This window comes from Pipistrellus kuhlii, unplaced genomic scaffold (genome assembly GCF_014108245.1).
Source record: "Pipistrellus kuhlii isolate mPipKuh1 unplaced genomic scaffold, mPipKuh1.p scaffold_m20_p_6, whole genome shotgun sequence".
Lineage (NCBI taxonomy): Eukaryota > Metazoa > Chordata > Mammalia > Chiroptera > Vespertilionidae > Pipistrellus > Pipistrellus kuhlii.
In genome coordinates, this window is record NW_023425562.1 from 23,037,876 (window position 1) to 23,181,632 (window position 143,757).

General features: G+C 49.7%; 1 protein-coding gene across 32 annotated transcripts; it reads right to left on the reverse strand.

Annotated features, from left to right (window-relative positions):
• Positions 1 to 1,505: 1,505 nt before the first annotated feature.
• ZMYND8 (zinc finger MYND-type containing 8) lies at positions 1,506 to 103,078 on the reverse strand. 32 transcript variants are annotated; one of them, XM_045574763.1, is made up of 25 exons: positions 103,023 to 103,073; positions 102,112 to 102,345; positions 100,858 to 100,926; positions 92,839 to 92,909; positions 71,168 to 71,254; positions 69,718 to 69,866; positions 59,155 to 59,373; positions 55,913 to 56,026; positions 52,551 to 52,643; positions 51,344 to 51,431; positions 47,773 to 47,828; positions 45,238 to 45,315; positions 44,271 to 44,386; positions 40,053 to 40,534; positions 34,128 to 34,268; positions 24,859 to 25,011; positions 23,670 to 24,179; positions 20,165 to 20,584; positions 17,944 to 18,134; positions 12,986 to 13,066; positions 11,788 to 11,866; positions 11,274 to 11,513; positions 9,625 to 9,785; positions 8,588 to 8,654; positions 1,506 to 1,948 (listed from the first exon to the last, which is right to left on the reverse strand). In XM_045574763.1, exons 2-25 carry the CDS (start codon positions 102,123 to 102,125, stop codon positions 1,806 to 1,808), a joined length of 3,822 nt encoding a protein of 1,273 aa, XP_045430719.1. In that variant the 5' UTR covers positions 102,126 to 102,345; positions 103,023 to 103,073; the 3' UTR covers positions 1,506 to 1,805. The 32 variants fall into 32 exon arrangements, with proteins under 32 accessions (XP_045430719.1, XP_045430739.1, XP_045430735.1 ...); XM_045574783.1 differs by having other exon boundaries at positions 20,306 to 20,584; positions 59,155 to 59,298; positions 103,023 to 103,072; XM_045574779.1 differs by having other exon boundaries at positions 20,306 to 20,584; positions 103,023 to 103,072.
• Positions 103,079 to 143,757: the final 40,679 nt, after the last annotated feature.

Consider the following 143,757-nt stretch of genomic DNA (forward strand, 5'->3'; position numbering starts at 1 on the left):
CCATGGTGCCCTCCCTCCTTTCCTCCTTCATGGAGTCAGAGACACTGGGCACCTGGAAACACTGGGTCCAGACTAAAGTCAGAGGAAAAAGGGCCCACAGTCCTGTCCAGATCACCCAAGTCCTTCCTCCTTATCTGCCCAACCAATCCTGACCCTCCCATGCAGCCACTTGGGATGAGTCCCGGGGTCCCTCACTGTTTCCCTGCCCATCAGCGTACCATCACAGCTGAGGGCTGTGACAGGCATGGTTCTGACAAAAACACTGAAGGAACTGGACGCGGGGCCCTTATTGCAGACCTGGCCTCCTGGGTGCCTCACGCAAACCTGCCGTGGCCATCCAGACCCAGGGGAAGACTGCAAATTCGAGGACGCCCAAGCCGTTTTTCCAAAACAGTTTAATTTTAAAAAAGATGAAGAATCTGGAAAAAAAAAAAGTGGGGAGAAGGGGAGGAACCCAAAAGAGCATACCGTGTCGTGAGTCCACTGGCTCAGTCACAAAGAAACACCACGGTCAAAAAAGATATTTAAGTTTAATACAAATTTTATACAAAGAAAATGTGAAAAAATACTTCCATATGCTAAAAGCAATTATGCTTCACAAATAAGGCCAGCTAGGCTATTTCTTTTCCGATAACTGCAATTCACACATGTTCTTTCTCTCCTGTCTCCTTCTATCACTCCCTTTTTATTTCTCCTCTAATACAGGTAAACTAGCTGGACACTGTACAGCTTGCATCCTCTTACCAACAGTGAAGAGAAAGGAAACGAGACTAAAATGTACAACGAGATGGGCTGGAATGGTATCGTACAATTAATCTTCTCCTATACAGACGCCCCCCCTCTGCTCGCTCGATGCGTTTCGTTCCGCACAGCGTACAGAATGGAGCTACACAGCGTCCGCAGTGTTAACGGCCAGCGCGGCGGGCGTGGGCGCGCGCGCCTGCTGCCTTGGTTTCATGCTTACATAAAAACGTAAAATCTCGTCGGCATAAATACTACAGACATGCTTCATCCCGGGCTCGGGCGGGGTCCTCTGCGTGCACCCGCCTCCGCCCGCGTGTCCCCCGGAGCACAGGGTCTCGCTGCAAGCGCGTGAGCGGGCGGAAGGAGCCGCGGGCCAAGCAAAAACTTCCCTCGGTTCCACGGGCTCGACTGTGTTCTTGTCTCCTGCGCCGGGCGGGTGGGGCCGTCTCTGCCTCCCTTCTGTAAACAAGGACCTGTGTTTCCCTTTTAGGAGCAGAGTCGGCGCCCAGGTCGCGGAGCAGGATCTCGCTCTGGGTCCAGCGAGCGTGATCGGATGGAGCAGGAGCGGGGGGCCGGGGAGGGCCGGGGGCGTGATGGATGTGCCCGCGACGGCAGAGTCTGTGCCAGAACCACGTCCCCGTGGGCCGCCTCCACACGGACGGACAGACGGAGGGGCCACGGGCCACCCTTCTCCAACGCCAGGGCGTCCTCTGTGTTGCTGGGTGTGTTTTCCTAACGGCTTCTCTTTTTCCTTTTTTACCTTTTATAAGTTAAGGTCCATACAAATATAAAAAGGGGGAGGTACTCTAAGTTCAGGGACATCCACAAATTGTACACTATTTACATCGAGAGCCCAAGTCCGTGTGGGTGTGACCGGTCCTCGGAGCGAGCGTGGACGTGTGTAGTGTGGGGCCCTCCGTGGGGGGAGGGGCCGTGCCCGCGCGGAGCCCCGGGTCCGAAGGGCGAGACCTCACATCTGGGCACCGAGTCCCAGCGGCCCGGGGTCCGCGCTCTTCCGCCCCCGTGGGGCCGGGGCGGGCGGCGCGGGGCCCGGGGCGGCCCTAGTCCCAGAAGGCGTCCAGCCGAGACTCTTTCGGGAGGAGGCTCTTCGCGCTGCTGCTGTGCTCGGAGCGCGATGGTCCTCGCTTCTCCTCGCTGCTGCCGCCGCCGCTCCAGCCCCCGGACTTACCGCCCCGGGCGTGGTCTGGGGAGAAAGCAACAGAGAGAAAGGCTCAGCCTCCCACCGCCTCCACAGGAGCGGCGCTCCCCGAAGCCCGCCCTGCACCCCTCCGCCCACACTGCACCCTCTCCTTCCGCCTGCACCCTCTCCTTCCGCCTGCACCCTCTCCGCCCGCCCTGCTCCCCTCTCCGCCCGCCCTGCTCCCCTCTCTGCCCGCCCTGGGCCCCGCCCCCTGCATGGCCACCCCGCGTCCTGGAGCGGGTGGGTCTGCAGAAGACCAAGGCAGACGGTGCATCTCCTTAGGATAAGGTGACCAGATGTCCCGCTTTTGGCGGGAGTGTCTCAATTTTTAACAATGTGTCCCATGGCGTTTCAAAAACAGTTTTGAAACTGGGACAAATTGTCCAAAAGCGGGACATCTGGTCACTTTACCTTAAGATGTCACCGCACTGGCTGGAAAGACGGGAGGGTGTCATGCTCACAGAGAAGGAAGAGGAGAAGGAAATGGCCAAGGAAGGCCTCTCGGGGGCGGTGCCCGTACCCGGGCATCTTCAGGACGTGACACTGAGCACCCGGAGCACCGCGGCCGACCTCAGGCACAGGGAGAGGCCCCACCGAGTGTGAACGTGTGGTCTGCCGACTTAACGCCAAGTTTCTCTGATCAACGTAAAGGCAACTCGAGAAACAGACGGAACCCAAACCACCCAGAGGAGCAGATGACAGAGGAGGAGGAGGAGAGGGGACCAGAACGGCCAAGGCCAGCAGGGAGCACAGACCACTGGCCCCCGGAAGGACGAGCCAGAGGGAGGGTCACCACGGAGTGCGGAGCCGGCGTCAAGGACCACGAGGTGTGTGATGTGAGACTCGAGGAGCCGCAGCGGCAGACAGGTAGGTACCCGTGACACTGTCCCCCAGTCCAGGCGTGCGGGCTCCCTGGACAGGCGCCTACGGGAGCCTGGCAGCGAGCCCCTAGGCCTGCACACTGAGGCCATGAACCGGCTCCGATAGAAAGACCGGAGCACAGCTTTGTGCAGAGCCTCCAGGGGGCGGGGGGTACTAGCTGACTGAAAGACGTCCACTTCAAGTTTAGAGGCAGGGATCCAAATGAGGGGGGAGGGGGCCGTGTCCTCGGTGGGGGGAAAGGGGGTGAGCTGTCAGGAAGGGCAGGAAGAGAATGACGGGATCTCCAAGGTGAGTCCTCACAGAGGAGCTTCCTGATCACTGCATCATGGACCCTCAGAGCGGGGTTGGGGCGGCCTTTTTTTACTTTTAATTTTTTCAATTAGTTTACGTTCAACATTATTTTGTGTTAGTGTAGGGTGTACAGCCTAGGGGTTAGACAATCATAAACTTTACAAAGGGATCCCCCTGACACCATATGGTAGTCATGAACCATGTCACTGACTCTGTGTCCTATGTTGTACATCACGTCCCTCAGACTATTTTGTAACGACCCATCTGGACTTCTCTGGGGCCAGCTCCACCTTAACAGCCCCGACTCTGCCTCTTCGTAGCATTCTGCCCGATCGGATTGCCTACATCAAGCATGTCAAACGTACGGCCTGCGGGCCCGTGCCTCTTTATCTGGCCCGCGTCAGCCTGTGAGTTGGACGTGCGTGGCTGTGGCGCCATCAGTCCTTCTGGAAGGACCCTGGGGAGCGCTGAGGCTGGTCAGCCCCGAACGTGAGAAGTCCCTGCAGCCATGCAGTAAGCCCCAGCGAGTGCCCTGCTTGGGGGAGCGCGGAGGACTGGGTGCGGGGCTGAGAGGACAGTACCTGGGGGGCCTGCGCCCCACACGGACAGAGCGGGGGGAGGATCGGTGTTCACCGGGGGCCTTTTAGGAAAAGAGCGAGGAAGTCCCCATCGAGAAACCAAACCATACGTTCTGGCCGTTTCCATGGCCACCAGAGGGCCCGTTACCAAGACATACAAGCCCACAAAGCGAGACCTATCACTCAGAAGAACGGAAGAGGACACACCCCCACAGAAGCGCACCCCCGGCCTCCGCCTGCCAGGAGGGGGCCGGGCGGCTCCGGGGGGCCGGGCAGGTGGGGTGCGGCTGGAGGTCAGTGGCGGCTGGGGCAGAGGCAGGTGGTTGCTAACTGAGGAGATAGCACAGGCATCCTCAGAGTCTGTCCGCTCAGATCCACACCCCCGAGTGCTCACCATCGCTGGGCCTCGTCAGACCACCGCTCTGAGCACCGCCTCTCCACTCCGGGGCTCACAGGGGACACTAACGCTTTTTGAAAATGACTACCAAACCATCGGCAGGATCGCTGGACACAGCCCGACATGACAGATGGAAATAAGATATGCACGACATCAAAGCAACTCTGGAGCCACAGATCCTCTGCATTGGAAAGCAAACTCCTCGGAACCGTGATCTCTGCCAACCGCCAGACCCCAGCAAGGTGGGAGGCGGCGCCAGGCAATGCCGATTGCAGAGGGCAAGGAGTAGCTAATCCACGGCCACGTGGACACAGAGGAGGGAGGAGGGAGGAGGGAGGCGAAGAAGGGGCACAGGGGGTGCGGGCTGAGGATGGGGCTGCAGACGCGCTGTCAGGTGAGCCACAGTCTCGGCTCCGATGGCAGGACACCCACCCATCATGTCAGAAACTGAAGAGTCAAAAACGAGAGACATGAAAGACGTCTCTATAAAATAGCTGAGAACGGCGAAGAGCTTGTTAGGAAACAGCTGGAGACACGATCCAGGGGGAAACAGGAGCTCCAGGAACTAGCCAGGCCGCCCAGGAGCGGAAATGTGATCCCGCACACGGATGCCGGGACCAAGGGGACAGCCTCCGACACAGAAACACAGGGCCGTGCATTTCAATCCCCAGGCGGGCCCCCAGCCCCCAGCGGGAAGACAACTGCAGCCACAGAACCGCTCCCGTCCTCAGCCTCGACGAAGGCGCGTCGGAGTGGAGAAGACGGGAGTGCGGACGGACCAGGCAGGAGAAGTGAAGGAGGAGACCGGCCACCAGGCGATGGAGCAGGACTGCCTCGAGCTGGCAGAAGAGGAGCCAGAGGGTAAGACTTGCCTCTGACCAGGGAACTCAGAGACATAAAATAGTGGCAAGTAGCTTGGGATGAAATGGAAGAGACGTCGTCTATGACCCTAACTCTCATCTTTTTTCTTTTTTTTAATTTAAATTCTTTATTGTTTAAAGTATTACATGAATCTCCTTTCCCCCCCATTGACCTCTCCCCAGCCACTCGCACCCGCAGCACATGCCCTCACCCCCCCTACTGTCTGTGTCCATTGGTTATGCTCATATGCATGCATACAAGTCCTTTGGTTGATGTCTTACCCCCCACACCTTCCTTAACCCTGCCTTCCCTCATAGGCTGGACAGTCTGTTTGAGGCTTCATCTCTGGTTCTGTTTTTTGTCCATTTTGTGTTCATTATATTCCACAAATGCCTACCTCTCATCTTTTAAAGCTGGAAATCAATGAGCAATTTCTAAAGATAAAGCCCATGGGAGCGGCCAGGCCCGAATCAGCCGGGTCTGGTGCGGCCAGGCCCGGAGAAGCGGCTGTCAGGCTGGGAGCAGCCGGGCCCGGAGCAATTGGGCCCAGAGCAGCCGAGTCGGGTGTGGCCAGGCCTGTAGCAGCAACAGCCAAGTCCAGAGCAACTGGGTCAGGAGCGGCAGTGACCAGACACGGAGCAGCTGGTTGTGGAACAAACCAGAGCAACAGAGGCCAGGCCCGGAGCAGCCAGGCCCAAAACAGCTCGCTCCTCACCTGCCCCTGCCCCACGGCTGCCTCTCAGACATGGCTGGAAACTTTTGCGGGAACTTGAGGGTCTGCTGAATCAAGTGATAAAGGCTTAGATCTGGATGTGTTGAGTTAGTATAGGGCTGGGGTGTTGATCTGTGAGTGCCTTGGGTGGGGCCTGGATGAGGCTGGTTGTCCTATTAGGAAATGTCTTTTGTGTGAAGTGTATCGCCCAGCCAAAACTGGTTTGGCTCAATGGATAGAGCGTCGGCTTGGGGACCAAAAGGTCCCGGGTTCGATTCTGATCAAGGGCATGTACCTTGGTTTCGGGCATATCCCCAGTAGGGGGTGTGCAAGAGGCAGCTGATCGATGACTCTCTCTCATCGATGTTTCTAACTCTCTATCTCTCTCCCTTCCTCTCTGTACAAAATCAATAAAATATATTTTTTTAAAAAGATAAAGCCCAGAACCAGAGTGTAGGGAAGGACCTTATTTACAAGTAAACAGGTGAGTTCCACATGCATCGCACACAGCAGTGAGGCTGGGACTGGGCCTTGATTCTCCCCATGCCTTATTTCCTCGAATTCTATGCACATAATGCCTTAGTCACATTTTTCAATTTAAGAGACAGGCCCGTGCCCACCCAGGGAAGCTCAGACTCCCTACTAAACCTCTCTCCCTTCCAACTAGACTCCTCCCTCCTCTCGCCATCCTGGTACCAGACGCCTAGAAAGAGCTCAGAACCCCAGTGTTCTACTGAGCCCACTGCCCTCCACCAAGATTTCACCTGCATCGTCCCCGACAGCAAGGCTGGCAGAAGCTCAGCCATATGCCTCAACCTTCTGCAAAAAGTCCAGTGCTACACACCCTCCAGGAATCTAAAGTAGAATTGGGGGGGGGGGGCGGGACCTTCCCCTCCTTCTCCTGCTACCCTGCCCAGTCCACAGACTCCTGGGCCAAACCTACCAGAGCTTCCACCAGCATCTACCAGAGCGTCCTGCCTCCTCTCTCCTACAGGTTACTTAATTCATATAAAACAGAAACCGGTTCGGCTCAGTGGATAGAGCATCAACCTATGGACTGAAAGGTCCCAGGTTCAATTTTGGTCAAGGGCATGTACCTTGGTTGCGGGCACATCTTGTGCAGGAGGCAGCTGATCAGTGTTTCTCATCTGATGCTTCTAACTATCTTTCTCCCTTCCTCTCTGTAAAAAATCAATAAAATATATTAAAACAAACAACTTTCTTTCCCACCCCCGTGGGTTGTGTGCTTTAGGTTAGAGTCAGCCAGCGATGGCCCAGATCCAGCCCAAGGACCATTTTTCCAAATAGTTTCACTGGAGCCTGTCCATCCTCCCTGACGGACATGTTATCTGTGTCTGCTTTCACCCGGCAGGGGCCCAGGTGGCCCTAAGTTTCACAGTGTTTGCTGACCGCTGGGCTAGGATACACCTCATTCGCCTCTGAACTGGAATACGATGCAGCTCCCAACCACAGTCCCGTCAACAACCCGGTCTATTCCAGCAGATTCCACACACCACGGCATCGGCCATTTCCCATCAGCCTTGTGGATCCCACCACCTGGCTGCTGCACAACCTCCACAGCGCCCCCTGTCTGAAACAGCGTTTCTCCAGCGTGGGCCTTTCTCACACCACCTGCACAACTGGACACACCCACAACCCGCCTACATACCTCTTAGTTCATGTTTTTAGTTCAAACTCATGTTTAAACTGAAATAAAACGGACGCTTTTATAGCACCACCCCAGGCAGAAAGTCATTGATACTTGCCCATGCGTAGAAGGCAACTCTCACACAAACACAGTGAAAAGCAAATTGTAGTATTAACTTGTTAGGTGGGCACCACGCCACTCAGGTGCACAGCCTGCTCTCTCTGTTAGAAAGGGGACTAGAAAATATCAAAAGCAAAAGCCATTTCCGCGCCAAATGCATCTGTTCTCAGAGATTCTGTAAGGAATCGGGGGAAGGAGGGACAAGTAACTTTTTCAATAGGTGGTTCACTTGCATTCAATGCCAAGTTCATATTCTCCCTATAATCCGCTCATGCCATACTAACAGTGAATATCACTGCATCCTCCAAGCACTTCACATGCAGAAGTGACATAAAAATTCGTCTAGCAGGGAGAAAGGTCTTGGAGCTGAAAAACCTTGGATGAAGCAGAATTGCCCTCAGTGAAGAAGATACCTTCTTGGAACCCTTATGGAATGACCCAAAACAGGACAGAGACTCTGGGCCAGAAAGAAGGACAGCTCAAATCTCACGGAAGAGAAGAACCAAAATTCAGTCTTGGAAAATCTCCCAACACAGCCTGCCGGTTTATTTATTCCTCAGAGGAACAATTTTTACAGCAAGATCATCCGCCTAAAATTTTTCTTCATTTCCCACAAGGCTCGAGTGCCCTCACCCACCGAACACAGGTGCTGGGAACTAAGTCCCCCTCGGTGTCATTTATTGTGGTCACTTCCCCGGGGGCAGAAGGACAGCCCCACCCCCAAAGCACGTCATCGCCTCCCCACCCAGGGCCCCAGCGGAACCCCCTGTCCAGGTGATGTCTCACGTGGCTCCCCAATAAGTAAATACAGCGGGTCCTCAAACTACACTGTTCTGTTCAGCGTCACTTCATGACAACACGGATGAGAGGCCGCAGCTTAACTGCTTGCACCCATTGGCCTACAGGAAAACCAGTCCCGTCATACATGGTTTCCCTTCCAGCTGCCCAACCATCGGCAGCACTGAGCGAGGACTTATTGTTCGGGCAAACGCGGGCCACGTCAGAGGTGTCTGGACTCCCTCACCGCCCCTCACCCACCCAGGGCACCCCCAAGGATCCCTAAGGATCCACGGTCGTCTGAAATCCAATAACCTTCGAGTTCTCTCTAAGGAAATGGCTTCCCCTCTGCCCGACCCACCAGGGGGCAACGTACCAGAGCCTTGGTTGGAGCCTAAGAGAATGGAGGAGGGCGTCTCCCTGGAGCCAGAAAGGTCGAGGGTCTAGAAATACAAAGAGAGAGAGAGAGATGGACTCGCGGCACTGGGGCCAATGCAGCCCCCAGGGGAGTCCAAGGGTCCTGGGGGGCCGGCGCTCCTTTCTGCCCCAAGGCACCTCTGTGCCCTCTGCCCGGTGGCACAGGCAGCAGAGGCAGGTCAGCGGGAGTGGCCCCCTCCCTGTGCGCTGTCCCCAGGCCCCACAGGCTGGACCACAGCCCCGGGGCGGCCCTAACTCAACCCTCAGCCTCAGCTCCCAGGACACTCGCTGCCTCCGCACCTCCACTCGCTGGCCTGCCAGCCCTCCGCGTCATGGCCTCTCCAACGAGGAAGCCTGTTCCTCCAAAACGGTGTGCGTTCACTTTGCTCTCACACTAACCTCTAACCAGGAATATCACTGAAATCAACAGGATCTGACTGACGGGATAATGACCTCTCTCTCCTTACACACACTGAAATACAGGCATGACGACCAAACGTGCAGAAGGTTACCCACAGGCCAGTAACATCCCATTGACAGACAACCCGTCGGACACCCCACTCGCTGCGGGAGCGAGATGCAGCCTTTGCCACCCGCCCGCAGCCACGAGGCACAGGGGACCATGGGGAGCTAAGCCACTCGGCACACCAGCCGCAGGCCCAGTGCCCGGGTGGCTCGTGGCTGCAGACCGGGCAGAGCAGACTCCACAGGCCCAGCCCCTCAGAAGGTTCCACCAGACAAGCTGTTCTAAACTCACATCGCGGGGAGCAGCTGTCACTCACACCCATGTCACCTGGACTCCTTAACCCCTGCCCCTGCCCGGGTGGGTGCCCGCCGGGGAGAGGCGGCCTAAGGCCCATCCCCACCCGCAGCCTGGAAGACAGACAGATCTACGGCCACGGGTGGGCGCGTGTCCGGGGTGGCAGGCCCGGGGTCAAGAACTAGACTCCACCGCCCAGCGGATGGGCGTCGCCAGCGATGGCGTGCGGGACTCACCGAGCCGCTGTCCTTGCTTTTCTCGGCAGCCGTCTCCTTCTCTTTCGAGGCGTTGGCGGTGTCGGAAGGGGCTGCCGGCGTGCTGGCCGAGGAGCCCTGGGAGGACTTGTTGGGTGTTTCTGTGTTCGACTCAGAGTCTCCTTCCTGCTGTGGGGCGGTAGCTGCGGGAGAAGGGGAGAGCAGAGTGAACCGAGTGCCATGGCCTCCGGACCTGCAGGGACCACAGCTCCGCACACGGGGGCGCCACGGCTCAGCACGTTGACCCACCCCTCAACACACTGACCCCCCCCCCCCCCAGGAGGCCAGCCCCACCCCGATTTCCAGAAGCTGAAATCCAGAGGAGGAAATAGGGTCCCGTTTATAGTCATTTGTATTTTCCTAAATGATTCTGGAGACAAAAGCGTGTTCGCAGAATGAAACGAAGGCCCAAAGGAGGAGCCAGCTACTGCTCACCTAGAACCACAAGCTCCCTAAGTTCTAGTTTCAGAACTAGCTCAGCCCCATGCACTGCTTCCTTCTGAGGTGGCGGGGAAACCCCCGAGAAAGACAACATGATGGTGAGAGGCGTGGAGCCTCAGGGGACAGAAGACCCCCGGACACCTGGAAAACTGGGGGTCTGAGAATTTCGGGAGGGTGGACATGATGCCGCCAAGGAAGGAAAGGAAAGCAGAAGGGTGCTGTGGCGTCTCGTAACAACGCAAGGGGATCTTCAAACACATTCCAGAACCTAGGAGATCCGAAGTCACTATCAGAAGACAGTTCCCTGAAGAAGGTTAAAGGGCACAGCAGTGTATGGTTCAAACTCGTCTTTTTAAAAATAACAATTTTTAACGGAAGATACTGAAGGTGCTTCTCAATCCTGGCCTTATGCTGTCACCTTTGAAAATCCTGCCCATCTACACACACACTACCTTGTCATATTATTTATGACTTCTACATTTAAATACTTAAAATGGGCGCTTCTAATTCTAAGCTAATAGGATTTGCCGTAAATAAAAGCTAGCTGTATACGTTGTTTTAAAAACAGAATTAATCCATTCTTGCGGGACAGTGTCTCCTGCCGGAGGCTCCTGGGCCGAGACGCGTGTGCCACGTGCTAGAAAGAGATGACAAGACGACCAGTTCCACACCCAGACCGTCTCCTTCACGCCGGCACTGGGATCCTGATGATGGAAAGCCCCAAGCCCCGGCTTCCCTGGCCAGCAGGCTTCCTCCACTTCGGTGTCACTGACAGACACCGACCAGATCCTTCTGAGTGTGGGCAACCACCCTGTGCCGCATCCCTGGGCCCTGCCTTCTAGATGCCAGTAGCCACCCCTCCACTACACCTGGAGGTCTGCGTCACTGCCCATGCCGTGGGAGACAGGACACGGAAATGGCTCCCACTGGGAAGCACTGCACCTCACGAGAAACCGAACTCCTCTGGGCTGGTATCACAAGCCCCACACTCCAGCAAACGTCAGAGTCTGAGGTTCCAAACACCTGCTCCTGCGGTCTCTGCTGTGTGTGTGTGTGTGTGTGTGTGTGTGTGTGTGTGTGTAGGGGAGACCGTGTGTGTGACGGTCGGACGGACAAGGGGCTGGGCAAGGCCCCCCACCGGGTCAGCCTCCCCTGTGCCCCATGGGAGCTGGGCTGGGCCCTGGCCGCACCTGACTGGGTGCAGGACTTCATGTGCTCGGGCCAGTGGGCCTGCTGGCAGGGGTAGTCGCAGTAGCTGGTGTTCCAGCAGCAGTAGAAAATGGCCTCCTTCTTGCAGTTGGCGCACCACTGCTTCTTCTTGGTCTCGTCCACCGCCTGCTGCTTCTCCTGCTCCAGCTGCTTCTTCACCTCACCGATGAGCCGGTCCCGCTCCTGCTCCAGGCTCTGCCGCATCTCCGCCATGGTCAGCTCTGGCGGAGGAGGGGAGAGGACCTGGCCTCAGTGCCTGTCCCTGGGCTGTTCAGACCAGATCTAATGCAAACCCCGGCTCGGAGATAGCCCTGCTTTTATCCCCGGGTCCTCCCGGGGGGCCTCTCCAGGAGCCAGCCACCACCCCCCACCCCCCCAGGTGTGGGACAACACCTGGTGCACATTTGACTCAGTTCACACCTGGCCCGACTCCAGAGGTTCAGGGTCGTTCCCGTCCCCAGCCCCACTCGGTGCGGACCCCTCCCCAGGCCTCACCCAGGTTGTGTTTCATCTCGGAGAGCTCCTGCTGGTGCAGCCACTGAAGCTTCTCGATCTCAATCCTCAGCCTGCGAATCTGCAATGGCAGAGAGGGGCTTACAGGGCGGGTCTGGGAGCCGCTCACCAGCGGGGCCCAGGAGCCCCTCGCCCTGGCTGTCAGGTCATCACGTGGTGGATGGAGAGCAGGCAGCCTGGATCTCAGCTGCTCTCCTCCCGGCTCCAGCCCACAGAGAGGCCAGTGCTTAACCCAAATGCACAAGAAACTGGTTCAGAAAACTAAACATCCAGGTGAGTCACTCCTCTTTCCCGGGGCCTCTCCTAAGCCCTCCAGTCACACGGTGTCTGCCACCGGCCCCTCACGGCGCCTTCCTGAAGACCCTCCCTCCGCTGCCGGGCGCCAGGCTGAGCCACCCGGCCCTCACCGGTCAGTGATGTGGCCTGGGATTCCCAAGCTTCTCCATGTCCCTCTCGGTGACCTCGAGAAATCCTGCCACTTCTCCTCCCACCCGCTGCCCGTTCTGCGCCTGGCTCGAAGGGAATTGGCCTCAGAGAGAAGTTGTGGAGGCCGCTTTTTGTAAGGGGTCACCTTGTCAGTGGGCGTTTTAGCTTTTCACGACTGGGTTCCCCAGGCTCGGGACACACGCTCTTAGACGACAAGGATCTCTTGTATAAAACGACCAAGGAGCCAAAACCGGTTTGGCTCAGTGGATAGAGCGTTGGTCTGCAGACTGAAGGGTCCCAGGTTCGATTCCGGTCAGGGCATGTACATTGGTTGTGGGCGCATCCCCGGTAGGGGATGTGCAGGAGGCAGCTGGTCGATGTTTCCCTCTCATCAATGTTTCTAGCTCTCTATCCCTCTCCTTTCCTCTTTGTGAAAAATCAATAAAATATATATATATTTTTTAAAAGACCAAGGGGCCAATCCTACATGGAGCACAAGAATCTGGTTCCCAGTTTCACCAGTGGGTTAACTCGGGCTCCGGTTGGGGCGGTTTTATGAAAAATGAACTGATCACACACAGCATCAGCCTTCCGGCTCAATGAGAAATACCCTCCCCAACTACTCCCATCAGCTGAGCACGCCCGGCGACCGGGCCAGCCCCTGAGGGAGTTCCAGAGAAGCTTCTCCATGGCGCTGTCCCACAGCGGCCTACAGACACGCGTAGCCGGGAGGGAGTTCGCCGCTGACTCTGACCTCGGCTATGGTGCTCCCGGTAGTGTTTTTGGAAAGGTCATTGTATATCTCTGTCATCGTTCCTTTGATGGCATCCATCATCTGAAAGACAGAGAGAGGAACCATTCAGACAACCCCTTCCTGAGGCTCTTCTAGATGGCGCACCTCAGAACCCCGCCCGTGTGAAGCAGCGGGTCTCACCTGGGGGCTCAGGATCGGAGGGAGGGGAGGGGTGGGAGGAGTGCCATTGGCATCTCGTGGGTAGAATCCAGAAGCGCCCTAAACACTGACAGTGCACAGAACAGCCCCCACATCAGAGTTAGCCAGTCCAAATGCCACTAGTGCCGAGGTAAGAAACCCTGAGGTGAACCAGGGTAGGGATCTCCTCACGTTCTCTGTCCCACACGCCAGGACAAGCTCACAGCCAAAAAGCCGGTTCCTACAGCCGCGGGCTAACTGCCACGCCATGGCCCCCGGGGGCATTGGAGTAGCCAGCACAGGGGTTCAAGGGAGGGATGTTTGGTTTTGTTGCTGTTGTTATTTAATTCTTTCTCTTTAAAAAACAAAACCGTTTTTATTGAGATACTAGAGTCTCAATGCATTAAAATAAGTGCAAGAGTAAGCCTTCCTTCTCCCGGCTGCCAGCACGGATTCCCTCCCAGCACCGGGGACCCGGGCTGCCTCCCTCCTCTGGCCACCTGCAGGCACCCAAGACCCGGCTGGCTTTCCTTGGGCCGCCTGCAGGCACCCAGGACCCGGGCTGGCTTCCCTCCAGCACTGGCTTCGTCAGGAAGGATGTCCGGAAGGTCATTCGGCTATTTGGTCTAATTACCATATTAGCTCTTTATGATGTAGGATCATTGATAAACCCTATATTTCACCCATTTACGGTGTATAATTCAGTGGCTGTCAGCAATATTCAGAGTTCTACATTTATCACCACAATCAATGTTAGAACCTTTCCATTACCCTAAAAAGAAACTCCACTCCTCTTTAACCTTCAAACTCCCCCCCTCAACACCCAAGACGCCCATCACCCCCCAGCCTCCCGACAACCACTCCTCTGCTCCCTATCTGTTCAGATCAGCTCACTCCAGGGAGTCCTTCGATGTGAAATTACTCAGCATGTGGTCCTCCAGGACCCGCCTCCTGGACAGAGCATACTCTCCTCAAGGTTTATCTGTTCCCAAAGGTGCATCCGCACTCAGTGCCTTTTTACGGCCGATAATATAGTCCATTGTGTAGATCACATGTGTCAAACACAAGGCCCGCGGGCCAAATCCGTCCCGCCAGGCCTTGCAATGTGGCCCGCACCGCGCTGTCATCACTGCACTCCGCTGCGTTTCCATCACAATGACAGTTTATGACTGTTCAGTAAACCATTCGGCCTGCGATTTAGGCTGGATTTTAGATTTTGGCCCCTTCTCTGATTGAGTTCGACACCCCTAGTGTAGATGTAGGTGGTTTTTTGTTTTTTTTTTTCAATATATTTTTGTTGATTTTTTACAGAGAGCAAGGAAGAGGGGTAGAGAGCTAGAAACATTGATGAGAGAGAAACATTAATCAGCTGCCTCCTCCACACCCCTCACTGGGGATGTGCCTAAAACCAAGGTACATGCCCTTAACCGGAGTCGAACCCAGGACCCTTCAGTCTGCAGGCTGACGCTCTATCCACTGAACCAAACCAGTTTTGGCTGGTTTGTTATTTTAACATCTTTGATGAGGGCATTGCCTTTCCAGTTTGTGTAACTGTCGGACCCGTGAGGGCATCGGCCAGTGTGTGACATCAGCTCAGGGCTACACGGCAGGTCCTCAGAAAGCTGAGGACCAAGTGTGTCTGCAGGGTGAATTCCTCACCTCCCTCCCACGCAGGCCCCTCCAGCATTGCCGGGAGAGAGTGGACAGAAGAACAAAGTAGGTCTTGGCCTGGCCTGGCTGCTGCCGAGTCTCCCCTGTGTTTTGCAGCTTCGACGCAGGACAAAGAGCACCCTGGGACCTAATGCCCGGGATCTGAACCCACCTCTACCTCTTACCTCCCAGCCTCAGTTTCCCCATGTAGAACACAAGGATAATAATGGTGTGTGTCGTCGCCGTGTCCTCCCACGCCCCCTCGCAGAGTGAGCACGAGGATTACCGTATTTTCCGGCGTATAAGACAACTTTTGAAATGAAAACAAGTCAACCGAAAATCGGGGGGGAGGGGGGGGGTCGTCTTATACACCGAGTATATCCCGAAAAACGTCTCGATATGCCGCTAAACGAATTTTCCAACTCAATCCCGCGCCAATCACTGCAAGGCTGCTCGGACCGCCTCTCTAACTCAGCCAATCCACACAGGCTTTTTATGCATGCAAATTATACATGTTCTGTACCCGAAGCTACACTGTGTTCTAGTAAAAAGCCTGCTCAGATTGGCCAGAGTCAGAGAGGCGGTCTATGAAAAAAAGAACTGGTGTTGCCTCGGAAGTGGGGGGTAGTCTTATACAGCGAATATAGGCCTACACCTATGTTCTAACTGTAAAATCAGGGGGTCATCTTATACGCCCGGTCGTCTTATATGCCGGGAAATACGGTAAACAAGAAAGCCACGTGCAGGTGGGGGTTCGGCCCCTGCCACACAGGTGTTCATAAAGAAATACCCGTTTGTCTGGTTTCCACAGGAAAATAAATCCCTGTGACCACGTGACTGCAAAAATCCTGCCAACCCCCAGAACAGTAACCCCAACTTGACCCCCAAACGGGGCGCTCCCCGCCGGTTGCAGGCCACGCTGGGACGCTGCCAGCAAAAACACGGCTTTCAGCAGCTCCGGGGGCCGTCGCCGGGCACGGCCCCTACCCCACTGCACGTCCACGCCGGCCTACCGCAGGAAAACGAACTGCCTGGCACGAGAACTTCAGAACACGGGCGGAATCCAATCCCTCCCGAACGCCACGGCCACATTCCATTCTAAAGAAATCACGGTCCGTGGACGGACTTTCACTCTCACTTCCACACACAGCCAAGAACGCCCCGCATCGAGGCGCCCTTCTGCCAAAACACACAGAGCTGGGGCTTCAGCTCGGGGTCACCCCGGAGGCTCCAAAGATATGTCCCCACGTCCATTTTCTTAACAGCAAGGAAAACTGCCGTCAGAAAGCTCACGCCTCACTGTTGCTGAAAGAGTGGAGTGAAAGGGGGAGGCAGAAGGGAACAACAGAACTGGCCATGGGAGCCCTGGCTGGTGTGGCTCAATGGGTGAGCGCCATCCCATGCACCAAAAAGGTTCAACGCCCGGTCAGGGCACATGCCCAGGTTTCAGGCTCAATCCCTAAAAGGGCGAGTGCAGGAAGCAGCCAATGGACTCACTGGTGTTTCCCTCCCTCCCTTTCCCTTCCTCCACTCTCTAAAATCAATCAATTTTTTTTTTATTTTTTTTTTTAATGGTTGCAGGAGCCGTGAACACTGGCTCCGTGAGAACCACTAGCCAAACCCAGGCCTCAGTTTTCTCATCTGTAATCAGACAGCTTGGACCAAATCAACGGAAGGCGATACACGCGTTAATTACAAGAAGGTCATGGGTGTCATGCCCGTGACATGATACGTGAGATGGAAACTTCCATCCAGCTCCCAGACTCTCCCTCCCTGGCTTTGGTGGAGCTCACTGCCATGTTGGGAAGGCCCACACAGCAAGGGTGGCTTCCAGGCCACAGCCAGCTGGGAACTGAGGGGGGAAAGGGGACCCTTCCCTGTAAAACCTTCCGGCGAAACCCTGACCCTCGGAGACACCTTGACTGTAGGCACCCAGCGGCCTGGAGACGGCTGGTGAGCCCGACCCAGACAGACAGGTAAGAAGCCTGTGAGAGCTGCGTCGTCTGTCATAAAGCCACAGGTAACATACAATTCCCTGACAGAGGAATTTCTTTAGACGAACGACAAAAACTCTCTGGTAAAAAGTTCTGTCTATGTTTCATGCCATCAGAAAAAAAAAGATCTCCTACCTTTCACACAATATCACAGCAACTCTTTATCATAAATAAGACTTCAAGAAACAGCCGTTCTTAACTATTTCCACCCATTCTCTCTATCAACGTAATAGCTTACTCATCAGTAACTAACTCACTTACTCTTAAAGAGTAAATTCTTGTATCCGCCTACTTAGCAACCTACTGAGTCGTCAGATGGATACTCACTAACTGCTGTTGACCGTTCCTGAGAGTGCCATACCCACAATGAGGAGTTAGGGAACCACAGGCACCCAGTCGGCACCAACCACCTACTGTGCGCCCGACCCTGTGGGGCTGTCACTCCGATGGTAGTTCTCACCACCGAGTGGTCTATGGGAATGGGCCTGCGAATCACGCCAAGCACACGCACAGGTCGCCGAGACTCCATGTCTTATTTCCTGGTTCAACAAGAGCGTAAGAGCACGTGGCAAATCGAGAGAGAAAAGAACGCACCTCGCGGAGAGAACACCCCCAGTGGGAATCCCGCCCGCCACACCACGCAACGAGGACCACGCCCCGGGGACGGGCCAGTCCCCCGAGAGAGGGCATTCCTCCCCAGGCCTCCGGGATCCTGGAAAGACCTAGGTGCGGGCATCAGACCTTGCATGCCTCCCATTTTGGGTTCCATGTGGCTTCTAAATGCAAAACAAACCAACCCCAAGTCTGCTGTTGACTGAAATTGTTCCTGCACTTAAGGAAAACCTGTCCTTCATGAGCAACTCAATTCTGAGGGTAATTCTGACCTTGGCCATCGTCTTCCTGTGAGGTAGACTTTAGACTCTGAGCCCTCTCGGAGTAAGCTTTAGTCTCTTCTACCTTTCTCTGCGGAGGTCCAACTTCAGACCCACAGGGAAGAATTCGGTCCTGGAGCTCCTCAGTAAAAAATGAGGTCTGCCCCCCTAAACAGCCCCCGAGAGCTGGGAGGTCATGACCCCAACAGCACCCATCAGGAAGCGGGTCCTGGGCGCGCCCGCCACCCGGTGCCCTGGCACTCACTTTGCTAGTGTACTTGGCGATGTCCGCGGCGACGTCGGCGGAGGCGGTGGCGATGGGGAGGTCTGCGCTGATTACGGAGGCCAGGGTGCTCGTGCCCCCCGAGCTGGTGACCAGGGGTGACGACTGAGTGCTGGTCACCAGGGTGATGGTGGAGGTGGACGGGCTCTGGGTGATCTCCTTCTGCTGGACGGCTGGGGAGACAAAGGGTCCCGGTCAGCCCGGCGGCAGGACGGCCCGTCCCCACGTGTAGCCGGGGTGAGGGCGGGAAACTGACCGCCGCCCTGCGTGTGAGCTCCTCCTTCTCAGGGACCGGGCGCTCTCCTGAACCAAACTCCAGCCAGGCCGTCCTGACTGACCCTCCAACGTGGTCTCTAAAGACTCCAACAAACCTCACGTGGCCTCCAAAGCCCCAGGCAGCATCCCCAGGGTGACCCCGCCTCCCGGAGAAATCGCAAGGTCACCCAAATACACAGCTGTTCCAGCCCAAACACTAACCATGAGGCACCTGGCTCCCAGCTCCCTCACTCTGATCGGGATCGGCCAGCAAATGCAGGTGGTTTCACATGGACCGGCCCCACCTCCCCCTTTTTGTAAGATTTCACTTCCCTGACTCTATTATAGAGTCCCCACTTGCCCCCCTTGCTGGTCCCTCATCCTCCTTTTAAATCAAAAGTTGACCTCAGCTCACAATGGACTGCTTTCCCTACTGCAGCAGGACACTGCTGGTTAAATCCTGTCCCTCCCACGTCAACCGGTGTCCAGCTTTGTTGGTCTCTGACACAAGACACCATGGACACTGAGAACCACACCACTGGGCCTTCTTCTTGCCTCAGCTCAGAGTGCTCCTGGGGTCCGAAGGCAGGAGCCTGGGACCAGCCATCCCCATCTCAGAACCCTATCAACTCGTTAAACAGCGAGATCAAACCAGCTGTACCCCAACTTGGCCTGTGCAATCTTCCCGTGTTCCTGCTCCCCAGTCTTTGAAGGGTTTCTATTGGGGGCGCAATGCAAGATCTGGCTGGCTGCCTTTTAACGTCCTGTCCCGATGCTACTCCTAAGAATCCTACTAGCCTGGCCGGTGCGGCTCAGGTGCTTGGAGCGTCATCCTGTACCCCAGAAGATGGCAGGTTCGATCCCTGGTCAGAGCACGAGCAACGTCTCTCTCACAACGATGTTCCTCTCTCTCTCCCTCACTTCCTCTCTAAGGTCAATTTAAGAGAGAGAGAGAGACTCAAAAGAAGAGCCCTAATCACTAGGGTGCACTCACTACACAGGAGTTTCCGTGAGGGAGCCCGACCTTCAAGGGTCTAGATGCAGGTGCCCCACGGAATAGGACCTATGCAGCGCTCATAGAAGCTGAGCCAACGGGCATCCACACGAAAGCGCTCTGCTGCCCCTTTGTCATCTCCAGATGGAGCCCCCTGCGCGGCTGGAGGAGATTTTTGTTCTGCACCTTCAGCAACCGGTTCCTGATGCTGGCTCTGCCTGTGGAGGTGGCTAACTCCTCCCCACTAAGGTAGCCTTGGCTACCACCTCCTCCCTGCACTCTTTCTAAAATAACGCGCAAAGGTTCACAACAGGCGCGCACGGGAAACGCACACGGCGGTAGGCATCGCAGCGCTGCCCCCGGGATCCGCCCGGGAGCACCCGTCACACCCACCGGGGAGCGCTGCGCAGCAGTCTCAAAGGATACGGGGGCGCTGTGTGTACGGACACGGACAGACCTCCAAAACATGCTGATGGTGAGAAACAATGGTACCACTTCACGTTGTAAAAAAAAGGAAAAAAGGAGGAGGAAAAAAAAAAGTCGTGTTGTCATGAAGAGCCATATATATGTATACATATATATGCACACATGCATAAAAATACCCTACGGTTCGCGGTGGCCGCTGAGAACGGGAGAAGCATAAAGCGAGAGGTCAGTGGATCGGGACTGGAGGCCCGGGTAAACATCCTGCCCCTCTTTAAGGAGACTACGCACATGGATCGTTTGCAAAACAAAACCAAACAAAAAAACTTTTTGAAATAAAAGTAAAGAAATCGAGTTGCGAAAGGACTTTTAAAAAAGAATGCCAAGTGGAATGTGTGCGGCCGTGGGGACACGGCGGCCAGGAAACAGAGGGGAACGGAGAAAAAATAAACAATGGTTTCTGTGCGGTGTCTCCTGCGCACGTGGCACAGAGGGCCGGGGTGCCAGGAGAGCAGAAGGGGAGCGCGGTACCTTTCACAGCCTGTCTGGTCTGATATCGCGTCCCCTGGGAAGACTGAGGCTGCTGCTGCTGGCTGTGCTGCTGCTGCTGCTGCTGCTGCTGGCGCTGCATCTTCTGCATGTGCCACTTTTGGGAGGACGTTTGAAACTTACTTGATGAGTTCCACACGACCCGCTGCACGACCGGGGCAGTCTCCTTCGGTAAGAGCGGCCTCTGCTTTTTCACCGGGCTTCCCGTGATGGCGGTGGTGGCGGTGGCGGTGGTGGCGGCGGTGGCAGCCGGGGCCGTGACCGTGGACGTGGTGCTGGTGGTGGCCGTGACCCCAGCGGCGGGCGTTTGGGAGGACGAGCGGGTGAGGACCGGCGTTTCGGGGGGAGACGGGCTGCCTGCCGTGGCGGACAGCAGTGGAGCTTTAGCTACGACGAGAGCCACTGCGTGGGAACAATCGAGAGTGGGTTTGAGTCAGGTGTGCTGGCACGGTCTCCACACCAGCCAGTTCTCAGGGAAACCACCGAAGGCCAAAGACGACCAACACATTCAGTGGGTGCTTAGGAGGCACGTTCTCACCCTATCTACTCAGCGCCTCAGCCTCATGTTGGAGACACATGTATCAGGCCCCTGGGGGACACAGGTGACCCAGGCCCTGCCCTCAAGGTCCCGTCAGCTCCTGGACTGGGGCCTGCATCGGTCTTGTTTTCCAAAGTTAGACCTGAGTAAACACTTGAGAAAGACCCAGCCCAAACTGAATTCAGAGACCCAGATGAACCCTGGGCGAGCCAGGTGGCTGCCCATTGGCCGAAGGCTGCACAACATTAAGTCGTTCTGCAATGAAGGCGTCCTTGTCATCTCTCCCGAGTCCCTCCAGGACAGAGTCTCAGCATGGTGGACCCCAACACCAAACACTAACAGGACGCCCGCCCCAAGACCAGAGCCTTCCCGACAATGGTATTTGGGAGCCTTGCTTGTGTGTTGACTGTATTTTCCCCGAGCTTGTGTGTTAGGTATAGCACACAATACTTCCTCTACGGTGAGGTGGCCAAGTGTCAGGCTAAAATAGGCTTAATTTTTTTAAAAAAGAGTCGCGCTCTTCAAATAAAAATATTAAGTCAGTAATGATTACCAGCAGGATTTGGGAATGGCAAGAAGAAACAACCATGAACGTCTGAAGTTTGAAGAAAGCCTTTCCTTCGGGGAGGAGTTGGGCTCTGGGGCCGGGGAGTGGGCAGAGGGGAGAGGCTGGAGCGGGACAGCCTTCGCCAAGACGTAAGTATTTAGGAACGGGAGCACTGCACTGCGGTAACGGAGGGAGGCAGCGAGGAGTGGCCGCTGGCAGATCAGAGCCAGGAGGGCTGAGCGCTGCAGAAGGGGATGACCGTGGGAGGGCGCCACTGGTCCAGGGCTGTTGGTTTTCACTGCAGAGGTCCCAGCCACCGGTGAGGAGCGCCCGAGAATCCATACAAAACTTGGGTGCACATCAGCACCCCGACCTGACCATGTGCCTGACCCCCAAACCTCTTCTCAGGAGGACTCGGCCTGTCTTTTTAGATTGGTGTCACCTGGAAAGATAGGCGCTTGGCTATTCTTTCTTCAGTGAGCTGGGGGTTTGGGACCTCCCAAGGAAACGAAGAAGACAAGCTGACTTTTCTGACTAAGGGGCTTTCTTGGTGGTTATCCCATCCGGCTGGCCCTCCTGATCCTCTGGAGGAGAGTTTGGCCAAGTTCAAGGGCAAGAGCACAGGGTGGGGCTGGACAGGGAGCTCTTCTCACAGTGAGGAGCCCCAATCCTTTTCCAGGACACCTGACCCTGGATCCCCCCTTCTAGCAAGGTGGCTTGGAACCAGGCCCTACTAAGAGCCCACAGGGGGCAGGGACCAGCAGGATGTCCAACCTGCAGAAGGACCTTCATTGCCTCGCCTTTTCTGCCATGTGACCCAAGAATATGCCGTGATTGCTGATTCGCTAGCCGAATCCTCCCTGGTGAAGAGGGCAGCCACCGGAAGGGCCGTGTTCGCACCCAGGCTCTGCCTGTGGTTACTGTTGTGCAGGGATCACGCCTGGCCCACTTTTCCAAAAAGCCAGGAGCGTGCAGTCTGAAAAGATTCCAGGCTCACAGTGCTCTTCGGGGGTTATTTAGACACAAAGATATTTTCGTTTCTAGGGGTTCTGATGACTTATGGAGAAGAAAGAAAGAAAGCAAGCCGTGGAAAATTCCACCTGTCCTGGAAATCCAGAGCGTCTGATCAATCACTTGTAGCCCAACAAAGGGTCACTCTCTTAAAGGCCAGCACACCAGGAACCGCCCACCAAACTGATCTGCTTATTCCAGAGCCTGGTGACTGTCGTGTGCCTGGAGGAGGACCTTTTAAGAGAAGGATGGCGATTCCTGATGTCACCGGTAAGCACAGCAAAGGTCTCCCGTGAACTCCCTCTGCCGCTGCCTGAGCCCACTGGCTGTCAACGCTGCTTTACTATTTGAGGATTCCTGCCAATCATTCACACGTTCCTTCCGGGGGTTTGCCAACGTGCCTGGGCCCTGCTGCCGGCAGCGGCCACTGCCGGTCCAGTCCACACAGCAGCATGCGAGCACTGCCGAGACAGTGGTTCTCACCTGCGGCAGAGTTTGCCTCCAGAGGGCACCTGGCAATGCCAAGCCGCTTTGAATGGCCTCAACTGGGCAGGTGCTCCAGTGGGGAGAAGCCAGGGATGCTGCCCAGCACCCCGCTGCACAGGACAAAGCGCTGCGCAGCACAACGTGTCAGCAATGCCGCTAGACTCCTAGTGCCCCAAGGAGTGCTCACCATCCTGGCACCACCTACCCACATGGTGCCGTGTTCTGTAAGGAAACGCACTTTGAGATGCCTGGGCCGCATGAGGGGAAGGAAGGGAAGCTAGACTTACCAAGACCTTCAAAGGGAACACTCCTAACAATTTCAATCTTGTCAAATGTCTAAATGTTGACAAATACTTCGGGAAAGTGAAAAAAACATGCCAGGGAAGAAGTGGCTTAGGCCAGTGGTCGGCAAACTCGTTCGTCAACTGAGCCAAATATCAACAGTACAACGACTGAAATTTCTTTTGGCAGCCGAAAGTTTTAAACGTGAACTTCTTCTCACGCCACTTCTTCAAAGTAGACTCGCCCAGGCCGTGGTATTTTGTGGAAGGGCCACACTCAAGGAGCCAAAGAGCCGCATGTGGCTCTCGAGCCGCAGTTTGCCGACCACGGGCTTAGGCTAAAAATAACTTGACTACCAAGAGCAACTTATTTTCTGAGAGATGTTTCTCAACTCAAAACTCAACGCAAAAATCACCCGTGCGGAGTACTGAGCAGGTGAGGGGTGGGCAGGCCCAGCTTGAGTCCTGGTCCTACCGGATAACCAGTGAGGTGACCGGGAGCCAAGCCCAGCTCCGCTCGGTCTCCTGTGCTGGCACCAGAGGGTCACACAGCTTCTGGTCACACAGAGGAAGGACGGCATTCCAAAACAAGCCAAGAAACAGGACACGGGCACCGTCACTTACCGTCCGGCTTGGGAGATGGTTCTTTGGATTCCTTCTTATTTTTGCGACCCTCCCGCCCAGAATGGTCTTCTCCCAAATCTATGACCAGTTCGCTCTCTGAGTCAGAGTCCAGGCCCAAGTGGACCGTGGGGGAGTCCGTCTCATCTTTCCCCTTCATCTTGTCCTTTGTGGGGAGAGGCGAGGGTTTGGCTTTCTCCGCGAAGTCCTTCTCGGGCGGGGGGCTCGCCTTGTCCTTGGCGGAGCCTGGCTCCGCCTTCTCGCCGGGAGGCGACAGGCTCTTCAGCTCCTCTTTGACCTCCACCGGGCTGGCCAGCTTGGGCTTGGCTTTGACGGCAGGCAGCTCTTTGTCCACCTGGGCGGCCTCTTTGTCTTCCACGTCTTCCGGCTCGTTCTTGGACTTCTGCTCGTCATCGCTGATGTACTCACTGTCGCTGCTGTCCGACTTCTCCGAATCCTCCGAGTCGCTGTGCTCGACGGCCGTATAGACGTCTTCCGAGATTTCGTTTATGCCTAAATTTAAAAAACAAAGAAAACAACCCAGCATGTGGCGTGGTCACACATAAAGAGCAGGACCAAAAAAACACGCAAACATGCCCCACGGCAAACGCTGGAAATAAAGGAAGAAAACATTTCAGCCGAAACCGGTTTGGCTCAGTGGATAGAGAGTCGGCCTTCGGAATGAAAGGTCCCAGGTTCGATTCCGGCCAAGGGAATGTACCTTGGTTGCAGGCACATCCCCAGTAGGGGGTGTGCAAGAGGCAGCTGATCGATGATTCTCTCTCATCGATGTTTCTAACTCTCTATCCCTCTCTCTTCCTCTCTGTAAAAAATCAATAAAATATATTTTAAAAAGCAAATAAAAAACAGCCGAAACCGGTTTGGCTCAGTGGATATAGAGCGTCAGCCTGCATGCAGACTGAAGGGTCCCGGGTTCGATTCCGGTCAAGGGCATGTACCTTGGTTGCGGGCACATCCCCAGTAGGGGGTATGCAAGAGGCAGCTGATTGATGTTTCTCTCTCATCGATGTTTCTAACTCTCTATCCTCTCTCTTCCTCTCTATAAAAAAATCAATAAAAAAAACATTGAAGAAAAAAAAAAAAAGCAGCCAGGATCCAACTGTGACTTCTCCTGGGTGGCATCCCCACAAATGATGATGACGATGATGGTGAACAAGAACCACAGACATACCTAGTTGTGCTTTGCAACTCTCTATCGTCTTGTCCAGGTTGAGCTGGAACCGGCTGCGGATCTGCCGCTTGGGAGAGATGAGCGGGACGGGGGCGGCCTGCTGCTGGACGGACTCGCTCAGCTGCTTCAGATCCATCTCGGCCTTGCTCCGATCTGGAAGAGACCGCCACGCCCTCATCAGACCGGGCCTCACAGGGGCGAACACACAACTCCCGGACGCTGCTTCCTTCTCGCAAACAACGCGTTTTAGAACAAGGGAGAGAAAAGACCTGAAACGTTTTTGTCATTTGTCCCAGAAGGATCATCGGCTCCATGACATGGGAGATAACAGCCCAAGAAAACACTTGGCAGGTTTACTCCGTATGTAGGACGCACGGTCCCGGCCAGATGGCTGTCAGTGGGACTCCGCACCGTTAGGGAATCTCGAACGCCAAAGGTTACAGTCAAACGCTCCATCTCAATATTGGCAGATCCAGTGACACGAGTCTGGCCAGACTGTGCTCTGAACGCCAAGCCCACATCAGAGAGACCTCGCATCCAAGAGACGCCGAGCCCCTCCGAGAACACCCCGATAACGGGGAGCTGGGGCTCCTCATTTATCACAGAAGCTTCAGTCTTCACGCTTCCCCAACCTGATCTGGAGCGCACATCAGCAAGGCAGAGAAAACGAGAAAAAGAGGCAGACCTGCCAGCCAGCCTGCCTGCTATAGCTCCCTCTGGCTCACAGCATCGGAGGAAAGGGAAAGATTAGCCCTGGATTAAATGTCTTCTCCCTCAGGTAAGGAGTCCAAGCTCCTCACCCTCGTCCCAGGCAAAGGCCTCTGACTGCTGACAACTCAACTCAGGCTGAGGTCCAGCCCCCACCCCCCTCTGCCATGGGCTCTTTAAGGGAGCAACTGGAGCAGATTCCATGAGTTTGCATTTCTTTCTTTTAATGCAAATGATTTTTGCCGTTAGTATTCTTTGATCAGTTTTTTTTTTTTTTTAAGATTTTTTATTGATTTTGAGAGAGAGGACGGGAGAGGGTGAGAGAGAGAAACACAGATGTGAGAGATGAAACGTCCATCAGCTGCTTCCTCCATACCCCCTACCAGGGATCAAGCCACAATGTGGGAAAGTGCCCTGAACAGGAATCAAACCCACCACCTTTCGGTGCACAGGACGATGCCCAATTAACTGAGCCACACAGGCCAAGGCACGTTTGCATTTCTGGAATTCCTTCCCTGCCTCCTCAGCTGCCTCCTCTAGCGTCCGGGAAACGTAAGAAGGGGACAAAATGAAGGTGACTGCCAAAACCAGTGTGGCTCAGTGGATAGAGCTTCGGCCTGTGGACTGAAAGGTCCCAGGTTCGATTCCGGTCAAGGGCATGTACCTTGGTTGCGGGCACATCCCCAGTAGGGGATGTGCAAGAGGCAGCTGATCGATGATTCTCTCTCATCGATGTTTCTAACTCTCTATCCCTCTCTCTTCCTCTCTGTAAAAACTCAATAAAAATATATATTAAAAAAAAAGAGTTAACAGTCTCAAAAAATAAAAATGAAGGTGACCACAAAGGCCCAGACGGGAGCTTTGCAGCCGGAGCATCATGGCTCACGCTGCCTGCCACCCTCGAACCAACCCCAAGCTGAGAACGTGGGCCTATGCCCTCCCCAGACTGATCCCAGAAGCTGTCAGAAAGCATGTGGCCTCAAGTCAGGGGCACAGAGAAGCTACCACTGAGCCTGTTTGCACCGGCTCACAGCTCACAGCCCGACTTCCCTTCCTCTCCCTGCTACACCCACCCAAAGGCGCCCCCTGCCGCCCCGGCTGGGAAGAGGCCAGGTCACAGTGAGAGCTGGGCCACAGGGCTGTGCAAAGCCTTCCCTCTCTCCCTTCAAGTTTGTTCCGTTTTCCAATCTGAATTACAAACCTTCTCCTTCGCTCAGGAATAGGCCACGTCCCCGCACTGCCCGCTCATACTCCTTCCTTAAAGTGACCACAGGTGGCCTGCCCAGTGCCCCACTCCGCACACGCACAGGTGATCAGAGCAACAGATTGCTCAAGACTTGATTTTATCACCACAACGAGGCCGCCCTGGGATTAGGACGGCCCTTTTCCCAAAAACACACTCGGAGCAGGCTGACAGGGAGATTCCAAGCGTGATAGCATCCTTGTCATTTAAAACAGACACTTGTGTGCATGTGTGTTGTGTGCGCGCTGACCAGGGCCTCTGCAGAGAGCCGGCAGCACAGGGACTGGGGACGCTCACAGGTGTGAATGCACAGCCACTTTGGAGGGAAAGAATTTACTGCAGAAGCACCTTACAAAGACAAGACAGAGGGAAGCAGTGATCAAATAGCAAGAAGGAGAAGGCGGAGGAGGAGGACCAGGGTAAAACGAGAAAAACAGACATAAATAGGATGTAAGGACTCAACATCTAAGCTCCAACCTTGACAGCAAAAGGAAGAATATGAGGTCTGCCTGATCATTTCTGCCTGATCGTTTCTGTTCTCAGACAGGAGGACGCGTATTGGATTCCAGAGGGAAAAGGCGGCCCTTTCAAGCATAAGTAAGAAAAGAAGTATCTTCACAGAAACACTGCGAGGTGGGGTGGAAGGAGGGATGCTACCCAAGCGATACGCTCCTCAATGTCCTCAGTAACATTCTCGTACAGTTCATCGGGTCCATGGAGCAGTTACAGAAAAACACGCTTACTATGTCCAGGGACCAGCAAACCTGTTCTGTAAAGGGCCGGGAATAAACTGTACGGACCACACAATACAGGATTTAGTGCAAAAGCGGAAAGAAACAATAAGTAAACAAATGAGCATGGCTGTGTTCCAATAAAACTTCATTTAAAAAGCAGGTGATGTGCCATCACCTGTATGAGTCCCTAGGACTGCTAACCTGGCTGCACATAGGTATTACCTGTAGAGCTTAAAAAAAAAAAAAAAAAAAAAAAAAAAATCCCAACACCTTGGCCACTGTCCCCAGAGACTGGCCTGGGGTACAGCCTGGGCACTGGCCTTTTAAAAGGGCCCTGGGTGATGCTGATGGCCACTAAGGTTGAGAACCCTGTATAAGACCACTGTGAGTGGAGAAAACGCCTCATGATCAGCCTGAACCCTGGCTTGTCTGGGCTGACACACAGAGCCGCGCTTCCAAACCTTAGGGTTCACAGGAAGAAACCTCCACCAAAGGGCCACATAAGGTAAGGCTGCCGGGTCAGGATGCTACTGGAATGTTCGTTCTGACCACAAACAGCCAGAGCCAGGGGCTGGGATCGGGTCCCTGGGGGTGGGCCTCCGGTTCAGCCAGATGTGGTGATCTTCCCGAAGCCCTCCTCCGCGGGCAGAGGAGACGGGCTGCTCTCTCACTCAGCTCCCAGTCGAGCCTTTCCACCCTGCACTTCCACATTGGGAGAATCTTCCGAGTCTGCCCCGGCTGCCAACATTTTGAACTTCCCAGCTGATATGAAGACAGCTCAGGCTACAAATGGAAACCGTGATTTAAAAACAACGAAACAAAAAAAACCCACGCTAGAGAAAGAGGCACGACCTTACATTTCTGGAGGGAGCACAGATCACAAGAGCCCCTTTAGGGGGCAATTGGCTGTCTGGACAGCCAGACGTCAGCTGCACGTGGCCTCTGACCCGGGTTCCACTTCTGGGGACTCATCCTGTGGATACACACTGCCGTGTGGACAGCTGTTACCATCAGCAGAGAGAGAGAGAGAGAAAGAGGGGGGGGGGGGGAGAGAAACAACCTAGATGCCATGAGTAAGGGCCTGGTTAAGGAAGGCACAGCTCACCTGGAAATGCACTAAACGCAGCTGCTGAAACGGGGGGAGGTCTCTGTGCATTGCTATGGGCGACCCGCCCGCTTACTGAGGAGGGCACAATGGATAGCGCCTCCAGCACTGGTGGGGGAGAAAGGAGGAAACGGAGCAAAGATATGAATAACCTGTGTTTGTGGGGCTTCTCAATGCTGGCGCTCAGACATCCGGGCCGAACAGGTCTCCATTAGGGGCAGCGGCGGGCTGCCCTGTGCATTATAGGATGCTTAGCAGCAACCCCAACCTCCACCCCCAGGTACCAGTCAAGGCACGTGCAGGAGGCAACAAGTTGGTGTCTCTCTCACATCCATGTTCCTCTTTACCCCCCTCCTTCCATCCCTCTTTCCCTTTCTGAAAAGCAATGGAAAAAAATGTCCTCATGTAAGGATTAATCAAACCACAACAAAACCAGTAAGCTTTTTTTTTTTTTTTTCTTTTTTTTTTTTTAAATATATATTTTATTGATTTTGTACAGAGAGGAAGGGAGAGAGATAGAGAGTCAGAAACATCGATGAGAGAGAGTCATCGATCAGCTGCCTCTTGCACACCCCCTACTGGGGATATGCCCGCAGCCAAGGTACATGCCCTTGACCGGAATCGAACCCGGGACCTTTCAGTCCCCAAGCCGACGCTCTATCCATTGAGCCAAACCGGTCCTGACAAAACCAGTAAGCTTTTTAAAAGAGAAATATAACCACTTCTTTTCCAGTTAAAAAAAAACTTCATTCAAAAGCTGCTGGGAAACTATCCCGGATGGACTTCCAGGAGCCACAAGATGGCAGCTCCTTCAGGGACGATGCTCAGACAGAAGCCTTGCAGCCATCTTCCTCCCTGCACTCACTGCCAAACACAAACCAAGCCCACCTCTGGGAAGCCCAGGCCCCAGCTCTCAGCCGGCTCTCCGAAGGCCTGGCTGCCAAGGCCCTGCTTTGTGGGAAAGAGAAAGGACTCCGACAGCCACCGGGAGGGACAGACAGGCAGGAACGCTCCATTGCTCAGTCATCACCCATACCCAGGCACCGGGCACCCTCCATGGGGGAGCAGCAAAGCACTCTGTCACCCCCAGGCCCAGGGTCTGCTGGGTGTGTCCAGCCCCAAGCAGAACCCTCTGTGAGATAAGAGGAGGTGAGAATTCACAGGCCAGGCCAGCCGGAATACAGACAAGGATCGGGGCCTCCTCTCTCCTGGTCTCACCAGTCCCCCTGACTTATGATGACGAGGTAAGCCACGGGAGGGCCCTGACAAGCCTCCAGGGTTCCCACGACTACTGGTTTGGAGCTGAGAGGAGAGGCGGCGTGTCAGCAGCAGCCGAGGGCGCTCTGCATCAAGCTTCCCCTCCTCCATGCACAGAAAGTACCGTATTTTTCGGACCATAAGACGCTCAGGACCATAAGATGCACCAGTTTTTAGAGAAAGGAAATGAAGAAAAAAAGATTCTGAAACAAATAGTGTCCTAAAATATTTTATGTGCATTAAAACCCAACATCACAGTCATAAACACATGTAATCAACCCTGTAAAGTAAACAGCAGCATTTAGAACCATTTTAGAGCAGGGCAAGCACACAGAGACCACACAGAGCCGGGCAAGTAAAAAAACTTTTTTTTAAAGTATATGTGTAGGCTATATTTGGACCATAAGACACAGGGACTTTTCCCCCCCACTTCTGGGGGGGAAAAAGTGCGTCTTATGATCCGAAAAATACGATAACTGTGAGAGCCGAAACCGGTTTGGCTCAGTGGTAGAGCATCGGTCTGCGGACTGAAAGGTCCCAGGTTCGATTCCGTCAAGGGCATGTACATCGGTTGTGAGCACATCCCCGGTAGCGGGTGTGCAAGAGGCAGCTGGTCGATGTTTCTCTCTTATCAACGTTTAGCTCTAGCTCTCTATCTCTCTCCCTTCCTCTCTGTAAAAAAATCAATAAAGTATATTTTTTTTAAAAAGAAAGAAAGTAACTGTGAGAGTCATCAAGCACCCACAGGTGACCCTGGGCTGGTTTCCATATTTTTAATTGTATGTATTTGGCCCAAGTAGAAATCTTTTCATTTTTTTATGAAATTGATCCCACATTTTTAAAACTAAGAGAACTCACAAACAAACAAAACCACAATTTCTGTTTTTCTGAAAATTCAGAATCTGACAACACAGGTTCAGGTGGCGGGAGCTGCTCCCTTTAAAAAGGCCCCCTGTCCTCCGGGCGATGCCCCGGTCTAAATCACCTCTCACATGGAAGTCAGCACAGGGCCCCATCTCCAGGCATTTCAGTTCCGTATCCCGGTGAAACGCTCAGTTACAGCCAAACGGGCCTGAGCCTGCGGGCCCAGCTTCTCCTTGAACCACGTGTGGCCCTGGGTGGGCAACTTCCCTCCCCCGGGCCTTCTGGGAAATGGGGCTATTACCTCCTACCTTGATGGCTGTTGCCATTTCTGAGTAGTTTTCATTTGCAGAGAGTCAAGTTCATGTGTGTGGGAGGGGATACCGTTCCGAGTCCTAACACCGGCAGAGACGTGTGTCACCACCACACACAGAATTCGGGACAATGCCATCTGCCACTGACTCCCTGAGATCAGAAACCGTCCCCAGCCCCCACCCCCGGCAATCACCGATCTGTCTGCCGCCATCACTGTAACCTTGCCTTTCTCGGTCTAATTTAATTAAATATTTTGTTAGATATAAAGACGTCATCAGTACCCCTGGCACTTCTGTCTGCTCATAGTAATCACACGAATGACAGACATAATGAAACACCGTACGGCTTTCATCCCCTCCCAGCGATGCTGGAAAGCATCTAGCATCCCCTTCCACTTCCCCATTTCTCTACCCATCCACGACTTTTCCCGGGTCCCTCTCCGATCCTCTTCCCTAAAACGCCCCCATTCCCAACGCTTCCCTTCGGGGACACATGAGGAACGTGTCCCCGAACGGGAAGGACTGTGGAGCTTCCACACGGGGGGGAAGGAGGGCCTGGTTCGGCTGTGCCCGCCCCCAAACGCCGGCGGGAAGCAGCCGAGCACTCCCACGGTGGTTCAGGCCGCACCGAGAGCCCCACGGGGTCCCGAGGATGCCCACGGCCCGCCTGGGCCACGGAAGGCGCTATTCCTGCCACGCATGGCTGGCAAAGAGGAAGCGTGACCGTGGGAACGCCTCCACAAGGCAATGCTTTTCGGGGTGCGGAGGTGGGCGGAAGGCATGGGAAAGCAAACCACACTGCTGGGCACGGTGACTGTTCCCCAAGGCAGCACACGGGTGGCCTTTTGTTCAAGGGAGCAGTTCCCACCCGTGAATCTGAACGGGAGCCCCCCTGTCCCCCCGACTGGTCAGTCACATCGGGGTGGCGCTGACGGTGACCGGGTGCTCAGGGCCCTGGCCTCCACGGGGCACAGGTCTGACCCGGCCCCGCCACCTTCGGGCTCTGCCATCCCCGGTGCCCAAAGCCACCCCTCCAGACCCGTTTCTCCTTCTGAAAAGGCCACTGCGGGAAGAGATGCCGGGAGGCACTGACCCCGAGGCTCTGTAGTCTCCCTGAGCCTCCTCCGAAAGCCCTGTCCTCAAGGCCCCGGGACCACACACACAGGCGGCTCGCTCCTGTCCACGCTCCTGTCCCCCTCCGGTGACCTGTCTCCACCCGCCCTTTACAACCTAGACCAGGGTCTCCATCTCAGCACTACCGCCGCTGGGACGAGAAAATTCCCTGACGGGGGGGTTAGGGGCAGGCTTCCTGGGCAGCGTAGGATGTAAAACCGCATCCCTGACCTGCAACCACTGAACCACTCAATGCCAGCAGCAGGCACCCCCTGCCCAGCTCTGAGCACCACTGCTCTAGCCTTCTCCTCCCACCCCCCCACCGTGTATAACCAAGATTCCCCGAATCACTCCTCCGGCCTAGACCTGGCCTCCAGGCACCAGAGTACAAAATCTACAACTGAACCTTGGCTCCCATTTCTCCCGCCACATCCGCTTTGTCACACCGTCACTGGCACAGCCCAGTAATCCCTAGCTTTGGCGGGCAGCCTGCTCTACCCACCGCAGGGTGGTCAACAGCATCCTGGCTTCTACACCCCAGATGCCAGCAGCACCCCCTCCCGCCCACCAGGTGTGACAACCAGAAAAGTCTCCAGACACTGCACGTACCCTCAGGGGAGGGGGGAACTGCCGGGTCTGGGAAGAGCGGACGTGGGCTAGTCTCCGAAGCCGCCAAGAATCCTTCTAAACTTCAGTCAGCTCACATCCTGCTCTGCTCAATCCAGGGTCCTCAGACCCCGTGCTCTCTAACCCACCTCCTAACCTCCTGTCAGTCCTGGGACACACCACCTGGGCCTCCTTGCCACTCCTCGCAAACACAGGATCCTTACCCTCAGGCCTGTAACGTTCTTGTTCCTTCTGGAATGTTCCTCCTCCTGGTCCTGCCACGACTGGTTTTTCCTGTCATGCAACTCTCCCCTCTAAATAGGCCTTCCCTGGCCCTTCCACCCACTGAACCACTGCCTCTTCTCCCCACCTACCTCTCTCCTTATCATATGAACATACTTTACCTTACGGAATGAACTGTCCTGTTTATCTACCTTGATGATTCTATGTTCCAATCTAGAACCCAAGCGCCGTAAGATCAGGGCTCCGGCACTCTGCCCCATGCCAACACAATTCACAGCACATAACAGATGCTCAATAAAAACTAGAAAACAGTGGAATGAATCAGGAAAGTAATCCTATCTAATATAGAGGGGATATGCTAATTGACCATCACACCCTCACAAAGATGGCAGCACCCACAGCCAATAAGGAGGGAATATGCTAATTGATCGTCACGCCCTCAAAGATGGCGGCATCCACAGCCACAAGATGGTGGAGCCCAGTCCCCTCAGCCTCCGAACTGCCCAGAGGGTGCCCCCCCTCCCCCGAGGCTCAGGTAACCAGGGCAGTGGGAGCAGCAGGAGTTTGATGGGAGCATCGCCGTCCACTAATCACCAGGTTGCCTCTCGCCCCTGAGGACTCCTGGACCGTGAGAGGGGGCAGGCCGAGCTGAGGGACACTCTCCCTTGTGTGAATTTTCATGCACCAGGCCTCTATAACTTCATAAACTTAGGTAATTAACATTTCCAATGCCAACTGCTGCTGAAGAATTTGATCTAAGAATATACTGCACATAAAAAAGGTAAATAGTGATTCATAATACTTGATATGCATGCACACACATATAACATCAAACATATGTATTTCACGTGAGAACTGGGTGGCCATGGTCAAAGGCAAGTACGGCTATAAACACTGGCCTAAGATGCTTCAACAGCCCCCAGGAGATCTCTCACTTGTCCCTTTTATGGACCCATCTTCCTGTTCCTCTACCTTTTCAACTGTTTACTCATCAAAAGCATTCAAGAACCACACCAAAGAGGCAATCACAACTCGCAACCATTTCCAGGTGCCCCAGCAAGAGACTTCCCAAAACCCCCACTGACCCAGGTTAAGGTTCAGGATGCTCCCGGTGGTGGCCATCTTGTCTGTCTTCGTGATGATTGGCGTGGACGCTTGAGGAGAGAAAGGTTTCGGGCTGCCGGACAAACTCCCTGCTTGGCCCGTCTTCATGGAGGCCGGCGACGCTGGAAAGATAAGGCACGTGTTAAAGGACAGTTACGCAGAAATAAACAAGTCAGACTTGCAGGTAGGTGTGGGGTGGGGAAGCGCAGAGAGAGTGTATCTGACTCCAGCAGGGGGGGAGCGGGCAGGGCTGGCCATTTGTTTCAAAGCAAAGGACTTCCCCCCCATGTTAAACAGCTACCCAGGCAGGAGGCCTCCCAGTTCCTCTATGAGGCACAAAGCTCTCAGGCAAATCGGCTAAGCTGCCACTGAAACTGGTTTGGCCCATAAATGGGTGTCAAAATCTCAAAATCAACAGCCATTTAAAGCAGCCCCCAGCACGGGCCAGACGCAGAGACCAGAGCCAGGCTTAGCAATGGCATGTCACCCATTTGTGGGAGACACAGGGGTCAGCCTCACAGCTGCTGCACCCCTCAGGAGAGCATGGGACACCCACTGCAAAGGTGCGATGCTGATGAAGCTAAATGCAGCCCCGATGTAGTGGAGAGACATTGGTCAACTACCCCCCCTTTACTGTGCTGGGTGCCTGCCTCAATGTCCTCACCTGGCCACGGGGATGCTCAGAATGAACACTCAGTAATGTCTACACCAGTACACCTGAGGTCACCTGCTCTCCAGCACCATCACACCCTCACAAAGATGGCAGCGCCCACAGCCAATAAGGAGGGAATATGCTAACTGACTGTCATGCCTTCAAAGATGGCAGCATGAACAGCCACAAGATGGCGGCGCCCAGTCCCCTCAGCCCCCCAGCCAACGCTGCCTTTAACGGAATGCAGTGGGAAAGACTCTGGATGCAGAGAGAAGTGGGCTCAGGCATGGGCTGGCAGCCAGACTGTGTGCACATCCCAGCTCTGCGGCTGACGTGTGTGACTTTGGGTGTGTTACCTCAAGTCTCTGAATCTCCTTTCCTGGCAGCCACCAGGAGGAACACGAACAATACGCTACAGAGGGAGGGTAACAGCACTACACTCATCCGTGGTGAATAAATGATTGTTATTCATTTATCCATCTCCAGTAGGGCGGTGTGCAGGAGGCAGCTGATTGATGTTTCTCTCTCATCGATGCTTCTAACTCTCTCTTCCTCTCCCTTTCTCTCTGTAAAAAGTCAATAAAATATTTTTTTAATTAAATGGAAATATTAAAGTTTCAAAGATAAATGTGAAGCAATGAGAATTTTGTCGGAAGTGTGGTACATTAAATCAGTAGCTCTCAATGGGGAATGGAGGGGTAACTGTATGCCCAGGGGACACGTGCCAATGTCTGGAGGCATTCTGGGGTCCTCACTGTGAACAGGGTGCGCTGCTGGCATCGCCTGGGTGGGAATCAGGAATGCTGCTAGGCAACCTACAGTGCCCAGGACAGTCCCAGCAGAGTGTCATCCGGCCCAAAGTGTCAGCAGGGCCAAGGCTGAGAAACCCCATTTGGAATCACGCGAGACATTTTCAAAAGCAATAAGACATTTGGAAACGCTCATTCCAATTAAGCTTTGAAACAGAGGCCAGTCCTTTTATAAAGCCGTAAATATGGCCCAAAGGAAAAACCATTGGCCTTTGAAGTCGCCAATAATTTAATAAGATTTTATACTTTGATGTGCAGTTTACGAGTGTGGGCTAAAGCACATCATTTATTATCTGCATTTGCAAAAGCCTCGCCTGTGCTAAGTGCTGCGCTGGCTACATGAAAACGGAGTCTTAGAATTAAGTTAGGAAAAGCGGCCCTTCCCGCCCTAGCACCCAGCCCTCCAGGAGGGTGGGGGTGAAGGAGGGGTGGGTTCATGTTAAATTTCCTCTGCTTATAAAACCTTGTAAACAATCTGTGTTCACAAGTCCTAGTGGTGTGCACGGATGAGCCACACAGAACATCACTGGACGGTCCTAGGACAGGACAGCAATGCTGTGTTGAAGGGTTACTTACTAGCATGAAAAGGCATTCAGAACACAAGGTTAAATTAAAAAAAAAAAAAAAACACACTCCCGTCTACACCAGACATTGCAAACAGGTGATACATGCACCAAGCAGTGCCCGGATGCGTCTGACCTAGCATATTACTGTTGTTGTTTTTAAATGAGCCAATAAATAAAAGTCTGGGTAGTTTGCATTTTAAAAAATATTCGAAACTTCTCTTGAACAACCAAAAATCTGGCAACACTCAGCCCCCACTCCCACGTGGCTATAGCCCGGAGGAGAAAAAGGCCCCAGTGGCCTTTAGGAAAAGGGATAGCTCAGCATAGCGTGCATCCGATTGTAAACACGGCGCCGCTCTGAGGAGTGCTGCACACACAAGCACACGTGTGTACATGTAATGCATCACGGTAAGGTGTATTTCTGCTTTAGCTCACTCCAGTCCCTACCACCACCACCACCACCACCCCCCGCCCTCTCATTTCCACACCCGCCTGGTCTCTGGACGTATTTGAGTTTTCAAATAAGAGAATGACGTAAACCAGCCTGGAGGAAGGACTGGGAACCAGGGAAGGGCTGGCGGTGGTAGGTGGTATCGTCTGTGGCTTCAGTCTTTGTAAAAAGAATTGTGGTATAAATACATATTGATTTCACACTACAAAGGAGTTTATGGACGTGTTTTTCCTTCTTCTTAACCAGTAACCCATACAGAGCTGTAAGACCGACGGACCTTTAGCTCACGGGCCCTAGGATTCTCATCCTAAAGCATATCAATGACTTAAATTGGGATCCCACAAGCAAATATTGACAACGGCATCAATTCTGGCCATGAGGTCTAAATAAAGGGGGAAGCAAAAAAAAAAAAAAAAAAAAAATCACTGAGAATATAGTAAACCACTTTGACCATTAAGACAATGGGATCCCAGTACAAGGGTTTGGGCCTCGCAAAATGCTTCTCCAAAAGCTAAGTCCACTTCTAAGGTCACAGACCCACAATTCTGAGCTCCTCAATCCACACACCCTCTCCCCTCACAAAAAAAGGTTTACAGTTTTATTTATTTCCATTTTATGTTGCTGGTTAAAAATTTTTCATTGCTGCCGAAGCCGGTTTGGCTCAGTGGTAGAGCGTCGGTCTGCGGACTGAAAGGTCCCGGGTTCGATTCCGGTCAAGGGCATGTACCTTGGTTGAGGGCACATCCCCGATGGGGGGTGTGCAAGAGGCAGCTGGACAATGTTTCTCTCTCATCGACATTTCTCTGTAAAAAATCAATAAAATATGTTTAAAAAAAATTTTTTTTCATTGCTGTAACTCTATGGTTTTTCTATTCTTATGGCAATCTTTTTTTTTTTTTTAACACAATTTTGGATAAATCACGGTCTTGTCTGACTATGGGAACATTTCAATAACTAGTCCACTTCTTCCAGTAAATGCTTTTATCACTGCAAACAGCAGAGGGCAGTAGAGGGCAATAGAAAGAAAACCAGACTAGCCATTTCTTTTTCTTTTTTTTCTTTTTTTTTCTTTTTTTTAATATATTTTATTGATTTTATGAAGAGAGGAAGGGAGAGAGATAGAGAGTTAGAAACATCGATGAGAGAGAGTCATCAATCAGCTGCCTCTTGCACACCCCCTACTGGGGATATGCCCGCAAACAAGGTACATGCCCTTGACCGAAATCGAACCCGGGACCCTTCAGTCCCCAAGCCGATGCTCTATCCATTGAGCCAAACCGGTCCCGGCCAGACTAGCCATTTCTACAGTAAGGTCCCGGCCAGACTAGCCATTTCTACAGTAAGGATGGGGCACTGGGAACCCTGGCACCTCCCCCACACTCTCCGAAGGGACCTCAACTTGCCTTCTGTAAAATGGGGAGACTGAACCAGTTTCTCTTCATCTATATAATAGAGGTTGGCGGACCAAGCTACGGGCCAGATCCAGCATACCACCTGTTCCTGTATGGCCTGCAAGCTAAGAAATTACTTATTTTGCCATTTTTATATGGTTGGGGAGGGGGGGGAAAGAGGGATCAAAAGGATTAATAATTCACTAAACATACAAATTATATGAAATTTACACGTTAGTGTCACAGCCACCTACTGCCTGTGGCTGTGTTAGTAACGATGACCATGTTGAATAGTTGCATGGTTGCGACAGAGGCCCACCAAGCCTAACACATTTACTATCGAGACCCTTACAGAAAAGGGGGCAATTTGTAAGATTAAAAACAACTTTGAGTATCACCTTCTCTTCCTGAACTACTCACTGGCTGTACAACTCAGGATTAGCCAAATGACCCAAGCACATCCCAGCAAGGGGATTGTATTTTGGGAGAAGGACTTGAAAGTCTACTAACTTAGGACCTAAAACGCTACTCAAATGATCAGGAACTGTGCCAGGACTTCTGATGTCCTTTCAAACTCTGTACCACCCAAGGGAAGAAAGAAGGAACTGGAAGTACTAGAACGTGGCAAAAATCGTGGCAATGCAGGTTCCGGCAACAGCGGTTCAGTTACAGCACCTTCTCAAAGCACGCTCTCCCCGGAGCCAGCAGGTTGGGAGTCTGTGCGATCGATTAGACACCGTGTTCTGTTAGCTGGGCGTGAGTGGCATCGGGCCGTGGAACAAAAGGAAGCATTTAAGGATGCTGGCCAGAAACTAAAGGGCGAGAGGGAAGCTCTGTCCTGAAACTATGTCCACACAAGTTACTGCGTACTGACCTAGAACAAAGGCGTCTATCTTACTATTCCCGGCACCATCCTAAGCCTCTGTGTACTCTGATTCGCTTAATCCTTCTCAGAACCTATGATGCAGATCCTTTCCCCATCATCCCGTTACAGATGCAGAAACGAAGGCAGAAGAGCTTAGGGACCCTGACTCCTGCCACGCAGGTGAAAGTGGCAGAACTGGGATCGGAGACCAGCGTCCTCATGCTTAACCACTCCGCTACCGCAAGTCTCACAATGCCAGGCAGCTGTTACACTGGGGACTTCTGAGGAGCGGGGCAGTTCCTGGGGCAAGAGGAGTACTGTTTACCCCGCCTGTTTCTCTGATGAGTAAGCATGAAATGATGTCAGTGCACAGGTTGGATAGAACCATGTTTCCATCAAAATAAAATTCTTGAGAAAGGAAAACTGGTGCGGGAAGTTGCTGGGATGCATCTAAGGGGCATTTGAGCTGAACCCGAAGGATTTCTAACCATCTCTGCCCACTTCTAGGAGTGACCTACAAGCTGGCCTGCTGGGAATGCTTCTATTTTTTGGTCCCCAACAGCAAGGATCCAGCTTCGTCCCTCTTTCCCCTGGAAGGAAACCCCAAGGATTCTCCCTGGGATTCTACGAAGCGGTCAGCACTGGCCACTGGTGTGGAAGCAGTAGAAATCCCGGAGGCAGCCGAAACCGGTTTGGCTCAGTAGATAGAGCATCGGCCTGTGGACTGAAGGGTCCCAGGTTTGATTCCGGTCAAGGGCAGGTTCCTTGGTGGCAGGCACATCCCCAGTGGGGGGTGTGCAGGAGGCAGCTGGTCGATCTTTCTCATCGATGTTTCTAACTCTCTATCCCTCTCCCTTCCTCTCTGTAAAACATCAATAAGATATTTAAAAAAGAAAGAGCCGAAACTGGTTTGGCTCAATGGATAGAGCATCAGCCTGTGGACTCCAGGATCCTGGGTTCGATTCTGGCCAAGGGCATGTACCTGAGTTGTGGGCACGTCCCCAGTAGGGGATGTGCAAGAGGCAGCTGATCGATGTTTCTCTCTCATCGACGTTTCTAGCTCTAGCTCTCTCTCTCTCTCTCTCTCTCCCTTCCTCTCTGTAAAAAATCAATAAAATATATTTTAAAAAAATAAAATAAAATAAAAAAGAAAAAGAAATCCCGGGGCTGACCTGTGCTCTTGTCCAGGAAGTCCATGGACTCCTCGCTGGCGCTGAAGTGGCTGGACAGGGCCTTCTTCTCGGGGTCCTGCTCCACGTCGGAGCCGGTGTGCACGGAGGAGTTGGTGCTCATGGGGGAGCGCGGCATGTCGGACAGGGAGATCCTGCGGCCGGCGCCCCCGCTCAGCATGGGCTTGCTCATCAGGATCTTGGGGGAGGCCGTCATGTCGAAGTTGAGCTTGACCTTCTCCTGCTTGTCTATCTTGGCGGCGCCGGCAGAGGGGTTGCTGGGGTCGAGCAGCATCTGGTACTGGCTGTTGGGCGTGTAGGGCGTCCTGAACGGGGAGTAGTTAAAAACCCCGAACTTCCTACGAATGTTCTCCACGTACACCTCCATCTCCTGCATTGCACTGTTGAAGATGCTCTTAGTCTTTTTCACAGAAAAAGGAATTTCTTTAGACATGAGGTAGCAATTATTTATGGGAACCCAGGCTCTAGGAGGGCAGGAGAGAAAGAGAGAGATTTTAAGTGGACGTTGGTCATTTCCAAGATTTTTACTTAACTTTTTAAAAACATTTACTTCGGGGCGGGGGAAGAGAACAGTAGTGGGGGGGGGAGGCAGTTATTAAAAAAAAAAACACAAAAAAAAAAAACATTTACTTCGTTGTGGTTAAGAACATTTAACAGTTCTACCGTCTTACCAAACGTGTAAGTGTATGGCACAGAATTGCCGGCTATGGGCACAAGGTTGTAGGTAAGGCAAGAAGATCTCTAGAGCGTATTCATAGTGTAACTGAATAATTATGCCTGTTAACTAATAATTCCCCAGCCCACCCCGAGCCCCTGGCAACCACGATGGCACCTGATTCTATGACTCTGGCATAGATTCTTCATATAAATGGAATCATGCAGTGTTTGTCCTTATATGATTGGCTTATTTCACTTAGCATGCTGTCCTCCCGTTTCAGCCGTGTTGTGGAATAATTTTTAAGGCTGAACAGTACTCCACTATGTATGCACACAACACTTCCCTTATTCACTCATCAGTCAATGGAACATTCGGATTGGTTTCAGAATTGGCTTTTCCCTAACACAAACCCAATCAGCCTCGTATGCTTGCCAAGATTCTTATAAATGCACATTCCTTTCCCTTGGTTTAAATGACCTGGTTTGAGTGGTTAATATACTGTATAATCCACTTAACACACATGATATGTCACCAGGACTGAACGCGACCATGAACTTAGCCAAAACATTAAAAGCCTCAATAGACTTAGTCATTTTAATCCATAAAAAATAACAACGCCCCTTTTGGCTTAGGGTTGGTAGAGAGTAAGAAGACAGTCACTGCATCTGAGACCACACCTGCCAAGAGAAAATTACTCCCCGGACTCACTATTTTGCACTCAAACAATAAAACATTTTCTCTTTTAAAATTGGGGTTCTCTAGATGGAGGGAGTGGGGCGGGGGGGGAGGGCAATCGGGGAAAAGGAGACACATGTATTACTTTAAACAAAAAAAAATTTTAATGAATTTTAAAACTGGGGTTCTCCATGGAACAAGGAGGAAACAGTGGAAAGCCATAACCTACAAGGAGGTGCATGGCTCTGAATGAGATACTCGCATGGAAAACCAGGAGCAAACAGCCCCTCACTCAGCCTTCAGCTGTGCGCCCTCCACTTCCCAGGCCGGTCCCACCTCCCTACTTTCCAACGCGCGCTCCCCCTCCCCATCCCCACCCCCCCTCACACACACACAAACACACCCCCGTGGGCTCTGCAGAGGCTGCATGAGAACATGAGCTGCTTTCCCGGAATCAGTGACCCACGTGACAGGAGATGGGCACACAACTCCCATGCTCTGGGGAAGGCAGAGCTGACACCGAAACATCCACGCTGTGTCTCAGGTCACACCTGGTTTGCAGCTGGGAATCTGGTAGGAGTGAGCTCTCCAAGCGTGGCTCCATTCTGCTATAGAGGCATCTCGGGGGAAGGGAGGGATGCTCATCCTGGAAGGAGTGGCTTCCCCCACTGCTGGCAGGGCTAACGGACACATCCCTATAGGCCAGCATACTGGCCCTGCACCACTGTGCGTGTCCACACACCTTGCCCAATGCAGTCCCTCACCCAAATCGAGCCCAACAGCTCAGCATGTTCCCCGAGGGGGCAGAGGACACCGAGGGAGCTCCAGAAAACCTGACCAGGTTTGTGCTGCTGTCTGAGAGGAAAAAAAAAACAGCCCCCAGAGCTAGCCAAGTTCACGCCCCAAAGCCTCCTTCCAGGGCGTCAGGAGAAAAAGGTCCGTGCACAGTGGCTCAGCTGAAAGTAGATTCTAGGGGTGGGGAACATCGGGTGCACAGGGGCCTGTATCCTAAGGCTACCCCATTGTTATCCTGCAGAACAAGAACAGCCCCAAACCTTCAGAACGGTTAACACCTGCATGTTCTAACGAAGAGGCGGGGGACAGGCACCTGCCACCAAGGCCTTTTGTCTTCAAATACAAGCCAGGCCCCTGACAGCAGCCCATGTGATCCGGGGACTGCCCAACCCCGAACCCCACGTCTGACCATCCTCTCCGCCCTCATCCTGGCTTTTCCCCGGCACCATGGGCCTTGGCCCTTCCGCGCCCGAGTCTCTGCTCTCTCTGGCCCCGCTACCCAGACCTTCACTGGGCCGCACCGTCCGGCCCCTGCTGACCCGAGAGCATCGTTCCTGCCTGTTTATTGTGTGTTATCAGTCTTGCCCGCTGGGATGCCACCCTCTTGATGGGCAGACACAGTGGTGTCTGCCTACCCAATCCTAAGGCCCTGGCATCCAGCACACAGCCTAGCCCACAGCAGGCACCAAATACCGATTTCTTTTTTCTTTTTCTTTTTCTTTTTTAACCCTTTGCACTCCGAACCATCCTGGACATTGGCTACCAGCTACTTGACACTACTTTGCGGCGTTGAATTAACTCAATTCCCCGTAATCACTAATAAACTGCAATGTCCCCCCTGAGAGGGGACATCCGAGTGCAAAGGGTTAATATATTTTATTGATCTTTTTACAGAGAGGAAGGGAGAGAGATAGAGAGCTAGAAACACCGATGAGAGAGAAGTATCGATCAGCTGCCTCTTGCACACCCCCTACTGGGGATGTGTCCGCAACCAATGTACATGCCCTTGACCGGAATCGAACCTGGGACCTTTTGATCCGCAGACCGACGCTCTACCACTCAGCCAAACCGGTTTCAGCCAAATACCTATTTCTTTGAGTGAACAAATAAAAGGAATTTTTAAGAGAGTTCCAACAAAAACAGTCAAAATCATGTAAAGGGTAATACCTCCTATCAAACCCTCCATCATCTCAGCTAACTTCCATTTCGTCTCCTGACATGGTTGGGCCTGGGTTCCTAGTCATTGGTTTTGTAGGTTATGTTGGAATTCACTCTTTTCTTTGACTGGCGAGATGATAAGCAACATTTACCAGCGAGTGGAGTACGGCAGATGCCGGTGCGATAGGAAATCGTGGCTGTGTGTGACCTTCAGCACTGTGTCTTTTACACCATCTCCCGCACACACTCCCACGCTTTTGTCAATTGGCTTCCAGAGGGCTTCTGCCTTATTTAATCATAACTTAACTCGCCAAAAGGGAGCTAAGATATTAGCTGCTGCTCATCTCAGCCTACCTGTGGCTCTCGAGCACGCAGGGGGCTGTGCTCCAACAGGAACTGCTAATCACCGGAGTAACTCCCTTCGCAGTGGAGAGGCTGGGAGGGAGGGCTCACACCTGCCAGAGTAGTCCCCCGTATAATTCCTCATTTAGCTTTAGAGAAGGGGGGGAGGAAGGAGCGGCAATAGGAGATCCATTTACCAGTAACCTGGGAGAAGACTTCTGATCACAGAAAGCATTATTTTTAAAAAGCCAGTTCGATTTACCCCAGGAAAAAAAGGGGGGAAAAAGAACAGCAGCCTTCAAAATAACCATGGAACCTTATTTTGGAGCTGGTTTCCACCAACGAAAGCACGAAAGCAAGATTCTCTCCTCACGTGCCTGAAAAAGCTGAAGCCCACGGCATTGTTTCCGGGCCAACACCCGGCCCAGGACAGGACTTTTAAACCACGGGATCACCGGTGGGTATCGTGACAATGAACACGAGAGCCATACCCTCAGCTCCTCCTCGTACCCACCGCCCGTATCCAAGGCTCAGGGAGAGCTACACGCTGGCAGCCCGTGTGCAACGCCCACCTGTCGTGTTGTCCAAAGAACCGGGCGTCCACCTGCCCATCTTTGTCCCTCAGCGCTTTGGCAGGCCAGAATGGGAAGCCCTTCAGTTTGGCCCAGACCAAAGGATGCGGATTGCTCTAGGAGAAGAAAACAAAATCCAGAGTCTGAATGCGTTTGGCAGAAAGAGGCAAATCGTAGCGCGTGGCACGTGGGGATGAAACGAAGCAGAGGGGACAGAGGCCACAAACTGGACAGCCTCCCAGGCGGTGTCCCCTGGGCGAAGACGGGGATGGGGGTACACGGTGACACCAGGAACTAAGCGCTGAGAAAACGGGGCTTGGACACTGGCTGGTGCCACGGTTACCTGGGTGGCCCTGAGTGAGACCCCACCTTTCTGTGCAAAACTCAGAGCCTCTGTGAAGGTGGAGGATTGCACGTGTGCTGCATTTGCATGTAATAAGGGGCAGGAGTGGCCTCTTTGGTTCTTTATGGAGAGCTCCTCAAACCCTCAACCATTTACGGGCCCATCTCCAGGGGCAGGGGGAGACAGAAACTGCTCCACCGCCACCAGCCCACGCCAAAGCTGCAATTCTCTACCCAGAACCCCAGGCTGGTCCATGCAGAACCACAAGGAAACTAGGGTGATTTTTCTCCCGACTCCCCCAACCACCATATTTAGAGAGACCATGGACGTAATCCAAGGAGGTATTTCCAAGCCTCTTAAAATCGATTTGTGAATGACACACTCAGTTAACACTTGTGTCACTCTCTGCACCGCGCCGGCCAGTCACCGCTCTCTCCATGGGGCCGCCAAAGAGGTTTCTCCCACCTGCGCTGCTCTCCCTCTGCCATAACTTCACCAGTGAAAACATTATTTAAAAACACCATCCAAAGTCTGGCCGCACAAGCCACTGAGAGAACACTGCCATGGGTAGTCAGTCATCCGGGCACAGAGCTCAGATAACGAAGCGAAGGAAATCCAACTTACACAAGGTTCACAAAACCAGTTGTCGCGTTTTTGGCAAGCAGCTAAGTAACACTCCGGACACACTTCGATTTCGTTCATCTGTAAAGCAGAAATAGGTTAGAAGGGGGCACGCCAGGGGGCATGCTAGGCCCTTGGGAAATGCAAGATGACATTGGCAACCAACAGTAACTGAACAAAGTCACACATTAGAAAGGCTCTCTCTCACCCAGCCCAGGCCGCTACCACCTCTCCTGGAACATATACCAGCTCCCTCTCACTCCCCACAGTCACAGCAGCCAGAGCCACCCTCTGCACGCATAATCTGGATCTTCTACCAGTGCTTCTTTACCACGGAGGCTTCACGCCTCCAGGAACTACTGGGGTCAGGGGAGGGAGGGGGGCGTGGTTTGCAGGGGGAACTAAGAGGTACAGAACAGTCCCCCACAACAGAGAAACCTTCCACCTCAAATGTCAGCAGTTCCAAAATTGAGAAACCAACAGTGAAATCTAAACACGTGATCAGTTCCTTCAAGACCAGGTGTGATCTGGCCTCATCCCCCTCCCTCCAACTTGCCAGGCTCAGTTTCTATGCATCTCTACTCACACCATCCAGACCAGCGGTCGGCAAACTGCAGCTCGCGGGCCACATGAGGCTCTCAAGCCTCGGTTTGCAGCTCTGTTGACTAATGAGTTTGCCGACCTCTGTCATATACCACCCTTTACCTCCTTGCACACAATATGCCACGATCGCCTAATCCTCACAGCTTCCGACTACACGGTAACGTTTAGTCTAGCAGTGGTCACCAAACTCATTAGCCAACAGAGCGGCAAGCCTGAGCTGCAGTTTGCTGTCTACTGACCCAGACGATTAGTTAATTCCTTGTTGCCCTATTTTACTGACAAAATACTTCCTATCCCTCTTTTTCTTTGAAATTTTATGTTTTCCATTGATTTTCTAGAGTAGGGGTGTCGAACTCAATCAGAGAAGGGGCCAAAATCTAAAATCCAGCCTAAATCGCGGGCCGAATGGTTTACTGAACAGTCATAAACTGTCATTGTGATGGAAGCGCAGCGGAGTGCAGTGATGACAGCGAGGTGCGGGCCACATTGCAAGGCCTGGCCGGACGGATTTGGCCCGAGGGCCTTGTGTTTGACATTTGACACATGTGTTCTAGAGAGTAGAGAACAAGAAGAGGAGGGTAGGTGGGTGGGAGGGAGAGAAACTGATGTGAGAAAGACTAATGAATTACATCAAGTGGTTGCTTCCCACACACACCCGGAGCCCCGAACATGGCTGGGGATCGAACTTGCAACCCAGGTGCATGCCCTTGACCAGAAATCGAACCCATGACCGTTCAGTTCCCGGGCCAGTGCTCCCAACATTGAGCAACACTGGCCAGGGCTCCTTCTCCCTCTGAAGAAGTGCATTTTCCTAAAATATCATCATGTCTTAGTACCAAGGGCCCTGGAAGCTCACGGAATGGATCTGAATTCAGACTCCACGGTTTCAGAGGGAAAACATGAGGAGCCAAGAAGTCAGGTAGCATGGCCACGGTCTCACCGCAGCCAGTGGCAGGGCCAGGAGCTGAACCCAGGCAGCCGGGCTCCAAAACCCACACACTTCTCCCCTGTCCTGTGAGCTGCTGCATCTTCTGTCACCACGAGACTTAGCTTTCTCTCCATCCCGCAAGGTGCCAAATACATGGCAGGCACTCAGTTAAGAATTAATTATTAGCCGAAACCGGTTTGGCTCAGTGGTAGAGCGTCGGTTTGCGGACTGAGGGGTCCCGGGTTCGATTCCGGTCAGGGGCATGTGCATTGGTTGCGGGCACATCCCCAGTGGGGGGTGTGCAAGAGGCAGCTGGTCGGTCTTTCTCTCTCATCGACGTTTCTGGCTCTCTATCTCTCTCCCTTCCTCTCTGCAAAAAATCAATAAAAATATATTTTTTAAAGAAATTAATTATTAATCTCATAATTATAATTTGTGATTACAGCTGAAAAATGAATGCCGGGATGTGAAACCTTTCTACCCAGCCTACTTCTATTCTAATGGTCCTGGACAGAACAAAGTGATAACACCATGCCCAGGACAGCCCGGTCCTTGGAACCCACTAAGCAACAGTGCACCGCCAACAGGGAGATTAAACAACGCCAGACAGCGCACCTGGGCGGGGTGGCTCAGTTGGTTGAAGCATCATCCCATACACCAAAAGGTTTCAGGTTCGATTCCCAGTCAGGGCATATACCTAGGTTGCAGGTTCAAACCCCAGTCAGGGCCTGTACAGGAGGTAACTGATCAATGTTTCTCTCTCCCCCGCTCCCTTCCTTTCTCTGTAGAATCGATGAAAAATATCCTCAGGTGAAGATTTAAAAATCTGCATAAAAATGTCAAACAGGCCCTAGCTGATTTGGCTCAGTGGATAGAACCTGCAGACTGGAGGAACGGACTCGCCAGGACCACTGTGGCTACCCACTGGGAGAGCATGCACATGGAAACTTCAGCCACCCTCGCCTCACTCTGGACACGTGGAAAACACAACAGCGGGAAACACATACCTCATGCTCACAGATTTTGATGACTATTTTCGCTATTTGCGTCAATTTGTGATTTCCTAGGGGAATAAGAAAACTGGATTAATTCAAATGGAATCATGTTTATGCCCAGCCCTGGGATTTTATTTCCACTAACAACCTTTTAGCTTGCTTTCTCGCACGATGAAACTTTTAAAGGCTAACTAAAAACCAGGAGGTTCTGGCTTTTCGTGCCGGTCAAATTGTGTGTACTCTCCCGTAACTGTCGGCCAGTCTCTGTGCCTTGATGCCAGCTTTTTTGGAAATGAGCCATTTGTGGCATTTCCCCACACGTTTTGAATTCATATTGAAAGATGCTTTTACAGCCAGGCTGGCACGGCTCAGTGGTTGAGTATAGACCCAAGAGGACAGGGTTCAATTCCTGAGCAGGGCATGTGCCTGGGTTGTGGGCTCAATCCCGTGTTGCAGGAGGCAGCCAATCAATGATTCTCTCTCATCACTGATGTTTCTCTCTCTCTCTATCCCTCTCTCCCTTCCGCTCTACAATCAATAAAAATTATTTGTAAAAAGTAGGTGCTTTTTTACATTTTAAAGGCTCAAGTTAGTGGAAAGGAGTCCTCCTCTACCCACTGTCCCAGACTCCCACCTAAGAAGAGTACGGAGGGGGAAAGACACTGAATTACGTAGCTCTGGTGGATCCAGTGCCTGAAAACACATTCTCTTGTTAACCCCTCCAGAAGCCAGAATATAGGGAGCAGATATAAATATTCTCATTTCATTCCTGAGGTAGCCAAGCCTCAGGCTACCTCACTAGCTCCCTTGGCGAGTGAGTCAAAGGTCTGGCCCAGAACTCTAAATCCCTTACCTCTGCACTAGACCAGAGGACAAGATGGTCAGAAACCCAGGTTTTCTTCAAATGTTACTTTATTTTCGAAAATTGTATGTTCTCTGGCAACAAGACTTCACACACACACACACACACACACACACACACACACACCAGCACCTAGATTTCTGGCTTGCCTTGAAAACTCAGGGGATCTGATAACTCTGCCCAACAAGCCATGGAGTGTCCGGGGGCAACCCCGCCAGGCCAGGCAGGAACCCCACCAGAAGAGGCAGGCCAGTGTCCTGCTCTCCCCATAGCAGGTGCCAACCCTGTCTCACCAGTCCTCATTCACTTGTTTATAGGTTTGAGTTTATTATAATCTTTATCTAAATTCTCAATGCCTAGTGACTCTCCTCCCTGCCTGCACCCCAACCTGCTGCTAAGCAAAACATGGGCTGTGAGTAAACATCTACCATCCGTGCGTCTTTTCTTACACATTACCTAAACGTCTGTGCTAGACCCAACGGCATGCAGGGAACAAGACGGGGTACCTGACTTAAAGAGCTTACATCCTGATAAGCAACTCAAACCAATAAAAACAGCACAGTCCAGAAAGGGTAAGAAATGCTGCCGCAGTCGAAACCGGTTTGGCTCAATGGATAGAGCGTTGGCTTGTGGACTGAAAGGTCCCAGGTTCGATTCCGGTCAAGGGCATGTACCTTGGTTGCGGGCACATCCCCAGTAGGGGGTGTGCAAGAGGCAGTTGATCAATGATTCTCTCTCATCGATGTTTCTAACTCTCTATTCCTCTCTCTTCCTCTCGGTAAAAAAAAAAAATCAATAAAATATAAAATAAAATAAAAAGAAAGAAATGCTGCCGCAGGGAAAGGCAGGTGCGGTGGCAGCCCTTAACAATAACATAGGATTGGTCTCGCTCACCAGGGAAAACTCTTCAGAGGACTGAGAGACTGAGGCTGAAGAATAAGAAACAGCCATCAAGAAAAAGAGGAAATGCCTGTTCCAGCAGGGGACAAGAGAAACAGGATCGGGCAGGACACTGAGAGATCTGCTAGCCAGAGGGAAACAGAGAGGATTGTGGGAGAGAAGTTGAGGCAATGAGAAAGATGCCAAGGAGATTTTTCTGTCGAGAAGGCTCAATCCTCTAAATCCCGGACAACACAACTGACAAAACTTTATTCAGAATATAAAGCTCTCCTACAACTCCTACAACAATAGAATACAAAAGGAGCAAAAGATTTTAAAAGGTCGTTTAACAAAAGATATATAAATGACTTATAAGCGCACGAAAAGAACCTCAATACCATTAGTCCTGAGAGGCTGAGGCTGAAGAATAAGAAAATGAATTAAATGAATTCAGGAAAATGAATTAAAAACCGCCATGACATAATATTTCATATCTTGCCGAAGCAGGTTTGGCTCAGTGGTAGAGTGTCGGTCTGCGGACTGAAAGGTCCCAGGTTCGATTCCGGTCAAGGCATGTACATTGGTTGCGGGCACATCCCCAGTAGGGGGTGTGCAGGAGGCAGCTGGTCGATGTTTCTCTCTCATTGACGTTTCTGGCTCTCTATCTCTCTCTCCTCCTCTCTATAAAGAATCAATAAAATATACTTACAGGAAAAAAAATATTTCATATCTTCAAGAATGGCTAAAATTGTCCCAACTGGTTTGGCTCAGTGGATAGAACATCGACCTGCGGACTGAAGGGTCCCAGGTTAGATTTCGGTCAAGGGCATGTACCTTGGTTGCGGTCACATCCCCAGTAGGGGGTGTGCAGGAGGCGAATGATTGATGTTTCTCTCTCCCTTCCTCTCTGTAAAAAAAACATCAATAATTTATATATAAAGAATGGCTATAATTAAAAAGACTAACAATACCAAATGCTGACAAGAATATGAAGCAACTAAGGCTCATATACACTGTTAGAAGGAGTGCAAAATGACACACCACTTTGCAAAAACAGTTTGGCAAAAACGCTTATAAGCTGAAATACAAAACTATTCAGAGTTCTAGCTATACCACGTCTAGGTTTCTACCCAAGAGAAATGAAAACGTCTGTCCACACAAAGACACGTGCAAGAACGCTCACAGCAACTTTGTTCATAGCAACCAAAAGCTGAAAATAACACAATACCCATCAACAGGGTGAGTGAATAAATAAATTCTATGTTGATAAAACTAACAAACACAGCAATAAAAAGAAATGAACCACTGTCACACACACAACATAAATGAATCCCAAAAATATTATGCTGCATTCACAAAGCCAGACACAAAAGAGTCCAATGCAATCTCTGGCTCCATTTACATGAAATCCTACAGTATGCAAAACTAATCCACAGTGACAGAGAACAGAGGAGTAGGCAAGATTTACTGTAAAGAGGAAAGAGAGAATATAATAGGATGAAAAAATTCTAGATCTTATTTGGGGTTGTGGTTACACATATGTCAAATATATAGAATGTACACAATAAAACCTGTACCTTTTATCTTATGTTATTATTTCTCCATGACAATGAAGTTTTTCAAAAAGGGCAGGCAGCAGCATCACACAGCCAGTTTGGATGTCAACTCAGATGTAAAATACTCATAGTCACCGGCCTCTATTCACAAACACAGCAATCCCTACACAAGTACCCGAAGGCATTAGCTCTCATGCGTGAGAAAAGAGTCTGGTTTTCTATGAAGAGTGGCAGAATGGACAACACACACAACATCCTCTCTCTCCTGGGCATCATCTGCACTCACCCCCGTTATAAATGATGCAGTTGTGCAAAATCCACTTGGCGTCAGCCAGGAAGGCTTCCGTGCAGCCATACATTTTCTTCTTCGCGTTCTGGAGAGACAAGCCAGAGGCGTAATCACCACCGAGCCCACGCCAGCCACAGCCAGCAGCATCTGCGACCCCACATAATTTTCTTAGCAGTCATGTGCCAAATTAATTAATGCTTTTACTCATTTCCCAAGATGCTGTTATAGGGGAGTTGTATAACTCCATAAAAATGCACCCCCTGAATGTATCACACTAACCTGAATTTTCCATTTTACAGCAGCTTATTCATATGGGAGAGGACATAACATATACTTATGTATTTATTATTATTTGTAATAGTCTCCCATAAGCCTCGTGATTGAGAACTCAATGAGGCAGTCATTACCATCCCCGTTTTACAGACAGGTGGACTGAGGTATGGGCATGTTAAGGAACGTAGGCAGTGTCCCAAAGCTATTCATGTATGAAGCTGGAATTCCAGCCCTGCCTTTTCTGAATGCCTGCTTTTTGGAATACCATGAGCATGTGTGCAATTTTCCAAAAGCAGGTTGGATGAACTGTTTGGGGAACATCCGTGCACACACGGTTTTCCCCTCACCCATGCTTTCCTCACCCAGATTTTGGTGTCAACAATTTGAAAATCAACACAGGATGTTGTGCACAATCTATCGGTTTACAAGTGTCGTTTTCAGCATGGAGATTTAGCATGAATTTTTAAAAACACCTCCAGGCATTAAAGAAATACGCTTATCGGTAAAATAAGTCAAGTTCTATGAAGCCATAAATGCACTGCTAATGCGAAGGTTTCCCAGACACTTAATTTTCTCTTTTGCCCTCCTGCTGCTCTCATTAGCACCTCCGCAAGGGAGAGAAGAGGCGAGGCTGAAATCCATCAAATCGCCAATTTCTTAGGAGCTATGACTTTTTCAGGTGGAGAATCACAAGCACAAGTAATATTCGGAGCTTATCCTTGGACTGCAACGCTCCATTGCAATCCTTGCAAAAATGTTCCAGAAGAAGTTAGGGAATAAAAATTCTTCCATCCCAATAAAAATTCAGAGAGGACATGCAGAGACCGTCTTGAGATGGGGTACGAAAAATGAGGGCGGATCCTTGGTCATCTCGACAAACTCGGAGTACAACCGCGGGGTACAACGGCGGGGTGCTCTGACGGAGGCCAACCTTTTCCAATGTGCACAGGTCCATGGGGTGGAAGATGTACTCTGCGTAGTCGGGATGCTGCTCCAGCGGAACAGGCTTCTGGAACGCGTCTGTCTACAAAGGAAAAGACGTGCACACACGCAGACACGGGCCCGTTACTGCGGGGGAAGACAGAGCATGAAGACCAACAACGCACTTTACACAGGAAACAACTTTTCAGACAAGAGGCTTCTCAGGTTTTCACAGAGAGCGATCCTGAGGAGAGGTCCAAATCAGTTTTCCTTCTAATTCTGCCTTCTTATCCATAATCATGGACCTGGCCGTGTTCTGGTTTCATGTGCTCCCTTTTCAAGATAATATGCAAATAACAGGTCCTGTTCTTCTTACACATGGAGGAGCAAAAGTAGGTTCACAATTGAAAATAACAGTAAATAACAACACGAGAACGAAGTGTGTGTTTCACGTGCTCACTGCTGTAAACCTAGTTTTGCCCCACCCTGTATTAAGATGGACAAGAACTACCACCAATCAGTTCCTTTAGACCGGAACGTTGAACGAAGTTTATCTATACACGGCAAATACCCATAATCAAAACTGACTGAGGACGAACTATGGCCACACCTAGAAATCGTGACCATAAGTAAAGCTCCCAAAGTGCCAGCAGATATTTTGCACGTGGGAGAAAAATTTAAACAGCGAGATTTTGCATCTCCTTTAAAAAGCCCAGTTACTCCAACACAGGAACTGTGTAAGTTTCTTATCTTGATCCATTTTCTTAAGCCCTACTTAAGTCAGCTAAAAATATAAGCCTGATTTGCTGAGGGGTGGTATTTATAAATTTAAAAAAAAAGATTAGAAGATCTATAATAATTAAAGCATAATATGCTAATTAGACCGGACATCCTTCCAGACAACCTTCCGGGGGGGAAGCCCGGGTGCCAGAGGGAAGCTGGTGCCAGCAGCCAGGGGATGGAAGGCCTACCCTTGCATGAATCTTGTGTATTGGGCCTCTACTTTAGTTATAAATACCAAAATGTACTCAAGCAAGGGATCTGAGTGGGTTACCATTTGCAGTCAGCTGAGCCCTTTTATTCAGAATGAATGGGTGGCCACTGTAAGTTTAAAGGATGCTACTGCAACCCCCACCGGATCGGCTCAGTTGGTAGAGCGGCAGCCTGCGGACTGAGGGTCCAGGTTCATTTCCAGCCAAGGGCACATGGCGGGGGTGCAGGCTCGACCCCCAGCAGGGGGCTTGCAGGAGGCAGCGGATCAATGATTCTCTCTCGTCACTGGTGTTTTCTATCTCTACCTTCCTTTTTGAAAACAATAAAAATATGTCTTTAAAAGATGCTGCCACAAAAATCGGCAACTTTCTGCAACGATTGGTCTTATCCTTTGTGGTTTATAATCCTACAGTGTTGACAAGTCTACATGGTTATTCTTTTTTTGTAAACAGTCCTCAACAGATATACGTCAGCCTATGAAAAACAGGAAGTAATTCCTTGTCATTCAAAATAGGAAACTATTGTAAAAACACCTGACTTTTTAACCAAACGGAGGTGACTCACTTTTGCTCCCATTGATGGACATTTTAATAAGAGAAAAATAGATTACAATTTAGCAATACTTAAATGGCACACTCTCAATCTTTTTCATCATAATATCAAATTTCACTATGTGAAATCTCAAAGTGAAAGCTTCCTTTTTTAAAGGAATTAAACCACAGTGTTACTAAATACCCTGAGATTCTACGTTTCTATAGATTCATTGGACTTAGAAAGCAAACTTCGACTTAGAAAGCAAACTCCGAAGAGTCACAAAGGTTCGCTACTGGTACACGTGAGAAAAAGAGAACTCTATCCTCAAGTTTCTGTAGGGAAAAAAAAAGTCATAATATGTTGATTATAATGGCATAACATGTGGGGTATTTTTAGAAGAAAGGCATTTTACTGCCATCTTCCTGAAAATGGTCACAAGAAAACTAAAACCTCCTTGGCTGTATCAGCCTGGCACTCAGGAGGGAAACCATGTGAAGTGCACAATTTGCCAGCTTAATGGGCAGCCCTGCTCTCATACAGACTGTCTTCGCCCTGGCCGGGTTGCTCAGTTAGTTAGAGCGCCATCCCAATACGCCAAGGTTGCAAGTTCGATCCCCAGTCAGGACCAACCAATTAATGCATGGGGGGAAAATTGATCTCTCAAGTCAATAAATAAATTTTCCTTGCCCAGTTTGGCTCAATGGATAGAGTGTTGGCCTGCGGACTCAAGGATCTCAGGTTCGATTTTGGTCTAGGGCACGTCGTACCTTGATTGCAGGCACATCCCCAGTAAGAGGTGTTCAGGAGGCAGCTGATCAATGTTTCTAACTCTATCCCTCTCCCTTCCTCTCTGTAAAAAAAAAAAAAATTAATAAAATATATTTTTTTAAAATAATAAAAAATTTAAGGGGAAAGAGATGTACACCAAATTCTATTTCAACACTGAAGAAACTAACCCAATTCTCATTCTTTATGGGAAACCGCACTGGTTGAATTTTACTTGGTTTCACCATCAGACCTTGACTGTAAGTAAACTGGTTGTACTTAGGTCTCTCATTACAATGAAAGTTTACTAATTCACATGGGAAGGAGTCATATTCCCCTTACTCGATGGGGTGTGAGGGAGTTTAAACCCCATAACCAATCAGAATTTTAAATCCCCATCAAGTTTCTCTACTATATGTCATTTCCCAAGTTCTTGAGGACACAGAGTTCTCAAATAGAGAACTAAATGCTGTCATAACTTACGTTTCATTTACAGATGTTTGAATTCGGGCACATAAGAAGGCCTAGAGAGCACGCATAGCTAAAGCTATTATGGAATAATAGTTTAACAGAACCTATGAACCAGGAGGTTTGATTGGTTCAATTCCCAGTCAGGGCACATACCTGAGTTGTAGGCTCAATCCCCAGCAGGGGGCATGCAGGAGGCAGCCAATCAATGATTCTCTCTTATCATTGACATTTCTCTCTCCCTCTCCCTTCCTCTCTGAAATCAATAAAAATATATTAGTCCAACCGGTTTGGCTTAGTGGATATAACGTCAGCCTGCAGACTAAAGGGTCCCAGGTTCGATTCCAGTCAAGGGCATGTACCTTGGTTTGCAGGCACATCCCCAGTGTGGGGTGTGCAGGAGGCAGCTGATCGATGTTTCTCTCTCATCCATGTTTCTAACTCTCTATCCTTCTCCCTTCCTCTCTGTTAAAAAAAAAAAAAAAAAAAAAAAATTAATAAAAAATATATATATTAATTTTTTTAAAGATATTAAATAAAAAAAAAACAGGTTAACAGAACAAAGGTCACTGCTTCCATTTACACTTATTCCAAGAGGAACTTTCTTCTTACCCCTGGCTGTTTCATTTTCTGAATGGCAAACTTGAGCAGGTAGGACAACTGTTCGATGGTGAGCATTGTCATAGCTTTGCTCTGGGTCTCGATGCATTCTGCTACTGTAATCTTCTACAAGTCAAACCACACAGAGGGCCAGTTAGGGAAAAGTTACTACCCACAGCCTGATTTCCTTTTCCTCCTAGCTTTCCAGTTAGCTCACACAGAGAAGAAATAATTTCCAAGTGAGAGCACTTGTCTCACTTGACAAGGACTCCAACCCACTTGGAGGTTAGTGGGTCAATGGATAAAGGTCAGAGGCACACAAACCCACTGGCTACCGGATTCGAAGTGCTCTGCGCGCATGAAGACGACAGAACGTGAGGAAGCTGCCGGCAGAGGGGCAGGGACCTGAAAATCGCCATCATGACAATCTTGAGTCCCAAGACAGGGATAAGAGAAAAGGCCACGGATGGCTCTCAGGGTGGTCTCTTCCTATAATGAATCAACCACTTATCTTGATGTTCTCCAGGTTCTGGGCTATCTTCCAGGAAATTGACAAGCCATTCACTCAGTGACATCACTGATAGAAAGAATGAATCCAAGGGATGGTGGCGAATAGTAAATGACTTAGTTCTCTGTCACCACCGATGTGAACTAACTTAGGACATGCTGGCAAACTGCGCAAGAAGCACAGCCCAACATGTCACAGGGCAAAACATGTCACTTAGTAAGGGAAACTCCCATCCAAGGAGAGACCCGGAGAAACGCCTGAAACGGGATTCTGCTATGCCCATCTGGTGGTGCTCCATCTCGGAGCCCCAGAACCCTCATGCAGCAAAGGCGACAAAACCAGCAAGGGCTGGTGACGGCACGGAGCACTCTTGAACCACCTGTGTCGAGAAAGCGGAGAAAGTCTTCCCCAATGAATTTGGACTTCCTCTCCCTTCTTCCTATCTCTGGAGCCTCCAAAAGGAACGTTCTGACGTGCCTGGTTGTCGAGGAAAAAGGGGCAACACCGAGTGGCTCTGAAGCCGAAAAAAGAACATGACGTGAGGATCTAACTGCTTTCAACCAGAGCCTGGAAGGCTGTGTCCCCGGCTGCCAGCCCCACCGCGTCACCTCGCAAGGAAATGGGGGCTTGAAACCTTAGACAGAGCACTCCTGTTTGTTTGCATGCCTGTCCGTGTCCAGGTAACCGATCCATGGCGAACACTTGGGCTGCGTGCTCAACTGTCATTCGCCTCCTCTGCCCCACACCCCTCACTCCTCCCTGCCCTCCCTCCTAGCTGGCAGTGCCCACGACAGAGACTGAAAGTGCCAGACATGCATTTTTCAAGCTTTTTTTTGCGTAAGGACTGGTGACCCAATCCTGACCAATGAACTGCAGAGCAAGTCTGCCTGATAAAAAGGGATGTGAAGAGGGACACTCCTTTTAGGGGATTTTTGTTGGCTGTTGTCACAAAATCCCCAGCAGCTGACGTGGGGCCATGCAGGGACACACGGCCCCAACGATGGAATGGAAAGAGCCTGGGTCTGAGCAAACGCTGGCCTGGCCCTGCCTCTGGGTTTTTCCTACACACGCTAATAAAACCCTCTTGCTTCTTCTCCGTCCGTCCCCTTTCATCAAGATCTATTATTGGCAGCAAAACACATCCTCTCCGAGCCGCTATCTTTTTTGCAAGATGAAGGAAGGGAGGGTTGGTCAAGACAAAAGGAAGTAGGTGAAGGCTCCAGTTCCCACACGAAAGGCAGGAGAATGAGGGAAGGTTCTGACCAACAGGGTGTAGCCAAGCAAAGCGTGCCCCGCACGTCTCTCCTTCTAGAGCAGCGTCGCCAACCTTTCGGACCTCCCGGACCACCAGGGGTCCTCGGACCACCGGATGGCGACCCGACCGCAGCTCCAGAGTAACCCAAAGAGAACCAGAGGCCATCGTTTGCAATTTCAGGGGCATAACACCATTAAAATGTCAGCATCCTATTGGATGAACATCTAATTTCTTATTTTTCTCCTTTTCCTACACAAAGTGGTACCACGGACACTATCCTTATACAGAGCTTGCTTTTTTCCCCCCACAAATGACATCTGGGCAAACTTTCCATTTCACACACGGAAAGCTTCCCTTGTTTGAGATCAAATGCCAACAGGTCCTTTGGATCACATGACACTCCATAGTAAATGATTTTATAGACATTATTTCCAGCATTTGGAAAAGCATCCTAGTTGGAAGTCACCAAGAATCGAAGGCACTTCAGAACAGTGGGAACCACCACAACTATGTTAATGAGTGTTTAGACTTTGCTGCAAAGGAAATAGAATACTCCCTTCACTGTCCAGTGTGCTCTGTCTGCCTGGGGTCCTGCACCTGCTGCCCTTCTGCCTAGAGGGTCTTCACTCCTCCTCTCCAAGTCTTTCTCCAATCTTAGTCAGGCTTCCTGGACCTCTTCATTTAAAACGGGAGCACCCTGCGCCCTCCTCACTCCCTAGTCCTCATCGTCAATTCATTTTCTCCAGAACACGCTTCTCCTAACACACTGTCTCTGTAACTTTATTTAGCCTGGTTTTTGCCCTTTCCTCCTGAAAAGAATGTGATTCTTGCCTCTTTTTCTTTACTGCGGATTCCCTAGCACCTGAGCAACACAGAAGAAGCAGTTGTTGCCAGAACGGAAGCATCAGATGGCAACCGGAAGCATCAGATGGCAACCACACAGAACATGCGACCAAAGTTGGTCTGCTTAGCGTGGCTTCTGACGATGATTCGATGAGGAAGCAGGAGACAACATCCAATAAGGGGAAGAACAGCATGAGATTTTTTCAGAATATGTAGATTTGTAAGTAAACTTCTGAAATGTCATTACAAAAGAGAAGGTTGTGGATCTCAAAGCGATCCGAAGACCCATGAAGAATCTAAATAATGTCTTTCCAAGAGGCCACGCTGCCAATGTTGGTCCAAAAAGGAGATGAGTGACCAGGATAGAGCAGGTGGCAGGCAAGAAATGTCTCTTTTCCCTGTATCTTGATGATCTGAAGAGTTAAAAATACAAGGGAGAAAGAGAAAGAAGAAACAAGAAGACATTTCTCTTTTCCCTGTTTCTTGATGATTGAAGAGCTAAAAATATAAGGGAGAAAGAGAAAGAAGAAACAAGAAGACATTTCTCTTTTCCCTCTATCTTGATGGTTTGAAGAGATAAAAATATGCGGGAGAAAGAGAAAGGAGAAGAAACCAGGCAGAGAATGCATTCATTCATCAGAAACTGACCTCACATTCAGGACAAAACCAGTCCCCCTCTGGTTCCGATGTCAGTCTCAGACACTTAGCGTGATAAACCCGGGGACAGAGCTCACAGCAAAGGACTTGGCCTTCCCGGTGACAAACCCAGCAGTAGAAATCATTCCGTCCATCCTGCGGTACAACATCAACAGGGTCTGTGGTGAGTGGCTGCTTCATATAGTAAAACGGACCATGTCTTAGTTCTGACTGAAATGTAGGCAAGAAAGACAAGTTTGGTTTCAAAACAAATGTGCATTCTCAAAAGGAATTTTAACAAACACAACAATAAACAACAAAAGACAATTACAGCATTTCATACATTCATTAAAAAGCCATCCTGGATTAAGCTACTCAATACATAGTTTACAGATCATTACATATTAAGATTTTTTTTTTCTTGCTTCTATTTTAAGAGGACATAGATTGAAAAACTAATGTATAAGAATTAATAGGCAGCCCTATAGCAGGATGGCAAAATGACTACAACCCAGGCATACCCAAGTTCAAATTTTAGCTCTACCAGCTACATGCCCCTGGACAGGTCTCTTAACCTCTCAGCTTCAGTTTTCTCATCTGTAAAATGGGCACGATAATACTTAACTTCATGGTATTGTGGTTGGGATTAATTGGGATGGTACAATGCATGCATTTAACACAGTGCCACCATTACTAATATCGCTGATATAGTTAAGAACCCAACATAAGAAAGTCTAAATGTGCAAAGCCAACAAAATGACGTCAGTTTGCCCTGGGATTCTTTCAACATCAGGCTTTTGGAAAATAGATCAATTGGATTTGAGTCACCAAAGAATGATCACCCACTTTTTAAGTCTACCCTGAATGCATTTAATACTATGAGCCAACAAGAGGCTTCCTAAAGCCATGATTCTTTTTTTTTCTTTAATACATTTTATTGATTTTTTTACAGAGAGGAAGAGGGAGGGATAGAAAGTTAGAAAGATCAATGAGAGACAATCACCGATTAGTTGTCTCCTGCACACCCCCCACTGGGGATGTGCCCGCAATCAAGGTACATGCCCCTGACTGGAATCGAACCTGGGACCCCTGAGTCTGCAGGCCGACGCTCTATCCACTGAGCCAAACCAATTTCGGCAAAAGCCATGATTCTTAAACATGATAGGTCCCCATCTACCAGGAGCTACATCACCTACTTAGGACCAACAATGGCAGAAAGATGAGATGAGTGGCCAATTCACAGGAGCCAGACCTCATCTTATCCCAAAATACCAAGAGAAACAGTTCCCTAATGATAGAACATAAAATCCAGCAAAGCCACATTCCAAACACATAAAATCCCTAAGATGAAACTCATTAGGAAATTGTCTATCGGAAACCAGTAAGAAATCCCGCTTTGGACGTTGAGATAGTCTGGTGGTAAACATCAAAATGACCTGGGGTAACTGGCTGTGTGACCTTAAGAAGGTACTCAATCCGCTTTCAGCCTTGATTCCATGGACAACAGCTTAGTCACAACCCTAGTACCTAACCTTTGAATAAACCTCCATGTATAAAAAGCTTTTTTCTTGTTCTTCATTAAAACATTACCGCTTCCTCCATAAAGATCTCCTATACTGGTTAGAGATGACATATGTTTGTTGGTACTGTTAATGGCATCTTTTCCTATTCTATTTTTTAAATAGTCATTGGTGGTACACAGACATGCTGCTAGATTTTTTTCATTGTCCTCAGATATAAACAGTTCTAATACTTTATGGATTAAACAAATCTTATCTCTGAAGCACTGGCCAGTGTGTCCATGGTTAAGAGTGTTAACCCACACACCAAAAGGTCACGGGTTCAATTTCCAGTCAAGGGCACGTACCCAAGTTGCAGGTTTGATCTAATGTGCAGGATGCAACCAATTAATGTGTCTCTTTCACATCAATGTTTTTCTCTCTCCTTCTCCCCCCTTTCTCCCTTCAACTCTAACAATCAATTTTCTGGCTAGATCCCCCAGGATAATGGGGGAAAGTGGTCAAGATTGCAGGCACCTAGGCCTTGTTCCTGTATTTATTATGAGGTTTTAATGCTCTCAAAATGCCTGCTCTTCCTTGATAAAGAGCTTCCCAGATGCCTCGCAGATCCTCATTATCCAATCCTTCTAAAGCTCCTACTTTCATTTCTACTAAGAAAACAACTAAGACTTTCAAGAGTGATTGCATTGAGGGATGGGGAGCGTGCAACAAGGAAAGTAGAGGGTTATTACTTCAAGATAATGGCACGAAGCCTAGTGCTCTAAAACCTGGCTCACCGATGGCCCACACGGGGGCAGATTATATACAGGAAAGATTACTAATTGTGGTGATTAAATTTTTTTAAAAGAATAAAAAATTTAGAGAAATAAGAAAAAAGTTAAAGGTCCAACAAGATAGACAATCTATCTTTAACTGCGGATTAAAATGGCTTCCTAAATTCCCGTATGTATTTGAGTCAGTGTCTGAACTTTTTGTATGCGTGCCTATTGACACACCAGTAACATGTTTTCATTACTGGCTTAATAACTCTTATATGGCTACTGTTCATTCAAAAAGGAAAACAAAAACCAGTGACCAGAAAATAAAAATCATGGTGATTAAGGGAGTTGGGGTCCTGGGCTTTACTGACTGGTTGATCTTGACTCAGGTCCTGATGTCAACCATAGCGTTTTTCTGTCTAGTTTCATGATGGTGTGACAGGTAGCGTTGATCCACTTTCAAGGGCCTGAGGCATAAACCATCTTCAATTTCCAAAAGCAGAGCACCTTCTAACTCTAGGCCTTTTCAATTCCTCGCTTCTCATGATGCAAACAAAAGTGCCATAGGCAGGGGGCGCCTGGTCACAGACTGCCATCCAACCTCCATCTCCAAGACAATAGGTCTGGGCAGCTGCTAGGCAGGGGCCTGGTGGCAAGCCCCAAGCCAGGATCGCCAAAGCTACAGGCCAAAGAGCCCCACGTTAGGCACCAAAACTGTTACCTGACGTAAGGGATCCATTTGCCCGAGTGCAGCAAAGCCCAATAAAACTCGAACAGGAGTTTGCAGCCTAGAAAGCAAACTTACAGTATTTGTTTAAGAAAATGGCCCCAAGCCGAGAGACACAGGTAAGCCAGTCCCCTCAACCTGGCTCCAGGGAATATGTGGCTCTTGAGCCCTGTTATGTCCCTGATTCACTTCAACATCTCAGACAGGCCATTTACTTGGTTTCCAGAGAGGAACATGGCTACAATATTCTTCCCATGTTATGTTTTTCAACATAATGTCACACACATCATCTTCACTTTATCCTCACAGCTACCCAGAGGGGTACTCAGGGTCTTACTAGGTGAGAAAACCAGGTTAAAAAGACTTATCTGGGGGAACTGGGTGGAAAGGGTGAAGGGATTCAGAAGTACAAAATGGTAGCTACAGAACAGTCACAGGGCCCCACCCGGCTGGTGTGGCTCAGTTGGTTGAGCGTCGTCCTGTGCACCAAAAGATCACAGATTTGATTCCCAGTCAGGACACATGCCCAGTTTGTGAGTTTGAGTCAGGGTTAGGGTGTATGCAGGAGGGAATTGATCGATGTTTCTCTCCTTCTCCCTTTCTTTCTCTTTAAAATCAATAAAAACTTTTTTTTTTAAATAGTCACAGGGATATAAAGTACAGCATAGGAAATAAATATAGTCAATATATTGCAATGATAATGTATATGGTGCCAGGTGGATACTTGAAATATCGGGGATCACTCTGTAGACACTTTTTCTCACCACTACGCTGGACACCTGAAACTAGCACAAAATTATACTAAATGTAAACTGTAGTTGAAAATTAAATTTAAAAAAAAAAAACTTATCTTAACTTTCTCTTGTCCCTGGGCCCCCTACAAGAGAATGATGGATGCACAAGAGATTCTGATGATAGAGTGACCCCTGAGAGAACATTCTCTATAGGTCAAAAATAATTTCCGCTTAATGCAGAAAGCTGGAGGGGGAAAACCTGGGCATGAGGAAGACGGAGAAATGTAATAGATGGGGGCATGAAAGGCAACCTTATCTTGAGCAAAGGCTCTCAACTCCCGCACCAGTGATATTGGGGCCAGAAAATTCCTGGGGGGGGGGGGGCGCGCGCGCTGTCCTGCTCACTGTATGCAGCTCACTGGCTGGATGGAACGGCACCCCCACACACAGAACTGTGACGGCCCGAAATGTCTCCTGACGTTGCTAAATGTGCTTTGGCAACGTTGGTAAATGTGGTTTGACGTTGTACCCAAACCGCCCCCAGTTGAGAGACACTAACGTAGCAGGCCTGCTATCTGTTTGGGTTCCTTTGGGTACTTAGAAAAGGAGGAGAAAGTCCTATTGAAAGATAAACTGTGGCCCTAGCCGGTTTGACTCAGTGGATGGAACAGTCAGCCCTTGAACAGAAGGGTCCAAGGTTCAATTCCAGTCCAGGGCATGTACCTCAGTTGTAGGTTCAATCCCAGGCAGGGCCAAGTGCAGGAGGCAATCTTTCTCTCTCCGTCTCTTCTCTCCCCCCCCCCCCCCCTCCCGTTCTCTCTAAAAATCAACGGAAAAATGTCCTCTGGTAAGGATTAACAAACAAAAAGAAAGATAACCTGTTATCTCAAGCAAGCAGAACTATCTCTAACCTGAGAATGCTTTTGTGGCTTTTGCAAGACAGCAGAGCACCATAGTTCAGTGCCTGACTTCCTTGCAGTGAGTTAATTCGAATATGGCAGCTTGATCTCCCTAAGTGGGCAATCCAAGTCCTTTCGATAGCACAGAAGCCAAGGGTTTGCCACTTCAGACGTTAGGTTTCCCCAAGTCCTTGCCCCTGCCCCACACCAGGGTGGGGCAAGGGTGTTCCTGGGAGGGTAGCATCAGGAGTTGGGCATCAGGCTGCTCCAATCTTCCAGGAGATTCCATTCTTTCCTAAACCGAGGATGCTGTTACTCAGACCTCGCTCCCTGGTAATCTCCCTGTCCATCAGAAACCTGCCTTATCTGGTGCTTGTAAATGTTTCCTGCTCCATCAAAAATCATCTGATAACCAATATGGAACATTTAAAACAGGAAAAGCAAATCGTTTCAGGTTCACACACACCCCCCCCTCCCCCAAGTATAGGTGTGTTACCAGCCTGCTAGAAGGGAAAAAGGTTGCAACCTGTGTTATTACAGGATAATTGCAGGCTCTATAAGCAAATGTTCTGATTTCCCTGCTTCTCCCACAGGTAGGCTTAACAAGAAAATAGACAGGCTTGTTCCTTCATCTCTGCAGTGCCTTCATCTACCCCAGGAGCCGCAAACTTTTTACAATGTGTAAATGAACGAAGGTGGCTGTGGACCAATAAAACTTTATTTACAAAATCAGGCTCAGAATATTGTAATAACTCTCGCTTGTGACTATAGTTGTATTAAGTATGGTTTGCAACCCCTGGTCTGCCTAAGCCAGAGAATGGATACTCTGGCTGTTGTGTAAGCATAGAGGACATGTAAGGGGGAAGAGGATCCACAAATTCAAATTCCTACAGGGGCCAGAGAAGTAAATAAAAATAGTAGGTAACAGAAGTAAATAAATATAGTCCTCTCTCCAGCTTTTGTTCTCCCACACTGGGTACCGGTCAAAGCATGGGTCTTGCAAAATAAGATGGACGGCCTGGTCTTGGCGTGAGGAACGGCCCTGGCATTCAGCCTGGACGCAAAGGGGCATAGCTCATGCCCGTCCTAGGGGAGCACTCTCCTCGGCTCCAGGGCTGAGGCGGTGAGGCAGGGACGTACTCTGGTGCCACCTGACCTGGCACAACTGCTGATACACTGCCCCTGCCCAGCAAAGGACGTCTGCGGAGCCTCCTAGTTCCTAAGACAATGCATGGGCCCAACAAAGTTAGTCCCAGCCCACCCACTTGTGACATGTACACACCCTGTACGTGAGGAGGGCCCCAGGATTTCTCTGCATATCTCATCAAATAGCCACCCAAGGCCTTTTTGGACAAGTCTGTTAGCAATTATTTTTAAATCCTTTGATGAGGGAGGGAAGGAAGGAGGAAGGGAGGGAGGGAGAGAAGGAAGAACTTCCAAAAGGGCTCTTCAAACTCAAATGACCCAAAAATCAAAGGGAAGATGGTGTTTTGCAATCTAGGCCTCGTGTCATGTGGGGACAGGGTATTTGGCAACCTGACCTGCTCCACGAAGCGCAAGGAGCACCCCTGCAGGCATTGGGACATCCCCTCCAGCAGTCCCAAGAGAAAGCACCTACAAGCTTTCAGGGGTGAAACCACTGGACCAAGAGGCATTAAAATTAATTATAAGCATTAGAATACTTTTCCCGAAAAAAATAAAGTATGTTTTTAAAGCTCTTCTTGAAAAGCCCCAATATATGAAAAATGGGTGAAATGGGCTTCCAAATTAAAAACTCAACCTGCATCTCCTCTTGCTAATAAAAAGTCGCTACAAAAAATGGAAAAAGCTGAGACTGGTTTGGTTCAATGGATAGAGCGTCGGCTTGGGAACTGAAGGGTCCCGAGTTCGATTCCGGTCAAGGGCATGTACCTTAGTTGCGGGCATATCCCCAGTAGGGGGTGTGCAAGAGGCAGCTGATCGATGACTCTCTCATCGACGTTTCTAACTCTATCTCTCTCCCTTCCTTTCTGTACAAAATCAATAAAAATATATTTTTTTAAAAAAAATGGAGCCGAGACCGGTTTGGCTCAATGGATAGAGTGTTGGCTTGGGGACTGAAGAGTCCCAGGTTCGATTCTGGTCAAGGGCATGTACCTTGGTTTCGGGCATATCCCAGGTGGGGGTTGTGCAAGAGGCAGCTGATTGATGATTCTCTCTCATCGATGTTTCTAACTCTCTATCTCTCTCCCTTCCTCTCTGTACAAGATCAATAAAATTTTTTTTTTTTTAAATGGAAAAATACGGCGGGGGGGGTGGGGGGGGGTGTTATAAGGCCAGAATGACTTTCTTTCTACAACACTAGAATACAAAAGAGAAATTAGAGTGAAACCCTAGCAGGTTTGGCTCAGTGGACAGAGTGTCAGCCACGGACTGAAGGGTCATGGGTTCGATCCCAGACCCTGGTTGGGCACATGCAGGAAGCCACCAATCGATGTGTCTGTCTCACATCGATGTTTCTCTCTGTGTGTCTCTCCCCTCCCTTCCACTCTCTCTAAAAATCAATGGAAAAATATTCTCGGGAGAGGATTGACAACAACAAAAGAAGAAATTAGAGTGAAGTGGGGGGAAAGGAAGGAGGTAGAGAACCTTTATACCAACAACACCTGAGAGAACCAGAGGCAGAAGGAGTGAGCGAAGCAGGCAGGGCATGACACGAAGGGAGGGTGGGGAGTGCAGAAAACCAGAGCACACAGGCCCTGCCTTAAGGGGCAGGATCGCACAGCCGGTGTGGCTCTGAGGTTGGATGTCAACCTATGTACCAGGAGATCACAGTTTGATTCCTGGTCAGGGCACATGACCACGTCTCGTTCCCCACTAGAGGGCATGCTGGAAGCAGCTGATCAATGATCTTTTCTCATCATTGATGTTTCTATCTCTCCCTCTACCTTCTTCTCTAAAAATCAATGAAAACATTAAAATCTTTTTTAAATAATAAATAAAGGGGCAGGGTGTGCTCAGCTCCAATTATTGTTAGAATTCTCCAAGTTTTATAAGAACTCAGAAATATAAGTTGTTATAACCAAAATCTCATAATCTTCAAATGTTGGTGACTAACAGGAATTATATTATGTTGGTCAGAACAGCATTTGTGATCTACGATTTGGTTTTAATTCCATAATCTTAAAAGAAAGAAAGAGGCCAGGAAAGGGAATGGGAAAGCAAAGTGTCCAGAAAAAAAAATTTTTTTTTAAAGATTTAAGTTCCTCTTACGAAAGCAGATTCTGCATGAGAGAAGTTGCCCTTACCATGCAAACTTTATGTGCTACCCTGAATTACAGAGTCAAGGTCAGCCGTCTCTTCTCTTGACAGCCAGGCAATTCTCTTTTGCCAACTCCTGGCTGTTCAGCCCCAGGGAGTTTTAGAACTGGAAAACAAACCAACAAGCAACCTTATAATGTCCCTAGTCCAAACCCTGATTTCACAATGCAACTGAGGCTCAGAGACAGGCAGCGACCGCCAAGGTCACACAGCCAGCCCTCCAGGTGCAGGGGGCTAGAAAGAGCCCAGCGTCCAGGTCTGAGACACTTCCCCTGCAGAGTCTCAGGCCTGCAAGCTCTTCGCACCAGGACTGAGGATGACGGATTACTCAGGAGCGTGCTCGCGCCCCGTGGGTAGTCACCCATGCTTTGCTATTTTCCACAGCCTGAGCTCCCACCCTGGGTCAAACTCTGGGGAGACGAGACAGCAACTGTCAAGATACTTTTCTGAGGCCGATGGTCCAGAGGGGGGCACAGACTGGCAAATGTATTAATGTGGTTAGGAGGTTTAAGTGTTAGAGAGATGGTATTAACATGGGGATGGAGAAGGGAGTGAATATGCATGAGCTGTCCAAGTTGGCCAGCTTCCAGAAAGAGATGAGAGCCAATGAAGAGAGAGAGAGAGAGAGAGAGAGAGAGAGAGAGAGAGAGAGAGAGAGAGAGGACATGGACACACAGGGAGGAGGCGCAAGGAAGGGACAATATCTGCTTCGTGATTTCTGGGCAGCTGGTGAGAAAGTGCGGCCCAGGAACTTAATGGCCGGCTAAGTTAAAGTTTGGGGATTATCTGTGGCCTCCATACTTCTCTCTTAGTCTTTAATCTCAACAGCCATGGTAGCTCCTGGGTGACAGGAGACGTAAGCTAGAAGGCAGCTTCTTACTCCCGCTGAGGCCTGGAGGAGGCACCCTGACCTCTCTAAGCCTCTGTGCTTTCAGCTGTGAAAAGGAGATGGCAAAGCCCTTACCCAAAGGGCTAGCATAAGCATTAACCTAGACACCTGGAAACGGGGCTGGAGGGGGAGGGAAATCTGAAACTACAATGTCCTATGACAGCACAGCGTAAGCACTGCTTTTGGTTTTGTTATTACCAACACTAACATCTATGTCTTTCACACTGCGATCCCCCCAGACGTTTACTTCAGACCCACCAGTTTCGTCTCCTAATACAATTTAGCCCTGTACCGTCACACACGGTAGCTGCAAACCAGAGCGCCACTTAAATTTAAACTAGAAATTCAGTTCCTGCCCTAAACGGTTTGGCTCAGTGGATAGAGCGTCGGCCTGCGGCCTCAAGGGTCCCAGGTTCGATTCCGGTCAAGGGTATGTACCAGTAGGGGGTGTGCAGGAGGCAGCTGGTCGATGTTTCTCCCTCATCAATGTTTCTATCTCTCTAACCCTTCCCCTGCCTCTCTGTAAAAATTCAATAAAATATATTTTAAAAAGAATTTAAAAAGAAATGCGGTTCCTTGGTTACATCTGCCATTGGCCCCTGCTCGATGGCCGCCGTGGCCGGTGACCATCACACTGCCCAGCACAGGCCTCGGGCATCTCCACAGCTGCTGCGGCTGTAGTTGTGTGCTTATGCTCTTTAGCTTAGAGGCTGGCTTCATTGTTGTTATTGTTATTGTTATTATTTATGTCGCTTGGCTCAATTCATCTTAACCACCTCAGGAAATCAATAGCAGCAGTACCATTATCCCCATTTCAGGAGACGGGAAAACGAGGCACACAGCCACAGAGCAAAAAGCCGAGCTGGCATTTCACTATATAATTTGAGAATGAAAATAGATTCGTGTGCAGAAACATTGAGCCGCTGCTAGGTCTCTTCCCGGGAAAGCAATAATCTCGTTTCCTCCAACCCCATGTCCCCAGAGCCCACTCCGGCCTCCGTAACGCAGGAAATGCATGAGTCCATCCGAGGGCTCCTTACGTAAGTGGTACCAGGACCATGGTGTCAGGAGATTTGGCCTCATGGTCCACTAAAGCATCTCTATCTCTTTTTCTTCTTAATCGGAACTATATCTAGCCTGCATCAGGTCAAGTTAAAGCAGTTTTCCTTCGTATGTTCCAAGATGGCAAACATGTTCCTAGTTAGGAGGCTGGCCCTGGCTGCCCAGGGAGGGTGGGGCCTGCAGTCCAGGTCTCTGCACTGTGAGAGGGAAGGGTGACTCATCACCAGGCTACCCTGGGCAGTGGGTGGGGAGAGCAGCTGTCCCTCACCACAGACCCAAGCCCATTATTTTACAGATGAGAAAACTGAGACCAGAAGGGAGCGTGGCTCAGCCACGCAAACACCTCCGGGCAGAGGCGAGAGCCATCCTGCTGGCGTGGCCCAGGAGGAAAATACCATCCGGCCACATGGGGGAACCTTCCTGAAGGATGAAACCTAAACCCCAAAAAAACGCCCCAAGCCCTAAAGCACAGGATCTGTCTCATCTGGATACCTGCCCTGTCCCCAGAACAGATCTGAAAACCCACCCACCACACATTTCCACACAGGCCCCGCCTGAGCTGCCCTGCTCTGCCCTATGCCCATGACAGCCGGGCTGGCAGGTGGCTAAGTGCCAAGAACACCGGCTCTTAAAGGCCCCGAGAGCCGCCTCCCCACCGTGCGGACGCCGTTCCAGCGGCCCTTTACCTGCTCCTTGTTGTTGCTGTTCAGTAAGCCGGGTTTCTTTTTCTTTTTAATGGGGCTGGTGGACGTGTCCTGTGGCGAGTGGCCATTGGAAGAATGCGGAGGGCTGGGGAACTTTCTTTTCGGGGCTGTTCTGTCGGTGGAGCCAGGATCTGAAAGAGACACACAGGGCCACACATTTTAAAGCGGTCGGGGGGGAGGGGGAGGACAACGGGGGTAAAGGGGGGGCCTGGCCTCCTCGGGGAGGGGATGGAGAGGACACAACCCATTTCGTCTCAGAGTTCCTCCTCCTCAGAATACCCCCTTTCTGTTACCTATCTCAGAGATCGCATCGTCTTTCTGTGGCCTGCATAACGTTTTTGTAACAAATTTAACTCACTACCAAAATGTAAAAATTGGGAGGCTTTACAAAATAACCTAGACTGCCGAAACCGGTTTGGCTCAGTGGTAGAGCATCGGTCTGCGGACTGAAAGGTCCCAGGTTCGATTCCGGTCAAGAGCATGTACATTGGTTGCGGGCACATCCCCGGTAGGGGGTGTGCAAGAGGCAGCTGGTCGATGTTTCTCTCTCATGGACGTTTCTAGCTCTCTATCTCTCTCCCTTCCTCTCTGTAAAAAAAAATCAATAAAATATATTTAAAAAAATAACAAAATAACCTAGATTTTTGGCTTCTATGAAAAAGAAACAGATCGGGGCCTTCCTTCCATGGCCTTAGGCAGCAGATTAGAGATCTGAATACCAGCCAGCCATTGTTACATGAAGGATGCCCTCCATGCGGCCATGATCCCCACCCTCCCTACTGGATCTCTGATGATGGGGCTATGACCCAACCACCACGAGTCGTCACCCAGACACGTCCTTTACCTCAAATAAATATTTCTCCTCCACATCCATTCCTGATGGCAAAACCAAGACCAGGAAGGCCACACATTTAAGAAAGCAAAAGCTGCCGAAACCGATTTGGTTCAACAGATAGAGCGTCGGCTTGGGGACTGAAGGGTCCCGGGTTCGATTCCAGTCAAGGGCATGTACCTTGCTTGCGGGCATATCCCCAGTAGGGAGTGTGCAAGAGGCAACTGATCGATGACTCTGTCTCATCGATGTTCCTAACTCTCTCTCTTCCTTCCTCTCTGTACAAAATCAATAAAATGTATTTTTTTTTTTTTAAAGAAAGCAAAAGCTAACATACTTCTTTATGGAAGACAACATTTATTCATGTTTATCAGGAAAACCACATGCAACTATGCAAAACATACGTAGGACCCACCCACCAGAAAGTCCTCGTGGCTCAGCCACCGCTGGGGATTATGTCGGCAACGCTCCTCCAGAGAGACCAGCACCAGTTACCTTCTGGAATGCTAACCTCGCCTTTTGTCAATCCACCCTTTTCTACTTTCATTCTCCCGGAATCCCGTTTAAACCGATATACTTCCACCACCATCCAATCTTCACCTGCAAGACTGCGAACCCCTTCCATGCCCGGTAGCTGTCCTGTTAGCTTAGGGGTGACAGGAGGGCCGGCCTGGCGCACCTCACCTGCTGAGAAATGAAAGCAACAGGCAGCAGAAGAGAAAAGAGCTCTGCGCAGAGTACAGGGGATGGGGGGGAATGGGACGGGGGATCCAGAAAGATGGTTATCCCCAAAGACAGCCCGAGGACGTTCCTCCTCCAGGTGTCACTACCGGGCGCATCCCAGCACGCAGGCGGCACCGTGTCCCCATCCTCTGTGTCCCGATAGGAGCCGCCGGGGGCAGGTTAACAGGGTCCAATAGGGCCACAGGCAGGGCCTCCCCATGGTTTCCTTTGGTCTGAAAGGGGGAGCCGCTTGTGGTGGGCTCGCAAAGCAGGACAATGACCTGCTGAGACCAACCCCAGGCCCTGTCGTGGGACTCTCCAGTCTCACCAGACAGGCTTCTGGAAAATCCCGAGCCAAGGTCCAGGGTCTCTCGCTGAGACACAGCCCTGAGAGGAAATTAAACGCTAACCTTGAGGGAGAGCAGAGCCCAGAGTTCAGGGGTTCATCCCACAGACATCAGCATGAAGGCCTGGAGGGTCTCACGGGTGGGCCCAGCAGCTCACAAGAGCTAGTTAGTGAGAAAACGCACTCCAGAGGTGCAGCCTGGGCCTGGCACATTCCCCAGAGAAGCCTCCCCTTGCCAACCCTGCTCCGCCATCAAAGCTCTTCCTTTTTTTTTTTTTTTTTTTTTTTTTTTAATATAATTTATTGATTTTTACAGAGAGGAAGGGAGAGTTAGAAACATCGATCAGCTGTCTCCTGCACACTCCCTACTGGGGATGTGCCTGCTATCAAGGTACATGCCCTTGACTGGAATCAAACATGGGACCCTGGAGTCTGCAGGCTGATGCTCTACCCACTGAGCCAAACCGGTTAAGGCAAAGCTCTCCCTTCTCACACAAAGTCTTTGACCCAACAGTCCCCTCCTGGAAACCCAGTCTACACAGTCACGGAGGAACAAAGCCCACGCAAGGGGGCTCCACATGGCGCCGTGCACTGCATCTAAGTCTGGAACCGACTTCCAGGCCCACAGACAGAGGGCTGGCCTGCTAGCCCTCTCCAGCCACGCAGCAGGCTGTTCTACAGCACCGAGAGGCGTAAGGCACCTCTGCGTGGACTGGTGCTTAATGATCTCCAGCTTCTGCACCCGGTTTTAAAAGCAATGTGGCCGAAACCGGTTTGGCTCAGTGGATAGAGAGCGTCAGCCTGCGGACTAAAGGGTCCCAGGTTCGGTTCCGGTCAAGGGCATGTACACTGGTTGTGGGCACATCCCCAGTAAGGGGTATGCAGGAGGCAGCTGGTCGATGTTTCTCTCTCATCGATGTTTCTAACTTCCTCTCTGTAAAAAATTAATTTAAAAAATTAAAAAAAAAAGCAATACGTTAGCACCATTAACAGACCAACACACATGGCCCCCACCCTCCAAAGTAACACATGTAGTATCTCCCGGTGTGCCTAAGCCTAGGATATTCCTGGATGAACACGAAAGTACAAGAGTTCTAAATGGGACTGGTGGTGAGAAGAACCTGCTTGGGTGTGGAAAAGGGACTGTTGTTCATTGTGTAACCCTTGTGTATGGTATTTACCATGTGCCTGGACAACTCTGTCAAAATAAAGTAATAAAATATTTAGGAGGTTCAATTTCATATTAAGAAAAAGAAAAAAAAAAACCCTAGCTGGTTTGGCTCAGTGGATAGGGCGTCAGCCTGCAGACTGAGGGTCCCAGTTCGATTCCGGTCAAGGGCACATGCCCAGGTTGCGGGCTAGACCCCCAGCAGGGGATGTGCATGAGGCAGCTGATTAATGATTCATTCCCATCACTGATGTTTCTATCTCTCTCTCTCTCTCTCCTCCCTTCCTCTCTGAAATCAATAGAGATATATATATAAAAAAAATAAATAAATAAATAAATAAAAAGGCAGCAGGTGCAAACCAAAGCCAGTAATGAGCGGATGAGACAGGTCTGACTCAGAATAAAAAACACCACCATTCGGACAAAGCTGGGGCTGATCAAAGGAAGGTAGGTGTTTGCAATTTCTCCTACGCAGACTTGATAAGCCCAGTATCTTTGCTCAGGTGTCAGAGTGTGTGTTTTTAAGAAAGGTGTTTTGATGAACTCCCAGGAGATGTGTTCCAGAAGAAATGGCATGCTGGCCACGCAAAAAGTGAAAGCAAGTGGACCAAGGTTTTGATTTTGTATGTGTTGCTTCAGTTTTAGTAAATTTTAAAGGAAGATAGTACATGAGGAAAGACACACCAACGGGAAAAACAGGGCATGTTGGGGAGAGATGAAGGGGTGTCTTTTGATGTTTCCCAGTGGAGCACTCACTACTGAATTTTGGAAGGGACAGCACTTTCTCATCCCAAGAACCACCTCGGCACCCTCCCACTCAAAGACATCAGGGCTCCCTAACGCTGACGAGAAGTGCCCCCACACAGTCCCACACACTCCCAGGAGCCCCTGTGAGCTGGAGCATGGGGCTGCCCGGCCCACACGCAGCCAGAAGGAGCATGGACTCCCTCCCTCCAGAGCTCAAGAGCCGCCTCCGTGGGCAGTCAGTTCCCCACCTGAGGCTGAGAGCCCAGCGCGATGGCTCCCAGGACAAAGTCCCGGGCTAGCAGCGGTGGCTTTCACTTGGGCATGTACTACCCTGTTTCCCCAAAAATAAGACAGTGTCCTATATTAATTTTTTTCTCCCAACATTGCGCTAGGTCTTATTTTCAGGGGATGTCTTATTTTCGGGGAAACAAGGTAGAAATGCACATCCTCAGACCCCGTGCCAGAGCTACAGAGTCAGAAACTCCGGGAGAGGGCCCAGTCGTCTGCGGCCTCACAAGCCCGCTGGAGGATTCGGGTGCCTGCTGGTGTGAGATCCTCTTGAGTGTGTGTTTTGGGGGACGGACTCTGAGCTCTCAAGCCTAGGAAAGTCTGACAGGTGCCTCTCCTTCCCACCCACGGCTAGCTCCCGGTGGGCGGGTTCAGAAATAAGGAAGCAGAAGTCAAGGCCTGGGAGGAAATAAAGGCAGCTCAACAGGAGATAACCCCAGGCAAGGCTCTGCTTCTCAGGGCCCCAGGCCACACTTGAGAAATGGGAGGAGAGGAGAGAAAGTAGTCAGACCAGAACTTCTTACTGGGAGCCCATGCCCGTGCTCCAGGAACACCCGGGATCCGTGGGTCTCAGATTGTATACGTGGTTGCAATTTCCTGGGAAGAAGGGCCATATGCCTGCTTCACCTTCTCAAAGGTGTCATGAGCAGTAAAGGTTAAAAAATACAATTGACTAGGCCCTGGCCAGTGGTTCTCAGTGGTTAGATCATCAGCCAGAAGAGTCCTGGGTTCAACTCTTTGTCAAGGCCCTTGTGGGAAGCTACCAGTAAATATGGCTATCGCACAATGATGTTTCTTTCTTTTTCTCTCTCTCCTTCCCTCCCCTTTCCACTTTCTCTGAAAAAGCAATGGAAAGGGTATCCCCAGGTGAAGATTAACTAAACAAAATACAGGGTAAGCCCCTGGCCGGGTAGCTCAGTTGGATAGAGCATCCTCCCAATACACCCAGGCTGCAGGTAGAAGAATCAACCAATGAATACATAAATAGGTGGAACAACAAATCGATGTGTCTCTGACTCCCTGCCTCCTCCTCTATCTAAATAAGAGTAAGAATTTTATTTGACCTTCCAAATTCTTTTCCCATAATTCCATGGGAAAGGGGGGGACCATCTCTAGAGAGGAATACACTCATCAGCCATTTACAGCTAAGCAGCCCATCAGGGAAACAGAAGGGGAAACCAGGGGCCTGTTTGGCAAGAGGAGGGGTCTAACCCAAGACTGCCCACACCTTGAAGGATCCCAGCCTCCTAGTCTCAGCCAAACCACCAAGACCTCACTTCCAGAGTTGATGAGACTTCGGCGGCTGCCTCCAAAGGGTAGAAAATTTAATAGGTTCCAAACAACAGGCACATCTATCAATGGCAACAGCTTTCCATGAAGGCTCTTAGGGAGAAAAATTGGGCCATGGTGGCCTTCAGAGGTGTGAGACAGCAGGGCGGCACTCTGACATTTAAAAAAAAAAAAAAAAAAACCTGCCCGTTCCAGGGGTGGGCAGGCTCTGGTGGTGATAAGAGGGTGGGTGCTGCAGACCTTGCTGTAGTCATGGCAACAAAGCCGTCTTTAAGGGCCTTTTCCAGAAAGCTGAGTCAGGTATTCCCCCTGCCCCTTTAATGATTTAATTCTGATGGGGATGTATTGCTAACCGCATCTCATCTCTCAACTTGGAACGATGACAACAAACAGCCTCTATAGACTGAGCCACCAGGGAAGCGGCTCACCCTTGATCGGAAAGGCCTTTCGGGGAGCTGGCAGGACCTTGTGATCCCACAGGGCTGGCCCCCCAGCAGCCCTCGGCTGCCCCCTCAACCCGCCTCCCCCACAGGAGCCTGGTTCTGAAGGAGTTAACGTGGGCGAGCGAGGAAGGCAAGGACAGAGCAGTGACTCAGGGAAACCGCGCTTGGCACGGAGCAGGAAGCAGGAAGCGGCAGAATCCCCCCTCCCGGTGACATTTCACTGAAATCTTAATAATATGGGGAGGTCTATGGGTATTAGGAACCGAGCATGCAATTAGATGGCTCCCGCACGGGTGCCTTGTGCAGCGCCCCGAATAATCCCGCTCAGCACTTCCTAGCTGTCCCTGACTTCGGGGCGCCTTACCTCAGGATAACCAGGCCTCTTAGCTTCCCTGAGCCACACCGTATTAGCAGCTAAGACTGTCTTTTTATTACACACAGAGCACCAGGCAGTGTTCAAAATGCCCTCCGTGTCCTTCCCTCGAAGCCATCGCCCCCACGATCACACACACGAGTGGCGGGGCTGGGACTTGGACCCGGGCAGCATGGCCCTCGAGGCCCACGCTGGGCCTCACGCCAGAGAGGGGCCTGTCTCAGCTCTGAAGCAAGACGGCTTCCTAATTCAGGGTCTATGTTTAAGAGCACGCTGTCAATTTGCCTCTTTCTTTCTCCGCTGCAGATGGTGGTGTGGGAGGAGAAAAGTTCAATAAGGAGCTTCAGGAATTAACTGGGAGAAAGATGGAAAACAGTGTTTGTCCCTCCTTGAGGGTGCACGCCAGTCTCTCAAAGGCAGTCCCCTTCACCTCCCAGTCTCCCAGCGGTGGCACGCCAGAACCTGGCCTCTGACACAAAATAGACTGGGGGGGTGGGAGGGATGTCTCCACAGCAACCTCCCCTCCCTGATGCTCCTTTCCCATCCCCATGCAGGCCTCCCGGACAGGCTGCACCCCACCCCCACCCACATCCGGAGCCTGAGTCACCGCGCCCGCCATTCCCCAAAGCCTAGGAAATGACACGTCATTACAGGGAGCTGTGTCCTCCGGGGAAAGGACCAGCCCTGTGGTGTGCTTTTGTGGGTGTAACATTCCCATAATGATGTCGACAGCAAGGCCTGCTGGGGCCCGAACGAAAAGAGAAACTGGTCAACAGGCATCATGGGCCACAGACGTATGGTGGGCCAGAGATGGACAGATTCCGGCAACCCAGGATGAGTTGGTCACCCTCCATGGAAGTCGGGGGACACGTACTCTGACAGGCCTGACCTGGGTGAGGTTGACAGGGTGCCACCGGGGCTGGGGGCCATGTTCTGCTGCTGCCCATCGTGTGGCCTTAAGAAAATCACTTAGGTAGCCTCTGTGCTTCCTCTTTAGTAACAGGGACATCACCGTACCCAGTGGGGTATGAAAGAGCTAAATGAGTTCATTCGTGTGAAGCTCTGAGTATAATACCTGGCAAAGAGCATGCACTCGGGAGCTGTTTTCTTTTTTTAAAATCAACCCTCATTCCTCCTCCTCTTCTGCCGCCCTTCCCCAAAAGCAGAGTTTGGTTTCTGTTGAATTGATGCCTCGGGTTCAAAGGTACAGAAAGGCCAAGCTACGAGTGGAGACCGGAATCCACCCGGGGCCTTGTGGCTGACTGTGAAAAGCCCAGGTGTCCGGGGGTGCCGGCGCACAGGCCGGCTCTGGCTCGGCACCAAGCGCCATGGCCGGCCCTCACCAGGGCCGCCTTCAAACGTGACCGCACGCTGTTCTCCGAAACAGCAAAGCAAGCAAGCGGCAAAGCAAGCAAGCGGAGCCTAGTTAATCATTTCAAAGCACTTCCCCAAGACCCGAGCAGGTACCCAGGCAGGCCTCCCTCCCCAGGAATCCTCGGCCCTCTGCAGCCAGTAATTACATCATCATGAAACAAAAGCCCCGAACTTCCTCCAGGCCCAGAACAGAAATGAGAAATCAGAAGCAAGGGGTGGGGGAGGGGCACTTTTTTTTTTTCTCTCTCTCTCTCTCTCTTAAGGTAGAGAAGGCCCGAGTCAGGAAGAATACCAGCAAAAATAGCTCTCGGCCAAACCCTCTGCTCACACAGAGCGTGTCTCCTAGACACACACAACCTTGGAGACAAGGCCTCGGCCTCCTCCACGGAGGCTGCCCTCTGGCCAAAGCCAGGCTTCTACAGGGTCCTCCGGCCACACGCGAGTGGGAACGCTCATCATCCAGGTCAGGAAAGGCGGGGAGGGGGCCGGAAAAGAAATGAGGCCGTGGAAGGAAAGGCCTTTCTTAACGTGGGAGAATGTCCATGTCCCAGGAGCCTGGGAGGCCAGGCAGGCGAAGGGCGGGTAACCGCGGGCCCAGGGGCGCTTGCTTACCTGCCATCGAGAAAGCTCTGCTGCTCAGAGGGTCTAGCCTCTCTTTTAAAGCGAACAGAAGCTCACACACCGCAGACATTCCTGCTTCCGGATCCTCGGCAGCCTCTCCCAGGGGGAGGAGGAAGCAGCTGCGAGGACAGGCTAAGAGTCACACTTACCAGGCCAGCCCTGGCCTCGTCCGCCGCCCGGGTCTCCCAACGGGGCAAGGACACCCTCACCTCTGCCATCGGGCATGCAGGGGCCGGGCGGCGTGCCTCCGCTCTCATCTGTCACCCTGGACAGACAGACAGCAGCTCCTCGGAGCTGAACACGGAACGTCTCCGGCCTGCGCGGAGGAGCTGTTCTCTCCCGGGTGTAATAAAGACAGCGTGCATTGGGGACAGCAGGGGGGAGTGTGTGGTTTGTAGAGGTGCTTTTAGTTTGTTTGTTTGTTTTTAAATAATTGTTTATTGTTTCATTAGCTTTAGTTCTGATGTACCTCTCCCAGAAATGAGAAAACCATCTTCCCACTATTGATGCAGTGGCAGGGTCTCTGTCTCTTCCCTGTCTCTCTCCCTGTCTGATCTGATTCTCTCTCCCTTTCCCTTTCCCTCTCTCTCTCTCTCCCTCTCCTTCTCTCTCAGTAATGAAGAAATGGCGATTAAAGGGCATATTCATATGTAAAAGGTGAACCAGCAAACCCTCCTGGAGGACAGAAATTGCTTCACTCCAGGAAAAAGAGGCTGATTTACAAATGAATTCACTGTTTGGCCCTCAACAACCAGAGGCAAACTGCAACCACCCCAGCCCTCTCTCCTCCTCAGCTGGGACCAGGCCTTCTGGAAAAAACGACAACATCTCAACAGGAATTTCCTGATTGCAGAATGCCAAGCTTTTTCAAAATGTGCACAGAGCAGGGAGGCAGGGCTCAACTCCCTACAAGAAGCTACGGATGGCACCCCACCCGCCCCCTCCGCAGGCCCAGGCCAAGGGCTGCGGCGCCCCTCGCGTGTACCTACGAGGGCCCTGAGCACAGCCAAACCACCACAAAGAAAATGTGGAATAACCAGTTGCCTTCGGCCTTTGCATCACAGCTGGCTGAGGAAGCATTGGCAGGAGGAGCTGGTTCTGCATTATTTACCCAGGCTGCGGAGACTTGGCGGGCCCCGCCCTCCAGCCCAGATCAGGTTCTAGAAAGCTCAGGTGCAGATCAGTGGCCTGCAAATTGCCACAGGGAATTGTAGCGTCACAGGGCCAATTCAGAAACCAAAAACAAGCTCAGGCTGGCAGCAGCTGAAGCCGAGAAGTGGGCTGCGAGCAAAAAAAAAAAAAAAAAGGGGGGGGGGGTGCAGAGGCTCCAGGAAGGGGCAGATGCAGAAGGAGGTGTGGCTAATAACCAGGCATTGTTCCCCATGGCTTGGGTGGGGGTCTGGCCTAAAGCCACCTTAGCAATGAGAACAGACACGGGGGAAGAAGGCACAGGCCCTCCACAGGCGCCTCGTCAGGTTCCTTTGGGGAAGCGAAGATTTCAGACCCACATCCCAGCTCATCATTGATGTCTCTACCTCTCTCTTCCTTCCTTCCTATCTGAAATCAATAAGAATATTTTTAAAGAAAAAAGACAGCGTGGACTCGGCTTGCAAAGGCCTGCAGAAACCCCCAGGAAACAAACACTGGGCTTTTTAAATTCTTCTTTCTGATCCCATTCCCATCCTTAGCGATGTAAGATCATTTTTAATGGCTGTGGGGCAAATGGATGGTAATGTTTATCAATGTTTATGTAACTCTCACTATGTACCAGGCACTGCCCCAGCCAGGGACCGTATCTGCATCCCAGCACCTGACACACAGGTGGAACTCAAACATGCCTCCCCTCCCCACCCAGACATCAATCAGGGGCCCCTTTTAAGGAACTCGGGTGTTCAAAGCAGGAGTTCTCCACCAGGTTTCCCGGGAGACCGGTGGCAATGTCTAAAGACAGGCTTGGTTGTCACAACAAGGCACACAGAGGGGGCAGCTCGCATCTAATGGGTAGAGGGGTCTAAACACCCTACAGTGCGCAGAACATCCCCACAGCAAGGAATGACCAGGCCCACACTGTCCCAGATCCCGGGCTGGGGAACCCTGGGTATAGAAGCTTCCCGTGAGCTGCCAGGCAGGTCTCACCTTGTGTAAACACACCACCCACGGAGGTACCTGTCTCTGTTAAGTGGGAGAGTGATGCCCCATGTTTCACCTGGCAGCCCGACTTCAGGTTTCAAAAGGAAGACAACAACGGGACCAGTCAGTCCCTGAGCAACTCAACAGACATCTGGGCTTCCTTGGGAACTGTCTGGAAGGTCCCTGCCACTGTGGGAGGCAGCCAGACACAAACAGTGGTAATAATAGGTACCTTCTGTTGACCACTTATCTGTGAGGCACTGTTCTAAACACAACGTTCAGTTTCCTTACTCCTCACCAGTTCCGCAAGAAGGAGGGGACTAAGGACCCCCCATTTTATGGATGAGAAAACTGAGGCCCGTGGGAAAAAGCAAACTCGTGATGAAGTGGCTAATAAACAGAGAATGAATATAGGCATATAGACTAAGGCAGTGTTTCACAACCTTCTCTCATGATGAGAATCACCTGGTGGAGTTGTTAAAACACAGATTCCTGAATCCCAACTAAGAAGTGCTAAACTAGAATTTTTGGGAACATATAGGTAAAACTGCATACCTAACTTAGTGCTCTGTATATAAAATCTGTCTTAGAGCACTAGTTAAGTATGCAGTTTTACCTATATGTTCCCAAAAATTCTAGTTTAGCACTTCTTAGTTGGGATTCAGGAATCTGTGTTTTAACAACTCCACCAAGTGATTCTCATCATGAGAGAAGGTTGGGAAACACTGGACTAAGGCACTGATTACAAATGGACAAGAAGCAGAGCAGGAGAAATACTAAGAATCGGTGAATGCACGCTGGGGGGGAAATGTTTTCTATTTCCTTCTCCAACTGGGCTCATCGTATGCACAGATATTGTTTCTTCCCTAAAACACTACACTAGGAATCCTCCCAAGAACCCATGGGGTGGGAATGGCACTTTTGGGTGCATTGAATAGGCGAGACTCAGACAGGCAGGCAAAGCTGGCATGCCGCAGGTCAGAGCAGCACACCCCCCTAGGGTGGGTGAGCCACCTTGTAATTCTCCGTCACGAAGGCATGCTGGGTGCTGGTCGCTGTCCACTCAGCGCTGTGGTTCAGTGTGGGGGGCTCTGGAGCCTCATTACTAGGTTGGAACCCAAGCCCCACCACCTGCCAGCTGTGTGTCCTTTAGCAAGTTACTCAGCCTCTCAGTGCCTCAGCCAATTCAGCTGTGCGCGTTAGGATGCTCCTAAAGGGGGTCGTTAGGATTAAATGAGACAGTGCATGCAGACCGAGCAGCATCGGCACAAAGCACCACCAGTTCTTACTAATGCGATTCCCCTGTGGGGGGAGGAGGAGCCAGGGCGGAGGGAAAAAAAGAAAAGAAAAAAACAACAGTAACCCAGAAATTTCAAAGCAGTTTCCCCAATCTTTTTGTGTCTTCACGGCGATTAGCACCAGCCTGTTTCTGGAAAAGGTTCCCTGGTGGGAATCACAAACTTGTTAAGCCCTCTCAGGCGGGCACAGGTTCATCCAAATCAGGTTCTGGAGCCCGAGAGGGCTCGGGATTTCACCCGGATCAAAGCGGACGGGCCCAGGCGGCCCACAGCCCCGGCGCCACCCTTCCAGGCTGAAGGTCACCCCAGGACTCCTCCAAAGGCACTCTCCGCCCCACTCCAAAGAGGCTCAGCTCGCCTGGGAAGAAGCTGACCTCGGAACCCTCGTCATCTGCAAAATGCACTGGGAATGCCAAACCCCGCACGGTCAGGATGAAAGCGAGTGCCTACGTGGACCCTGGCACACAGCGAGGGCTCTGCGAGGGGCGTTCCTTCTCTGACCATCATCACGTCTGCCGTTCAAATTCAGCCCAACCTTCACAGCTGCCACCTTGATTCAAACTCCCTGCCCCCCTCCAGCAGCCTTCTTCAAAACTCTAATACAAATAAGCCGAAACCGGTTTGGCTTAGAGTAGGGGTGTCGAACTCAATCAGAGAAGGGGCCAAAATCTAAAATCCAGCCTAAATCGCGGGCCGAATGGTTTACTGAACAGTCATAAACTGTCATTGTGATGGAAACGCAGCGGAGTGCAGTGATGACAGCGCGGTGCGGGCCACATTGCAAGGCCTGGCGGGACGGATTTGGCCCGCGGGCCTTGTGTTTGACACACGTGATCTAGAATGTCTGGTGCCTAATTTTTCTAGAGTTGGCAACTTCTGCTTTTAGCTAAAATGTCACCTCCCCAGAAAAAAACCCCTGACCACTCAGCCTCCACCCACTTTATTACATCACTAGTGACCCAGTGCACGAAATTCGTGCACATTAAAAGGGAATTAATTACTAGGGCAATGGAAGCTAAAGAGAAAATAAACAAATGGGACTACATCAAAATAAAAAGCTTTTTTACAGCAAAAGAAACCATCAACAAAACAACAAGAAAGCCCACTGTGTGGGAGAACATATTTGCAAATAACACCACTGATAAAGGTTTAATCTCTAACATCTACAGACAGCTGATACAACTAAATAAAAGGAAGATGAATGATCCAATTAAGAAATGGGCAAGGGACCTAAATAGAATATTTTCAAAAGAAGACAGAAGGAAGGCCAAAAGGCACATGAAAACATGCTCAAAGTCACTAATTATACGAGAGATGCAAATCAAAACAACAATGCGGTACCATCTCACACCTGTCAGAATGGCCAACATCAACAAATCGACAAACGACAAGTGTTGGCGAGGTTGCGGAGAAAAAGGAACCCTCGTGCACTGCTGGTGGGAATGCAGACTGGTGCAACCACTGTGGAGAACAGTGTGGAGTTTCCTCAAAAAACTGAAAATGGAACTCCCATTTGACCCAGTAATCCCACTCCTAGGAATATATCCCAAGAAACTAGAAACACCAATCAGAAAGGATATATGCACCCCTATGTTCATAGCAGCACAATCTACAATAGCCAGAATTTGGAAACAGCCTAGGTGCCCGTCAGCAGATGATTGGATCCAAAAACTATGGTACATCTACACAATGGAATACTATGCTGCCATAAAGAAGAAGGAATTCTCATCATTTGCAGCAACCTGGATGGAATTGGAGAACATCATGCTGAGTGAAATAAGCCAATCAATGAAAGAGAAACACCACATGACCTCACTCATTTGTGGATAATAAAGAGCATTATAAACTGATGAACCAAAAGATAGATATAGAGACAGTAACGCAACAAGCAGATTGTCAAATTACAGCGGGGAGGGGAGGAGGATCTGGGGGAGATAATAGATTAACCGAAGGACTTGTATACATGCATATAAGTACAACCAATGGACATAAAACTATAGGGAGGGAGGGGATATGGGGGAGGGAGGGAGGGGGGCAAAAAAAAATCATTAAAATATGTAAAAAAAATAAATTAATTAATTAAAAAACAAACAAACAAACAAAAATAAAAAACCAAAAAAAAAAAAAAAAAAAGGGAATTAATTAGATGAAGTAATTTAATATTACTATTTGCCCTTTCTCTATAACAGAAGTGTCAGAGAAGAAAGAAAATTAGTAAAATGTATATGAAAACCTTCCTCCAGAGTCTGGGGGGGGCACACGAAGGGACCCAGAGTCAAGTTCCTGCCCACCCACATGCACCTCAAAATCACATGAGATCCAAACCTGGCTTCTCCCCCTCCCCATTGGGCTAGATCCAGACCTGGCCAGTCCCACCCTTGTCAAGCCCCGCTGGGCGGGGGCACAGCCTGAATTCCCCCGACCCAGCACTGGGCATGCACCTTGAGGTCCTCTGTCTAGCCCCACAGGGTGGTGGGCATAGCCTGAGGTCCCCCGTCAAGCCCTGCCAGGTGGGAGACACAGGAGGTCCCCTTGTCAAGCCCCACGGGGGCGGGGAGGGAGGAGCCTCAGGTCCCTGCTGATTGCTCGTTAAGGCTCCTTAAGGGAACTTGTCCTCGGCTGTGGGTGCAGCCACCTTTTGCGATGGAGTGATGGTCAATTAGCATATTTCCTCTTTATTAGATAGGCTCTTTCTTGCTTCTTCACTGCAGTCTTCTCTAGCTGAAAATGTGTGAAAATCAAATTCTTTTCTGCTGTGAAAGAAAATTCTTTTCTACTTGTTTATAGCATCGCCTTCAGAATGGACGCTTGAGCTCAGTTCTCCTTTCCTTGCTGGGGCTCAGGGCCTGGCTCAGACGTGCCCCCCCCCCCCCATGCACATCTGACCAGCTACAAGCAGGAGAGATTAACGGAGTGCATGGTGTGCCGAGCAGACCTGACTCACAGGAAACTCCAGTTTTCCTTCCCCGGTCTGAGGGTTTCTCGCAGCAAAGCCAGAAGGCAGGGGGTTGTGCAGTCAGCAGGGAAGATTACACCGGAGGCAGCCTGGCCATTTCAGGCCCGAAAGAAACAAGCAGGAAATGCCCTTCCCACAGCCACTCAGCCTTTCTTGTTTCTTGCCTAAAAGAGCCCATTTCACCCAAAGTAGGGAATAAAGTAAGGATTTCTGTTGTGAATGTGAGGGGCCCATGCAGCTAATAAACACAACTACTGAGAGCCAAAGGGGAGAACTCAGGTGTTTTCAGGCCACCCATTTCCTAGCTCTCTCCATTCTTCCTGGGGAGGGCTATTGCTTAAGATCACTTAATGTTTAAAAAAAAAAAGGAATGACTTCCTCCAGGGAAAACACTCAATGTCAAGCTCCCCACTGGGAGACCCCCACACTGTGCTGGCACTTTAACCAAATTTTTTAGTCCTGATTCTTTGCCCCTTTTCTTATCAGACCCTTTGACGTCTGAAGATCTCTTCTCAACACCTCCCTCGACCCCTGAGATGAATCTAGATTTGAAAAATTCCTATTTGTCAACAACTCGAACCAACTAGTGTATCTGGCCCCAACCCAAGAAATAACAACCTGGTTGGAAGGACAGTGTGTGGGGGGCAAGTACCCGGAGGATGGTTAAGGGGGTGAAGGACAAATAACTAAGTCAGCCTCACTCAGAACAGGACCCTAGTGATAGCTGGCGAGATGGCCCAGGGGTCAGGGGAAGCAATGGCCAGGAAGGATTCAGTCCAGGACAATGACCTTCAATCTTCTTTATCTCGTGGCACACATAAACTAATCGCTAAAATTCTGCAGCACACCAAAAAATATATTTTTTCCCAATCTGTCTCAAAAAATAGGTGTAATTTTGACTCATTCACACTGGACAGCTATTGTATTGATGGTTGTGGGGTTTTTTTTGTTTTGTTTTGTTTTACAATCTAAGGGAAAAGAGGTCAATGCCCCTGACTAAATACTGGTCAGGTATTGCATGTTTTAAAAATTCTTGCAGCACACCAGTTGAAAGTCTCTGTCAAGAAGATCAATTTCCAGCTTCTCTTAAACAAGTAAATATAGGAATCAGAAGATCCAGCCACACAGGACCCCATTTCCACATGGAATAATCCTGGCAAGATTCCCCTTTGCCAGGGACGCTATAATTCTTAACTCTCAGAGAATTACATCCAACCTTGAAAATCTCCCATATATAAATATATATACATATATATTTTATTGATTTCAGAGAGGAAGGGAGATAGAAACATCAATGAGAGAGAATCATTGATTGGCTGTCTGTCTCCTGCACTCCCCCCACTGGGGATCAAGCCCACAACCCGGGCACGTGCTCTTGACTGGAATCGAACCCGGGACCCTTCAGTCTGCAGGCCGACATTCTATCCACTGAGCCAAACCAGCTGGGGCACCTTGAAAGTAAATCTCTTAAAGACAGAGTAAAGTGGAGAAGGCGGGTAAGTAGAAGGGTGAGAGATAAGGGATACTTTGCTAGAATGGCCAAGATCTAGAAAGTTCAACCTCATCATGGCTTAAGTTTGTTTATATTTTCAGATACTCAGAAAGGGGAAGTATATATATAAACACAGAACTGTTAATACCGATTTCCAGACAGGATAGGATTTTTAGCTTTTTCTCTGGCTTATGTCAAGGAGATACACTGATGTTTTTCTTTCTCCCTTCCTCTCTCTAAGCATGTCCTCGGGTAAGAATTTAAAAAACAACAACATTAATTGAGCAGCTACCATAACAACACCAGACTCCAGTCTGTCAAAGAAGTGAGAGAGACCTGGTCCCTATAGCAGTCCCGGTGAGGAGACACGCCGGTAAATTAATTTTACAATAAAGTGTTGTGAAGGCTGGGGAGAGGGCAAACCCCCAGCATATCCCCCAGCCAGTGAGTGCCAAGATGCCAAAGAGCCTGACAGAAAGATAGTTCAAGCGGGGCCTTGGTAAGAAACGCTAACTTGGGAAGACAAGACGAGAGCCATGTTTTCTTTGCAGAACTTTTCAAAACAGAGCAGACCCAAGAGATCAAGCAAAATTCAGACTCCAACACAATACTCCTTTACTGAGCATGCTCCATGCTGTGCCAGTCCCTGGCTAATTCAGGGTTTTCACCTACAGCATCCAGCTCGGCACTCACAACACATCCATATATGTATTAAGGCAGTGGTCAGCAAACTCATCAGTCAACAGAGACAAATATCAACAGCACAACGATTGAGACTTCTTTTGAGAGCCGAAAACCGACTTCTGAGCACGGGCCACCAAGTTTCAATCACACTGTACGTGGTATTTTGTGGAAGAGCCACCCTCAAGGGGCCAAAGAGCCACTGAATTAAAATAATTAAAGCTTTCCATGGCGACGGCAGGGTTCTCGATCTGGGCTGCATAGGGCTCAGCCTCCAAGGAAAAAAATGGCTCGATCTCCTGAGAACGCGCACACTCGGTAAATGCCAAGGCTGGCGCAGCGACAACGCCTGGCTCGGAAATGACTCGGCTCATCCGTGGGTCCGTGTCGGCGGGGAAGAGGGTGTTACCAACTAAAATTTGGTCAGAGGACCTGGAAGGTCATACGGACGAGATGCAGTCATAGGATTTGAGAACTTGGAGCCAATTGCTGTCAGCTTTTCTAATTTTCCCGAGAAAGAATACTGCTGCCTCTCTCCCAAGGTGCCTGAGTAGTCACTTCATCTTCTGTTGGGGAACAACCTCCTCCCGGATGTGGGCGATTCTGGTGGGTCTTGGTGTCCAGACACCAGCCCTTCCCCGGCCACAGTGCAGGCAGCACGTGACATGGGGTGAGACGCTCCCCGGGGACTTTGCCCTGTGGCTCCGGAGGAGGCTGTGCTCAGTTCCACTCCCCAGAGCAGGCCCAGGCCTCCAGCCTTCCCATCGCCCCAGGAGCCACCTGACCACCTTCTGCTTCCCCTCCCTCTCCAGCGAACCAGCGGCTCCCGCTGCTCACAACCAAAGAACACAACAGGGAGGGATGGATGATGGATGGATGGATGGATGGAGTCGGGTAGGGACTGAAGCAGGGGATTCCCAAACCACGAGAAAAACAGGCTGCAGGATTAAGTGTGTCTTCACTGAGCCCGGATCGCCACGCCTCGGATTTGGGGGCGATTAGGACGGAGGGATAAGACTTCTTCCCATCAGCCTTTGCAAACCTCACACGGTAACCGTGATGACTAGAGCACTCAGAACCCCAGCAGCCCAGGCTCATCATCACAACTGCAGGCCCGAGTGCATGCAATTTCCTTGCCTGACCCCAGAGGCTCAGTCAGAAAGGTTCCCTAGACACAAAGGCTGCCCCTGAAGACAGGAGCTCAGTTCCAAACAAAGAAGGCCATCCAACGCGGCCCCTGGGGAGAGAAAGGTCTCCCTCGAAACGAGATGACCCCTTCTCCCGTTCACAAACTCCCCATTGGAACAGGAGCCCTGGGAGAGGCAGTCCGAACAGCGGCAGAGCATCTTTCTTCCAGTGCCTCGGAGGCCCACAGAGAAGAAGCCAGCCTGAGCCTGACTGCCAGGTCACCCTAACCAATTCTTCATTTCCTGTGCCTCCCTTCCGGATTTACCTCCAAGCCCTCCTCCCGCAGGGTGTAAGTGGGGGCAGGTGTAGAATGTGGTAAGTAGGATCTCCACCTAACAAGTTTACCAATACAAACTCATCCCGGCTCATGCCAGTTCTAATCATGGCTAACATTTCTGAGCGCCCGCCTCGTCCCAGGTACCATTCTGAGCACTCTGTATGTGTGAGCAGATTTAATCTTCACCAAAACCCTCTGTCTTCAGCATCCCCGCGTATACGAGGAAACTGAGTCACAAAGCATAACCTAACGAGGCAGGGCCCAAGCTAGAATGGAAATCCAAGGAGCATGGCTCCAAAAGCAAGGATTTTCTATGTCTTCATTGCCATCCTGCATCTCGAATGGAAGGGGGCCTAGGACATGAGGAGAAAAGGAGCCTACATCTTAGCAGAGAAGACCATCAACAAACAAACAAGAATGACAAGGTCATGGTCAAGGGAGATGAGGAAAATCAGGAGTGATTTTGAGGAACCGTCTGGAATGCCACAAATATTCAATTATCTTGCTCCGGGTTGTGGTCCCATTAGCGCACATGTGTTACAAGTTCATCCAGCTGTACGCCGAAGATTTAAAATGTACCAGAAAAGTAGTAAACAAATGGCAGATGGTGCGATGCTACAGATAAGTAAGGGGAGAAGGCTGGAATGATCCATGTGGTAATGGACCCATTTAATTCTATATAAAGGTAGAAATACCTATAGATAAGATGTACCCGGTATATAGATGGGCTAGGAACACTTTTCCTTGCTGTCTGCTGAGAGGACCTAGGATCAAAGACTCATCAGTAGCAAAAAGCACCCTGAGAATGCGGATCCTCGTTTCCAAGGCTATTCTCCAATAAACAAAAGCAGGATTCCTTGGGCAAATGACCAATCCTAGGACTGTGACAGAAAACACACAAGATGAGCCTAAAGCATCTTGTAGTGGCAGGAAATAAAAAAGTGTTCAATTAATCAATCAATCAGTCAACCGCCCTATGATGTCAAAGGGATACTGAAATGCTCCCAATGGCCAAAGCTGAAGTAATTTGAGCAGCAAAGTAAATTAGTACGGGACTGTATAACCCACTGGTCGGCAAACTTGTTAGTCAACAGAGCCAAACATCAACAGTACAACGATTAAAATTTCTTTTGAGAGCCAAATTTTTAAAACTTAAACTTCTTCTAATGCCACTTCTTCAAAATAGACTCGCCCAGGCCGTGGTATTTTGTGGAAGACCCACACTCAAGGGGCCAAAGAGCTGCAGGTGGCTCGAGAGCCGCAGTATAATCCACGGGTATAATCCAAAGTAGAAAATAACTGAGTCCATGATGATATAAATAAATGACTGAATAAAGAAATGGGGGGAAAAGAGAGATCTCCCCTACAGAAGAATTCTAAGTAATTGATGTAGATATTCTGGCCTTAAGGAGGAGGAATCTAACTCCCCACACCATGTGAGCTGGACACTGTGACTTCCTTCTAAAGCATCCAGTGTGGAAGGCAAGAAAACTGACCAAGCATTTGTGGTCAACGTCAACATAAGCAGTTTACAATATGTACCCTGAATACGATGTGACGTATTCTGTGACACTTTATTCTGCGGTCTTCTTCCCCAAACCCCATTATTCCAGCCTACCCCAGCCCAATGAGAAAAAAAAAAAAAAGTCAGATAAGTCTCAGTTGAGTGACACAGCACAAAATACCTGACCAGTATTCCTCAACCCTCCCAAAGTCATCAAAAGCAAAAACTGAGAAGTTGTTAGAGCCAAGACAAGTCGAAGAAGAATATCAACTAAATATAATGTGGTATCCTATGTGGAATCCTGGGACAGAAAAGGGACGTTAGCCCTAGATGGCATTGCTCAGTGGTTAGAGCACCAGCCCGCACACCGAAAGGTCTTAGGTTCAATTCTTGGTCAAGGGCATGTACCTGGGTTGTAGGTCAGGATGCGTGCAGGAGGCAGCCAATCAATGTGTGTGTCTCTCTCTCCTGTCAATGTTTTTCTCTCTCCCTCTCTCTCTCTCTCTCTCTCTCTCTCACTCTCTCTCTCTCTCTCCCCCCCCCCTTTCCCTCCTTTCCAAAATCAATGGAAAAATATCCTCTGGTGAGGATTAACAGAAAAGAAAAAAAGAAAAAGAAAAAAAAAACACAAAGAAAAGAGACCTTAATGGAAAAACTAAGGAAATGTGAACAAAGCATGGACTTTTAGTTGGTAACAACTTCCTATCGATGGGTCTCTTGTGACAAATGAAGCATACCAACACATGAGGTGAATAATAGAAAAACTCAGGGGGAAGGGGGGAGAGCAGGGTTGATAGGAGAATACTCTGCACTGTCTTCACAGCTTACCTGGAAGTCCAAAATTAGACGTTTATTATGAAAAGTAACAGAAAATAATGAAACGGCGCCTTTGGCCTGTGTGGCCACCGAAGGCCTCTCTGAGGAGCTGGTGTCGGAGATGAATCCGAGAGATGAGAAACAGGCGGCAGGACCAGGGCACGGTGTTCCCAGCCAAGGGCTCAGGGCACACCGGCCTGAGGAGAGAACTGAGGGCCAGGGGCCAGGAACCCCCGGGGAGACAGGGCAGGAGCGAACAGGATGTCACCACGTGAACAAGCCGGCCCGGGCAGGGAGAGCACAGGGGCCTCAGACGTGAGCCTCAGGGCCCTGGAAGGCCCATGGAAGGGCTCAGCAGGATGGGACAGATCTGACCTATGCTTTTTCGATCGCCCGCGCTGTGACAGGAAGAGTGGGGGAGATAAGAGGGCCAGCGGTCACCCAGAGTGGTCACACTTCATGCAGCAGTCAGAGGAAGATGCCACCTGGTGAGGAGCTAGGAGTGTCTAGGGTAGGGGTGTCGAACTCAATCAGAGAAGGGGCCAAAATCTAAAATCCAGCCTAAATCGAGGGATGAATGGTTTACTGAACAGTCATAAACTGTCATTGTGATGGAAACGCAGTGGAGTGCAGTGATGACAGCGCGGTGCGGGCCACATTGCAAGGCCTGGCGGGACGGATTTGGCCCGCGGGCCTTGTGTTTGACACATGTGGTCTAGGGAGATGGGAGAGGAGCCGTCTCCACACTTACAGGGAAGAGAAAAGGGTGCTTCCACCTGTTCTCAATAGGGCGAAGGGTGTACTGATCAAAGCAGGCCTCCCCCACCACCACCACCCGCCAGGACAGTGACAATCCCGGACGTGGACTCTTCTTCTTCTTCTCCTTCTTAATATATTTTATTGATTTTTCACAGAGAGGAAGGGAGAGGGATAGAGAGCAAGAAACATCAGCCAGCTACCTCCTGCACACCCCCCACCGGGGATGTGCCCACAACCAATGTACATGCCCTTGACCGGAATTGAACCCGGGACCCCCTCATCCGCACACCGACGGATGCACAGCCTTCAAAATACTCTGAGCATTCTTTCTGTAGGGGAAGCCCAGGGCGGGAGGAATTTTAGAATCTAGGCTAACCCCTCATTTTACAGAGAAGACGGCGGAGGCACAGACACAGAGGTGTCCACGCCCCACAGGGAAACCGAACAGCAAGAGACCCCCGTCTCCAGCGTCCTGTCTCTGGGCTCTCCCCCCACCCTCTGACCACAAGGTGGGGGCGGGGCGGGGGCCGGGGCCACCCTCCCTCATCCGCTGCCTCACAATACCCCTTCAGGAAGGTTCTTTCCTTGCCCAGGACTCCCCCACAGACGGCCCCCACGGGCTGGACGGGGACTGTGATGAATGATGAAGCACCCCCTGGCTGGGCCCACCCTGCCCACCTCTCCCCTTCCCCCATCCGCCAGGCACAGACCACCCACATGGGCAGCACGGCCTTCCCACAGGGGGTGCCTCCCGCCTCCTCTCTGGACCCTCCTCTCTGGACCAGGCCAATCCCGCATCTGTCAGGCCAGCCCCAGCCACAGCCAGCTCCCACCGCCCAGGTCATAGCCCTGACTGTAGGAGCCCGATCACTGCCCAACAGGACAAGCTTACAAAAATCCTCCAAAACCTTTGTCATTTCAGGGGCATTGGGGAGCCACTCTCATGGGGCTGTCTAGCTAAGATAGATGGGAATCTCTCTGGGTGAGTCTGTTAACAACCAGCCCCCTCCCCAGCCCTCTGGCCTCCCGGTGCCCACAGCGCCGGGCAGAGCGCTCGGAGCAGGCACGTGGCGCCTCTGCCAAGGATTAGCAACAGCGTGGCACAGCCATGACGTGCAGAGATGAGCGTTCTCGTCAGCCAAAGATATGAAAAATACTCCAGTCGCTCGTTGTTTTTTTTTAACAAGCACCCTGGAGGACCTGCTTCCCTTTGGGGGAAGCCTCATAAAACCTCACACTCCCCCACACCAAACGCACCAGCCCCTCAATGAGAAGTCTGAGGAGCCCAACAGACAGGTTTCTGCATCAGAAAACATCCACTGTGTTCGCTCCAATTTGCCAAATGTTGCCCTGCATGCACATCCTGGTCCCCGAATCCCAGAAAGACTTGCGTTTTCCTCCACTTCCGTGATTCCAAACGGGTCAGGTTTATGAACACAAGGAACCCAGCCGCAGCTGGGGATGGCTCGCTCCCAGAACATATGTTATTTAAACTCTGATTCCTGAAAGTCACCCTGCAGAGAGAGGCAGCCAGCCACCCTTCGTCAATATTAAAAAAAAAAAAAAAAAATGTGTGGTCATGGACAATCCCCGACAGGTCGGCCTACCTGCACGGGCACGCCCGGGGAAGAAAAGCAGAAAGAGATTTTCTCCATAAATTAGGCTCACCCATCGGAGGTCTCACACGCCTCAACATCAGAGGAGGCTGCAGCCACCCTTCGCTGCACCACCACAAGAAAAAGAAATTCCAATTTCCTCCGCTGATCCGGAATAGATAACGCGAGGTTTTTTACTCACCTTTGGAGCGAGTAGAGATATCCATGCCCTCTACCACCTCCTGTTCTGCTTTGATTTCCTCCTCGGCCAAGCTGAAACAGAGCAAAGGACGGTCAGGTTTAGGGAGACAGAGAACCTGCCCCAGGGGCCAGCTAGCTATTTAGAAGTCCTAACGGCAACCCCCCCATCCTTACGGAGGGATGGAGGGATGGGGGTAAAGAAACCCACCCTTGATTGCAAACAAAGGGTAATGCCTCCCAAAGGAGTATTCTGGAGACGCCACGTTGTCCTTTCTTTAAGTCAAATTACTTATCCCAGGAATCGTGCTAGTGGGGGGAGGGGGGATGCAAAAGGCATTTTTTGTTTTAGATACACAATGACAATCTGCCCCCACGGGCCAATGAGGACCCGGCCTTGGCGTAAACAAGCTTCTCACTGCTAACGCCGGATTCAGGTAGGAGGCAGTTTGCAGGGGGTGCGGAGTTCTGGTGTCTGAATTCTATAAGGCAAACAGCATTTCTCAGACCACCCTGCTACATCTTAACCATTTCAGGAAGAGGCAGGCAGGAACAAGGGGGGAAAAGTACAGAATTGCAAAGGAGAGAAATGTGCCCGGGCTAGAAGCAAAAAAAAAAAAAAGCCCCGTCTCAAAAAAAGCCCCGTCTCAAAACATTCCAGCCACCACCATTCATCCCGGGAAGGAGGCTCAGGGTCTCCACACTCCCCACCCCCACCCCGGGGGTGTCTCCTCCGGGTGGCAGGCATGGCTCAGAGAAAGCAGCGGCACTCTTTTGAGCTGTGACTAATTATTCCCCACCACTAAAGTGGAATGAGGAAGGATTCTTTGAAAGAGAGGCTGAGGGTTGGGGGTTGGGGAAGAGAAGCGAGAAAGCAGGCCTCCCCTTTGCTGGGAAGGTCCACCAGAATCTTCTCTCCCTTTCTCTTCTGGAACTCTCCCCCTGCCCCCCCAAGAGTACAAACCATTTCATATCTTCCCACACACACACACCCCTAAATCAACCCAGGGAAGGTCTGCTTAAATAGGTGCAAATTGTGAGGTGCGATGATGAGATGATGAAGTTCACCACCATCCTCGGGCTGACAGTGAAGTGGTAAGAATCTTAACAGCCCTGGCCAGTGTGGGTCAGTGGTTAGAGTGTCGGTCCCAGCACCAAAGGGTCTCAGGTTCACATATCTAGGTTGCAGGCTCTATCTGGAGTGTGTGTGGGAGGCAACCAGTCAGTGTGTGTCTCTCTTTCTACCCCAATTCCCCTGCTGTCTGTCAGTCTCTCTCTCTCTCTCTCTCTCAGCCTTCCACTCTATCTAAAACTCAATGGAAAAAAATACATATATCTTCAGGTGAAGATTTAACAACAACAATAAAAGAATCTCAACATTCATTCTAGTGCAATTCCACCAGACTGCGGTTCAACAAGAAGTGGGCGTGTTCCCAGTTGCTATGGCTAGAATTTTCCATTTGGTGAAGACTCAAAGCCAGGACAGAAGGGAGGCTGGGTAGGAGAGAGAGGATTGGCGTGTCCCTTCTGTAGTCAGGAGGCTGGGACTGTCTGGGACCAAAGCATCCAGGAAGGCCTGTCACATGCAGGTAGGTTTAGGGGAGTTCCACGTTGGTTGGGGGAAGAGAGTTCATCAGAACAGGGCCTAGACAGAAAGGAAGAGGGGACAGCTATAGAATGAAATTATAAGAAGGTGGAGGCCTCAAACTTCACGAGTCCCAGCAGCCCTGCGAAGAGAGGTAGTTCGGTTTTAAATCAGCCTATTAACGCCTTCCGCGCCCTGATATGGAGCCCCGTTCACAATTTCATTTGCACACTGCATCTGCAGAGAAAGGCTGTGCCACAAATCGCCAGAAACAACTGACAGATCGTCACCAGTGGTTTCCACCAGAAGAAAGCAGTCTTTTCCATTCAAACACATCGCTAACGTGCAATGATGCAATGGCCATGGTGGAAGGTGACTTGGGCACTAATACCTTCCACTCCAACGTAAGAGGCATCCAGACTCTCAACTCAGACACACACCCTGCCTGCACCACACACAGGTTGCTTGGGGTGACTGGAAGTAAATTTTAACAAAAAGCCCCACGCAGCCCTCAGAGCTGGATAGATGGTCCACTTCCAAGGAACAAATAGCCACCTTGATCTTTCTACCAACTGGGAGTGTTTCTCCCTCTAGCATGAAGTACGGTATGTGAAATCTTAAACTTCTTGAAACCAACCCCATATTTAAAGTGACGGAGAAAAATGCTAATCGGGGACCCAACCAAAATGTCTGGTCGTGAAAGGAACCATGTATGCGTCACAGAGCCCCAAAAAACCCAATTGAAGTATTTCTGCAGGGATGAAATCATGCAAAGGTATATGGATCATGGAGGAGGGCTGGATTCAAGAGAACAATGATTTGGCTTGTAACAGCCTAGAGGAGTCGAATACTTTCAGCAGAAAATGCAAAACTAGTGATGCAGGGACTGTTTGCCGCTGAGTTTAAGATAATTCTGAAGCAGAAAGAGGGCAGGGGGTTAAGCCGTTTTATTTTTCCAAGTATTGCAAAGTGGGCCACCATAATCACCTAACTTTAGCAATAGCATCGCCAGCTTTAGCAAGGATTTCAAGCACAATTCCAGAGAACCCATCTTTTTCACCGATCAGCAAGCCATCGTTCCAAAGGGGAACCCGTACATGCACACGTGTGTGTGCACACAATGCATACAAGAATGTGTGTGTGTGTGTGTGTGTGTGTGTGTGTGTAAAGGAAATTGCAGTGTCTGTGCGTTCAAGGGGGGGAAGGGAGAGAATCATTTACCAAAGCCAAGACCAGAATGCAAAATTAGTCATTTTGCATAGCCACATCTAAAGGGACTTCCTTTTTCTACACCACTGAGCTCAGGTTTGGGGTGTGTGTGTGTGTGTGTGTGTGTTTTTCTCTTAGCTTCGTTTTAAATATTAGTATGTCATTAGGGGAAAAACTATTTATACTACATCGAAAGTGTTGGTGAGAAAAGATTTGTACCTGTCTGAATGCCCCACAGATCTTGGTAAATTTAGGTTAAGAACTGTTCAGTCATTTGGGTTCACACACACACACACACACACACACACACACAGTCAAATAACAATAAGTGTTAAAAAGGCAAGGTGGATGTATCTGCAGAATCAACTCTTGTCAATCACACATTATAGTCTTAGCAAATATCCAAGCATCTTTTCTTTTCTGTTTGCTTCCAGCAACCCCGCATTAACCTAGGTCAAAAAACAATGGAGAAACAAGCACTTGTTTCAAACCGACATTACTTTTTTTTTTTTTTTTTTTTCTTTTAAAGTCTGCAGGGGAGGCTGGGGATAGCCACATGAGGAAAGGGTAATTATTAGCTGAAAATCAAACAACAGTCTCTTCCCCGCAACAGGAAAATCCACCGTCAACTAGTTGTATACAAATGTTACCACCACCACCTCTTACACTCCCATTTACCCTAAGTCACTTGCCTATGGATTCTGCAGACTGGTACATTTCAGACAATTCCAAGAAATAACAGCATATAACCAACAGCATGCCAGCCAGTCCCAGAAAGAATAGAAGATTTCTCCCCCAAAGCCTGAGCTAGAAACCCTATGCTTCCCCTTAACCTGCATGCACTTTTAAAAAAGAGCAATTAAAAGTTGCAGACGAACTGCTGCACCTCCAGGATGCTGTAAGCCTTCTGATGATTAATTCTGAGGATTCAAGGCTGGTCCGCAATTCCCAGGAACCCCATCCCCTGAGCACTTCCAAAACGGGGGGTAGGAGGGGAGAATATATACACAGTTTTAACAGAAAAATGCCCAGATACACAATGCCCAGATCTTCCTTTCCCCCAAGTGTCCCTACTCTCTGACTTTTAACCAAGAATATCTAAACCCATCTAGAATACACAACTAGCATGCAGGAGACTCTGGCTCTATAGCAATTCAAACATCATGCATCATTCCAAAGGACTTGTACTTTCATTCAAAACCCCAAGCTGGTCCAGGCTGTAAGAAACAGTTAATCCCCAAGACACAACACCTTCCTCTTCTAGATCACAAAAGAGCCAGCATCAAATTCTAAAACCCATGCTCCCCTAAATCTGCAATTCATTTTGTTTTAATGGGGGTGGGGGTGGGGGGTGGTTAGCAGAGAGCAGCTTTATATAAGCACTCACCTAAAACGGGCAGAGTCATCGGTAGCTAAGCTATTTATGCAGGATTCTTAAAATGGCGTCTGGCAACACTGCCTCCCTCATTCCTGGGTTGGAGCTAAAATGGTAGCAGTTTGTTCAATAGCTGCAGCTCGTGGTTAGGCGGCCCTGCTACTTTCCCAGTCACCCTCCTGAAGATCAGAACCAGGCAGCAGCGCTCAACCAGAGGACACCAACAACCCAATGTGTAGAAGCTTAGAAAAAAAAAAAAAAAAAAAAAAAAAATCCTGCAATGACAGGGGGAGCTTGTGAAGTCACAGGTTCCTAAGGAAAAGCCTCCCCTTTCGGATCCTGAGCCTGCACCAGGAGGCTCTAAAGAGGCCCCCTCTGCCCTCGAGTGAGGCGGTTGAAGATTAGGAAAGAGGCAGCCGTGTGGCAGAAGCTGCAGCAGACAGACAGGTGTGTGTGCAACACACACACACACACACACACACACACACGTTACAAGGGAGCAAGCAGCAGCAGGCTGGGGAGGGGAAGAAAGGAAGCCCATTCCTCCTTCTTGGGATTATTAAAAGCCAGCTTTGCACCTGTACTGAAGGAGCTGGGTACAAGGACAAGGCTCCCAGGTCGGCGGGCATCTGAGAAGCCACGCTAAAGGGCAGCCCCCCGGCCTGGAGGCCGAGGTAAAGCCAAAAGGCTGTGTCTGAGCCTGAAAACGGCCACTAAACACCCAGGCGGCCCTGAGGCAGAATCAGGGAAAGACAATCGGAGTCTGCAAGGACACAACAGGACAGTATGCTCTTCAGCCAATACACGGGATACTCACAAATTAGAAATTTTTGTTTTGGTCCACCCCCAACAGAGCCCTGAAAATGAACCCCCCTGGTTTTGCAAAACCTGCTCTCCGAGGCCACACGCACAGCCTCGTCGTGGATAATGTAATAATTCACTGCTACAGGTCTGAGCATTGGCCTCAGCGCCGTGGTGCTGGGAGTGGAGAGTTTCAAGGTGACTGCTTTTTCACTCCAGGGGAGACAGGAGGGCATGCTGCCCAAGGCTGTGCCAGGGCTGGGACGGGTGGCTGGCTCCTCGCCGATAGGTGGGTAATCTTGATGAGGAGGGACAGCCCAGCAGCCCGGCTAGCTGCAGGGCTGAAATGGCTCCCGCCGGCTTGTTTATCTGGAAGGAGACGGGGGAGGGGGAAGGGCAGCCATAGCCTAGGCAACCTGAAAAGAGCCAAGGGTGAATCCTTGTTTCTGCATTTCCGAGCGGCACCGGGGCTTGTAAACATATTCCCTTACTAAACCTCCGAGCGAGCGGCGGTGGCAAAGGCACTCTCTGAGTGTCTTTCTTGTCAGGGTCACCCAGAGGCAAAGCCAGATCCTAGGGCTTCTCAGCTGACAAATGTGTGTTGCCTCTGCCACGAGAGAGAGGGAAGGGAAAGGGCAAAAGAAACAAAGAGATCACACATTGGAAGTGGGTGGACTCCAAAACCTACCTCTGCCTCCAGGGTTTTCTGGGTTACAGGCACCCTGGCTTTTTACGGATGGACTGACTCCTCGCCTCCTCTCCTATTTAAGACCCGAAGCCGGTCACCCCTGTCCTCCCAGGGAAAGAAAAGGGGTTACAAGGAAGGAAGAAGAGGGGGGGGGGGGAGGCTATTGTTTTCATCCCCTAATTTATAATCCAAGATGCCCCATTGTTTCCTTCTTTCGGACTCAAACTCTCTGAGCTAGACATTACAAAAGTAACTGGATGGGGCTCCAACAGGCTAGCCATGTCCATGCCTGGCAATTAGAAAAACTATGTAGAAAGTTTACTGAGTGATTACATATAATTAATTCCTAGTTACAGAGGGAACACTGACCATTTTCTGGAGCTAATAAAAGCAGTGGCTTTCCCCCCTCCCCCCACGTGAATGCCCCTTAATTTCCCAAAGCAGAAAGTGAATCCATCCTGGAGGGTCTTGAAGGGGAAGAAGAGGGAGGGGGAGGGGAGAATCAAAAGCTCCAATGTGTCTGTGTGTGTGCCTCGCAGCTGTGCATCCTCTTTGGGGACGGAGGCCGGAGGGAAAGGGAAAAAACAGCCCCCATGTTCTGTCCCTCCCTCTGCAATTTCCCAACGTGGCAGAGAGAACCTTCTACCTTCATGTGAAAGAAGAAAAAAAAAAGAGAGAGGGAGGAGGGGAGAAATGCCTCAGGAATGGAATGCAGGAGAGACTCTTCCGCTGGGTGGATCTGTTTTGCCTAAAAGGAACAAAGATGGTAGAAATTTCCAGAAGGCCCAGTTTCAAGTCGGCCACTGCAATTGTCAATCTGTAACCTTTCCTCCCAGTCCATTGGTTCAAAAGCTGGAGAGAGGAGCCCCATTGGGCTGCTCTGTGAGCCAGCCCTGCTGTGCCTACCTCGTCCTGCTGCAATGCAGACATTTCTACCCCCTAACAGAAACTGGAAAATAATGCTACTTTGAAAGCAACTGACTTGGTACAGACCCATGCTCAGGGGTGGCCGCAGCACCCAGGAGAAGGGGCTGGCCGGCCCAGGCTGGGGACTTGCTGGGGCTGGCTGCACTCTGAAAACAGTTCTTGGCTCTGCAAACCTGTGTGAGCCATTTTTAATGTGAGCTTTTAGAGGACAAATACCTTGCCCTTAGGTTTCCTTCCAGCCCAACAAACACACCATTATGCAAACACTGAAGGCACCAAGGGGGGAGTCTTGTGATTAGATATTGCTTCTAGGGAGGCCACAAGAACCTCAGGGTATAATTTCCATTTACAGTCAGGAGATAAGAACAAAGAACATAGCTAAATGTCCGAACTTTACTTGTGTGGGGCAGGACAACTGCTCAGTTTTAAGCAGACATAGAAAACACCATTAACTCTTTTGACATTTTACGCTAAGAAGCTGGCCTTCCACAGACTTTTCTTCTTAACTTAGAATTTGGTACATTTCTCACCATCAAAATGAGCCTTTTTTCCAATTGGTGCTAAAAGCTGGACACTCATTTAAAAGAGAAAAAAATATATTATCAACTCCATCAGGTTAGCATAACACAGCCATGGAATATATCTCCAGCATTTACAGTTATGCTGGACTGGTCTCCAGGCTGGAAATTGATTGCATGGAACTTCTAGGGAAATTCTGAAGCTAATGCGAAACAAGAGCCCACTTTTTTTTCCACTCTGAAGTTCTAACTGCAGCATTAAGAGATCAAGGGGAAATGGGAAAAGTAAGAAATAATTCATAAATAAAGGTAAGCATGCATAGAGATGTGTGTGTGGGTCAGGTTTGGCAGAGGCCAAATCTGTTTTTTGCAGGGAGTCCCCTTAATCAAATCAAGTTTGCTGGTGGGTGGGATTTCACACTCCCTGTTAGCATCTTAAAACCTGAGTACTGACACCCCTATCCCCACACACACCACACACACACACACACCACCACCACCACCACTAGCTCCTGCCCCACCACCACTTGCTGAAGGCTCAGTGACTCTTAAGAACAAGCATTCTTACATTTCACACGCTGATCACCTACCCAGACTTCTAGCTCACATCCAAACAAACCCAATTAAAGGTCTCCAGGCAAGCCACAATGAACTGCACGTCTCCCCTGTCTGAGGGTTCACAGGAAGTATAATTGTCCATCCTAGCTGCAGGTTCTCAGGGGGAAAAAAAACAACAACAGTGGATTCAAACAGCCACCTAAAATCAAGACACTATTAAACAGCCCTTGTTTGGTTCCTGCTAATGAAAATGAAAAGCCCTCCAACTGCTCCAGCCAAGACCCCCTGCTATAAAACAGACCCCCAATGTCCGCCAAACTCTTTAATACATGGTCACAGAGGAAATGGATCGCTTTACTTACCCAACATGTTCAAGCAACCGTCTCATTTTTCCACAGTTAAGAAGAGAGAACAGGCTGGCAGATTTGGGACTTGATCAAAAAGGAAATTTTTTTTTAAAAACAGTTACATGGGATCATTAAAAACACACAACAACAACAACACAACCCAACAACTAAGCAGGGGGATGCTGTCATGAGCCACAGACGTGATTTTATTTCCTCTGCACTATCACAGGAGGGCAAAAGATGATACAATGAGGGGGGGGGGAAGGAAAAGGAAAAAAAGGATAAAAGAGACATTAGTTCATTGAACATCATGCAAGAATAGAGAGCTCAAGGATCCAAAAAAAAAAAAAAAGGAATCCTCACAGATTTATTGCAGGATGTGGTCCAACATCTACCCCACCCCCCACCCCCCACCCCCCAGCCCCCACTCCCACCCCCCATCCCTACTCCAAAAACTTCCTCCAAAGCCTAGAAAAACACTTTCAGAAACATTGGCTGGCTGCAGGCTGGCTTTGCAGGAGACCAAAAACACTCTGTTATCAACAGAAGTGAGGGGGGCGGGGGGGAGGCTGAACAATGTAGTTTTCAAGTGAAGCAAACCCTGTAGGGAGAGAAAAGACCATGTAGAGACACCACCCCCCACCTAGGCCCCAGGAGCCAGGCGCTCTCAGCCCTGTTCTGCTGAGGGCTTGGTTCTGGTTTAAAAACACACACGTCCTCTCTGGTCCAAACTTAGTCCAGCTTTTCCCAGAACCCTCTTTGGAGAGGAAAAACTTGCCTGCTTTGCTGTCTGCCATGAGCTCTCCTTAGAGAGGAGCCTGCTTGCTCACCTTCCATTTTCTTCCCCAGCAGGCATGTGACACAAGAGAAGACAATAGTGCAGAGGGGAAACTGCTCAGAGAGAGAGAGAGGGAGAGAGAAAGAGGAGGAAGAAAAAAAAAAAAGAAAGAAAGAAAAAGCCTCTTTTTTGGCATACCAGGAGGATATCTAGCTTCAAACTGTTTCAGAAACACCATGTCCTGGTGGAAGGAAAGGTGTGCCAGGCCCTTGCCAGTTTGCAAAGCCGAGCTATGGCTAATGGCTCCTGAGCCATGTGACCCAAGAAAGCAAAAAAAAAAAAAAAAAAATCTCTCTAAACAGTTCCAAGTTAACCTAAGTGCTGTGGGGGGAGTGTGGCCCGGCCAGCCACGGAGAAATCACACTGCTCGCCCACAATTCGGATGTCTCAGAGGGAGGGGGGAGAAAAGATGGTTAAAAAGTCGAGCTTACCTCTGTGGATGCATTGTTAACACTGTGTAATGTCAATACTTATAAAACATGGAGGACAGGCTCCTAGTTCTCACAGAAAAAGGGTTTGGCACTTCGGCTTGATGATCTGGCCGCCCAATAAGAGCTCATCCCCGATTGGCTGGCCCAGCAAATCCGAGTGTAAGGCGGCCCCGGATTGGCTGAAACACTTCCTGAGCGATTATCTTTGTGAGGCTCTGGTGAGCAAGAGCCATCCTGTGCATAGAAAAAGGCAGGCTAAGCTAGGCCTTCTGCAGCGAGAAAAACTTGGGAAAGGGGCCCCCCGACGCGCTTCTCCCACACCCTGGCTAGCTTTCCCAGCACGGGCGAACCAGGGCAGCCAGCCTGACCTGCTCCAGCAAAGCCCGAGGCCCAGATGCCACTGCAAAGAGAGTTTTTGGAAGTGAGCTGGCAGGGCTCACCCTCACTTGCCCCCCTCAAAAGCGGCTCTCTGCTAGGAGGAAGGCTGGCCCTTTTTCTAGAACAATCCAGCAGGATGGTCCACCCAGGGGGGGAGGGGGGAGGGGGAGCTGAGGAGTAGGGAGCCCCAGGAAATGGGCCCAGGGGGGCAGGAGAAAAGGGCTGGAGGCAGGCCTCTGTGGAGCTGGGGGACAGACAAGACAGAGCAGGGAAACCCCAAGAAAATCGCTGAAGAGCAGCCCTGGCTATTCAGAGCACAGAGGCTTGGGCTGCAGGGGGGAGGAGGGGAGGAGAGGAGCAGAGTGGTCAAGTTTGCATAGTCATTGTCAAAACGCCTCCTGGAAAAAAGCAGGCCGGAGAGCCATCCTGGCAGCACAGGCTCCGTCCTCTCAGCCGGGAGGCAAAGGAAAAACCAAAATGGGCTCCTGCCTCCCTGCCAGGATGCCAAGGGGCGGCCCCCCTTCCGTCCTTACCCTAAGAAAAGCCAAAGGCGCTCCTAAGCAGGCCACATGCCTAGATCTACAGACTTCCCTTCCCCTCCCGCCCCCCTCCCCCACCGCCGAGGCCTGCTAAACCTGTCAGTTAAACAAAAATCTGACTTCCGTATTAGCCTGCGATGCCTTCAGCTTCCTGCCTATTAACCCTCTCTCGGACGCCGGGCCTGGCTGGGAAGGACCAGGCCCCGAGAGCGCAGAAAAGGCCTGTGGAAAAATACCAGCTGCAGCTCCCCCGGCAGATGCAGAAAGAGAGAGAGAGAGAGTGAGCCGCTGTCTCTCGCCTTTGCTTCCCAAGGAGGCGTGTACCTTCTGAATCCAGGGCACGGGCAGTGCCTCTCTGTCTGAGAAGCCATTTAAATCCAGGGGGAGAGAGAAAGATGTCAGACCGGGGAGGGAACAAGAACCCCCATTATTATAGTCAGGCACACACCCGCTGCTCAGCCCTTCCTGTCACAATCACCCCTGTATGTATGCACTTGGGGAGCCGGGCCCTCGGTGGGCAGGCAAATCCCAGGGGCTTTATGAGGGCTCTTGCTGAAATTTATTTCCACAGAGGACGGCTTCTTTTCGTCCCCGGAGGCAGATGGAACAGCTATTTCACACACAGCTCTAGACTTGCCAGCTCTTTCTCTTCTCTTCCCCCCCCCCCACTCTGGCACTGCTCCCCAGTAAAATATTAACTAGTTTTTCAGAGCTGCTTATAATGCCACCCGTTTCAATAGTGGTAGGTGGTCTTTGCCTGTTTGCTCCCCAGAGCTCTGCCTTTGTCATCCGTCTGAGCCCTGAGAAGGGAAAGGCAAAACCCAAAAGGATCTGGAAATGTCCGTGCTTGCTTTCCTCCTCCTTCTTCCAGACGAGGTGCTTCATGAGCAAGATTCCCTGTGAAACTGCACGTGGGACATCAGAAGCTAAATAAACACCCTTCTTTAGAGGCTGGAGAAAGCTTCCCGAGGGGAGGCAGCCATATTCCAGGAGGTAAAACGATGGCCCAGTCTTACCCTGTCCCACACCATTCGCTCCCACAAAGAAAACAGAGCTGATGGCTTGCTCTCCCCACCCCCTCTCCCCTCACCCCATCCCCCCACACACACACACACAGGGACAACAAATGCCCACCGAGGGTACATCAATCCCTCCTGCTGGAAGAACCTTCTATGAAGTAGCAACGAGCCAGGAACCCACACACACAGGACTGCAGGGACAGGGCCTGGGCTGCATGAGAAGGGAGGGGATCTGGTTGCTGTTGTTGTTGTTGTGTTTTAGGCTAAAGAGGCCAAGATGCAGGGAGGGCCAGCACGCAGGGCAGCCGGCCTGGGCCTCACCAGAAGGGAGGGCCTCCTCTTCCTGGGGTGGGAAGCTCGGGACACCAAATGGGGGACAAGAGTCGCAGGCCAGAGCTAATCAAACTGTGTTTCCTCCACCACCATTCCCTGGGGAATACTGTTCGTCTCTGCCGGGCTACTTTTTTGTGTGTGTGTGGGGGGGGGGGGGGGGGGGGGAGACATGACTGTGAGTTTGCGATGAATCTTGCATGCAGCTAACTTCACGACCCGATGAGGAAATGAAATGTGCTGCTGGTGCGGCGTGCTGGATTTTAACCAGGGATTAAAGCTTGTTGCATAAGCAGCTGCAGCATCCTCCCCCTCCCCCCCCCCTCCCTCCCTCCTCTCTCTGATCACTTGATGTTTTCTGGGGCAAAGAGCAGGAAGCTGCAGGCTTATTCTGGCAGCTCCGCTCCGTTTGAGGAATGCTGTTGGCATTCAGGTAGATCTGAGGTTATCTGGAAAACGGCTTTGGGGCTGGGGACAGTGACAAAGGTGTCATGGCAGAAGGAATCCTGGGCCAAGGACGGATCAAAAAGGAGGAAGCCCAGGGCAGGCACGCTAAGGGCCCCTAACGGGCTTGATGGAATGTGGCTGATAAGAGGCCCTCCCAGGGCTGCCGGCCCGAGTCTAGAGATCATCCCGGGGCCTCCTCAAACCCTCCCTGCACAAAGGGGTGGCGGCCGCTCAGCTACCCACTGCTCCCGGCCAGCCAGGCCCTGGGCTAAGTCAGCACTTGACACAGGCCGGCTCCGGGAAGGCAGGGAGCCGGGTTACAGACGTGGACGTGAGCCCAGCGCCGTGAAGTGAGCTGCCCAAGGTCACACAGCTGGCAAGGGCCAGAGGCCAGGCCTCCAACCTGGTGAGGACTCCACGTCGCTGAGCCCGGACCTTCCCTTGCCTCCACAGAAAGAGAAGAGAAGCACCGCCAGTGTTTTCTCCAGGAGGCCAGCTCCCTGGGCAATGAGTGTTAAGTCCTGGATGGCGGGTGCAGGTGGGGGAGGTTTAGATCAGACTCCCCAGAGGCCCAGAGAAACCTCCTTTCTCCCTGGAAACCTTCAGCAAGATTTCAGGGGAGTCGCTTTGCCATCTCTGCAGTCAGGCTTTTATATTCCTTTAACCAGGGGTGTTTTTGTCACCCCCACCCTGTCCCCCAGGATATGTAACCATGTCTGTAGATGTGGGGGTGATCACTATTAGCATCTAGTAGGCATGCTGCTAATGATGTGGTCCAACCGTCCCATTGTGCCAAAGTAGGCAATCCTTAGCTGAAAGCAAAAGGAAGAGGGGGGAAAAAAAAAATGCAACCATTGTGCATCCGGATAGAAAAGCCAGCACAGGCCTAAACAAGCAGGTTCCGTGGTGATATTAATAAGCAGTGAGCTAATAGAAATAGATTAAGCCTGCCTCTCTCCTCATTCCCAGGGGACGAGGAGAATCGGGGGAGAGCACCGGGCAGAAGGAAGCCAGGCGGGGCCTCGGTGATAACGCTGGTCTCCCAGGAGAGGAAGGGCTGGCCCCAGCTCCCTTCCCCAGGCACCCTCACCAGCGGAGGCGGCCTGGCCTCCCCGCCATGGCTCTCCGCTCGGCTGGCCCGCAGCCAGGCCGGCAGCAGGGGGAGCGGCCCCGACAAGCTGCAGCCCGAGATAGCCCGTCCGGCCGCCTGTGAAATCAGCACGCTCCGAGGGATCTGCCTCCCGCTCGCAGCAGGCCCCGGGGCCCGTTATGGGAAGAGCAGCGGGGACGGAGGCGAGGAAATGGTTTAAATATCTGGTTCTGCTCTGCTCCTCTCGGCCCGCTGACAGGAGGGCTCACCTTCAGGAGGAGGAGTCGTGTTACAGCCACAAAGAGGCCGTGAGGAAGGTCCCCCTGGAAGGTCTTTTTTTCTTTCTTTCTTTCTAGGAGGGACTGGCAGGATTAGGCAAATGGAGGGAGAAGGGAAGGGCATGGGGGGATGGTACCTCCACCAGAGACAGATGGCCACAGTGTGTGGGGAGAGATGGAAGGGATGCAGGGACAAAATGAAAATCAAAAGAAAGACGATCCGGACCTCCACCTCCCTGCAGTTACTATGGAGAGAGGAGCACCTCGTTATTTGCTCTGTTAGCGTCTGTCTCCCACCAGACCCGTGGCGATGTCTGGAGACGTGGCCACACTGGGAGGGCGGAGGAGGGGGTGCGCTCCTGTCTCCAGGGTGTGGAGACCGGGGATGTTGCTAAACAACTGCCCCTCCACCCCACCCCCAATAAAGACATACTCAGCCCAGTGTCACTGCTGCCTGTTAGGTGACCCCCTCCCCGGAGGCAGGAGTGGGGGTGGAGGGGGGTGGGGTATTGATTCCATCATTTGATCAGACCGAATGGGGCCCAAGTGAGAAAGCACTGAACTGGGCTGAGAGCTTCCAGGCAAAGGCCATGCCTGAACTCTTCCCCACTGTGCTCTCGGCGTCCGACATTATGCTCCACACGTATTAGAGCGCCACAAGCACCATCCCCCACTGCAGGCTGCGTCTCCGGCCTGCGCCTCCCGCCTCTGCCCTGTGCATGCGTCTGCGCACGCACACTGCACACAGACACAGAGGCAGCCGGGATCCTCTTAGAACAAGTCAGGCCTTGTCCCTCTCCGCACCAAATGCACCGTCACTCCGATCAAAAGCCCAAATGCTAACGACGGCCCCTGGCCCTCCCTTCAGGAGCAGGGTCCTCCCTGCTCTCTAACTTCACTCTTCCGCCCTGCTCCTCCGGCTCTCTCCCCCCAGCCACGCTGACAGTCCATCTGTTCCTGCCGCCACCTCACACAGCCGCATGCCCTCCCTCCCCCAGGCCTTTGTACTTGATCTTGCACGCGGCCCCTCCTCTCTCAGCGGATCTGCCCTCTTCACCAAGCCCCTAACAGAAAGCCATTGCCCTCCTCTATCTGCATCTCCCTTCCTGCCTTCTCACCGGCTTCAGAAAGGATTCCCGGCCCCAGCCCAGCATCGCTGCCCCTGCTCCCTCTGTCAGATGCCCTCCCTCCCTGAGCCCTGGCTCCACAATTCGCCTCCTCGCTCTGACACCTTTCACCTCTGTCATTTCTCCCCACACCCAGCGGCAGAGCTGTGCAGTGGTTGAGGGTGTGGCTGACGGCATCAGACTGTCTGGGTGTGGATCCAGCCACCCCACTTGCCAACTGGGTGGTCTTGTTTGAGGTATGAAATTCTCTGTGCCTTGGTTTTCTCATCTGTACAATAGGAACCATCGTAACACCTACCTAGAAACCTTGGATGGACCATTCCTACCAAGAACACAGCACAATCAGCGCTCATTTTGTGGCTGTTGTAACTTCCCTCTGTGCTTACTCTTTTTCTATTTAACTGGTGTGTGTGTGTGTGTGTGTGTGTGTGTGTGTGTGTGTGTGTTTTATTGTTAATCTTCACCTAAGGATATTTTCCCATTGATTTTTAGGAAGGGAAAGATAGAAACATTGATGTCAGAGATTGGTTGCCTCCAGGGCCCAGCTGGGGAGGAGCCTGCAATCTAGATTCGTGCCCTTGACTGGAGTCAAACCCGGCACCCTTTGGTCCACAGACCGACTATCTACTGAGCCAAACAGGCGAGGGCTCTGCTTATTCTTAAAAAGGTATTTTCTGAATGCTTCCAGCTCAGTTCCCTTCCCCTTTCACCATCACTTTCCCAAGGAGAAAAAGGATAAATACTAATAGCTAACATGTTCCAAGGACGGGGCCAAGTACTGTTCTAAGCAATTTACATGAACTAACCCATTTACCTTCCCAACTCCATGAGGTGGGACCATGATAATCATCAAACCCATTTCCCAGATGAAGAAACTGAGGTAGGAACTATGAGTAAGCAAACACTGTGCAGTCTCTTCCGCCTCAGTGCTCACCCACTCCTACTGAGTTACAGGTATTCGCAAATCACCATGCCATCAAGAAGAGACTGATTCAGAGTTATGGAAGGGGAGTGAACTGACGATTCTTGGGGAAAAGGGGAGAGGGGGATGTGGGAAGAGACTGAACATAAACTGTGCACCTAAGGATGAGGAAAATGGGGAGTGGGAAAAGGGCAGAGGGTGGGGTGGGTACCTGGTGGAGGAGAGTAATGGGGGGGGGGAACATTTGTAATAATATGAACAATAAAAACTTATTAAAAAAAAAAAGAAGGGACTGATTCAATAAGCATGGTCCCACCACACAACAGAATACTGTGCAGCTCTGAAAAAAGGATCTTGGAATTCTTAGTACTAATGTGAAACAAACTTTAACCACCATTGAGTTAAAACACATACCAGTACGTGGAATAGAATATCTTTTTTTTTAATAGGCAAATCTCTGCATGTGTCTATGTTTTCCTTAACATGTTTGCCTATTGTACATGGAATCTCTTGGAAGCACACTTGAGGAATGGCTAACAGGGTGTCCTGGGTGGTTGGGTTGGGAGTGGGAAGGAGACTTTGCACCATTATAGCTTTTATCCCTTTTGAATGTTAACACTTTGGATGGGTTACAGTACTTCTTCGAAAATAAATTAATAAATGTAATATCAAGAAAATTGTGAAAGACTATGAAATAGGCAAAAACAAATCAATGCGCGGCCCAGCCCGCTCCGCCATTGGGTTACCTGCCCCACCGCGGTTTTGAAGTATTTCACAACCGTAAGTGGTAGAAGACTGACTTTCAGTGATGCAAATGCCTTGTGTCCATAGACATGCAAATGCCATCCCCGGGAACGCAATGGACTGTTGACTCCTGGATAGTGAGGAATTCTGCCAGGTTTCGCATCTATTTGTAAATTCCTGCCAGCATTCCTCACCGGTGAATTAGTCCTAACATCCTGCGAGTGTTCTCATTCAGGTAGAAATCGCTTGTGTTTCTTTAATATTTGTCTACAGCTGTTTAGAATAAATTCTTTTGGAACAGGACTTTTTTAAAAGAAGAGGGCATCATTGACCTCCGGGCACCAACTTCGTTCCCTGACCTCTTGCGAACATTTGGTACTGGATGCTTCTGAGTTTTCCAAAACTCAGCCTGGCCCGGCCGCTCCTGCTCCCCCTGACCCTCCCGCCATAGCTCTCCTGGAATCAAACCCGGAACCCTTTGGTCCACAGACCGACACTCTATCTACTGAGCCAAACCAGCGAGGGCTCTGCTTACCCTGGGCTCTGGAGCCAGCCTGTTGGAGAAGGGGGGTCCATTCTGAGCCTCCTCTCTGGCTACGTAGGGAACTTAAGCAAGTGATGTAACCTTTCCGTGCCTCAGTGTTCAAGTCTGTGAAGTGGGGATGTGAGGGTTATGGAACACCCGCACACGACACGTGGGTGGTTTCCTTTTCCTTGCAACCTTTCCATCCGCTGCCACCACAGGGTCCAACCCACACTACCCAGCGCCAGCTCCAACCTCCCTCTTGAGCCCCAGATCTATGTACCTAACCCCTAGCTGGCATGTCCGTGCTGCGGATACAGACAGTCCACAGGTAATGTATGTATGAAGCACCTTCTCCCCTCCCCTCTAAGGGCCAGACCATGGTCCGTCGCTCCTGCTTTCTAGGAGCCGAAGGCTGAGCAGAGGAGGGGATGAGCAATTAAACACATGAGTAAGATAAACTATCAAACTGAGACCCATGTTATGAAGAAAAAGAAAGCAGGGTGAGGAGACAGGGCGGTGACAGGACTGAGGGGGCGGCCTGCTTTAGGTGGTGGGTGAGGGTTCCAGGGCTGTGACATTTGACCTGCTGGTCATGGAGCCTTCCCAGTGAAGGGAACAAGTACAAAAGCCCTGAGGCAGGCTGGAACTTGGAAACAGCGTTTCAGAGAAACACACACAAAAAAAGGCTAAGTGTGCCCATTGAATGGCCTGAGCATGGAGATCGTCAGAAACAAGCTCACTCCTTCCTCTGCCATCTTTCCATTCTTCAGATTCAGAGTATTCCAGAATGTTCCCACTATCCCTCTTTGCCCATCTAGACCACACTGTCTTTGGCATCCACCCCACGTGAGAGCCCCACGGAAAGATAATTAAGAGCATGTACATGCAGGACCCAAGCTGCCACGCACCAGGAACCCAAACAGCTTCCATGGCTCTGCACCTGGGTGTCCGCCTATTCGATAGGAACAGTCCTTCCTCCTCCTGAGGCGGTGCTGCAGGGCCAGTGAGCTAGGGGCAGGAAAAGACGCGGCCCCCGACTCCGTGACTTCTGCAGGCTGGTTCCTGCTCTAACCTCCTCTCCAGTGGTTCCCCCTCCCCACCTCTGTTCTGGCAACACTGGCCTCCTCCCTCAGCTCCTCCTCAGCCTCTCCAGGCTGGGTCCCCCGCAGGTCCTCTCCCGCCCAGGTCCTCTGCCCGCCCCCCGCCCAGGGTGTTCAACCCAGAACACCATTTCCCACAGCGGCCTCATCTCATGGCGCGGATCCCATTACAAATGCCACTCTTGCCGAAGCTGGTTTGGCTCAGTGGTAGAGCGTCGGTCTGCGGACTGAAGGGTCCCGGGTTCGATTCCGGTCAAGGGCATGTACATTGGTTGCGGGCACATCCCCGGTAGGGGGTGTGCAAGAGGCAGCTGGTCGATGTTTCTCTCTCATCGACGTTTCTAGCCCTCTATCTCTCTCCCTTCCTCTGTAAAAAATCAAGAAATATATTTTAAAAAAAACACACACACAAATGCCACTCTTCCACAGAGGCCTTTCTGACCATCCGCCGGAGGCCAGCTTCCTTACATTTCCTGAGACATCACCAGCTTACTTCCTTCCCAGGACGTGGCACCACACGCAAGAACCTTATTTGTTTACTTACCTTTTGTCCGTGTATCTGCTCACCAGTGTTCCCAGGGCCTGTACAGGCCTGGGACCTAGTAGTTGCTCAATAAATATTTGTCCAATGAATGGCTTTTTTGTGTGTGCTTTTTTTTTTTGCTTTTTTTTTTTCTTTAAATATATTTTATTGATTTTTTTTACAGAGAGGAAGAGAGAGGGACAGAGATTTAGAAACATCGATGAGAGAGAGTCATCGATCAGCTGTCTCTTGCTCACCCCCTACTGGGGATGTGCCCGCAACCAATGTACATGCCCTTGACCGGAATCGAACACAGGATTCAGTCCGCAGGCTGACGCTCTATCCACTGAGCCAAACGGTTTTGGCTTTTTTTTTTTCTTACATAAAGCAGGTTTTGTACAAGATCTCCACTCTCTCAACCATGGCTGTAATATGGACGTAGCACCTTTTAGCACCATCCATAAGGTTGAACCATATGAAGTTTCCATTTGTGTGTGAATGGAAGTCCGATAGCAGTACTTGCACCTATGGTGCCATGCAGAAATAGAACCAGCCAATTCTACCCTCCAACTGTTTACTCTAGCCATCGTGGCCTACTGGGGGTCCTCAAAATATGTGTCAGCTGTCTCCTGCCAAACCTGTTCAGACCCAGAACCAAATGCCACCTCCTCCAGGAGGCCCCCCAGGATCACATCAGGTCACAACAGTGGTTTCCTTTTCTTCCCAGCACTTAGCACATTCTAAAACGAGGTGTCGCTGTTTGCTTTTCAAGGCAGGAAATTTGTTCTCCTATGCAAGGTTGTAATCCCACTGCCACAGGAAGTGCATGCAGCATTTGGGAGTCCATTGATGTTTATTCGTTTGAGTGAATGTAAATTCCTTGAGCTTCTGTCCATCCTTTTATAATGGGTTGCTTATTACTGGAACCAAAAGATGCTTCCCATGTACTTGCTAAATAACTGGAGTGACTTCTGTGGACTTCCACCCTTTTATGCAGCCACCCCTGCCTCCATCTCCTTCCTTGTTACAACATATAGTATCATCAATACCGTAAGTGCACCATATTTACAGAGCCTCTCCCAGGCCAGGCCCTGTTCTAAGCACATTTGCACGTGAATTAATGGAATCCTCCCCACAACTCTGTGAACCACAGCTGCGGAAACTGAGGCGCAGAAAAATGAAATCATTTATCCACCTGAGAAAGGACGACCCCAATAAGAAAAATGAAGTCTGAGCCCTCTCAACCTCTAAAACTCCGAGAAACAAATACTACGGCGAAAGGGAACCAAATTTGACAGGAAACATGCAAAGGCGATCAGGAAGCCAATCAGCAACAACAGCAAAAAAAAAAAAATACACACACCAAGACCAAAGGAGATCTTGCACACAGGGATGTTTGATCAAAACTCAGCTCTCAGGGGCTCTCTCAGGCGACCGAGCCTTGCCCCCTCCCAGTATTCCCCATCCAGCTCCAAAGGCCGAACACCTGGACGTCACCCTTGACCTTTCCCTCTCCCACCCCCCATCCCAGAGCCCTGTACCTTTGGAGTGTCCTGGACGGTCGGTTCCGGCTGCTGCGTAGCACCATCCTGCAGAGCTGGTGTCCTGCATGAAGCCACTATTCGCTGTGGATCTGGGCAGGAAGGGACCAGCTTCCCACCAGCCCCCAGGCCCCAGTCAGCCCCCACCCCCACCCTCCGCAGCCAGAGGGATCTTTTGAAATGTCTATTTGGACCAGGACACACCCCCATCCCCCCAACTTTGCAAAGGTTTCCCATTGTTCTCAGGCCAGTCTCAAATTCCTAACCCGGCCTTGCAGGGTGGGGGGCCTGCAGGGTTCCCGCCTCCTGCTGCAGCCGGGGTCTCTGAGCTCCAAACGCCAGCCATCTCGGAAGGCTCTAATACCACGCTGGCTGGGTTCAAATTCTGAGGCTGTCATTCACTCGCTGTGTGACCTTGTGCAAGTAACTTAACCTCTCTGGGTCGGTGAGATATGGATAACAAAACCTCCCAGAGTTTAGTCAGAATTAAACGAGTTCCCTTAGGAAAAGGGCTTGGTTACAGTATCTGGCACCGATTAGCTATCACTGTTGTTATCAGAGAACTTTAAAACCCACCACAAAACTCATTTCTTCCGGGCAGCCTTCCTGGACCCACTTCCCAATAAATTAGATCCCCTTGTCATACATAGGTTGCCCTCATGGTACTTATGGGAATCATAATTTAATACTTAATACATGTTTAATAACTGGATATAAATTCCTATGACTGATTTCTTATTTAGTATCTGTTTAGTCAATTCTTTTATCTCCTGGTGCTAAAAAAATAATTGGGGGAGCCCTACCTGGTTTGGCTCGGTAGTTCGAGTGTCGCCCTGCGAACTGAGGGGTCCCGGGTTCGATTTCAGTCGGGGCACATGCCGGGGTTCTAGGCTCCATCCCCAGTAGGGGGCCTCCAGGAGACAGCTAATCGATGATTCTCTCTCATCATGAATGTTTCTCTCTCTCTCCCTCTCCCTTCCTCTCTGAAATCAATAAAAATATATTTTTTTAAAATACTAATTGAGGGAATGTTGAATAGGATATGGCTGAATAAATCCACCTTGAGGATGCCTGCCTGAACCCCCAGTTTTCAAGTCCAGGCAACAGGAAAACGGAAGCCCCAGGCGGTAACCAGGCAACCAAAGGAAGCTGCCGCCATTTGTATGTAAAGCACACATACCTTGCAGGAGCTGGCCGGCCTGCTTGGTATTCACCTGGGGCCACTCAAAGGAGTAGCTGAGGAGCTGCAGGCCAAGCCTGAAGCTGAAGCGGAAGCCCCAGGCAGAAGGGGTGGGTTAGTCTGGTTTCTGGGCCTCCCCATCTCTGATCTCTGCCCCTTTTCGCTGGTCTTACCCACCCTCTGGCTCTCCAGCCCAGGACCGAGCTCACCGAGAGATGCCTCTTGTCCCTGTTGTACCCGGGCCTCCACCAGCCTGACATCAGGACTCCTGCATCGTGGCGAGGTTTAGCAAATACAAACACAGGATGCCAAGTTAAACTTGGGTTTCAGATAAACAACGAACAATTTTTTAGTCTCGGTACATCCTATATTTAATCTGGCATTCCTAACTCTCAGACCTCCTCAGACTCTCCCTAGTAGTGTTTTCTCTGTTACCTTTCTGTTTTGGAATCCTGAGCCTCCTAGGAAGAGTAACTCAACCTCTCTGAATCCGCTTTTGCCTCTGGGTAGAGGAAGTAGCAGCATCAGGCACTCAGGGTGGGGTGAGGATTCCAAGAAAATTATCTGCCCCCTAGTGGCCAGATGCACAAAATCTGGGCACTTTGGGGGAGAGGGGGGAGTTGTTCCTCAGCCCAGCCTGCACCCTCTCCAATCTGGGACCCCTCAGGAGATGTCCCACTGCCACAAGGATCAGGCCTAAACTGGCAGTTGGGACATCCCTCTCGCAATCCAGGACTGCTGGCTCCTCACTGCTTGCCTGCCTGCCTGCCTGATTGCCCCTAACCACTCTGCCTGCCAGCTTGCTTGCCTCCAACTGCCCCCCTGCCAGCCTGATCACCCCCAACTGCCCCCACTGCTGGCCTGCTCACCCCCAACTACCCCCCTACCAACCTGATCACCCCCATCTGCCCCCCTACCAGCCTGATCATCCCCAACTACCCTCCCGTGCTGGCCTGATCACCCCTAACCACCTCTGCCTCAGCCCCGCCACCATGGTTTTATCTGGAAGGACATCCAGAAAGGTCTCCCAGTCTAATTAGCATATTACCCTTTTATTAATATAGATTCTTTTTTTAAAATATATTTTATTGATTTTGCCAAAACCAGTTTGGCTCAGTGGTAGAGCATTGGTCTGCGGACTGAAAGGTCCTGGGTTTGATTCCGGTCAAGGGTATGTACCTTGGTTGCGGGCACATTCCCGGTGGGGGACGTACAGGAGGCATCTGGTCGATGTTTCTCTCTCATCGATGATTCTAGCTCTCCATCTTTCTCCCTTCCTCTCTGTAAAAAAATCAATAAAATATATATATATATATTTTTAACTTTTTAACAAAATATATATTTTATTGATTTTTTTTTTTTTTACAGAGAGGAAGGGAGAGAGATAGAGAGCTAGAAACGTCGATGAGAGAAAAACATCGACCAGCTGCCTCTTGCACACCCCCTACCGGGGATGTGCCCGCAACCAAGGTACATGCCCTTGACCGGAATCGAACCCGGGACCTTCCAGTCTGCAGGCTGACGCTCTATCCACTGAGCCAAACCAATTTCAGCTAGTATAGATTCTTAGTATTCAATACAGATGCCTTAAAGCGCAACCAGTATGGCCATCCTTCACTTTCCTGTTTGCCATCTCCAGGGGCCGATCCACAAACCCTTCTGAGCTATGAGACACAGATGGCTGAACCCATTTCACAGGAGGAATACTGAGGGTGGCTGTTCATCGGAAGGGACAAGAAGCAAAGTGTTCAATCTTTGGACCTCTTATGCTCAAGCTCTTCTTGAACCTCTTCAGGTGTGAGTGTTCAGTAAGCTGTTAGCCAGTGGAGGGTGGGTTTTCACGATGGCCTACAGCCCAGCACAGTGTTTCAGAAGGCACTACATAAATGTCCGTGCCCACTGGTCTCCGTGACATAGTAAGAGGATCTTACCACCTCTCCTCCCCTCTCTCCCCCTCCCCTTCCTACCTACCCCTCCAATCCTTTCCTCTCCTCTCCTCTTCCCTTCCTTCCCCTTTCCTCCTCTCTACTCCCCTCCTCTCTACTCCCCTCTTTTCCCCTCCCCTCCCCTCTCCTCCCCTCTCTTCCCCTCTCTTCCCCTCCCCTCCCCTCCCCTCCCCTCCCCTCCCCTTCTCTCTCTCTCTCTCTCTCTCTCTCTCTCTCTCTCTCTCTCTCTCTCTCTCTCTTCCCCCCCCCCCCCTCTCTCGCTCTGGGTGTTGACCTGTGTTTGTCTTCCGGTGCTTTCTCTACAGCTCCAATTACATGAAGGTGAGATTAGTTAAGGTGACCAGATCACCCGGCTTTTGGCGGGACAAGCAGGATGATCTGGTCACCTTAGATTAGGTCTAAGTCAGATTTCTGGCTTTTCTCCCAAAATGAAGCAAAATAATAAAATGTAGCTTCAAAAGCAAAGGACTGTGACCCCGGGAATGCTAGAATGCCACATTGATGGTTCTCTAGCTGGGGAGAAGGGACTTCAAGGAACTCGGTTCAACTCTGTTGCCTTCAGCATTTGTTTGAACACCTACCATACTGGAAAATCGCCATGATTAGTGGATAAATGAGTTCCCAGGAGGAAAGGATTTTCTAGGATGTTTGAGATGTGTTGGATCCAACCCAGTGAGTAAACAGGAGCATCCAGGAAACCTGTTCTTAATTGTTCCCACCTGGACTAGAAGTTGGACATTAACATTGGAGTCTGACTTAGGAAATCAGTTTCTATTTCTTCATGTATGTTTTCTATACTTGATGGCAGTCAAAAGGAAGTCTGGGATTTGAGACCATTGATCAAGATCCAGGCTTAATCTCCAGTAGGGGGTGTGCATAAGGCTGCCAACCGATGTTTCTCTTTCTCCCTCTTCCTTTCTCTCTCTCTAAAATCAATAAAAACATAATTTTTAAAAAATGTAGTGGGAAGGAAGATGGGGAGTTTGAGGTGGGCAGCAGCAAGAATCAGAGTGGACAGAGGATGCGATGAGGTGACAATGGAGACGGGAATAAGATGAGGGAGGAAGCATGGGGACGCATTACCGGTAGGCAGTGGTTCTCAAGGGGCCATCTGGCAATTTCTGGAGCTGTGGACATGGTACTGACAGTCAGTGAGTAGAGGCCAGGGATGCTGCTGACATCCCCACAAGACACAGGATAGTTCCCACGACCAAGAATTATCTAGCCCCAACTGCCACAGCATGGGGCTGAGAAGCCAGAAACCTGAGGGAAAAGGAAGCCCTGGTCGAAGCGTGCCCTGCAGGCGCTGTGTCAGAGAGGAGTGAGCTCAGGCTGGCTTTGCACTGGAGGAGGAAATAGCGATGGTAGGATGAGGTCAGGGGCCACAAAGGAAGGGAGGAACAGAGGCCGGTTAGGCCATGGGATGTAGGCCATCTGAAGGAGCTCGGGTTTTCCTCTAAATGAGACAGGAAATGACTTTTCTACAAGATTGGCCATGAGGTTGAAAATAGATTGAAGGGGGCAAGGGCAGAAGTGGGGAGACCAGTGAGGAGGCTGTAGAATATTCCAGGGGACTCAGACTTGCAGAGATGGAGAGAAGGGGCAAGATTTGGGTCTGCTGGCAGGGTCCATGTCGGGTGGGAGAGGCCTGGGTGACTCTAAGGTTTTGGGCCTGGACGGCTGGGAACATGGGGCTGGTGGCAGCTGAGATGGGGACAGCAGTGAGAGGGACAGTGAGGGGCTGAGGAACGATCGGTCAAGTGGAGAGGCGGGTGGGGATGGAGTCAGGGGCAGCTTGGGCTGGAGGTCTAAATGTGGGCGGCATCTTCACCCAGATGGGATTTGAAGCCATAATAACAAATGTGATCACCCAGAACAGACATTTTAGGGACAAGAGACAGGTCAAGGGCCAACCAGTGAGAACCATGCTTGGAACCACAGTTAGAATGTTTGGCTATGACAGTGAACCAACCAAGATGATAAGATGTTTCCAGTGACTCGGAGAGAACCAGGACAGGAGTATCCTAGAACCCTGAGATAGGTTAGTGTGGCCTGGCTGGTTTGGCTCTGTGGTGGGGCCTCAACCCAGAAACCAAGAGATGGGGGTTCTATTCCTGAGCCCAGGTTTTGGGCTCAATCACCAGTAGGGGGCATGCAGAAGCAGTTGATAGACGTTGATGTTTCTCATCAACGTTTTTAACTTTCTTTCTCTAAAAATCAATAAAAACATATATTTTTATTTTTATAAATACGTTTTATTGATTTTTAGAGAGAGGAAAGGAGAGGGGTAGAGGGATAGAAACATCAATGAGAGAGGAATATCATCGATCAGCTGCCTCTTGCATACCCCCTACTGTGGATCGAGCCCACAAACCTGGGCATGTGCGATGACCAGGAATCAAACCAGTGACCTCTTGGGTCCTGGGTCGACACTCAACTTCTGAGCCACAGCAGCCGGGCAGCACATGTTTTTAAACGTGTTTGTAGGACGGAGGAGTGGCCACCTCCTCAATACTCCTGACCAGTCAAGTTGGATGAGGCCTCAGAATTGACCCCTGGAACTCCGCCGATGCGGTGGGCACAGGTGACTGGTACGTAGAAGCACTTGATAAACCGTCTCCGATGACCTCCAAAGATTGCACTTCAAGCTGTGAGAAAGGAGCAGAGGAGAGATGTTGGGCATTTTCTAACTGTGTCTCTGCGGACAAGTTCCTGCACACCCCAGCATGCCCCAACATTGTCAGGGTAGATGAGGGCATGGAAAGCATAGAGCCCCTCAGTCTGGGAGAGGGTGAGGTACCCCATGTGGGCCTGGGAGGGGTGCCAGCTGAACACGGCGTGAAGACACCTGCGCTGAAATGAGCTCTCACGCTCGCTCAGCTTCTGCTGCCATCACTCAGCAGAAGACAGATGGAGGCTTCTCAGCCTCTCAGGAAAGGGGCCTCCTTGTTGGTATGAGGTCCAAAACCTTGCCACTCCCTCACAGAGATACAACACACAGGTTATATTCATTTTTATTTTTATTTTTAAAAATATATATTTTATTGATTTTTTACAGAGAGAAAGGGAGAGGGATAGAGAGCCAGAAACATCAATGAGAGAGAAACGTCAATCAGCCACCTCCTGCACACCCCCTACAAGGGATGTGCCCGCAACCAAGGTACATGCCCTTGACCGGAATGGAACCTGGGACCCTTCAGTCTGCAGGCTGACGCTCTATCTACTGAGCCAAACCAGTTTTGGCATTATATTCATTTTTTAAATGATTTTCAATAGGAAGCATGTGCACATGGTGAAGAATTAAGACAGGAATTTATCCAGAGAAATGCTGTCTGCCTCTCATCCCTGACCCCTTGATGCCCCCTCCCCCGCCCCAGGCAATTCCTATTCCCAGCCAGTGCCCGTGCGTGTGCCAGCACATACTTTCCCCCTCCCCACATGGATGCAGGCAGTGACATGCCACCCACACCGCTCTGCTTTCCGAAACCATCGGTTTCTCTTGGAGAACTGCTTCCTATCCATCCGCATAGACCTGTTTTGTTCTTTGTAAGTGATTGTGGACTGGTATCTACTATGCTGCTGTACCATCCTTTGTTCAGCCATCTCCAGGATGGGCATTTGGGTTGTTCCCAGCCTGTGGCTCCTATGGACAAGCCAGCATTACTTAGCCTCATTCATTTGTCTTGGGCAAGGGTTATCCATAGGAGGAATCCCTAGAAAGTGGCATTGCAGGGTCGGTGGGTCTCGGTACATTTAAGCTTTGGTATAAATATATGTCAAGAGCCTGTGTGGCCGGGACCGGTTTGGCTCAATGGATAGAGCGTCGGCTTGGGGACTGAAGGGTCCCGGGTTCGATTCCGGTCAAGGGCATGTACCTTGGTTGCGGGCATATCCCCAGTAGGGGGTGTGCAGGAGGCAACTGGTTGATGACTCTCGCTCATCGATGTTTCTGGCTCTCTATCTCTCTCCCTTCCTCTCTGTACAAAATCAATAAAATATATATTAAAAAAAAAAAAAAAAAAAAGAGCCTGTGTGTATTTCACATGTGATGTTATTGTCACATTACTGATGTGCACACGTCTCGACTGTGGACGAGAGAAGGGACATGAAGCCACCTTTTTTAGGCACCTTTCGTGTGTGTGTGTGTGTGTGTGTGTGTGTGCGTGTATTGAGGTGGGGGCAGGTTTTGGGTGAGAATCCCTGACACCTGAGATTGCTGAGTTTAAATCTGAAGGAAGGCTCCAGCATGGGGCTGGACACTTTAAGGAACAGATGCTCATCCTTCCGACAGAGCTGGGAAGGCCCTGCTGAGAAGACAGCAGGAGGGACTGGATTTAAACATTCATTAGCAGAATAGATATTTATCAAACCACACTGTATTAGCTCAATGTTCAGCCCTCAGGACAATGCAGAGAGCTATTCCTCAAAACACTAGAGTTTAGTCGGAGGAGATGAAGTCAGATCTCAAAAGAGAATTAAATTACAAAGTAGGGAACAAATATGAATGCCAGAATGCAGCCAGGCAGTGTAGCTCAGTGACTGAGTGTCCACCTATAAACTAGGATGTCACGGTTAAATTCCTGGTCAGGGCACATGCCTGGGTTGTGGCCTCTAGTATGTCATATATTTGCTACCCATTAGGTTATTTATTTATGAATTATTAATCTTAGAGAGAGGAAGGAAAAGAGAGAGAAACATCGATGTGAGAGAGAAATATGGATCTGTTGCGTCCCACATGCGCCCTGATGGGGATGAAATGTGAAATGTGTCAACGTGCCCTGATCAAAAATCAACCCTACCACATTTTGGGATGCAGGATGATGCCTCAACCAACTGTTGTTGTTGTTGTTTGTTTTTTTAATATTTTTTGTTGATTTTTTACAGAAAGGAAGGGAGAGGGATGAGAGAGAAACATCGATCAGCTGCCTCCTGCACACCTCCCACTGGGGATGTGCTTGCAACCAAGGTACATGCCCTTGACCAGAATTGAACATGGGACCTCTCGGTCCTAGGCCGACTCTCTATCCACTGAGCCAAACCAGCTAGGGAGGGCTCATTAGGTTTTGACGAGATATTGGCAGAGCCAAGATGCCCGAGCTCACAGTAATGGTCAACAATTGTTCTATTCTCCAAGCACTAGCCAAAGTAGTGTCATCTCATTTAAATGCCAGAACAGCCTTAGCTGGTTTGGCTCAGTGGATAGAGCGTCAGCCTGTGGACTAAAGCATCGGTCGCCAACCAGTGGTCCACTGGTGGTCTCTGAGGTCTGAAAGATTTGGAACCACTGGAGTAAAGGGTTCCGGGTTCAATCGCGGTCAAGGGCATATGCCTGGGTTGTGGGCTAGATCCCCAGTAAGGGGTGTGCAGGAGGCAGCTGATGGATGATTCTCTCTCATCATTGATGTCTCTCTCTCTCTCCCACTTCCCCTCTGAATCAATAAAAATATATTTTAAAATGAAAAATAGATAAATGCCAGGACAGTTTCCTAAGATTGGAGCGATTGTTGTCTCTGCCTAGAGACGGGGAAACTGAGGCTCAGAGAGGCTCATCCAGTGTCGCCCCACAAGTAAACAGCACCACCAGATGAATGCTGTTCCTTCGGATACCCGAGCCCACTTGACGGGTGCCACTCTGTGCCCAAGGAGAGTTTTCGGGAATCCGTCCAGCTTGAGCTCGTAGGACAGGTCAGAATCAGAAAGTCAGAGAGTCCAGCAGGCCATAGCCAGGGCGGAGCCACTCACACGGTCAGATGGACTCCGGAGGGGGAAACACATCCTGCCCAGTGCCGGAGGGAAGCAGTGTGCTGCTTCGTGGATGAGCCACAGGGACAGGGAAGAGAAATGAGCCGGAAACAGGACGGGTGGGTGATCTCTCTTATAGGAGGGACATGGACAGGCAAATTCACACAGACAGAAGGGAGACGGGCGGTGGCTGACCTCGGCCTGGAGGAAGGGGAGAGGGGGTTAAGGTCTCCTGGGGGAAGGTGAAAAAGATGGGTGGTTACACAGCACTGTGAAGGTACCGGATGCCACTGAGCCACCCCCTTCAAGAGGTTTAACTGGTACCTCTGTGTTATATACATTTTACCACAATTTTTATTTTTTTATTTATTTACTTATTTTAAAAATATATATATTTTATTGATATTTCACAGAGAGGAGGAAGAGAGAGAGATAGAGAGCTAGGAAAGTCGATGAGAGAGAAACATCGACCAGCTGCCTTTTGCACACCCACTACCGGGGATGTGCCCGCAACCAACGTACATGCCCTTGACCGGAATCGAACCTGGGACCTTTCAGTCCACAGACCAACGCTCTACCCCTGAGCCAAACCGGCTTCGGGGTTTTACCACAATTTTTAGAGAAACATTGACTGGTTGCCTTCTATAGATGCCCTGACTGGGGATCAAACCAGCAGCTTTTTGGTGTCAGGGAAAATGCTCCAACCCACTGAGCCACCCAGCCAGGCTATGCACCAACCTTTCTGCATATCTTTTTGCAGGGCCTCCCCGGCCTACCACAGCACCCACCCGTGGCACGTGTGCAGCTAGGTGTGGCCATGTGACTAAGGTGCAGCCAACTCTGTCCCTGGGCTCAGAAAGGAAGAGATGCAGGTCACACTGCCGGAAGGCAGCAGAGCTGGCTTTGAATCCAGGGCCGTCTAAGTCTTCCCTGAGCAAGGTCGGCGAGGACTGAAAGATGAAAACAGAGTGGGCAGGAGACCGGGATGCCAGGACACAGGCTTTATTGAAGAGAAGAGTACCGCTGCCGGCTGCCTTCCAGAGAGACTGAGGGCCGGGGTTCATGCACTTTTAAGGGGAAGAAAGAGAGGGGCGGGGCTTAGGGCACTCAGCACACGCTGATTGGTGGTTCAGAGCTCAGGAATGTCCGGCTGCAGGTGGAGTTTATGTCATTATCCGTCCATCACTTGGAGGAAGGGAGGATCTATCAAGGATCTGCTTGATAGCCTTCTAGGCATCAAGGATACACTCCTGCGGGAGTGTCCAGGCTGCAGTGAGGACGAGGGCCTGGCCTGGCACTGACCATGCAGACAAGTGCGACCCCTGGGGATGGCGGAGCAAGAACATGGAAGGAACCAAGGCACCTGAATGACCATGTGCAGCCGAGCTGCCCGTCAGGCAGACAGACGCCCACATCCCTCCCTGCTTCTGTGCAAAACAAGGCTGAGGGCCAGCTTCCTCCTCCAGGAACACTTGCCCTGAAATATGTGATTGTGACCTAACGAAGGCAGCTTACTAATCAAGGTTAATAAGTTGCTTGTCCAGACTTCGTTCAAGATACTTGCTTCTCTGTGTTCACGAGTCCAAAGCTGTTATGTCAAAAGCTGACAATTCTAACAAGTTCCCTGTCTTTTGAGACCTGTCTTGAAATCGCCCACCTAGGACCATGAAACTCTAAAACTCTGTTAAGTCCCTTCCCCTGACTTTCCCCTTCTGAGGTACTACTTGCTCTTTATATATATATACACACACACACACACACACACACACATTTTATTGATTTTTTACAGAGAGGAAGAGAGAGAAACATAGATGAGAGAGAATCATCGATCAGTGCCTCTTGCACACCTCCCACTGGGGATGTGCCTGCAACCAAGGTACGTGCCCTTGACCGGAATCAAATCCGGGACCTTTCAGTCCGCAGGCTGATGCTCTATCCACTGAGCCAAACCGGTTTCGGCACTACTTGCTCTTCAACATGCTTTTGCTTGAACAACAGGTTTTCCTGGTGATTGCTTTGAGGAGTCAAAAGTTGACATTGGAGTCTTTTTTTTTTATAGCATCCAGCTTTCTCCTAATGAATCCATTGCCTGTTATAGAAAGAAGCTCACATGGGCAAGTCTCTTTGGATGTTGGCCTATTAAGAATAACTCACATACTGTAAGACTGCCCTGGAACACCTCTTCCTGACTTCCCACCTGGCCAGCTCCTCCTCCCTCTCCCACTGGAACAAAAATAGCTATTTCTTTGAACTCCAGATGAAGCAGTTGTTAAGAGGTAAATTGTATGCAAAACATGCCTTCAGGAAGGGGAAGAGGGGAGAGAGAAACATATATTTGTTGTTCCACTTGTTTTCTGCATTAATTGGTTGATTCTTTTTTTTTCTTTTTTTAATATATTTCACTGATTTTCTACAGAGAGGAAGGGAGAGAGATAGTCAGAAACATCGATGAGAGAGAGACATCGATCAGCTGCCCCTGCACACCCCCTACTGGGGATGTGCCCGCAACCAATGCACATGCCCTTGACCGAAATCGAACCTGGGACCCTTGAGTCCGTAGGCCAGCGCTCTAGCCACTGAGCCAAACCGGCCCCGGCCATTGGTTGATTCTTGTAGGTGCCCTAACTAGGGATCGAACCCACAACCTTGGTATATAGGGGACAAAGCTCTAACCAACTGGGCTCGGTGGCCAAGGTAAAACGTGCCTTTTTAATTGCTACAATAGAATCATAGTTACTGTAAGGAGTGGATTTAGGGTGCCCAAGTCTTGCTGGTTTGCCCAGGGCTGTCTCAATGTTATTTATTTATTTATTTATTTTTAAATATTTTTATTGATTTTTAAAATATATTTAATTGATTTTTTTACAGAGAGGAAGGGAGAGAGCTAGAGAGCGATGCTCTACCACTGAGCCAAACCAGTTTTGGCTTCATTGATTTTTGTAGAGAGAGAAAGGGAGAGGGAGAAAGAGAAATATCAATGGGCTGCCTCCTGCATGCCCCCTACTGGAGATCGAGCCCACAACCTGATGTGTCCTGACTGGGAATTGAACCAACAACCTTTTGGTGAACAAGATGACGCCCAACCAACAGAGCCCTACTAGCCAGGGCTGTCTCAGTTTTAAAACGGGAAATCTCACGTTTCAAGAACCCCAGGGTCCCAGGCAAACTGGCATAGTTGGTCACCCTAAAAGACCGCCACCCTGAGAGAGGCACACTGGGACCAAGGCTGACCTGGGCACCGTGGGGACAAGCGTCCATCGCTCCCTTCCTCAGGCTCAGGTGGGACCATGGATAGACGCGGGTATAAAATATTAGTGAAGAATAGACAGACTATTTCTAGGAGGATGCATAAGAAATGAAACGGGCAAGTGGGGTTGCTTCTGGGGATGAGAGCCTGGGAAGTGGGTTCCACGTACTCAGCACAGGAAAACTCGGCCTCCCTACGTGGACTTGGGCACACCTCAGACTCACCCGGAGGGGCCGAAACCGGTTTGGCTCAGTGGATAGAGCATCAGCCTGTGAACTGAAAGGTCCCAGGTTCGATTCCGGTCAAGGGCATGTATCTTGGTTGCGGTTGTGCAAGAGGCAGCTGATCGATGATTCTAACTCTCTATCCCTCTCTCTTCCTCTCTTTAAAAAAATCAATAAAATCTATTTTAAAAAAATATTGAGGGATCACCGCTAGAGCTTCATCCCAAGGTCAGGTGGGGCTGAGCATTTGCAGTTCTAGTAAGTTCCCAGGTGCTGCTGCTGGTCCAGGGAATGAACTTTGAGAACCACTGCTCTGAGATTACTGTAACTAGCAACCTAGATCAGTTTTACCTGACAGGTACATCTCTCTGCAGCCTCACAGCATTATTCCCATTATTATTATTATTTTACAGATGAGATAACCAAGACTCCCGATCGGTAAGTGACTTGTCCAGGGTCACCCAGCCAGGAAGTTGTTGGAAGCCTGAGTTTGAACGCTGCTCTAGCTCACTAACGGCAGGAGAGGACCTGTGTCATCAATTTCTTTCTAGGCATCAAAGCAAGCGCTCCTATCACCTGCGAGTCCATATTGCACAGCCAAGGCTACGTCCTGCAGTACAGGCAAAAAGCCTTCCCGCCTTTCCTCAAGTTCAGCATCTTGCAAAACGGCCTTCGTTAAACTCTGTGGAGGAACGGCGCCCCCTGGTGGCAGTTCGGAGCGCCGCATTCCCCTCCCTTGGCCGGGCGCTCTGTTCTTTTGAATCAGCAGCATTCCTCAGGCCCCATTACTAACACGGAAAATATTATTCAGTCCATTCCACCGTCAGAAAGAATGCGGAGTGTTGAAAGGGGGTGGGGACTTCAGAGCTGAGGAATGTAAAGGAAGGGCGGCGGACCAGTCCCTGGGGAGCTCAGGGGGCTGGGGTAAAAGGATAAAAGACGGTAAGCTGAGAACAATCCGGACTTTGACCTTTTGACCCTCCCAAGCAGCCTGCTGAGGAATTTCCAGGACTAAGCCTCCTAGGGCTGTTATAAAAACGCCACGTGTTCTCTGAGTGCCAGGGCCCGCTTCATGATCCAGTCCATTTGTTCATTCGTTTTTTCATTCAGCAGATAGTTTTTGAAAGCCTACTGTACGCCAGCACTATTCTAGCTGCTGGGGATACAGAAGTAAATAGAACAGCCTGAATCCCTGCCTAGCTGAATGCCCTCCTGCCCAAGAATGATCAATGAATGAGTGAGTGAAAACACATTCATATATGTTTTTATTTTTATTGATTTTAGAGAGAGGAAGAGAGCCAGAAAGAAAGAGAAAGAGATCAATTTGTTGTTCCACTTATTTATGTATTCATTGGTTGATTCCATATATGTCCTGATGAGAGATCAAACCCAAAACTTCGGCATCTTGGGACAATACCCTAACCAACTTAACTACCCAGCCCGGGCAAATAAAACCCATTTAGAAAAATAAGGAAGGTGTCGGTCTCCAGACCTCACTGAGAAGATGACGTTTAAGCAAAAGTTTGAGGGAGGAGAGGTAAAGGGAGGAGCAGCTATTGGGGTGGGGGGGGTGTTCCAGGAAAGAGAACGGTAAGAACAAAGGGCCTGGGTGTGTGTGTGTGTGTGTGTGCGTGGTTAGCACATTTGAGGACTTGGACTGGGCTGTAGGTAATAGAGTGGGGGATATATTTTTATTGTCCAGGATCCACTTGCCCTGTTATTATAATGGAATAATTTTTATTAAATCAACTCACTTTTAATGTGAACCCTGACAAGTTTGGCTCAGTGGATAGAGTGTCCGCCTGTGGAATGAAGGGTTCCAAATTCGATTCCGGTCAAGGGCATGTACCTTGGTTGCAGGCACATCCCCAGTAGGGGGTGTGCAGGAGGCAGCTCATCGAAGTTTCTTTCTCATTGATGTTTTAGCTATCTATCCCTCTCCCTTTCTCTCTGTAAAAAATAATATATATATATATATATATATATATATATATATATATATATAAAAACCAACTTATGTCAGTCTCATAGAGTAGGGTTAAGGAAAAAAAAGGGAAGATGACAGCTATAAACAAGCGTTTGAGAAAACAATTTTTTTTTTTTTTACTGAATTTATTGGGGGTGACACTAGGTAACAAAATTATACAAGTTTCAGGTGCACAATTCCATAACAATTCTTTCTGGTTTTTTATTTTTATTTATTTATTTATTTAAATATATTTTATTGATTTTTTACAGAGAGGAAGAGAGAGGGATAGAAAGTTAGAAATATTGATGAGAGAGAATCATCGATCAGCTGCCTTTTGCACACCCTCTACTGGGGGTGTGCCTGCAACCAAGGTACATGTCCTTGACTGGAATCGAACCTTGGACGCTCTATCCATTAAGCCAAACCGGTTTCAGCCTGGGTTTTTTTTAAATTGGCTTTATTAAGTGATTCATTAATCAGGCAGCATCTCATCTAGCAACTAGAAGGGCATCCCCCAAAGTAGAATTTTGTCCTCCCCTGACCCCCGTCCGACCCGCCCTTTCACATGGCTTTGACAAGCACCAACGTGAGGCGTGGTCCTGTTTCTTCTTCCCTCCGGCTCCCCTCCAGGAGCAGCAGCCCTGTGGCTCAGCGCCCTTCCCCATCCGCATCTCCGCCCCACCATCTCTTAGTCTCCCTGCCTCCACCCTGGCGCCACTGCAATCAGTTTCCCACCCAGACCTGAAAAAGCAAGTCAACTCATGCCAGACCCCTAGTTAAAATTCTCCACTGGTTTTCCATAGAAACCAGCATAAACCTTTTTCATGGTCTCCAAGATCCTCCATGATCTCCACCAAGCCCATTCCTGTGTCTGGGACCATCTAGTCCATTTTTTTCAACGGCTTCTCTGTACTCTGTGCAGCCACCACATTGTACCAACGTACTCTCTTAGCAATGGCTCCCCATCCCTGCCTCCACCTCCACCTCCTTGCCTGCACGCGTGTCATTGCAATGGGCATCTTCGGGCGTGCCCTGGTGGAATGAATGAGCACTTCTGTGGGGTGTACATCCAGGAGAGGAGATGCCCGGTCATAATGCACGTGGGTGACTACCATCTGCTTGCTCTCCTGCCTAGCTGACCCCATCCTTACCATTCCCAGCAGCCATGGGGTTTTCTATAGTCCCAGGCCAGGAAAGGCATTTTATTCCTCTTGTTACACCTGTAGTTGGACATCTGTTTTTTTTGTTTGTTTGTTTGTTTGTTTAAAGCCATATCCACCGTTCCTTTTTCTGATCACTGCACTCTAGTTTTCTAGTTGGAGGAACTACCTGTCCCCCATTCTCAAGCCCCGTGATTCAGATGGGCCTGGCCTTGCTCTCCCTGCCTGGTTTGACCATGTGACTGAGCATTGGCCAATCAACATCTTGCACTTCCCAATCAATCAAATGCCACGTGACTCAAACTAGGCCAAATTAAAGCCAACACAGGCCTTTTACCGGAAGTAATGGGGAAAAGGCTCTCTTTCCCTGGGAGTGGCTAAACCAGTAAGTCTGGAACTGCTAGCGGCCATCATTTCCACGCTCTCAGGGGGAAGCTGCTTGAGGTGAAGCCTTTGCAGAAGCCAGCGTAGCTGAGAAATGGAGGCTTGAAGTCCCAATGTGCCTCTGGAACCAACCATGCCTGAAGTCAGGGTGCACTGAAGCTTACAGTTACAAAAGCCAATACATTCCTTTTCTGCTGAAGCCAGTTTGAGTTGGTTACTCACAGCCAAAACAATTCGACTAACTCGCAGCTTCTGCCCCGCCCATCCTGCTGCCCAGCACAGAGCAGGTCACAGGACAAATGTCTGTTGAATGAATGAGTGAGTCCATGTGTGTGTGAGAATAAATGATGTGTGAGGAGCATGTGATGTATAAATATCCCAAAGAGCGCTCCAAGAGTTTAGATGAAGTCATACTCTGGGAAGGCCCGTAAGTAAGAAAATGGGCTTAAACAATTTCCTTTTGCTAAATTCAAATCCTAGAGCTAAACAGACTTGTGTACGCTCATTCCCGGTGGTTCAGTTTTGTATTCTCTCTGCTCAGTCAGGTAACCCTCATTAACACGGGAAGGTAACTTAAAACTCAGCCACATCCCCCCTCGGGGCATGGAGAGGAGCTGCACTAGCACAAGACTGTCTTCCACAGCCTGCCAAGGATGTTGTCCTTGGTGCTTGCTTTTATGACAAGTGCCTTGACGCAGGTACTGAGCAACCTGAGGAGGGAGCGCATTGGTGCCATCCATCTGACAATGATTTGAACTAAAATAAAATTTGATTGGTTTTGGCCTTTGACTTTTTTAAAAATATATTTTTATCGATTTCAGAGAGGAAGAGAGAAGGAGAGATAGAAACATCAATAATGAGAGAGAATCATTGACCGGCTCCCTCCCGCACACCCCCCTTAGGGATCGAGCCCACAGCCCGGGCATGTGCCCTTGACCGGAATCGAACCCATGATCCACCAGTCTGCAGGCCGATGCTCTATCCACTGAGCCAAACCGGCTAGGGCTGAATTTTTTTATTAATTAAAAAATAATACACGTTTTGGATTTTAAAAGAACCAAAGGTCAAGTTGAACAGAAGGGCATCTATGACAGGCATGTGCTTTCCACCTCTGGCTGACCCCCAGTTGCCTTCTCAAGAAGCAGCCACCCCCTGGCTGAGTAGTTCAGTTTGTTGGAGTTGGAGCGTCATCCAGATATGCTAAGGTTGCTGGGTTACTGGTTCGATCCCAAGTCAGGAGGGCACAGACAAGAATCAACCAATGAATGGACACAAAACTCTGGGGAGGGAGGGTATGTATGGGGGGGGCAATGATATATGTACAAAGATAATAATTTAATTAAAAAAAAAGGAGCGGAAAAAAAAAAAGAATCCACCAATGAATGCATCAAGAAGTAGAACAACACATCGATGTCTCTCTCCCTCTCTCCCTCCCCCCTATTCTTTCTCTCCCAAACATCAATAAATCAATAAATAAAAAACAAAAGAGCCGAAACCGGTTTGGCTCAATGGATAGAGCGTTGGCTTGGGGACTGAAAGGTCCCGGGTTCGATTCCGGTCAAGGGCATGTACCTTGGTTGCGGGCATATCCCCAGTAGGGGGTATGCAAGAGGCAGCTGATCGATGACTCTCTCTCATCGATGTTTCTAACTCTCTATTTCTCTCCCTTCCTCTCTGTACAAAATCAACAAAATATATTTAAAAAAAAAAAGAAAAAAGAAAAAGAAAGAAAGAAAGATGCAGCCACATCACCAGTTTCTCTTGTCACTTCGCAGAGAGTCTCTGCATGTACAAGCTCTACCAGCCAAGCTTTGTGGTTGCAAGCAACAGAGACCTACCCTGGCTAATAGGTAGCCGCTAACCTGACCGGCAAGGGGGTCTATTAGAAAGCTGTGAGGGGCCCAACCAGTTTGGCTCAGTGGATAGAGCATCGGCCTGCAGACTGGAGGGTCCCGGGTTCGATTCCGGTCAAGGGCATGTGCGTTCGTTGCGGGCACATCCCCAGTGGTGGGTGTGCAGGAGGCAGCTGATGGATGTTTCTCTCTCATCGATGTTTCTGACTCTCTGTCCCTCTCCCTTCCTCTCTGTAAAAAAACAATAAAATATATATTAAAAAAAAAAAAAAAAAAAAAAGAAAGCTGTGAGGGGCTTACAGAACCGCAGGAAGGACAGAAAAAACAAACACAAAAACAAAAAAAACAAGCAGGAAACGGGGGAGGCCAAGCATGGAAAATCCTTTCCAGGTGAATATTGCTGCCACCACTGGACATAGTTAGCCCGACACTGCCTCCGCCAGGGCACACAGCTGCTGACTCCTGACCACCACACACAGGGTCCATCTAAACTCACGGTACACTTAGCTCAGCTTCACTCGCTCAAGAACTGGAACTCCTGGGCAGGGACATCTGATGGCCCAGTCCTGTGCCCTCCTGGCCAGGGGGTGGAGAGACAGGGCTCTTTATCTGTACTTTTGAGAAATCTTGCTAACTGTCCTTGTAAGAGATCATTTCTGTCAATGCTTCTAACAACAGCCCAGAAGAATGTATGTTGCAAGGTGCCAAAAGAGCATAAGGAATAAGGTTCTGAACCAAGGGTGGATGCCTTTTTGCACACGATGCAGCCTTGAGCCAGAGGTTAAAAGCACCTGGCAACTGCCAGGGGGGCTGTGCAAATCCCTGCAGAACTCCCGGGTCTCTCAAAGCCCCGGAGGAGAGGAGAAGACAGCCAGTGGATACTGTCGGTGTAATTGGCCCCCCATGGCACTTTGGTGGTGGATCCCTTTGAAGACCAGCCTCTGTGATGGGGGAGGGTCGGGTTTGTTTTTAATCTCTATTTTTAAGGCTTGAATTTCCAATTCATTAAAAAAAAGAAATCCTGGGGCGGGGGGGTACCAATTCCCAAGGAGCCCCTTAAGGTTTGACCTGGGGGAATGGGCTTTTGAATTGCCAAGCAAAATGAAATCATAGATAGAATAATGGCATTGTGCCGTGGTGTTTCAGTAGCAAAAGAGGTGAACCCGTGAGGAGTGTTTGGCGGGCTGCACAACAGCACATTGGCGTAAGCGTGGCTTACACTTCTCTCTCCAAACAAGGAATCTGGGAGCAGGCGGCGCTGTCGCCGGGTGAGGGGTAGGAGAGCCAGCCCCGCTGTGATCCTCTGGGCCTGTCCTCCTGCCGCAGGGAGAGGGCTGCGGAGGCCCCAGGCGTCGTGGCTGCGTTCGAGGCAGGAAGAGGCAGGGGAAGGGCTGGAACCCGTTGCGTTTGTCCCTTTTATCAGAAAGCAAACATATTCCTGGAAATCCAGCAGCAGAGTTGGCAGCCACCACGGCAAAGAAGCCTTCCAGCTTTTAAAACAGGAGGAAGAAGAGAGTCAGGGACGGGAACAGTCGCTGGCTCAGCCGGGTGGCCCTCCCCGCCCCAAGGAACATGGCACAGCCATCGCGTGCTGGGATACTGACATCTCTTGTCCTTCTTTCCGTGCCTGCCCCTGGACGACGGACCCTGTCCTCGTTTCTCATGTCTGTGTCTGCCCACAGGGACTTAATCGTAATTCACGACGTGAGCGAGTGAGGGTTATTAAAATGCGGCATTTGTGAGCTAAAATTAGCCAACTCATCCACATGGGTGTTCTGCCAAGTCCTGCTGGCTGCCACGCAACGCTCGATGGCCTTGCCTTTGCACAAATGGCTGAGATTCCTACGACTGAAGGGAAAGGCACGTTGTTACCCATTAGTTATGCTTCTCAATAGCTGCTCCTACCTCCTGTGCACAGAGATACCGCGCATGCCCAGTTGGTTGGCGCGTCATTCCATACACGGGAAGTCACTAGCCCAGGTGGCAGGTGTCATTTCTGGTCGGGGTGCATAGGAGAGGCAACCAATGGATGCTTCTCTGTCTCCCCTCTTCCTTCCTCTCTCTCTAAAATAAGTAAAAAATATCTTCAGGTGCCCTGACCCGTTCGGCTCGGTGGATAGAGCGTCGGCCTGAGGACTCAAGGGTCCCAGGTTTGATTCCAGTCAGGGGCATGTACCTTGGTTACCGGCATATCCCTAACGGGGAGAGTGCAGGAGGCAGTTGATCGATGTTTCTCTCTCATTGATGTTTCTAACTCTCTATCCCTCTCCCTTCTTCTCTGTAAAAATATAAATAAAATATATTTAAAATATATATCCTCAGGTGAAGATTAAAAAAAGGTATTATGTCTTCCAAAGAGATATGTGAGTTCTCATCATGAGGAGAAAATACTTTCCCCTTTTCTAATTTTTTCTTTCTTTTATTGCATCCCTATGAAAAGATGGATGTTAGCTAAATCTATTGTGGTAATTATTTCACAATATATCTAAATCAAACCATCATGCTGTATGCCTTAAACTTATACAGTGATGTGTGTCCATTATTTCTCAATAAAACTATAAAATTAAACCTTTAAATCACAAACTTACTAGGTGTACCAGTTAATAATGCAGATTTTTTTTTCAATAGATGGAGTTACACATATGTTGATATACCGTGTTTCCCCGAAAATAAGACATCCTCCGAAAATAAGACCTAGCGCAAATTTGGGAGAAAAAATTAATATAAGACTGTCTTATTTTTGGAGAAACAGGGTATATGCAATTTGATATGTTTGCTATTTTGTTGTATTGACAACAAGCTTCAAAACTTCATATGTCAAATTTGCTGAAGGTGTTAACATCATAGATATTTTTATGCTTAAAAATGTTGAATTTTGTGCAAAAAAAAAAGAGCATTTGCGGGAAGTTTTAACTCATTACTTTATTTTAAAGAAAAAGTTATCGTATACTTCTGGAAGCTTATGGTGAACATGCTCCATCTCAAGATACTTGTGAATGCTGGTTTAAACACTTTCAAGGTGATAATTTCGATGTGAAAGACAAAAAATGTCCTGGTCAACCGAAAAAGTTTGAGGCCAACAATTTACAAGCATTATTGGATGAAGATGCGTGTCAAACTCAAAAACCACTTGCAGACAGATTAAACGTTGCTCAGTAAATGATTTCTGATTGTTTACAAGCAATGGAAATTATTTTAAAGGAAGGAAAATGGGTGCCACATCAACTGAACAAAAGACAAAAGGAAAACCGAAAAGTCCTCAGTAAAATGTTGCTTCAATGGCACAAAAGAAAGTCTTTTTTGCATCGAATTGTGACTGGCGATGAAAGTGGATTTATTTTGAGAATCCCAAATGCACAAAATCCTGGGTTGATCCATCCAGGTCAACCATCAATATCACCTGCAAGGCCAAATCACTTTGGAAAGAAGACAATGCTCTGCGTTTGGTGGGATCAGGAAGGTGTGGTGTATTATGGGCTAAAACCAAGTGAAACCGTTAATACTGATTGCTACTGACAACAAATAATCAATTTGAACCATGCTTTGATTGTGAAACAACCAAAATGTTCAAGAAGACACGACAAAGTAATTTTGCTTCATGATGACGCACCATCACACACTTCAAAACCAGTCAAAGACACGTTAAAAGATCTTGCCTGGGAAGTATTAACCCACTCGCCGTATTCACCAGACCTTGCTCCTCCAGATTACCACTTGTTCCAATCGATGGCACACGCACTTTCTGAGCAGCACTTCAAAACGTATGAAGAAGTGGAAAATTGGGTCTCTGAATGATTTGCCTCAAAACAAGAAAAATTCTATTGGGACGGTATCCACAAATTATCTGAAAGATGGGATAAATGTATAGCTAGCGATGGCCATTACTTTGAATAAAGCACTTTTGATGTTTCTCTTGAAATTATTGTGTTTTATTTTATTACAAAATTGCCATTATTAACTGGTACACCTAATGCACTATAACCAATTAAATACAACTAAATACAGAATTAAAATTATTGTTTCTTTGGCTTCATCATTATCAATTAAGCTGTGGCACCTTTTCTCTCTCTTTTTAAAAAATATGCTTTTATTGATTTTTAGAGAGAGATGAAGGAAGAGGGATAGAGAGATAGAAACATTGATGACAGCCGAAACCGGTTTGGCTCAGCGGTAGAGCGTCGGTCTGTGGACTGAAAGGTCCCAGGTTCGATTCCGGTCAAGGGCATGTACATTGGTTGCGGGCACATACCCAGTGGAGGGTGTGCAAGAGGCAGCTGATCGATGACTCTCTCTCATCAATGTTTCTAGCTCTCTATCTCTCTCCCTTCCTCTCTGTGAAAAATCAATAAAATATATTAAAAAAAAAAAGAAGAAGAAACATTGATGACAGAGAAACACCCATTGGCTGCCTCCTGTAAGCCCCCTACTGGGTATGGAGCCTGCATCCCGGAAATACGCCCTGACTGGGACTTGATCTGGGGACCTTTTGGTTCATGGATGAGGCTTAACCACTGAGCAACCCTGGCTGGGAGATGAGGTCTTTTTAAAAAAATTTTTATTTTTAGGCCTTCTTTACGCACAGTGTGAAGTTGTGTTTGCATAAATAGTATTTCTGGTATATAATTTTCCACGGATCTGGCATCAGAATATGTATGTGCTATGAGTTAAATATGAATTACTCAGAATCTCTCCTAGAGTATATCCAGAGTCCCCCGTATTAAGTTATGTGATTACATAATTAATGTAAATATTTACAACACCCCCACCCCTAAAGGAAAGAGCATTTAGTCTTTTCCTGCTCAATAGTTTCCCTGGACTTTTGTGATACTGCCAATGAACTAGGAGACAGATGGAAACAGAGCTTTGGAGCAGATGTCTGCTTTTTTGTTTGTTTGTTTTTAATATCTATCTATATGTATGTATATATACATATATATACACACATATTTATTTTAAAGATATATTTTTAAAAATATGTTTTATTGATTTTTTAGAGAGGAAGGGAGAGAGAGAGCTAGAAACATCGATGAGACAGAAACATGAATCAGCTGCCTCCTGCACACCCCCTACTGGGGATGTGCTCGCAACCAAGGTACATGCCCTTGACCGGAATCGAACCCAGGACCTTTCAGTCCGCAGGCTGACGCTCTAACCACTGAACAACCTGGTTTTGGCCTCCCCCCACCCCCGGCCCCCAGAGGGAGAAGGAGAGAGAAATAGAAACCCAATGATAAGAAAGAGTCATCAATCAGCTGCCTCCTACACGCCCCACACTAAGGATGGAGCCAACAACCCGGGCATGTGCCCTTGACTGGAATCGAACCCAAAACCCTCAGTCTTCAGGATCCTCCATGCTCTACACCAAACCAGGTGGGGCTAGATGTCCGTGTTGTTATCTACTGAGCATTCCTTTGGAGGATGCTGCTGCCCTCACTGCCATTCCCTGGTTCCTAGGAGAACACATCTGGTCCCTCATTTCTGCTGTGAGCAGGCGCCCCACGTCTAACCAATCAGACGATGCCATTCATCTGGCCACTGTGATTGGTTCAGGGCTGAACACATGATCCAATCCGGACCAATCAGAGAATTCACTTCTTTCCTATGCTCCTGAACTGTCAGAGACACTCCTGTTCTTGGAACTTCTGCAGCTGTCTTTGCCGTCACCTTGGGAAAGTCCACACAGACAGAGCAGGAGGGAGTAAAAGATTCTGATGGCACCTTCTAGCATCTGGAGCCGCAGAGCTGGAAGGCAGAACTACTTTGGACATTTTTTTTTTCCCGTTCTACACTTTGAGAACCTCCCATCTAAAGGACTGGGGGAAGAGGGCCGGGAGAAGAGATTAGGCTTGGCCAGGCAGAGCAGGTGAGGGGTGTGGCTGGAAAGGACAGAGACTTAATTAGTATCTCTGCGAGTTTCTTTAGTGTTCTTAGAGATGTGAAAGCGAAATTCGATTCCTTTCTAATTACTTTTGGCTGTTGATCTGTGTTTCTTTTTCTTTTTCTTTTTTTTAAAGCTGAGATTTATTTTAAAAAATATTTTTTTTATTGATTTCAGAGAGGAAGGGAGAGGGAGAGAAAGAGAGACACCAATGATGAGAGAGAATAATTGGTCAGCTGCCTTCTGCATGCCCCCTATTGGGGATCAAAGCCATAACCCAGGCACGTGCTCTTGACTGGAATCGAACCAGGGACCCTTCAGTCCGCAGGCTGATGCTCTAGCCATGGAGCCAAACCAGCTAGGGCTGAACTGTCTTTCTTTCTTCCTTTCTTTCTTCCTTCCTTTCTTTCTTTCTTTCTTTCTTTCTTTCTTTCTTTCTTTCTTTCTTTCTTTCTTTCTTTCTTTCTTTCTTTTAATATATATATTTTATTGATTTTTTACAGAGAAGAAGGGAGAGGGATAGAGAGCTAGAAACATCGATGAGAGAGAAACATTGACCAGCTGCCTCTTGCATACCCACTACTGGGGATGTGCCCACAACCAATGCACATGCCCTTGACCGGAATCAAACCTGGGACCTTTCAGTCCGCAGACCGACGCTCTATCCACTGAGCCAAACCGGTTTCAGCTGAACTGTGTTTCTTGAATGTGACATCACCAAGGCTAAACCTCTTTGGGTCTCTGAATTCAGGAGGGTTACAGCTGTCCAGTTACTGTCCATTGTTGTCACTAAAAGTTTTGTCCATTAGAAAGTGGATGCAAGTAAAGGGATGGACCATGGAGACTTTGCCCCATAGAGTGGTCACAGTCTAGACTCCAGAGGGTTAGCTCCTTGTGGAAATGAGGAGGCGGAGCGATCTTGTGGAGCCAGGCAACATGATGTATCCCACAGAGACTATGCTAATTGCTTTAACACGTCACCAAGTATTGTTTTGTGTTGTTTGTGGTATATTAGCTCTTCATCTGGGTTCTCTTGGTCTCTGCAGATTAATGGTACATTCTTCATGGGCAGGGATCTTGAGTTCTGTGGTTTATTTCTCTCCTTTGTTCTTTTTTTCATTGAACATTTACTCTGGGCCAAGTCCTGCTCTAGACAAATCAAGCCAGGGGCTATGGCAGAGACAGCTGGTTTACCACTAATATCGCTTCTTCCCTCTTTCTTTAATAATTAAACTGGAGACTTTTTTGCTGCCTCGTGGTTGTCATGATAACTACATTTTATGAGTCTCTCTTTTTATTTTTTATTGACTGAGAGAGAGAGAGAGAGAGAGGGAGAGAGAGAGAGGAGAGATTTGTTGGTCCACTAATTTAGGCATTTATTGGTTGCGTCTTGTATGTACCCTGATAGGAGTTCAACCCCCAAACCTTGGCATATAAGGATGATGCTCTAACCAGCTGAGCTGAGCTACACAGCAAGGACCAAGCCTCTTTTTTTTTTTAAATTTTTATTAAATTATTATCTGTGTACATATTTTAACATTGCCCCCCCATACATACCCTCCCTCCCCAGAGTTTTATGTCCATTGGTTGTACTTATATGCATGTATAATAGTCCTTCGGTTGATCTATTATCTCCCCCAGATCTCCCTCCCCTCCCCACTGTAATTTGACAGTCTGCTTGTTGCTTTACTGTCTCTATATCTATCTTTTGGTTCATCAGTTTATAATGTTCTTTATTATCCATAAATGAGTGAGGTCATGTGGTGTTTCTCTTTCATTGACTGGCTTGTTTCACTCAGCATGATGTTCTCCAATTCCATCCAGGTTGCTGCAAATGATGAGAATTCCTTCTTTTTTATGGCAGCATAGTATTCCATTGTGTAGATATGCCATAGTTTTTTGATCCAATCATCTGCTGATGGGCACCTAGGCTGTTTCCAAATTCTGGCTATTGTAGATTGTCCAAGCCTCTTTTGGATCTCAGTGCTCTATGGCTAAGTTCTGAGATGTTCATGTGAGTATAGGTGAGGTGTGAGCAGAAATGATGTTATTTCATTAAAAGGAATGGGCCTGCTCTCTCTTTGCCCTTTCTCCTGGCCTTCCCCACTGGCCAGGATGCAGATATGACGGCAGGCAATGGGCAGCTACCTTGGATCCAGAGACAGAAGCTCTGTATTAAGGCTGTCAGTCCTACTGCCCTAGCACCACCTAAAACTGGAATATTAAGTGAGAGAAAAAGAAATTTGATTTTGTTTGAGCCAATAGAGAGGAAGTTAAAAAAAAGAAGTGACAAGTGCTGAAATAGAGCTAACCCCATGGTTTGGTGAGGCTATACATTAGGGCTTGCTCAGCTGAGGCTGGGGTGCTGATTGATAGAAGACTTATTAAAGCGGGTCCTGAAAATGATATCCACAGATGGAAAGTGGAGTGGTATTAGACACTTTTCTTTGGTTAAAGTAACAACAACTAGATCCGACAAGGACTATCTTTTTTTTTTTTTTTAATATATTTTTAATTGATTTTTTACAGAGAGGAAGGAAGAGGGACAGAGAGCTAGAAACATCGATGAGAGAGAAACATCGACCAGCTGCCTCCTGCACCCCTCTCCCCCCCACCAGGGACGTGCCCGCAACCAAGGAACATGCCCTTGATTGGAATCAAACCTTGGACCCTTCAGTCCACAGACCAATGCTCTATCCACTGAGCCAAACCAGTTTTGACTGACAAGGACTATCTTTAAGGAGTTATTAATTTATTTAACAAACATTCATCTACCATTTACTATGGCAGTAATTAAAACAGACCAAAAAGAAAAACATGAAAACAAAATTCTGCCTTCATGGATTTTCTTTTCTTGTTATTATCTCACAAAACAAGAAATTGAGAGATAGGTGGTCCTGAGCTGGTAGCTACAGAGGTTCAACACTGTCTTTATTTATTTATTTATTTAAATATATTTTATTGATTTTTTTTTTTTTTTTTTTTTTTTTTTTTTTTTTTTTTTTTTTTTTTACAGAGAGGAAGGGAGAGAGATAGAGAGCTAGAAACGTCGATGAGAGAGAAACATTGACCAGTTGCCCCCTGCACACCCCCTACCGGGGATGTGCCCGCAACCAACATACATGCCCTTGACCAGAATCGAACCTGGGACCCTTCAGTCCGCAGACTGACGCTCTACCACTGAGCCAAACTGGTTTCGGCTCAACACTGTCTTTAAGGACCTCTACTCTTTCCTTCTCTTCTCTCTGCCATCCTCAGTGTGTAGACATTGTCCTCTGTTTTGTAACCTCATTGTTGAAAAATAGCTGCCACTGCTCCAGGCACTGCACGCACATTAATCCAGTAGAGCAGGAGAACATGGGACTGTTCCTCCCACACAGCTCTTTGGCTTCTTTCTTCTTCTTTTTCTTCTTTTTTTTCTAGAAGGAAAACTTTCTCAGAACTTCTCAGCAGACTTCAAGTTGCCTTTTTCTAGAATTGTGTCACATTCCTAATAAAATCAGTGACAATGGGAAGAAAACAACCCTGAGGGGCTTAAGTCAGTGGTTCTCAAACTCTTAAAAATTGTAATGGCCCCAAAGAGCTTTGGTGTACATGGTTAGGTTGATTGATATTTGCTATGTTAGAAGTTAAAACTGGAAAAAAAATTTAAGGTAAAGTAATTTTTAAAATATATTTTTACTTATTTCAGAGAGGAAGGGAGAGGGAGAGAGAGAGAAAAACATCAATGATGAGAGAGAATCATTGATTGGCTGCCTCCTGCACAACTGCTACTGGGGATCGAGCCTATAGCCAGGCATATGCCCATAATCGGAATCAAACCTAGGACCATTCAGTCCACAGGCTGATGCTCTGTTCACTAAACCAAACTGGCTAGGGCTGAAAATTTTAATTATACATATTCATTAATTCATTTAAAATTACCCTTTGCATGTTAACATAAATAACAAATTTTATGAAAAATAGCTATATTTTTTAAAAAAAATTAGTGAAAAGTGTGACACTATTTTGCATTTTTCTTGATCTCTTTGATATCTGGCTTAATAGAAGCTGCGTTCTAATTTCTGCTTCCACATTCAATCCATTGTGATGTGTTGTTTTGCTTGAAATATATGAAGAAATTGAGAAAAAAAGAAAAGAATAAAGAAATTGAGTCCTCACACAGATATGTTGTTACAAAAAGGAGGGCCTTCATGGACCCCCTGGAAGGATCTCAAGGACTCTCAGGGGTTTTGGGGGTCACCCTGAAAAACACTGGTTTAGAACAGCTCCCTGTGCTGTGAGAGACTTAGCCCCCACCCCTAACTCTATACAGTTCAGCTTTCCTGTAAGCACGTGGCTGCTTCCATTCCTGAACAAAATCACAGTTCTCTCAGTGAGGATAAAGAATAGAATGGCTATTGGGTACTATTGTCAACCCTCAGTGTTTGCTACAGAGTGCTCTTTACTGATGGTCTTCAAACGTATTTGACTGTATCCCACAAGAAAAACAACCACCACATTTTATATACACTGCACACATGCATACATCAGAAAGAAAAGTTTTATTAAACGATATTTAGACTTACAACATGCATTACGCTCTGATATTTTCTGTTCCTTCTATTCTATTTTATTTCATTAAAAAAAAAAAAAGTGCCGGCTATAATCCATTATATTTGCTCCATGACTCACTAGTGGGTCATTATGAAAAATACTTCTCTCTCAAGACTTGATAGATTGGACAGAGGGGCAGGGCCGAGGTATCCAAGAGAAGGGAATTCAGTAAGAATTGTCTCAAAGTTGGCCAATGAAGTTCCCTGAGGTCCTCGTGTTGACTCTGCCTTTTTCCTTATTGCCTATATTAATTTCTTTATGTTTATCAGGGGAAGGTAGGCTCAACTCAGCGGGTCTTAAGAAAAAAAAGAAAGAAAAAGGAATCTGTTGAGTCAGAATGGGGAAACCCAGGAATTTTATAAGCTTCAGGCACAGCTGGAACCAGCTGCTCAAATGACGGGTAGCTGTCAATCTCTACCTGTAAACTCTGATGTTGTTTGGCATCATTCTCAGGCAATACTGGCCCTTTTCAGCTCCCCTCCCTCAAACACCACAGGAAAAAGAAAAGTAATTTTCCCAGTAGTCCTAGAAAAAATGTCTCAGTGCTGATGCTCTTTGTCTCAGCCTGCGTTATGGGCCCACCATATATATATGGATGTGGAGCAGCTGGAATTCTCATTCACTGCTTGTAGGAAATGCAAAATGGTGCAACCAATTTGGAAGAGTTTGGCACTTTCTTACAAAGTTAAACATACAGTTATTATCTGATTCAGTAAGCCTACCCAGATATTCCGATCTTGATTGTGATGGTGGTTACATGACTATATATATAGGGGTGGGCAAAAATAGGTTTATAGTTGTGAATACACAAAACAGAGTAAATCTGCTTTGCCCACCCCTGCATATATAGTCAAACACATAGAACTAAAAAGGATGGTTTTTATTACATGTGAAACCTCCATTTACCGGTAACTTTAACACAAACAGGAAGCAACTGACAATAACAAGTAATTGTGAGGATGTGGAGTAGCTAGAATCTTCCTCTATTATTGGTGGGAGTATAAAAGAGTACAGCTACTTTTCAAAAAATATATATTTTATTGGTTTTTTACAGAGAGGAAGGGAGAGAGATAGAGTTAGAAACATCAATGCGAGAGAGTCATCAATCAGCTGCCTCCTGCACGCCCCCCACTGGGGACGTGCCTGCAACCAAGGTACATGCCCTTGACCGGAATCAAACCCAGGACCCCTCAGTCCGCAGACTGACACTCTATCCACTGAGCCAAACCGGTTTCGGCAGTACACCTACTTTGGAAAACTCTTCGGTGATTATTAAACTTAAACATACATCTAACATGCAACAGAGCAATTCCACTCCTAAGTATGTCCCTAAGGTAAATGAGTGCAGATGACCCCACAGGCTTGTATTATACAACAATGTTCATAGCAACTCTTTTTATCATAGCTCCAGACTGGAAACAGCCCAAATGTCCAATAGTTGGTGAGTGGGTAAACAAATTGTGGTCTATTAACCTAGAGACTTAATTTTGCTCACTTCTGTTTTCCTAGGATTATTTGCCTGCTCGGCACACAGTAAGGTGCTTACTATGATTATGTTGTAATGGTTTGCTGGCTGGCTGGCTGGCTGATTTTAAAATTTGAATAGATAGCATCTATAATAGTATGTGTATATAAATATTTCCCACTGTAGGACAACAGAAAGGAAAATGAGACTTCCTCTCTGGTCCCACTTCCTAATGAGTGACCCTGGTTCCAGGGCTCCAGTGACATCTTTGATTGTCCCAAAGTGTGGGGCACCTTCCACAATAGTGTGCTGGCACTGGCAGGGACCAGCGCACAGAAACTGACTGTGCACATCTCTTCCCAGCTCCAGGCTCGGGGACTTCATGATGGGAGCTTGAAGTCCGGCACGGCAGTAGTATTTACAGCCTACAACTGAAAAACATGACAAGTCAGGGCTTCTTTCCAAGATCCAGGGGTTGAACATTTATCATCACATCATTGTTTGGTGTTGTGTCTAATCCCTGGCTGCCACTTGGTTCCCTGTTGGCTTCTCAGACCTTCCCTCACCAGTGTAAGCACTTCTCTGCGCCAAATTCCCACTGTATTTATTCTGCCTTCACTAACAAGACACTAAACTTGTTGACAGAAGAGATGCATTTATTTTATCTTTTTAAAAAAGTATATATATTTTATTGATTTTTTTACAGAGAGGAAGGGAGAGAGAGAGAGTTAGAAACATCGATGAGAGAGAAACATCAATTAGCTGCCTCCTGCACACCCCCTACTGGGGATGTGCCCACAACCAAGGTACATGCCCTTGACCAGAATCAATCCTGGGACCCTTCAGTCTGCAGGCCGATGCTCTATCCACTGAGCCAAACCGGTTCCGGCTATTTTACCTTTTAAAAAATACTTTTTTTAAAAAATTGATTTCAGAGAGGAAGAGAGAGATAGAAACATTAATCATGAGAGAAAATAATCGATCCACTGCCTCTTGTATGAGCCCCCCCACCCCCACTGGGGATTGAAACTGCAACCCAGGCATGTGCCCTTCCTGGGAATTGAACCGTGACCTTCTGGTTTATAGGTCAGCGCTCAACCACTGAGCCACACAGGCTGGACTCTTTTACTTTTTGCTTTTAGAACATTCTAGATTTTTAAGAATATAATTTATGTGGAGAAAAATACAACTTTCTTCTTCTTTTAAAAACATTTTTATTGATTTCAGAGAGAAAGGGGGAGGGAGAGAGAGAGATAGAAACATCAATGATAAGAATTATTGATCTGCTGCCTCCTGCATGCCCCCTACTGGGCATTGAGCCTGCAACCTGGTAATGTGCCCTTGACCGGAATCAAACCTGGGATCCTTCAGTCCAAGGCTTACCTCTATCTACTAAGCCAAATGGGCTAGGGTCCCAACTTTCTCCTCCTCCTCCTCC

Bases quoted from the DNA above. Each gene is read 5' to 3' on its own strand.
- ZMYND8 (XM_045574760.1), bottom strand. The intron at 51,432-52,550 runs GTTGGCCTCCGT...TTGTCTCTCCAG, and splicing joins ACCTGTGCACATTGGAAAAG to AACGCGAAGAAGAAAATGTA. The intron at 24,180-24,858 runs GTATGTCTGTGG...TTTTAAATTTAG, and splicing joins GAGTTGCAAAGCACAACTAG to GCATAAACGAAATCTCGGAA.